Source organism: Sebastes umbrosus, chromosome 2 (assembly GCF_015220745.1).
Source record: "Sebastes umbrosus isolate fSebUmb1 chromosome 2, fSebUmb1.pri, whole genome shotgun sequence".
Classification (NCBI taxonomy): domain Eukaryota; kingdom Metazoa; phylum Chordata; class Actinopteri; order Perciformes; family Sebastidae; genus Sebastes; species Sebastes umbrosus.
Genome location: NC_051270.1, coordinates 31,512,855 through 31,624,702, shown reverse-complemented (window position 1 = coordinate 31,624,702; position 111,848 = coordinate 31,512,855). Strand labels below are relative to the sequence as shown.

General features: G+C 40.1%; 5 protein-coding genes across 17 annotated transcripts; 3 read left to right on the top strand and 2 right to left on the bottom strand.

Moving 5' to 3' along the window:
• Positions 1-470: 470 nt before the first annotated feature.
• dtwd1 (DTW domain containing 1) lies at positions 471-5,555 on the bottom strand. 4 transcript variants are annotated; one of them, XM_037795922.1, is made up of 6 exons: positions 5,405-5,555; positions 3,258-3,573; positions 2,920-3,057; positions 1,139-1,427; positions 698-986; positions 471-660 (listed from the first exon to the last, which is right to left on the bottom strand). In XM_037795922.1, exons 2-5 carry the CDS (start codon positions 3,513-3,515, stop codon positions 757-759), a joined length of 915 nt encoding a protein of 304 aa, XP_037651850.1. In that variant the 5' UTR covers positions 3,516-3,573; positions 5,405-5,555; the 3' UTR covers positions 471-660; positions 698-756. The 4 variants fall into 4 exon arrangements, with proteins under 4 accessions (XP_037651850.1, XP_037651860.1, XP_037651841.1 ...); XM_037795932.1 differs by having other exon boundaries at positions 5,395-5,521; XM_037795913.1 differs by having other exon boundaries at positions 5,326-5,459.
• Positions 5,486-96,173, top strand: secisbp2l (SECIS binding protein 2-like). Of its 4 annotated transcripts, XM_037795787.1 has the most exons (21): positions 5,497-5,537; positions 8,362-8,463; positions 10,063-10,172; positions 10,278-10,360; positions 79,288-79,499; positions 81,175-81,502; positions 81,637-81,775; positions 82,387-82,610; positions 83,740-83,764; positions 83,882-83,997; positions 85,188-85,298; positions 85,427-85,537; positions 87,100-87,267; positions 87,463-87,604; positions 88,405-88,577; positions 88,718-88,850; positions 88,962-89,124; positions 90,692-90,912; positions 91,812-91,966; positions 92,106-92,325; positions 92,673-93,298. In XM_037795787.1, exons 4-21 carry the CDS (start codon positions 10,280-10,282, stop codon positions 93,296-93,298), a joined length of 3,348 nt encoding a protein of 1,115 aa, XP_037651715.1. In that variant the 5' UTR covers positions 5,497-5,537; positions 8,362-8,463; positions 10,063-10,172; positions 10,278-10,279. The 4 variants fall into 4 exon arrangements, with proteins under 4 accessions (XP_037651733.1, XP_037651724.1, XP_037651715.1 ...); XM_037795805.1 differs by lacking the exon at positions 10,063-10,172 and having other exon boundaries at positions 5,486-5,537; positions 83,885-83,997; XM_037795796.1 differs by lacking the exon at positions 10,063-10,172 and having other exon boundaries at positions 5,487-5,537; positions 92,673-96,173.
• On the bottom strand, positions 18,810-27,061 carry fgf7 (fibroblast growth factor 7). 2 transcript variants are annotated; one of them, XM_037796010.1, is made up of 4 exons: positions 26,733-27,061; positions 25,661-26,299; positions 20,146-20,252; positions 18,810-19,973 (listed from the first exon to the last, which is right to left on the bottom strand). In XM_037796010.1, the coding sequence occupies exons 2-4, from the start codon at positions 25,944-25,946 to the stop codon at positions 19,758-19,760; spliced, it is 609 nt and encodes a 202-aa protein (XP_037651938.1). In that variant the 5' UTR covers positions 25,947-26,299; positions 26,733-27,061; the 3' UTR covers positions 18,810-19,757. The 2 variants fall into 2 exon arrangements, with proteins under 2 accessions (XP_037651938.1, XP_037651945.1); XM_037796017.1 differs by having other exon boundaries at positions 25,661-26,163.
• On the top strand, positions 66,157-73,477 carry cops2 (COP9 signalosome subunit 2). Of its 2 annotated transcripts, none has more exons than XM_037795882.1 (13): positions 66,157-66,385; positions 66,891-67,004; positions 67,104-67,181; positions 67,276-67,401; positions 67,516-67,605; positions 67,707-67,784; positions 67,987-68,161; positions 68,278-68,456; positions 68,711-68,763; positions 70,289-70,386; positions 70,488-70,570; positions 72,121-72,179; positions 72,895-73,477. In XM_037795882.1, exons 1-13 carry the CDS (start codon positions 66,332-66,334, stop codon positions 73,037-73,039), a joined length of 1,332 nt encoding a protein of 443 aa, XP_037651810.1. In that variant the 5' UTR covers positions 66,157-66,331; the 3' UTR covers positions 73,040-73,477. The 2 variants fall into 2 exon arrangements, with proteins under 2 accessions (XP_037651810.1, XP_037651807.1); XM_037795879.1 differs by having other exon boundaries at positions 66,157-66,391.
• A 964-nt stretch (positions 96,174-97,137) lies between the features above and the next one.
• On the top strand, positions 97,138-111,588 carry LOC119503831 (SHC-transforming protein 4-like). 5 transcript variants are annotated; one of them, XM_037795871.1, is made up of 14 exons: positions 97,138-97,979; positions 98,171-98,249; positions 98,347-98,870; positions 100,902-100,972; positions 103,148-103,199; positions 103,333-103,404; positions 103,505-103,555; positions 106,654-106,705; positions 106,840-106,966; positions 107,508-107,700; positions 109,428-109,500; positions 110,751-110,841; positions 110,955-111,102; positions 111,212-111,588. In XM_037795871.1, exons 2-14 carry the CDS (start codon positions 98,198-98,200, stop codon positions 111,338-111,340), a joined length of 1,635 nt encoding a protein of 544 aa, XP_037651799.1. In that variant the 5' UTR covers positions 97,138-97,979; positions 98,171-98,197; the 3' UTR covers positions 111,341-111,588. The 5 variants fall into 5 exon arrangements, with proteins under 5 accessions (XP_037651799.1, XP_037651798.1, XP_037651796.1 ...); XM_037795870.1 differs by having other exon boundaries at positions 97,143-97,979; positions 103,502-103,555; positions 111,212-111,583; XM_037795868.1 differs by having other exon boundaries at positions 97,147-97,979; positions 103,285-103,404; positions 111,212-111,579.
• The last annotated feature ends 260 nt before the right edge of the window (positions 111,589-111,848 follow it).

Genomic DNA, 111,848 nt, shown 5'->3' with positions numbered 1-111,848 from the left:
TAGGCAAATCATACTCACTGAAATTTTGATGGATTAAAGTGGGATGATCATTGGTTTTTAAGTCTTGCACCAAAATATGTCAAACATTTCTTTTCTCATTAAATCTGAATCATTTTCAACATTTCGAGGCAAACAAAAGACCAGGATAACGCTATTTCAGCATGATTTTAAAAAACTAATTCAGTGGTTCTCAAATGGTCCCCCATTTGATAGGATTTTGTTTCAGGGACCTCCATCTGAAAAGATTTAGGTTGTTAGATATGCAGTTGTCAACTACAGTTAGGGAGATTGCCGTGGAGGAAGTGAAAGCGATGATCAGAATAGTCACTTTTATGACTCTTACTCCCATAGTTAATTAAATAGTGAAAATAAACTATTCCCCATTTTTCTGGGCACCACTTGGAACTCCCCCAAGGAATGCTAGTTGAGAACCACTGCCCTCATTAACTGTTTTTGTCAATTTATAGATGTTTTTTTTTTTAGATTGCTATTAAGCGGTTTGTTGCAACAGTAGATTTCAGAGCTATACTGTATATGTATGTTTTGTATTTACTCATGTATAAAACACACCTCATTCATGTTTGGCAATTGTAAACTTGTTGCGTTTTATTGTATATTCTTAAACAAATAGTATCCCTTACAAAATAAAATACCACTCAACCAAAAAATAAAACCGATCATACAAGGGCTTGCATGTGAATCTGCTCCTCAGCTACAGTTCATTAGTCTCTTGTAGCTGATTTCAGTTTTTCCCTCTTAACATTTTCCAGCAGAAGTCTTGGCTTTGTTGACAACCGAGTGCAGGTAGGAGTAGAAGAAGAGAAGGTTGTCATATTCTCCGTCGTACTCCTGAGCGAGGCAAAGCTCGTGGAAGTCCTTGAGGAAATAATAAATAGCCTCGATGGTAGCCAGGTAGGTGTCCGGTTTGCCCTTCTGGCGGCGCCAGAAACATGTTTTCCTCATCTTCAGCTCTACCCGGAGCAAATCTGGAGGAGAGCACATGTCAGTCAGAGAGCACACGAGAACGCAGTGTGAGATCATGTTAAACAACGTTGTGGGTGAAGTAAATTTGCCCTTAATAATCACCAGCAGTCAGAGCTCTTTGAAAAGCTGCACAAATGCAATCGTTCATGATTACCTTGCAGTCTCTCGTCTGTGCTGATCTTGTTGGTCTGGTTCCATGTGCTGTCAATGAAGACCACCCTCTGTAGGGGATGCACCCTTGACTCCGAGACCTCTGTTTCATCTGGGGTCCCTGACTCCGGGTCCTCGGCGTTGTGTGCGGCGCCTTGAACTTCCTCACTTTTCAGCCTCTTTACGCAGGGCTCAAAAGAGGAGCCACGTGACCTGCTGTCGGTCATGTCATGCAAATGCTGCATCATGTCTTGAACTGAGACGGCCTCTGGACCAGGGAACACCAACACCACCTGGAGAGAGCAGAGAGACGACACAGATTCAGAGTAGAGCATCATCATACAAACCAAGACTAGAGTACAAAAAACATGTTTCTTACATATGTTGTGATTTATATATGGCTAAATCTAGGAAGCACTGAAAGACAGGAATGTAGTTTGAAAGGAGCAAAATAAAATTGAGTATGAGATCATTCAATTGAGTATAAAAAATCTAAGTTGGAAACTGTCAAATACAATAAACATACAAGGCCTGTGCACTAAAGAACTGTAATTCTATAAGTCAAGTCAAATTACAGTTTCTGATTATGCCTAATATAAATAGTGCTATGAAACTTGTCAAGCACGAAATATGAGAATGCAGCCAGCAACAGACTCGACCCTCTGAGTCTATTACAAATTCCACATTTTTTCCATTATAACGTTCAAAATCTAAAATTACTTAAACCACAACAAAAACAGGAGTACATCATGCACATAAATAGGCATTTGCTTCAATAACTGTGAATTTAATGAATAGTAACATATCGAAACATGACTCAAAAGCAGCTGCTTGCATTAAAGATATAATCTGAATGAATAAATCAAATAAGGTGCAATGAATGGAGTTTTCCTCATAGGTAAAACAAGTAAATGAAGCAGCAGATAAATGTAGACAATAAAGATTACTAGAGCTGAAACAATTAGTTGATCGATTCATTGATAAAAAGAAAATAATCTGAAACTATTTTGATAATTAAAGAGGACCTATTATGCTTATTTTTAGGTGCATACTTGTATTTTGGTTTTCTACTAGAAGATGTATACATGCTTTCATGTTCAAAAAAACGCCCAGTCTGCTCTGATTGGTCAGGTGGCCCACTGTTGTGATTGGTCAACCGGACCAAACTCTTTGGACTCCACTTCAGCTCCGCCATAAATAGCTTTGTTTGAGGGCATGCAAACTAGCTGTTATGCAAATATGTTACTTGGTGACATCACCATGTTACGGAAGAAAAGGCAGGACTTCAAGCTCGGCGTTTCAGGCAATTCAGGAGCAGTGTTTCTGTGGGGGAGAGTAACTCCCTTTGGCGTGGACTTTAGGCTTTGCAGACCTTTTTACATGCACAAAAACTATATAACATACGAAAGGAAAGGAAAAAGGCACAAATGCATAATAGGTCCTCTTTAAACTTTTATATTTCAATCAAAGGAATCCTAGTTTAAGCAACTTAATTATAAGTAATTGCTGCTTTTCTTTGTGTTATGTAATAGTAAATTGAATGTAACGTCTTCATGTAATATCTCATGTCCGATGTTGGGCTTTTAAAAAAATGGGCAGTTTTCATTATTTCTTGTCTCTTTCGATTCCATAGAGTAGACCAAAGAATTAATCTGGGAAATAATGGGCAGATTAATTGATAATGAAAGTAATCGTTAGTTGCAGCCACTCAATGGCACTCAAAGGTGTAAAATAAAGTTTGAGTGTTAAATAAACTCCATTCTTTCATGATGAAAAACAACAAACCTTGTCCTTTTCATAGTCTGGTATGCAGGGGTAAGTGTATATGGTGACGTCGCTGGGTGCAAGGATCTTGGCATGGATTGCGGTGCTCTTGCCATCTGTCTCATTGGGATGCTTGATGATATCTATCTTTACAGGAAGCTGAGCACAACATACAATAGGTAGAGTCAGATCCAGAAGACATTTCAACCACACCATGTGCACAATTTAATAGATCTCACATAAAAGACATGACTTAACATTTTCCACCACATTAGGATACCACTATTAAAGCAACTCCATACTGGAGCTGGAGGCCTCTCTAAAAACAACAATCAAAAGAGTCCTGACCTCTTACTGACCTTGATTAAGGGGATTTCTTGCAGGCTGACACCCAGTAATGAGCAGCATGTGTAGCAGAAGAACATCCTTGATCCTCCACATTTAGTGCATTTCAACCTGCCCCTCTCCTGCGCCTTCTCCAGCACTGCATGTGATGCCAATTTTAGACCTTGGAGAGGCTGCTTGGCAAGCTCACGAGTGTCTGATGAATCACTAGAGAGTGTTGTTTTGTCACGGCAACTAGGATGGAGACGCTGGTCTGGATCCAGGCTGCTCATGCTTGCTCTTTAAATGTTGACAGACCAGTGCTGAAGTATGTGGTCACCACATTCATAGCTGAACAAGAATGACAAAACAAACGATGCAAATACTGGCAGACAGAAATAATCCAACATTTACATAACTTTAAAAGTGAAGGATGCAATAATGTGGAAAAGCCATTAAACAAGCTAGCGGTTGTTATTAAAAAGGTCATCCAGGAGTTGCTCTCAGACAAATAAGTGGAATTGAGTTGGGAGATATTAGGTTTAATAATATAACATAATATTGCGATGAGACTGGAAAATGTCTACGATTTGAGTTGTAATAAAATGATGTAGCTTTAATACTGTCTTTATAGTCTCATATTACACGCTTTCTGTTTGGGTACTTCAACTCCTGACTAAGTTGACTAGCCACACTGTTTGCCAAAATTTTAAATTCTGGAGATATTGGGTATATTAACATTATTGTGATTATTCTGTTCGGTTACCTCAATTCTGAAATAAGCTGCCTGATGAATTCAGACTCATAAATCAGTATCTTCTTTAATTACCCATTTTTTTAGGGAACTGATTTTTTTAAAATATGATTGCCGTTTTGATCGTTGTAATAATATTATTTCTTGGAATTTTATCTGTCCCTTTTCCTTAATTTTTTTGTTACTTGATCTACATTTTTATAGTTTACTTAGCTTTTTTTGTTTGCCTGGTAAAAAGCTTATTATTATTATTATTATTATTATTATTATTATTATTATTATTATTATTATATTCATTACCCAGTTTCCCCCAGGGATCAATACATTATTTCTGATTCTGATTAATAAAAGTCATAAAATGTTCTGCCCTTATTTGACATTTGTTCATCAGAGTGAAATGATCTATAATGGTCTTCTTTCTGCCCAATATCCACAATAATTAAATGATCTTTTCTGACATCACATTAAACCAAGTTTAAATATGAAAGCATCAACATTCACACTGACACTACTGTCACATTATGAGCATCGAGTCAAAACATCCTGATATTTGATATTTTGTCACAGACAGCAGTGCTGAGAAAACAGGAGGGACTTATTGCATCAAAGCATTAAACGTGATTCAGTTCAGCCCATCAGCTACAAGACTTTAGCCACTTGACAAAGATAGTTGCTCCCCTTTAATAATAGTATTTCTTGGAATTGTATCTGTCATTTTTCCTTAATTTGTTGTGTTACTTGATCTACATTGTTATAGTTTACTTAGCTTTTCTTGTTTGCCTGGTGAAAAGCTTATTATTATTATTATTATTATTTTCATTACCCAGTTTCCCCTCAGGGATCAATACAGTATTTCTGATTCTAATTAATAAAAGTCATACAATTTTGTCTGCCCTTATCTGACTGTTCATCAGAGTGAAATGATCCATACTGGTAAAGACAGTTGCTCCCTGACATTGCTCCCATATGTGCATAGGGAACATCAGCTCATGATAGCTGGGTGAGAAAGCTAGAGAATGAGTGTAAAGTGAGCTAAACACAAGTAACTACATACAACTCAGTAATTAGCATGAGAGTTCAAGAGCACGAGTTAATATTTAACCCTTAGGCATGGTCCTCTAATCTTTAGCTCAGTGAAATCTGACGGTAGAGCAGACTAACGTCACTGTACGTCTGCTAACATGCTGCATAGCTATCATTACAGCACAGTCAACATTACCTGATTCATGCTAGTGAAGCTAGCTTCTGTTAGCTAGCTCAACATCTGTAGCTCCGGCTACTAGCTAGCAGACACAAATCAATGGTGGCTAGTGAGGTTAGCTAATACCAAAGAACAAGAGAAAACAGACGTTGGTGTAGTTGAGTTGCAGGCAACACGTTATCCACTCGCTAACGTTAGTCAATCACAATAAACACACGTGTGTCTACCGGGTTGTAGTTCCAAGTGAACGTCTTCTTCTTCTACGCCGGAAGTACCCATTGCTCAGTAACCGTGTGCAGAACGTGAGCTGTGTGTTGCGTAGCGACGCAGGTGGTGGACAGTTGACGCACTGCACGGCAGGTAACGTTACTATACTTTATATAACAAGCTAAATAGCAAACTAAAATAAACTCGTAGACAGTTTCAAGAAGTTAAAGTAGAACGGAGGACTCTGGGTTAGTTAGTTAAATAAACTAAGACGTTTCAGCTGGGTTAGTTGTTGAGTTATGCAGCATAATTAATGATAGCGGTGAAATTGGCTAACTAACCGCCAGGGAGCTGTCAATCATGTTACAGCCGTTAGCTGTTAACGTCAGTGTGTTCCATATTAACATGAAAACATTGACGTCATCAACTTCAGCTTTGGTTTTTGGAGTTTAATCATAACTTCAAGAAAACTCCAGGTTTGATAATAAAAATGCTGAAAACAGGTTGACGTTATCTCTTCATATTAAAATAAATCAAGAGTAAATGCACAGTAAATGTGATTTGTATAGCCCACATTGTTATACATTAAAATAGACATTATTTAAAAAAATATCATAGTATAATATGCCATAAAAATGTCATAGAAATATCATGTATGCCATAAAAATGTCATAGTATTGTATGCTATAAAACAAGTAATAGTATAGTTCATGATAAAAAAAACGTCATAAGAAATGTCATTCAAAAAGTCATAGTATATTATGCTATAAAAATGTTTAAAAAATCTTTGTATTGTATGCCATAAAACAAGTAATAGTATATTATGTGATAAAATAAAAAATGGCATAAGAAATGTCATTAAAAAAGTCATAGTATATTGTGCTATAAAAATGTAAAAAAAATCTATATATCATAGTATAGTGTGCCATAAAAATGTCATAAATATATAGTATAATATGCCATAAAATAGTCAAAGTATAGTATTTGATTAAAAAAATGTCATAACAAATGTCATTAAAAAAGCCATAGTATAGTATGCCATAAAAATGTCATAGTATAGTACGTCGTGAAAAAAGTCATAGTATATTATGCTATAAAAATGTAAAAAAAAAAAATATATATATCATAGTATAGTATGCCATAAAAATGTCATAAAAAGTCATAGTATAGCAAGTCATGAAAAAAGTCAGAGCATAGTATGTAATAAAAATGTTCAAATAATTAGAAATAAAAAGTTGTAAATTAACTCACTTTACAAATTTTCCAAAGATTTCTCTGTGTTTTGTTTCCAATATCAAAAAAAAACCTTGAAACATGTCATTTTCGTGAACTAGCCAAACAGCTTTCACTCTGGACTTTTTTCCATTTGTGCAGGCCATTCAGTATTTTCAATTTAATTTATTTCAAAACATACCCCCCCTCCCCCACATCTGCCTATGAACGATTAATAATATTGTTTTATCTATTTATGTTTCTTTATGAACCACAGTACAAACACAGTACATGATGGGGCGTCAGTAGCTCTGTCCGTGGGAACTTGGCTTGGGAACTACAGGGTGGTTGGTTCTAGTCCAGCATGGATCAAGTACGGAGTGTGGGCTGGTAGCTGGAGAGTTGCCAGTTCACCTCCTGGGCACTGCCAAGGTGCTCTTGAGCAAGGCACTGGACCCCTTACTGCTCAGCGGGCGCCCAACAAACACAAAGCTTTCCATCCAGTAGACGGCTGTTCGCGTCCCATGTGTTACAGTTCACTTTCACGTTACAATCAGCTGTTTGTTTATATCTCGTGTTCACAACGTTCAGTGTCATTTTCACTGTAGAAACGTAGTAGTTTTAAGCCCAACCAAGTTGTTTTTTCTTAAACCTTACTAAGTGGTTTTGTTGCCTGGTCCTAAGCAAGTGTTTTTGTTTAATTCATAACATTAAGCACGTGTTTACTGCGACCGAAAAGTGACGCCAAGGGGACTGACAAAGCATCAGTATTGTATGACTTGGTATACTGATCCTTGTAAGGTGTCCTTGGGTGTCCAGAAAGTCGCCACTAAATAAAATGTATTATTATTATTATTATTATAAGAACGCGTTGGACCTACAGTATGTGTGTGTGTGAAAAATTACAAGGAGTGAAAAACTGTAATTTCCCCCAAGGATTAATAAAGTAATTCTTCTTCTTCTTCTAAAAGGTCATAAAAAGTATATATGAAACAGTCCGTAGCCATCTGACATTCTTCCCCCAAGCTACAACTATCTAACATTTACTTAAGTTGAGAGTAAGATACTTCCTGGGTATCCCAATCCTTCGTCTTAATTCAATTCAATTCAATTTTATTTATAGCGACAAATCATAATAGAAGTTATCTCAGGGCACATCTCAGTGTATGTACAATGATAATATGACTGAAAATGAATATTGAAGTCAAATTAAATGGTAATTCAGTCTAATTATTATGATTTGTTTTCACTCTACTACATTGGAAATTTCTGGGCTGCAACCCGTCATTCTAATCTAGTCTAATCGAAGCTGAACTCTTCAAAGTCATGTTGCATTAGCAACATTCAAGTTTCACAGATGATATTTCCCCAATGTGGCTGATCAGAATTTGAAATGTTAGTTCAGGGAAAAGTAGCGTAAAATATGAATATGCATTTGGCTCGTGCTAAGCCAGATGTGCTTGATGTGATGTAAAACAGATTGTTTTATGTCAGATTTCAAAGATACCTGAGCTGTCACACTTTTTTACGAAACAGACAATCGCATGCAGACTTGCATGGCAAACAGATGTGTAACGAATGAGATCTTCCAGTGTCTGTGACATCAGACTCCAAACAATCAGAAATCTGCCAAACGTGTGTCGGTGTGCCAGGTTGCTTTGAGAATTATTGCAGTGAGACATAGTTTATCGATGTTTGTAGCAAGTATGCTGACTAGCAATATTAATCACATTATTCACACCATGCATACCTGTCATCCCTGCAGGCTGTGTTGTTCAGGATCCAGAAGCCTTTTCGTGTCTTCTCTCTACAATATGGGGTCATGCTGAAAGACATCATTTGGTGGTTCTGCCTCCACAGATTCAAGGTGATTCTGCTCTCTGTAACTTAACAGAATGTTTTAAATGTACAGCTTTAGTTTCCTTGGATGGGATTTTCTGATTATGCCTGGCACCAACTTTTGGTCTTTATGCACTGTGTTGCCTTTGACATTAAATTGTCTCAAAGCTAGTCACTAGATCCATCTGCCTGCTTAACCCTCTGAGACCCACAATAGACCCGTTTTTGTCTTTTTTTAGGGGGAGATAGCAGGTCAGCAGTAGATGTCACATAGAAGTGGTGTACATCATCTGAAAGCTGGGAACATGAAGATTAATTTGAGATGCAGCTCAGCACTGTGTCAAGTTGTTCTAGTTATCTATCAGAAATAAACATGAATTAATTAATTAAATAATTAAAATAAATTGTAAAAGTTAGAACATTATGATATAATTATATGACGGCCATTCCCATGCTCTATTATGTCTCATAAGTTGTTGCAGCAATTTTTGGATTGATACCATTTATTACACAGATTTGGTGCTAAATTAATTTTTTATCTATCGAGAATTGATAAAAATTATTAAAAAAAATCCTTTCAAAATACCACATTAAGACACCAAGACCTTGAGGAACACCATAGAAAAAGCCATGCTGTGATTTGGTATTAAAAACATTTGACATTTGGAGGTTTCTGCAAGAATTGCATTTTTCGGCGATTGGATGGTGAGCACTTCTGTTGTGTAAAATGCTCAGAAACCTCCTTATTGCCAATCTAGCTAGAAAAGCCAGTCAGGTCAAGTTTCCAAAAATGGTCTCACTACAATGAAATGGCTACTATGGGGACTAACATCATCACACATGAACACAGTTGGGCTCATTGGCGCCACAACAGTCTCAGCTTTACAGTGATACCCAATTTAAGTAATTCAAGACTGTTTAGGGACCCAGTATGCAGAAATATTCAAATACACCGAATAAGCAAAAATAACACATTTATACTGCATTCAAAAATCTGCATGGTTTTTGCCCCAAACTGCATGTGATTATCATAAAGTGGGCTGTCTTTAAAGGGGAAACTCGTGGGCACCCATAGAACCCATTTTCATTCACATATCTTGAGGTCGGCGGTCAAGGCAAAATTTAGCGTAACTTTGGAGCATTATTTAGCCTCCTTAACGAACAAGCTATTATGGCATGGTTGTTACCCATGGATTCATTAGTTTGTTTTGTTTCATATGATATCTGTAGCTTCTCTAGCTCTAAAACTGAACCTTCTACTCTCTCTGAAAGCCAGTATGTCAGTCGGTCAGGATTGCGGGCGGTTCTCAGAGGGTTAAATTAGGAATAGGACTGACTGTTCTTGACATGTCTTATCATTAAAATGAATTTCTTTTTCTGTTTAGTCTAACACAGAGGAATGAAAGAACAAACTGTCGACATTACAGAAATGTTTGTTTTACTGTTGACAGCAGTCCAGATAAAATTCAAAGAAAACTGTTGATGACACTTTATTTCCCTCTGTATTCTGTATTGTTGCCAGTTCTTAAAACAGTCAGAGACATGGAAATATAAAATCAAATATTTGAACATGGTCTTTCAGTCAGAGAAATGAAAATCAAAAATCGAACATTTGAACATCTTTCAGGTGTGTCCAGGCTGCTCGGCCCAAGCAGTTAACATTTTATTGAGCATTCCCTAAATCAAAAGAGCAACTGGATGAGTGCACTGACCTTTTGGTTTCCTTACCTTTCTCAGGTAACCACAAACTGATGACTTATACCTGCAATGCTTCTCAGACTGACAGACTTCCCATATTTGACATAGTGTGAGTTTTGAACAGTTGCACGGTGTGCTTTTCAGGTATGAAGCCCAAACTGGAACTTAAGTTGTCTCGTACAGCATCTGGAGATGAATATAAAGAGAAGAACCCTGCTCATAGTAAGGTATATACTCAGTGTGTTGTTTTTTGCACTTGTATGTGCTCCCACTAGTACATGCATGTGCTAATGTGCATTTATGTTGTGTGTCAGGATAACCTCCTAAAACCCAGGATGATTTTTGCTTGGAAGAATGTTAAGCCAAGTTGAAAAGCTGCTAAGCATCCATAATACCGTATATTTGTGAAAACAAACTGAAAACTCAGCATGCCAGTCGAAAGCTTTCATCATAAATGATACAGTGGCCTTGTGATGCAAACCACCCTTCATTTTTATTTAACTTTATACCTCTTGCAACAAATGATACAAAAGAGAAGTTTCTTTTTGCTGACACTGAACACACTCAGTAACAGCTTCTCTTTTCAATGACAGTGTTTCTCTGAATAATTCACAGATCCTGCTGTCAATAGTTTTCATTGTTGCTATTTGTTCGATAGAATGTAGTTCCAAGCAACCATAATGTAGCAGCAGCATGGTTAAAAAAATTGATAACCAATGCCAACACTCCTCCTTTAATACAAACATTTCTGAGATTTTAAGTTTTCAAATAAGGCAGTGTATTTGCTAGGAATTATTCACACTACCAGGCCCCCGGAATAACCACTGAGTACTGTGTACCTAATTTACTTTCTCAGCATGTGAAAGACAGAGGGAGCCTCAAACTCTGAAAAACTTCAATACTGTTGTAGAGTTGGTAATATAAACTCGGAAAAAAAGTTTGGAAATTTGTGTTTGGTAGATTATTTCTCTGTTGTTCCAATGCTAATGGTCATTGTATTTTACATCGTTGGACAGCCTGTTTATTTAACTTCACAATGATGTCCAACTTGTAAGGATCATGCATTTGTGGGATGAGCAGCACAGCTGATTATGTGGGTAGCGCCCAAGAAAAATTTGCTAAAATGCTCTGCCAATGCTAAACAGTGTATTCTCCTGTTTGTACTGACTCTTGTTTTGAGTTGTTTGGTGGATTGGATGATTGAACTCTCTATCAGTAACAAGGAACAAACAAAACATATTGGCAATTTTACACTTTATTCATTTAATACACCGTCAGGAGCTTCAGTAGCGGTGGAAGATCCATACGCAGCCACAACAGCCTGGCACCTCCTCCTCATGCTGGTCACCAACCTGGTCACACGTTGCTGTGGGATGGCGTTCCATTCCTCAACCAGGATTCATTGCAGGTCAGCCAGCGTGACATCATTGTGAAGGTAAATAAACAGGCTTTCCAACGATGTAAAATACAATGACCATTAGCATTGTAACAACAGAGAAATAATCGACCAAACACAAGTTTCCAACCTCTTTTTTCTGAGTTTATTTGTTTGACAGATAAGAAAGCTAAGTAGCCAACATTAGCCACACAAACCATTGTGAATGCAATATACTGTATGAAACACAGCAAATATGGGTGGGAATCACCCCACAATACGTTATCATTATACTTCAGCCATGATACGATCTTATTGCGATTTTAAACATTTTGCAATATGCTGAGTATTGCGATAAGATATATTGCGATTTATTACCTTTTTTTAACTGCAAATTATGCAGTTTGTCAACATCTGTTTTATCTAATGAGATACAGTTTTTTTTCAGAGTTTCCATTCACATATCTTGAGGACAGAGGTCAAGGGACCCCTTTAAAAATTGCCATGCCAGTTTTTCCTCGCCAAATTTTAGTGCAATTTTGGAGCGTTATTTAGCGTTCTTCCGAACAAGCTAACATGACATGTTTAGTACCAATCGATTCCTTAGTTTTCTAGTTTCATATGATGCCAGTATCTTCCCTCTAGCTTTAAGACTGAGCCCGCTACAACCTCTGAAAGACAGAATAGCGGCCATCGGATTGTTAAGAGGTTAATGGTTTATATAATAAAAGATTGATACTTGACGTCCGTGCATCAATACAATATTGGTATGCAAAATATCGCAACACTATACTGTATTGATTTTTTCCCCACCCCTAGACGCAAATATCAGCATTTGCATTTGCTGCATTCAATGCTCAACTATCATTTTGCACCCATTCTAAAAAAGTATAGCTCCTTTTGTATCTTCTCAGCATGTTGGACAATGTGTTATATGACTTCTTTACCAGTATATCCCAATTCAAATAGTCATTACTGTAATGCACCTATTTTGACCTTAGAGCTTGCAGATTAATCAGAAGCTAGGTTGTCAGTTCACTGACTTCTCTCTTTGCTGCTGCATACAGTGTTCAAGACGCAATGACTCACTACCTCTGATTAGTGATTCAGTGCTCTCTGAAGCAATTGTGTCGAAAATGGTTTACTGTCTTGAAGCATTTGATACAGTCAAAATGGCAACATCTGCTAGCCAAATTCTTGGTATTGCATTTCTACGAATGGATTGAATCTGAGACCGTGATTAATCAGTTAGTCATGATACAAAATGTCTTATTGTTCTCGTTATTGTTTTTTTAGTTCAACAAAGCTTGTATTATAAAAACAGATCACTTGTAAAGACACTTTACAGATCTGTTTTTAGACACACTAGCAGAGGCCTCGTTTGGGATTGGCACGTGATTTTTGGCGTGGTGAGGCATCAAAACATCTTGCTGCAATACATTTGCTTTGAAGGGTCGATACTGTGTAGAGGAAACTGCTTTGAGTGCAATATCTCTACTTTCAATGCACTCAACCTTTCCTGTCCTTTTCTTCCTGGAACAAACACAGTTAATAACCCCTTTAAAGGGCTATAAACATGGAGGACTGATTTAAAGGCAGACAGATTCATGACAGGTTGGAGTTGTGATACTTTGCCAAGCGTGAAGACGTGTGATTCCTTTGCCATGGACCTTTTCCGATTTTAAAGATGTGAGAAAGCATTACCCTTACTACACTGAGCAAAAGTAAATTCACCACTTCTACAACATGCTGACGACTTTTTTACTGTTTTAGAGAGAAAGTTATTGTCAAACTTGAAAATGAAAAAAATGGTTTAGCATCTTTGACACAATGGAGCACCTACATTTTATGGATGTAAAGTTGCAATGAAAACTGAGACAGAAACAGATAAGGTAAATATGAGCATGAGCCAGTGACTTTTAAAAAAAAAAACTAAATTCATGGGAAAGCCTAATACCATATACATACACAAAATAAACTTTCTTTACTTTCCAAATCATATGTCGGAAAGTGGGATACATCTTTTATGTTTAGTGCGGCACAGTTGCGAGGGTCAACAGATGAAATATATAGAGTCTTGGCTATTTCACCATAGCTGGGGAGGGGCCACAGAATTCGGCTTAACTGACCATTCAACTCCACGGAGATGCGTACAAGCTAGTTTTGAGCAGCAAAAGCTGTTCTTGCACATAATATGTGTAATGATGGAAAATAGGATTTCGGGGGATCTATTAACAGAAATGGAATATAATACATTTATATTCATAACTATGTTTTCATTAGTGTATAATCACCTGAAACTAAGAATCGTTGTTTTTGTTAGCTTGGAATTCATATCTACATAGGGAGTTGGTCCTCTTTACGGACTCTGACGTGTTGCTCCGCCATGTTTCTACAGTAGCTCAGAACAGACAAACCAAACACTGACTCTAGAGAGAAACTTTCAGGTTTTTACGTTACCTAAAGGCCACCGTAGTTCTCCGACACGCAGAGTGCAAAACTGTGGTACAACCAGCCACGTCTTACTTCCGTTGCTCCTAAAGTAGTGTTATTATGGTATGGATGGCCTCTGAGCGAGGCGAACAGCGTTACCACGGTTTTGTACTCGGCGGCTCTTGTTAACACAGTTTTGGAAGGGAGGAATGAGCGGAGGGGATCTCAGTTGGTTGTAATCTGAAACCACACCACTAGATTCCGCCAAATCCTACACACTGTACTTTAACATAATACGCCACCAAGAATCTACTGTATGTCAGCACAAAAAAATGCTAAATTTGGTGCTTTAACACACTGAAAGCAGAGCCTTGCTGAGTTTGAGAAAGTTTTAAAATGAATACGTTAATGGATGTCTATCCAGTCTTTCTTTGTAAGACTTTTGTCCGTGTTGACAATAAACCAATCGTCCCACGTGAGCCACCACAGGGACTCCAAATATGGCCACACTTTGGCCACACATTGGAGTTTACTCCAATGTTTAGTGAACTTTCATAAATAAGGTGTTGGCAAGAAAAATATCTCTAATGTCCGTATGGCAAAACACCAAGAAGTTATTAATGTTATATTTGAAAATTTTGAGAGACACTATACTATTTCACTGTAATTGTATTGCTATTGCTTGGGTCCAACCTGTCAGCCATTGACTTTTCCAACCTCTAACTCATAATAAACTTGGACCCATTGAGAACGTGTATGGTTGAAATTGTGGTCTACTACATCGGTCTATAGTAATCCAGTAGAATCTGGGCCGTTAAATTGTATTATTTACTCCTGTAGTGTTGTAATTGGGCATTTGTTTTATTTGTTGGTGGTCAACAATAGTTTCCTAATGTATCTTAGTTAAAATGAAAGCCAGCAGTGCCAGTTGTCTTTTTTAAATTGGCAACTCCAGAAGTTAGTAGTTTTTCAAGTCTGGTGATTATAAACATCTTCTTTTAATCCTAACTTATTACCTCTCTGTGTGCGTTTCATCCACTGTCAGGGAAAGTGTGATATTGCGGTGAGTTGCTGTAGGTCCCGGCCCTCTTTGACAATGATCTGGTGTTCTGGGGGGGGGTTCCTTACGAAGGGCTGCAAACACAGAATTATCCACGTTACATAACCACAGATTTCCTCTGGGGAAATGAAGGTTTACGGCTCTGAAATGTATCAAGTTCAGCTGCGTGTTCCCCCTCCCCTTCGTGGCCTCCCTTTTCTCCCGCTGCCCCAAGACCATCTCTCCACATCACACGAGACTCCCCAGCCTCTCTCCCTGTTTGTCTGCACTTTCTCATCCCCTCAGCCCTCTCTGTTTGTCTCACTCCATTCTTCCCTGCAGTGTTGTTCACAGCCAGTGTCAGACCTCCTTCAACCTCACCGTAGACGTTGCCCTCATCTGCACATGCTGTTTGTTATATGGGATACATGTGGTTTTCTGTTTCAATGCTTCCACACAAATGCAAATATAATACTGCTGTTTTAAAGCATTGCAAATAGTAAATCATCATCCCAGGAAGTCCATTAAACTGCACAATAGCTCTTTAGCTGCTTGTTTGAGTGAAGGAAACGAAGAAGTATAGACAAGTAAACAATAACACTACTCTAAACTGATATTATTATTTGTAAAATTGTATTTTTGCTGTGCTTTAAAACCACAGCGGACCACTGCAACTATTGATGTGCTATCAACTAATATAGATTATAATTAACCTAAACATTTGACCCTAAGTTATGACTGCATCTGGTAGCAATTATCGATATATAATTATTAATAATTCAAAATAAAAACTATTTAGACATGTTGTTTAAACAATCTACTGGCATACATTCAGTGATGACATTACAAGGCAATATTTGTGACTGTAAAGAAACTCTGTGTCTTTGCTGGAAAGAATGCAGACGGTTTTGCTATTTGAGAACTCTAATGCACAGCAGATGAAGAAAAGTGCACGGGAATCCCGCATTTTGTAAAAAGAAAGAAATTGTTTAAAAAAAGTGTTAAAAGGATTTGTGATTTCAGGAGCAATTTATGAAACAAAATCTGTAGGTCTTGGATCACCTTGTAAGTATAATTAATGTGTCTGGCGTGCCTGCATTGCGTCTTTTTTCTTGGAAGTCGGTTGCTTCACGTCTGTGACAGTTCTCTCTCATTCTCCCTGGCTGCAGCCTCTCCTCGTCCTGCTGGGAATACACGGCCTTGAGTCTGAAATGTGTTTACATTTTGAGCATGTTACAAATTATCTGCTAAGACTAACTTTGCGTGACTTGGCAGAAGCCTTCACCTTGCTCAGATGTTGTTTGGGTCAAACGTATTTCAGGGGTTTGCTCTCTCTCAATTTGACTGTCTTTATCTGACAGGGGTTCTCCAAGCCAGATGTGAACTCAGGCAAAAGGTAAAGATCGTGCTCTGGGCTGTTGTGTGTGTGTGTGTGCCTGCATGCATGTGTTTATACGTATGTATGAAAGTATGGTGTCGGCAGCCTGCCAATATGTCTGCATTATTTTTTTGCACTGACAAGACTCCACTTATATTCAATACAATATAAACTCAGAGGGAATTAACGTGACATTTGGACCATGCCGATGTATTTTTATCTTCCATCATAAATTAATAGTTTTATCCTCCACATCTCAACCTCCATTATCAGATTGAGGGATCTTATTCAGGCATATCACGTGTCGAGGATTGTCCAAGGACACCAAAGTTTTCCCAGACATTTCTTTCCAATGTGTATTCAATCTTCTCAAAGACAAAATCAACAGATTTGATTATCTCGTCATTTAACCAGCTAAGCTGCTTAATATCTCCAGAGGACTTCAGTCATGTCTCAGTTTGAAAAACTGTAGTTGCTTAATGTGTGAATTCTCTGTTGGCTTGTGCAAATTATAGTTAGAGACTGAATCACCCCAGTTTTATCAAATGATATTCAAAGATAAGGACTAATCCCCCAACAGTCATTTTCTAATCAAAATCACAGCAACTAATAGATCATACATTTTGTACTTATTTATCATAATACAGTTGTATCATGTACCAAAAATGAGGCCAAATCACTTGAGATTGCAGATATCTAAAAAGTTGTGACTGAATAACAAGATCATCTTTCTCATTAATGGTCGTCATGCAAATAGAAAAAAAACGTGTTTATTTCTTAAATCTGATTTATTGAGGGTGTGTTGGATTTTGATCACAGTGTGTCAGCAGAATACAATTCTCTGTTCATCTATACTCCAGAGCTCACCGCTCAGCTCCATAGTTTCATACAAGGCAAAATAAAGGCATGGTTGCACGAAGCAATACTTTTCACTTTAACATTGAATCGAATGACTTCCTGTAATGTGAAATTGTTGCTCGTACTGCCAAATCCACTAAGAATCAACAGTGATCGCAAACGTTGGTTGTACATTACCAGGTGTCTGGTGTGAAATAATTACTTTTAAAAAAAAAACTGTCCGATCAAAGCAGGAAAAAGTGCTTGTGAATATTGGAAAAAATGTTTCTCATACTGGATGTGTATGTAGGCAATGGGTTGCTAACATGTTAACCAAAGGAACTAGATAGGCCAGTTCCTGTGAGTTTGTTTTGGAGTCCTTTATACCCCCTAGTGGTATAAAATAACAAACATTACAAACCTAGGTAGAACAATGCACATTGTAAGGAAAAGGGAAACTTTGACATATAATTCAATTGTTTTATACAAATAACTTACAACCATGAACAATAAGGTATTATAATGTTATCACCTGCATAGGGAAATTGCAGTGATATCATGCAGAGAGTAGAGCTGCGATGATTAATCGATTAGTTGTCAACAATTCAATTAAAAGCCAACTATTTTGATAATCGATTAACCATTTTGAGTATATTTTTAAGAACAAAGAAGTCTAAATTCTCTGATTCCAGCTTCTTAAATGTGAATATTTTCTGGTTTCTTTACTCCTCTGTGACAATAAACTGAATATCTTTGAGTTGTGGACAAAACAAGACATTTGAGGACGTCATCTTGGGCTTTGGGAAACACTGATTGACATTTTTCACCATTTTATGACATTTTATAGACTAATCGATTACTCAACCATGAAAATAATCGATAGTTGCAGCCCTAGCAGATAGAGTCCGCCTTTGAGATTGAAATGAGAATTTGATACGGTGTGGTTAAAATAAATTGACCTGATACATTTTTTTGTCTAGGTAAAAATGGGAATGTTTTAACACAAACTACAAAAATTCTCCTTATAAATAAATTAGGGCTGTCAAAGTTAACACAATAATAACGCGTTAACGCAAGTTCGTTTTAACGCCACTAATTTCTAATTTCTTCACTAATCGATCTTTCAGAGGTTATAGTGGGCTCAATAAAGCTAGAGTGAAGATACTGGCATCATATGAAACTAGAAAACCTAAGGAATCAATTGGTACCAACCATGTTATACTAGCGAAGGAGGTTACATAACGCTCCAAACTTACGCTAAATTTTGGCATATGTGAATGAAAATGGGTTCTATGGGTACCCACGAGTCTCCCCTTTACAGACATGCCCACTTTATGATAATCACATGCAGTTTGGGGCAAGTCATAGTCAAGTCAGCACACTGACACACTGACAGCTGTTGTTGCCTGTTGGGCTGCAGTTTGCCATGTTATGATTTGAGCATATTTTTTATGCTAAATGCAGTACCTGTGAGGGTATCTGGACAATATTTATAATTTTTTTGTGTTGTTATTTGATTTCCAATAATAAATATATACATACATTTGCATAAAGCAGCATATTTTCCCACTCCAATGCTGAAGAGTATTAAATACTTGACAAATCTCCCTTTAAGGTACATTTCGAACAGATAAAAAATCAGATTAATTTGCGATTAATCACGAATAACTATGGACAATGATGCAATTAATCGCGATTAAATATATTTATGGATTGGCAGCCCTAAAATAAATATGTGATCTTTTAGTGTATAGGATTATTAACTTTGATGGAAAGAGATTGCATATCATACACATTTATTATGTTGTTCACTTTTGTATTTCAATCTGGATATCTTCAGCAGCAGCAGAATATTTTAGCAGTTCAAAATCACACCTTGATAATGAAGAGGGAATCAGTGAGCAGCTACAATGCATTCGACCAGAGTCTGGTCTTCAATGCAGGAAGGACAGACAGATCATCCACAAACAGATTGTCCTACATACTCTAATTTGACTGAACATGCTATTGTAGTTTATCGTGCCTCTGTTTTATTTGCTCTGAGCACTTGTACTAGTAAAAAAAAAGACAAGTCCAGCTTGCTTCAGCACATCTTGGTCAAGCCAAATCTCCATTCTGGACCTTTCTGTTGATCACACAGGTCTCCTCATCTGGCTGCGTGTAGATCATACTTGGATAAGAATACAGTCCTGACTGTGCGTAATACATTTTACTGTTTTATAAGAAAACACTTAACTGTTTTATAAGGAAATATAATATTTAACTAAAAATAACAATAACACTGAGTAGACTTTAGTGGTTTTACAGTTTGTGTACCAGTTGAAGCTATTTCAAATATTTCCTTTGTTTCAACATCTTATTTAAGGATGTTTGGAATAGTTTAATGTGCCCATCTGATATCTGTTGCTATGAAAACTACAACATGTTATGGAACATTACATAGCTAATCTACAACTGGAGGAGAGTGGAGCGTGATGGTAATGAGTTTACATGTGTCTGTTAACATATATGATATGTGAATGAAATCATACACAATTTGCGACTCATTAGTCCTCTGCTTTTTCAGTCCACCCTCCTCTCCTCCTCCCTGCACTTCATAGGGATGAAGTGAGATGCTATATGCTCCCTCCTGGTCTTCTTCCCTCGCATTGGCCTCCCCTTTTGAGACAGGGCTATGAACATTTCTTTGCCAGTTTTAGTCCTCTTTGTAGAGGAGTAAGCGTTGAAGTAGTTTTCTAGGAAAACCTCCTTGAAGTTGCAGTTTTCATTGTAGATCCTCTGTAAAGGATGAGACAAACATTACAGCATTAATACAATACAATCTGCTGTTGCCAGCATTTGTCTTTACTGTCAGTTCTTGATTATTTCAAATGGATGTTTTGCAATAGTTGTTCTATTTCTGCTTGACTGTGGATAATCTGAAAACAGTGTCACTGAGAAAAAATATTACCTTGCCTTGCAGCTGTCCAGCCTTGTTCATAGAGATATAATACTGACTCTTGATGCCTTTGATAGCCAGTATGCCCCCCTCAGACACTGTCCTGATCTCCAGGATACCTGCCAGACATTCACACAATTAGGAGAGTGAGACGTATTACAGTACAGATAAGACACTACTCCAGCTCTCAACACTGCGCTCAACATTCATCTTCATTATGGAAGTTCCTGTGGTTAATCAGTCTGTGGTCTCTCTGGCTTTATTCAAGCCTTGTTAACTGGCCTGGGTGGCCATTACACAAACCACAACCTATGCCACAGCACATATGGGAGACAGATTAGGCATCTCTCTCTTGGGATTGAGAAAACTACGTCTTTGCATGAGCTTTGCACGCTACATTTTAGGCCTGCTCTTCAAATCTGTGGGAGAGTAAAAACACTTGTGTCGAACTATTTTGGTTTGTGATTTCTTATGATTTATTTATGCAACTTGCGGTAGATAATGTATGTTAATTTAAGGAGGCATTATTTTGATTAGTAATCAAAACATTTTGTTGAGGCAAATAGTACTAGTATTTGCAATTTAATATAATGAATGTCTTAAAGGACCAGTGTGTAACAATTAGGGGAATCTGTTGGCAGAAATGGAATATAATAATAATAATAATAATAGGGCTGTCAAAGTTAACGCGATAATAACGCAAATTGGGTTTAACGACACTTCTTTAACACATTACACTACTTGCGATTTTTAGGTGGTATCGGGCTCAGTTTTAAAGCTAGACTGGAAATACTGGCATCATATGAAACTATAAAAAACTAATGAATCCATTGGTACCTACCATGTAATACTAGCTTGTCGTGAAGGAGGTTAAATAACGCTCCAAATTTATGCTAAAGTTTGGGGCAAGTCATAGTCAAGTCAGCACACTGACACACAGCTGTTGTTGCCTGTTGGGCTTGAGTTTGCCATGTTATGATTTGAGCATTTTTTTATAATAAATGCAGCATCTGTGAGGGTTTCTGGACCATATTTGTCATTGTTTTGTGTTGTTAATTGATTTTCAATTATAATTAATATGATTGAAGGTATGATGTCGCTATTGCAAATACAGTGAATCATAAAACATGAATGCAAAAGTCTAAAACTTGTAACAGTAAAACTAAAATTAACACAAAAAATATCCATTTCAAGAACACCAACAAGGTCCAGATCATATATTTGTAAATATTATAAAACGCTTGTTGTTAGTGTTTACATATTGCAGAAATTCTTTCATTTGACAGGCAGAGAAAAAAAGGGAAGGACTCTATTAGAGCTCTTCTGACTGACATTGAGCATGCTTCATTGTAGTGTTTGCTAGATCACAAACAGATGGCAGCGTCCCGGTGTTGGAATGTTGTTTGTGCTCTGCCCGCACTTGATATCTGACTTAATACTACTGCCCTTTGACCGGGCGCTCACATTTATTTAACCCTGCTTTTCTAATCTTCTGTTTGATTTATTACCTCCCCCAAGGCCGAAGGCCTAGGAAGGGGGTTATGTTTTCACCGGCGTTGGTTTGTTGGTTTGTTTGTTTGTCCGTTACCAGGATTACTCCAAAAGTCTGCGATGAATTTGAATGTCATTTTTTTACAGGGGTGGGGTGTGGCACAATGAACAATCCATTAGATTTTGGTGGCGATCCGGATCATGATCGGCGTTTTTTCACATTAAACTCGGTGAAATTACAGTTGAGTTCGACCAAAGCACACTTGGTGATTGTTGGAAAGAGTAACGACGATGGTTTAGGTGAGTTTTATTTTGTTTCTGTCCAGTTTGAATGAAGTGTTTTATGATGCTCCGCTACATACAGCTGATCTCAACATAAACAAAAATACACGTGGATGATGGCGCAAGCTGAACGAAGAGGGGGGCGGAAGTCTGCGCTCTCCAAGTGCCATTCTAGTTTGTTATGATTTAAGGTGAAGTTCAACAGTTAGACTACGTCTTCATGTGTAATCTCCTTATACATTCAAAGTCAGCTGAGCATTAATTTCTTGATAAACTATACATTGGTGGTGGTAACTGTAGATGCAACTGCATGTTTATTTCTCAAGTAGGAATTTCACAAGTGCTTCGTGCGTAGTGTGTTTTTTGGTTAAGAGGCATTAAAGCGCTATTCCCATAATATTACATGTAACAGCTACAGTTGTTTTGTCTACTGCGAAAACGTGGAACACATTTCCACACACATGCACACATATTGTTAACATTTTGGCTCTGACGCAGACAGGCTATCCTCAGCTTGAACAGATTTGTCATCACTCGCTGGTCCAACCTCTGGCTAAGTAAAATAACTTGTGGGTAATCCCTAATCCTGCTTTCTCTGAGTTTGAATCCACCGTTTGCATTCGCTGGTACGGATGTTCTGATGTTGAGATTAATATTGACTGCTTCATACTAAATACCTTGTCAACACTTTATGTCTAGCAAATTGATTTGAATAAGTTTAATTCACTTTGTGTTCAATTGCAAATCTGTATCTGCACTGAAACTACAACTGTATCTGTAACTATATTTGTATTTTAGTTTGGCATTTATCAAAATACAGTTAATTTAAAGGGGAACTTCTCCCATTTTCAAAATTCATGCATGTTATTCCTATGGTCCTAAGACTGTCCAAAACATATTAGAAGACATAGACAACTCTCTCCAAAATCCAAAACTAGAGTGCTAAATCTCAAACTTGTGATGTCATGGGGTATAAAGTGTGAAGCTGCTCCATAGACAATGAATGAAGAGAGATGTTCTAGATGACACCGAGAGTACCCAGGGGAATGATCTGAGTATATGGGGACATTTTCTGTTTCAAAACTGGCAACACTACAGTAGAATAAAGCTCATTTGGTAATAAAAAAGAAAAGAAACACTCTGGGTCCACAAAATCAGTCTCCCATTCATTGTCTATGGAGCAGCTCCAGATTTTTTTAAGTTTGAGACCTACTTCTTTGGTTTCTGAGCATAGCTCATGTTCACACATACTGATTGACTGTTACTAGGCCACGGAAATAACATATTGGATTCCTTAATTTGGGTGGTGTTCCCCTTTAATAGCAGTTGTAGGACACAATCAGTCTAAATCAGTTATTTTTATTTGGCTCCACCTGACACCGGGTCTATAATGTCACAATATGAGCGACTTAGTAGAGAACTAGGATAAACGTACTGCTTCTCTACTCTTCGGATTCCCTGTTTTCCAGTTGCTGTGGTTTAGCAGTTGTTGATTGCCTACTTGTAAGTTGTTTATCTCCTCTTTGCTGTGGCCTAACACAACTTTTTATTGATATCATTATCACATTTTGTTAAACTCAACTTGTAAGCCATGCCATGGCCTTTCACTTAGACACAAACCTACATGTGTTAGTAATTACCATTTACTATTTTGTTTGTAAATCTATTTGTTATCTTATATGTAACATGTGCTTGTTTGCTTTTCAGGATTTGTTTACACATCCAGAACAAAATTTTCCTGGAGACTGTTGCAGAACGCACACATATTTTTGTGCACACAACTGTTTTTTCTATGATGCCTAATGTCAGTGTTAGACGTTTTAGTTCTCTATACGTTGCAGATACAATAGCGTCAAAGATATAACAAAATCCACATTACAGACATTTCGATTTTTGATCCAAACAACCCTTTGAAATATAACAAAGTTGGAGAAAACCTTTGCGGTGCAAGCGATGAGTTTGCTGGAAGTAAACTAAACCTATATTTTCGTTACAGAGGCGCACAGAATGTGGAGGCCAAAAATAATGCAGCCCCAAGTTTCTCATTTTGGTTTCTTCTTTTTTGTAAAACAAATTTTCATGCAATCAGCATTTCAGGACGTCTTGTTCACTGCAGCTAAAAAGTATGAGTCACTGATTTATTACATATCTATCTGCACCACGCTGGTCTCTTCAGAGGCTTGTTGGTTAAATTTCTGTGTGCTTTTAGCGTGCGATTGTCAGCCACATGTGGGTGTATCATTTTTTCTGTCTTTCGTTGCCAGTTGTTGCACAAGCGTCTTTTCCATCCACTTTGAGGCATTTCCCCGTTAAGCCAACATTCCAGCCACAGCCACACTGTCAGATAGGAGGAAATGATAACTACTTAAAACATCCTCACCCTGACAGGGACTTCTAGTGGTAAACGTTGGCGCTAAAGCAACAATTTTAACAATTTACCATGTTAAATTACAATTACCATGGCTATCAAATAAAATGAGTCACCCAGTAGGGAACTGGCATGCCATATTTGACAAATTTTGCTTTGAATTGTTTGGAACAGTAATTTTGGCTAGGCACAGTATGGTGGCTGTCTTTGTGTGAGATGTCAGGTTCATCAGAAGGTGAATATCATCAATTTTTCCATTTCTAATATTCATGCCAATTCTTTGTCCCAAGATTATTTGAGTTTCTGGCTGAACAAGTGTGCGTGTGTGGCGGTGTGAGTCCGAGGCCACAGTGGCCTGGCACCCGTCAGGCTCCAATACCCTTCAGTTTACTTCATTACAGCCTGTGTTTAGATGGTGTTATGGTTTAACAAGCCAAAGCCCCACCTGCTTCATTTTACCTCAGTCACTTTGGCTGCTCTAACGGAGACACATGACCCATTAACACTGTGATTACACTGCGGAGAACTCTGTACAATAACACCACCCACGTGCTACTGTCACCTTGACAGGCCAAAGGTTCTTCACTGACTCAGTGGAAAGATCTCACAACTAAATGGCAGAATCATAACATTTCAAATTCTAGGAGAAAGTTCACAGCTACATTCAAGTTAATTCACATTTGGAAAATATATTCTGGCAAATTAGTGGCGTTTTTTTTTGGGCTGCCCCCTCTTAGTCGATTAGTTGACTAATCGGTTGTTTTGGTCTTAGTTGACTAAGACTTCTTTCGTCGATTAGTCATTTTTAGTTTTTTTTCATACAGAATGACTTATTTCCAAGAAACATATGAGCTATGGGCAATATATCTATATAATATTGATATCGTGAGAATATCTATGAGACTAGATATTGTCTAAGATTTTGGATATTGAAATATTGTGATATGGCACAAATGTTGTCTTTTCCTGTTTTTAAAGGCTGCATTACAGTAAAGTGATGTAATTTTCTAAACTTACCAGACTGTTCTAGCTGTTCTATTATTTGCCGTTACCCATTTAATCATCATATCAACATTACAGATCATTATTTATAAAAAATCTCACTGTGTAAATATTTTGTAAAATAGTCAAAATACAATATTGATATCGAAGTATTTGGTCAAAACTATTGTGATATTTGATTTTCTCCATATCACCCAGCCCTAGTATGAGCACATCTCTGGTAAACTCAAGATTTACAGCGGTGCTTTTAATCGACTGATTGATTAGTTGTTAGCTGACAAAGATTTTCTTTGGCCGAGGACGTTTTTTTTGTTACTAATAAATGCAGAAGAACTCGTAGTGAACCACTGCTGTTATAATCAGGCAAAAAAGAGTTATCCTTACTGTAGCAGTTGGTGGGATCTTGAGTCCCGGTGATGTTGCCATAATCATCAATTGTTAGGAACCACTGCGTGCGGCTGAAGAGCTGTCGAATGCGCACATCTCCTCCCTCCATGTAGTCGTAGTTCCTGGTGTGGCGCTCGTGTCTGGTGCAGTTCATGATGGCGGCGAGTTGCTCTGGAGTGCAGTCACTGTAGACCACACACACGCTGCCGAACAAGAAGATTGCGTGCAGGTACAGTCCCGAGAACAGATTTTGAAGGTTCCATGTCAGCATCCATTTGCGCATTATAATACAATGCAGTGGGGATCAATGAACAACATACTTAAATGTGAGATCTGTGCGCTATCCCTCAACCCAGCGATCTCCCTGATCCCTGACTTGTGTGTTGTGACCTCCGGGTCCCTGTTCCTGCAGCAGGGACTCCTAGTGGGACGTTGAGACGGGGTGGTGGTGGAGGAGACTTTATAAGGCTGGTTGGGGATGGTTGAAGCTGGAGAGTGGTCTGAAGAAGAAGACAGGTTTTATGAGATGATGTCTCTCTTTAGTTCTCAGTGACGGTCTGCGTTGACTGCTCCATCTTCTTGAGACCATAGTCCGACAATCATAATCCAGCTCCGGAAACGTTATGCAGGATGTCACTTTAAAGATAAAAGTAGACTGATTTGATTCTAGCTAATACAGTTGGAAAAAATAGACTAAGAGGTGCACATACAAGTTAAAATATTTTTGTTAAAGGAGCTTAAAAAGATGGATTAAATTATTACTAGGATTCACACAGTTCTATAGTAGAGCTCTACTAAATTTCAAAGACCTTTCAAAGAGCTTCTGGTTTTCTGTGTTCATACAAATATGTTTATTTTTGTTATGTTTTGTCCTAGCAGTAAATCAAAATGTCTATGGTGTACTTTGACAGGCATCTGTCTCCCTGTCATGGACCCCGATCAGTGAAATATTGCATCAATGCTGTTGGATTGCTTCACAAGTCTATGGTCTGTATACATGCTTTCAAACTAACAAACAAACAAACTATCCTGCATTTCTTGAAAAAATAACAACAAACAAACAACTTACCTGTGTTCTAAGTGATGACAGGAGTTGTCAGAGGCGTGTTCCCTTTCAGAGAGAGTTTTATTTCGAAGACTCTGTAGATCTAAAGCTGTAGTCTCAGTTGTAAACCAAGCCCAGTAATGCAGTAAAGCTAAACAAGAGCTGGGAGCTTCTGTCAATTCCCATGGATGTCTCCCTGATTCTGGCAGGCTGACTCTGTGCATCTTCCACTGTCGCTGTGCACTCTGCTTAGATAAATGCCTCCTGCTGACCTCACTTGAGAGCAATTAGATCCCAACCAGTCAGCTGTCCCTGGCCCAGATGCAGTGGAGAAACACCCTCTGCCTGCCTCTCGCTGTCACTCACCCACTGGACATGAGAGGGAGCTATAAACTCTTAGAATAGCAGGCTCTCCTTGGTATGCACTCCTAAATACTTCAAGAACATTTGCCTGCACACTCACCCTTGCAGAAATTACTACAACCTCTCTGCCTTTTCCAAGAAACACCTCGTACTCAAATAGGTTTGTGCTTATTGCAGATCTCATTATGACTCACTTTAAGCCTTGTTTGGTTAAGAAATTTGTTCTGATGACGAAGCTTTGAAGAATTTCTTCCCTATCATTTCAAACGTCACAATTAATTAGTGGTTTTATTTATCTGCACTTAATCATTGGTATGGATTTATTGACTCAAGTAAAAACAAAAAACTTCAAAGAAGCCCTTTAGTTCTTATTGAATGTAAAAGAAGGAAGCACTAAGTTATGGCTGGCAGGTATCCATCCAAGGGGAGAAAAACAGAAGACGTAACTGCTCAGAAGTAGTCATCTCTGTGTCAGGGGTCATGCGCTCTTTCACTTTTCGTGTTTGTATTTAAAGTCACAATTTATTACCTTACATACCAGGCCTTTCCTTAGACGCACTACTTCAAAAGTTTATATGGGCCCTAATAACACGCTCCCCTGTGGAGGTCATGGCTGCAGACCTGAGAGAGAGGGACTTCTGGCCGCAGCAAGTCTCCTAAACATCTCTAAACTGGGGGTTGTGAAGACCTGATCTATTATGTGTCACTCTGGCCTGTTCTTGTGTCCCTTCTATCACCTCAGAGACCGTTCACACTCTGATCTTTTGGACACAAAGGCCAAGCAAACATCACTTAATGTATCACTTCAGGCAGCCACAATTCAAAATGATTACAAAATACTAGATTTTCATAAATTAACGTTTCAATATAAAAATAAATATAATTCCATGACATACTGTAGGTGTACTCTTGAATGAAAAACTATTTTCCCAGATAGGTGCACTGCAGTTTGTGAGAATTTTACAGAACCACTATCCATAAATTGCAACCTTCTCTTGGTGGAACGGTTTGTGTGACCCAAGGAGCTGCATTGTTAGGGGCAGGTAGTACCTGGAAGTGTCCCCCGAGGCAAATTGCTGCCAGGAGAGAGGCCAGGCAAGGCCATTCCCCTATAAATTGGCCTCAAAAGGTGTGAGTGGCCTTGCCTGGAATCGGGAAGCTCTGGCCCCCTCTTGTAGACAGGTCTGTAAAGGGAGCTTGCAGGCGAGACCTTAGTGGCTGGACCTGGTCACGCTCAAAACAATGCAGGGTCCCCATGCGGGCTCACTTCCTGCGAGGATCTGTGTTGGGTTATCGTGCCATGCCAGTTGGGCGACGGGTGGGACCATTGGAGGACTGATCCTTGGCTTCGAAATATCACTTCCTTGTTGGGAAGGAGCTGGAACCAGTGCAGGAGATTGAGCAACTAACTAGATGTAGTTGATGTAGTCACCTTAACGCACAGCACCAGCTGAGGAACCAAATTTGTAGATAGGGGATATATTCCACAGATGCATAAGGTGAGAGGTATGGGGGTATTTGGGGATACACATAATCCCCAAGTTATGCGCTAAACAGCAGCTTGGAGTATCCAGCCTTCCTGGAGTCCCTTGATGGTGTCCTGGAGAGAGCACTGACTGATACAAAATGACTAGTCTCTCTATTTTCTGACCCTCACCTACCATTTGGCCATGAACTTGAACCAGGTGCCAGATATCTAGAGCCAGGCACTGAGATATTCCAAAACTCAGACTAGAATTGTTTCTCCTTCATTTTGAAAGGAGCCAGTTGAGGTGAGTCAGGCATCTGATCAGTACGTCTCCCTGTGGAAGTATTTCTTGTGTGTCCAACTGGGTACAGACACAGAGCGTGCTTGAAATAATATATATTGGATGTGGCTCAGGAACCCCTCAGGATCTCCCAAGAAGAGCTTGACATGACTCAAGAGAAGGACACTTGGGATTATTTCCCCAGCCTGTTGCCATCACAACTCAGACTTGTCGTGCAACGTAAAATGGAAGGATGGAAGGCTCTGCCACTTCCTTTTCAGTAAGCATCTGCATGTCTCGCCATTCCAGTCATAACTTGACCTCTAGGGGAAAGGTCACCCCTGGTACTGTCAGTCATCTACATGCTCACCATTTTAATGGCATTTGGTATGAGGTTCGGATGCTTAAAGAATGGAGGATATGTACTGTATCACTAGATAAGTAGTTGTCCACCAGTGACCCTTGTTCTTACCTTGGGTTGGGTCAACGGGAACAAGGAAATTATGTCGAGTGAGGCCGCTTGGAGATGTGTAACAACTTTGCTGCGTTAATTACAAACTAATCTGTCATTTTGGTCTTAGTGGACTAAGATTTCTTTAGTAGATTAGTAATTTTTTTAATGCTTTTTTCATGCTGAATGACTAATTTCCGGGGGGGGGCTGGAGCCGATCCCAGCTTACACTGGGCGACGGCGGCGGGGTACACCCTAGACAGGTCGCCAGACTATCACAGGGCTGACACTTAGAGACAGACAACCATTCACGCTCACATTCACACCTACTTGCAATTTAGAGTCATCAATTAACCTAACCTGCATGTCTTTGGACTGTGGGAGGAAGCTGGAGAACCCGAAAAAAAAAACACTCTAACACAGAGAGAACATGCAAACTCCACACAGTGGGGCCCCAAGCCAGGTTCGAACGCGGAACCCTCTCGCTGTGAGGCAACAGTGCTAATAACTGCACCACCAAGTCATGTGAAAAAATACGTAAGAGTATACATTTAGGTAGCTGGAAAACCCAACAGCATGCAGCTGGAACACCTCTTGGGATAGTTGATTGCAGCAGTTAAATATACCTCTTTGCAGAGGTTTTACAAGAGCCCCGAGTTCACGGGTTAAGGGCGGCGTCATTGACCTTATATGATGAGGATGAGTTGTAAACTTGGCAGACTTCAAACTCACTTCAACATATCAGGTTTTTGTGCTCTTACTTTGTTCTTGGAAGATGTTTGTGCTTACCCATGTGACCTTTGCTTTGACTTACAGCACATCAGATCAGTTTTTATCCTCTGAACGAATCAATTACCTTTGTTACAGGAACTGGTTTTCCCAAGCATTCACTGTTAAAGTAGTCCCCTGTTTTGCTTGTCAAATTTATCTTAGTGTTGTATTCTGTCCAACCCATTATAGCTCTGAGACTGCAAACTGATCTGCCTGAGGCGGACCAACTTACTTACTTTCATCTATGTTGGATTTTAAATCACTCCTTAAAACACATCTGGAGACACTGTTCTTTTATTTTCTTGCTTTTTTCATTTATTTGCCACTTTTTCTTATTCCGTCCTTTATAATAATTATAATAATATGCTAATAATAATTGCTTTTATAGGTAGTAGTAGTCATATTAGTTGTGGTATTGTAGTAGTTTTATTTAATGTAATAGAAGTGAAATTGCAAAGTAAGGCAATGCCACAGTAAGGCGACTTCAACGGGCTACTAGCATGCCTTGAAACCGATACTTGACAGCTGTATGTGCGTCCTTAGTTGACACGTCATCCATAATGTATATGCTGTCATCAGAACCTACTTGTACCTGTTTGTGCGCATCTGTGTGTGTGCAAACAGGTATGTGTGTGTGCAGGTGGTTTGGTTTTATAGCCTGCTGCCGTTCAAGGATCAAAGGGCCGGCTCTGTCTGGAGTTTACAGTAGCATAGGAAGTGCAGTGGCCTTGAGGCAGCCGGCACACTAGACCTGCGTGAGTGAGCCTCTTTAAATTTCAATGACTGCATGCCTTCACTTCCATCAGTCCGCCTCACTACTTTGTTTCTATCTCTGTTTCTCTCTTATTTGTTATTTGCTGTCTTGACGAGTGGAGCATTTAAAACAACTCCTTTTAATTGATTCCCATTGTCCAATGTTATGTTGAATGTTGTTGAAGCCAGCAGAGAGTCTGTGAGGGTTTAGATGATTGCAGTGTAACACGCAAATTCAATTTCACCACGAACTCAAATCCCGTTCCAACTCTAAAGTCAGACTAACCCACAGCTCCAGTTTCAGAGCCTCGCTGCGTGTCTACATCCAGCATGAACTCATAGTGAAGTTTAAGTGTCTATTAGGTTTATGTCTAACTTTTCCTGCACCATTGTACCATGTTACTACTTATCTTAGGGTAGAGTGTTGTTTTTTAAAGTTAACTAGTTCAGACATGATGAGTCAACAACATTACACACACACGCACACACAAGAATTGGGGGATTTATTTACAATTTTTCTGAACAAAACACAATGCTGTAGCTCTCTGGGAACTCGTTTCATGCAAATCCCACTTCATTGTCTGTAGGCTCACTAGATATGCAGTTGTTCAACACGTTGTGTCCAATCCCTGCTATGGAGGACACAGATATTGCTACGTGATTTATCGCTGTGTTACATCTCAAGAACCTCTTTGAATGTTAGCACACAAAGTTAGATCCCGAATTTATGATAGTTTCCACTATTACTGCAGAGACATCTGCCTACACACAGTGTCTGCTCTCAACACTCTAAAAGCATTCCTGGAGAGAGAAGAGCCTCAGTGTCTGTATGTGTGTGTTTGCTCTTTACCCTGTCTTCTAGTGATATGACTGCATTTATGCTGTGAGAATGGATTGTGTCTAAGGTCAGTCTATTCTTAGCGCTGTTTTCGACTGTTTGGGTTTCGCTATTGCTTTCTAAATTCCATGATAATTGGGGATCTCTGGGGATGGAGCCTCACAACATTAGCTCCAACTATAAATAACTAGCTTACAAACACACGCACTATACACTCAACAAACACACGCACAATGGCACAAGGGTGAAACTTTTTTAAGGATTTTTTTTGTAAAATAGCAGCAAACTAAATACCTAATTCACATGTATTGCTGTGCTTTTCCAGCCAATATCACTTTCTCTCAATCATATAGCCTGTGAATTAGAAGAAAATTATATTTTCATGTTTTGAAAAACTCACTGTCACCAAATAAGAGATGCTTTAGCTTCATATATAATATTTTTTTGTTTTTTTTGGCAAGTTAAATATGGTCTATATATTGTTCAATTAGTTTTCAACTATTAAATTAATCGCCAACTACTTTAATAATCAATTAATCAGTTTGAGTCATTTTTCTAAGAAAAAATTCTCTGATTCCAGCTTCTTGAATGTGAATATTTTCTGGTTTCTTTACTCCTCTATGACAGTAAACTGAATATCTTTGAGTTGTGGACAAAACATTTAGACGTCATCTTGGGCTCTGGGAAGCACTGGATGACATTTTTCACCCTTTTCTGACGTTTTGTAGACCAAACAACTAATTGATTATTGGAAAAAATACAGATCAATCAACATTGAAAATAATTATTAGCAGCCCTAGTCTCACTAAAACAAAATGTTTCAAGTGTTTAGGCTATACTCACCATTTAAGGTAGTGTACAAAGAGGAATAGTCAAGCTTTGTCTGTGACAGCAGGCTTTGCAGTACTCTGTTAACACAGCACATGTATACATACACACACATCCACTCAGCTCGGCTCTTTGAAGCTTCTCTTCCTGGGTGCTGCCGACACACTGAGTGTTAGTGCAGTAAAAGGTGACACGGTCACAGCTCAGGTTGGTCTGAGGTGTGAGATGGAGGCTGCTAATGCTCCTTGGTCTCCTTCAATAAGTGTTATTACCCACGAGGATTTCTTCTGAATGCAACCTGAGTGTATTATATGAAATATATTCAGTCAAACCTGATGGTAACACCACGCTGACAGCATTGTTTAAGTAATGATGAAGTATTAGAAGTGAGTACCAGAAGTACATTTCATAAGTTTTTTGTATATCGTGCATTGATTTGTGGCAGTCACTCTTTGTGATGTTGTAGGCAGTTGCAGTGCATTAGGGCCGGTGTAATCGGCCTTGTTAGAGAATGTTGTGCTTCGCCGTCGGGGGAATACTCTGATCCCATCTAATGCAGGAACAGCTGTTAGGGATCACGGTCTTAACTGCTCACCATATCTGTTCATGTATCAGAAAAAGCAGAGCCTTGCTTATAAAGACATGCCCTGCCTTTGTGGCTTTAAAGGAGAAAGAGGTTGTAAAATAAGCACTCAGTCAGAACAGTTTATTAAGAAACCTCTAATTCAGTACATATTTATAATTTGAAGCATCAGTGCATGAAGAAAAGATACCAGCTGTTTACTGGGGCATAATTGAGTAATTTTGTGCCTCCACATCCACAACATTCCCATATTAGTTGGCTGTTAAAATACACCGAGATAACCCAACTGTTAACACATCAATGGATGGCTGGTAGTAGAGTTTAGCAAGAAAACATTTGTCATTTTGAATCAAAGTCGTCTTAACTTAATTTTATAATATCAAAATGATGGTGTGGATTTTACTACCTCTGCCAGTATGAGTCTTTTCATTGTCTTTCCAGATGTGACAGCAATGTGAGGAGAACCTGTCATGTAGATATCTATTGCACTAATAGCACTTTCTTGATTGAAATGTATAATTTTTTAACCATTCGACACACACACCTTTTTGATGTGGTCCACATAGAGTAAAACAAATGGACCATTTTGAATGTTTTGAAGGTAGAGAGAGATGCTCATTCTTACCCACGTTAGTGCCGTTGCTCTATGGAAGACAATGTCAGTTGAGCTGTCTGTTCACCACTTTGGTCCAGACTAGGGATGTCCATAATTAACCGCTTAACTGTTAACCTACGTTGACAGCTATAACGCCACCAACAACCTCACATCACCGCCAACACACACATACGGTCTGTTGGAAACTCGCTAAAGTTACGCAGACTACGTGTGCGGCGGCGAGCCTCTGGCAATGCTAGAGCTGCTAACGTAGCACAAATATACAGTTTGTGGCCACTCGCTAAAGTTACGCCGGGCAGACACACAGCTGACAACCTGCTAAACTAAACTAAATGTGCGATGGAGACTTTTACTGGGAAATGTCCGCGACATTACACGCAACATCGTAGCTGCTAAGTTAACGCTCCCGGGCGGGTGAACTGGGGACTCCCGTCAACGAATATCTGTTGTGCTCCTGCAGCTGGTACGAGGCACAAATCTTGTCAGTTAGCGGTTACTAATCGGTGGACGAGGGTCGGTTATCGGTTAAGATAATTTTTAAAAATGAGCATCCCTAGTCTAGACTGAAATACTGTATCTGAACAACTATTAAATGGATTTCCATAAAGTTTAGTACATAAAGTCGTGGTCCACAGAGGATGAATACTAATGACTTATGTGATCCCCAAACTGCTTGTCTCGCGACACCATGAGTTTGGAATTTGTAGTTTGAGTGCCATCATCAAGTCAAATTTACTTTGTCCAATACTTTGAAATACCTGCTAAATTAATGACATTCCCATCAGCCTCAGCTGTACTTTTTTAGTGTTATTTTAGTTTAACATGAATATAGACTCTTAGTCTTTGTTCAGGTTTCAGTTATGAGCTCTGCCATGCATCATACCTCAGTTATTAACTGGGGGAACTTTTAAAAATGAGCACATTGATGCAGAAGACAATAGTCTAATCTATCAATACTTTATATTGATGTAACTTTTCATAGTATTAGCAGTTCGTGAAAGGTCTACATAGTGCAAAACAGTGGGTGGTAAGCTAAAAATTTGGAGTGGAGTGGCTGGAGGAATGAGCTGAGTCGGCGTGAGGATGGCTCGATGGGAGGCTGGCACTAGAATCCAATACCACAGGAGAACACAATGTTAACGCAGGAAGCACGAGGCAAAAGCACAATAATTACTCTGGTAACAAAAGGTACAAAGCGGCCGAGAATATACCACATGGTAGGTAGAACAATCTGTCAAGGACTGGCAGTAAAACTGGTGTTCTTGTACTGTGGGTTGATTAGGTTGATTGTTGACAGGTGGAGAGTGCAGAATGGAGCGTGAGACCAGGTGCCTGATGATGAAGCCGCGCCCCTGCCACACCCACACACACAGACAGACAGGGGAGGGGGAGACACAGGGGAAACAGAACACAGGAAAACCACTGGAGTCACGGCCAGAGCCGTGACAATGGAGGTCCTACTGCATTTTTCTTTCTCTTTCCCTCTGTTGTGTTTTATTTACTGCCTTGGTTTAGTCCCGTACTTTTGGCTAGGGCTGTCAATCGATTAAAATATTTAATCGCGATTAATCGCAAATTAATCACGCATTTTTTTATCTGTTCAAAATGTACCTTAAAGGGAGATTTGTCAACTATTTAATACTCTTATCAACGTGGGAGTGGGCAAATATGCTGCTTTATGCAAATGTATGTATATATTTATTATTGGAAATCAATTAACAACACAAACAATGACAAATATTGTCCAGAAACCCTCACAGGTACTGCATTTAGCATAAAAAATATGCTCAAAGCAGCTGTCAGTGTGTCAGTGGCTGACTTGACTATGACTCGCCCCAAACTGCATGTGATTATCATAAAGTGGGCATGTATGTAAAGGGGAGACTTGTGGGTACCCATAGAACCCATTTTCATTCACATATCTTCAGGTCAGAGGTCAAGGGGACCCCTGTTACCCCAGTTTTTCCTCGCCAAAATTTAGCATAAGGTTGGAGCGTTATTTAACCTCCTTCCCGACAAGCTAGTATGACATGGTTGGTACCAAGGGATTCCTCAGGTTTTCTACTTTCATATGATGCCAGTATCTTCACTCTAGCTTTAAAATTGAGCCTGACTACAAGGTAAAAATCGCAAGTTGCGTTAATGCGTTAAAGAAATTAGTAGCGTTAAAACAAATATGCATTAACATGTTATTATCGCATTAACTTTGACAGCCCTACTTTTGACTCATCTTGTTATCTTAACTTTAATAACATGATGAAGAAAACATTTTTTGTTTATGACTAGTAGTACATTTAGAAATTCCATATACTCTAGCTATATTATAGTGAAAGTAAATGATTCCCTTTTTTGCGAGGGACTCCCTGACTCTCCTTCAAGGACCCCACTTTGAAAACCAGTGACCTAGGCAGACATGCCCACTGACTCCTGTTTAAATGGAAAAGAATACATTAAAACAGAAATCATCACATGCATAAATAAAAATAAAAAAGGATTAAAAATAAATACTTCTGATACTCTGCAAACTGTCAGGTGTCAAAAAGTAGCTTGTTTAGGTTACAGGCATCATAATACATTACATATGGCCTAGCTCTGAACATACCCACTATTTTCTATTGATATATTCTGAGTTTTGTAGAGTTATTTTTTAGTGAAAAATTAGGGCTGCCGCCTCTTAGTCGATTTGTCAACTAATCAGATGTTTTGGTCTTAGTCAACGATGATTTCATTAGTCGATTAGTCGTTTTTTATGCTTTTTTCTTGCTGAATTACTTATTTCCAAGAAACTTATGAGCACATATCTGGTAACCACAAGATTAAAAGTGGTGCTTTTGTATGATTCTTTGTGGAGAAACTCAGTTTCACAGACCTGTCGATTAGATAAACTAATCGATTAGTCAACAAAACGAGTGTTAGTCAACTAAGAATTTCTTTGGTCAAGAACAGCCCTAGTAAACATATCATTGCTTGATGGTAAGTTGAGCATTAGAATTAGACTATCCAAATAAATTGTGATCATAATCACTCCCAGCAGCCATGTGTTCTCTAAAGAGAGCTTTGTTTAAACAATTATCCTAAATTAATATGTCAGATAACACTCTGTACTCCAGGAGATTGCTGTCAGGTCCGTTTTCAGAAAAAGTCTTTCCTCTTTGACACAAAATACTTCCAGATGAGTGCCTCATTATTACTCTGAGTCTCTGCATTACTCTCTCCGACCTGCTTTTAACTCCACCATGTCTCTATAGCCATTGCCTCTTAGCTATGTCTGTCTCTGTGTCTCCTGTAGCCATACAGCTGTAGGGTGGGGTGTTTTATGATAATAATAACATGTTTAAACCCCACCACAACATGCTTTTAAAAACAGACTAACAAATAGCGTGCTAATAAAATGCTATGGCTCATCTGGGTGCAGCACTTCACATTTAAGTCCCTGTGGGGGGGATTTCACACAGCGGAGTGCAATGATAATGACATATATGAGGAACACTGTGTGAAAACAGCCAGGTGTGGGGCTTCACTGAGCTAAATGGGGCAATTAATGAACTTGGCATGAATCTGGCACTGGAGGGGGCATGTGAAAAGGGGTGCTGGTGTTCACGTTCCCTAAAGTAAACCCCAGAAACACGCTTCATTTTTTCAGAAAGACTGATGAAAGATATGCTGAATGAGAGACTGCACTGAGTTAAGATGCTGGTGGAACAGAGGCTACTCTGGACGGGACGTCATTACTTCAGCTCTCTATCGCCAGTGGACTCAGTGTTTCTGTAGTTCCAACAATTCCAACAGAGTGATACGTCCTCTCTCGCGTCAATTTCAGGAGTTGGACCCTTTCAGTTAAACTATAATTTATATAATTTAAGATTATAAGCATAATATTTTTTAAACAGGACCTACAGTATTTGGATCAAGTAGTTAGTGAAAAATACCGTTTGTCAGATTCAGTAGCTGCAGCTGTTATTTCAATGTGTCGGATACATATTTAATCAACGTTTAGTAAATATAAGTATCGGATCGGACTCTGCATTGGTAGATAAGACTCAGATTGAGATTTGGGCCCAAAAAACTTGATCGGGACATCCTTAAACGTTTCTGTTTACATTCAGTGTTTCTTAACAAAACACATTGTGCGTACCCTTGAAGCCTAACAAACGTGTTGAATGTACTTCCCTCTTCATAAAACATTTGCAAAGTTGGTTTATTTGAACCTCTATAGAGTGGTGCAGGGATGACTTATTTTTGTAAGCCAACCAGGAAGTTAGAATCGCCCGGGTTCCCTCGACAAAAATCATCTTATTAAAGGAAATAAGCTGTGGCAAACACACGTTTATGCTACTTAAATGTTTTGTTCCGTAAGATAATCTTTACAAATGAACACCGCTTTTATGATATTTGAAGCTTGAATGCAATCGGCAGAAGTAAAAAGCTAACGCTAGGCTATAAACAAACTACACCATGGTTGCACAGAACGCGAGTATACCGTAAAGGCGGTCGAGTCGACATGATGACATGTTGTAGTCTCATGAAACTGCTCAGTGAACTACATCTCTCGTCTCAGACAATATACGTCACCAACACTAGCTAGCTCGCCAACTTAGCTAACATCACACAGAAATGACACGTTACCTTACCTGATGTGTTTTATCCAGCGACTCCTGGTCTTTTTATCAGCTGGGAAGAGAAAGAACGAGTGAAACTCGTTGCTCATGTGAGTACATCCCAGTACGAAACACAAAGACATCATATCTTCAGAGAGAGAGAGACATCACTACGCGACTTTTGGGTGTTTAGTCTTAGTATTTTCACAGTCTGATACTTCAAAGGGACTGTTTGTAACTTTTTAAGCATATAAATGTAGCGGATCGCCACACATGCGCACTCGCGTATGCGCGTTCGTGTGTGGCCTCCTCTGCCTGCCTGCCTTCACTCAGACAGCGCGCGCGTTCTCGCTCAGCTCGCTCCACCTCTAGACGTGAACACGCGCTCACTCCACACTGCAGAAGAGTTAGTAGCTCTGAGAATATTTAGTGAATGTACAGTGGACGTTTGTGCAAAAATAAATGCTGCAGCTCCTCCAGACCAACAGAGGTTTCCTATGTCTTGTGAAGTGACGCAGCTCCTCAGTGAGTAACGTTATCGTCTCGTTACCTACCGGGTGCCGGTGTCTCCCTGCTCTCTCCGGTTGCGGGCGGAGAGAGCAGGGAGACACGCTGCAGAGCCCCGCTGCTGAAGCCTGCGCCGAGGCAGGAAAAGCCAACACTAAGATCAGATCTAAATCATGTTCATGGAGAGACCTTCGTCTGGTCAGCTATCATTACTGCCAAGCAGCTGAAATATAGAGTGATATTGTCCTTTTAGCTGACGTGTGTCGCCTCACTGTTTTGAGCGATGCTCGTTCAGGTATATTTAGAGCGAGCAAGCGTGAGCTCGACGCTGACTTTCGTTGATTTCACGGCCACAGGTGTCGCTGTTAATAAGCAATTCTGAAAGTTACAAATAGTCCCTTTCAACAGTTTTACAACAAACCGCGACTTTCTTGACTTGAGCTAGCTAGTGTTGGGGATGTATATTGTCCGAGACGAGAGATGTAGTTCACTGAGCGGTTTCACACAAAACTAAATGATACTATGAGAAACCTACCACAAATTGAGATGTTGTTGACTTGAAAAATTATGTTTTAAATTGACAAACATTATATGTGTGATTCATGGCGCAATTCAAACGGGATCAAAAAAATATTTATGGTCTTGGTGTGACCACTTCCCTCACACAATGTATCATTACCTCTGTGCAAGTTTTACTGAACAAATTGATGTTTAGAATCAACCTCCAGAGTCTAGATAAGTGTATACTGTGCACACCCAATAATAAATTAGAGCTCACTGCTTCACAGCTTTCACTCTTGTACAGTATACAGTATGATTGGCTCTGGTTTTGGAATCCAAAAATAAAATGTGTGCCCTGAAAGTAGATTTGCTTAAAACGAAACAACAAAAATGCAACAAAAGCCAATGCCCAAAAATAAACAAGGAAAGTGAATGCTCTGTGAATCACTTGAGTTGTGGTGTGGTTTGGAGTTGTTGCAGACAAACTGACAGCAGGAGAGGCCAGCGAGGGAGGCAGTCAGCGGCACACACACGCACACACACACACACACACACACACACTAATCAGCTGTCGTTCACTTTTGTATCTGCAGTGGTAATTATTGAAATTAGTAAGCAGGTAAAAAGGACTCATGATCGGAATTGATCTCCCTCAAGTGAAAGGCCAAATAAGATTCCTTCTGGGGCAGAGCTCGTTTTGGATCCGTCTGATGTCCTCCTTAATCTTCTCATAGCTACTGGCTTTAGTGGAGCCATAACCATAACACTGAGTCACTCAACTGTTCATTAGCTTCTGAGAGGAATGTCTGTGTCATGTGTTATGACAGAAGTTAGCGAGTGCCAGTATTTTGTGTTTTATTTTCATAACCCTCATTACAAAAGGCTGACAAGTTCAAGGATTCATGAGTGCATGCACCCACACACACACACACACACACACACACATACACACACACGCGCCCGCACACAACTAGGAGTTTATATGCAAGGCTTTCTCAAAACATGGAGCAAAATAAATATCTTTTATCAAGTTTATATCTATTGCTTTCAACACTGAACATAATCTGTGTGGTATTTACATGTTTATTTGCATCCACAAGTTAGTCATCAGTCATGTGTTTGTCTAAGAGAATCATACTGTATATGCAGATATGGAAGTGAAGCTGCGTGTTTGTGTGTGTGTGTGTGTGTGCTCATGCCTTGGCTCGTCTATGTCCATGTGATGTATCCATGTGGTTTTATTTTTGACAAGTAAAGCGCCGCTGTCTTTGGCTTTTAGATAACAGTGCTTCTCGATCTCTGTCGTGCCTCCCTCTCTGTCTCATTGTAAGGATGGATGTCTTTTTAATGGTGGAGGTGGGAGAAGCAGAGCAGAGCTGGAGAACAGGAGCTGATGTTGGAGGGAGAACAGGCACATTACCCCTATGAATTCCTCCTGATAGCAGCTAACTCACCAGGAAGTTTCTCTGTCTGCCCCGTGTGATTGGCCTTGAGCTTGATAACTGATTCGGCGATGATCTATTTTATGGTTTCCTCCATTTCTCTTGTCTCTAATTCCATCCACTTTTTTTTTCTCTTCACATTCATCTTGCACCGCTCAGCGTCACTGGATGAGCATTATTCTAGAAAGGTCACAGGTCAGAGTGTCTTAGTGTTTCATTAAAGTGCTCCATCACATGGGAAGCCAAGGCTTGCCATAAGAGGAGGAGAGTTTTGTAGCGAGACAGGCAGAGATGGATCAACTGGGGTTGTTCGTGTGGAGAGCAAGTGTTGTCTGGAGGAAAGAGCCTGGTGGGTGTTGTGTCTGTGTATGTGTTTGGGTGTGTGTGTCCAACAGAGACCCATGTGAGGCAACATGCATGCGAGAGGACAGGCCACAGGCCAGAGGAAATAACTTTTGAGATCATTTATGTCCTGAACTGGCCTGGTTTATAACCAAAGGTGTGCTGCTGTCATCCACTTGAGCAAAACAAACGGCTACATGTGTTTCTGTTTACCTGTGACATCTGTTGTAGGGAATTAGTCATAAAAACATTTACTTAACTGCCAGTAACAAAGCACGCATAGTAAAACCAGTTAACATTTTTGAGTAAAATGTTAAAACAATTACTAAATTAAAGCAGATGAACTATGCAATCAAGGTTTTTGTTTTTAAATGTTTTAAATGTATAATATTCAGATGATGTAAAATTTAAAAGTAAAAAGTGAGAGGTATTGTGTTGCTTTATGCATCTTTATCACACTTTCATTAAAGTGAAACGACTAGCAGAGTGCTATTTGATTTCACATTTCCATTTACGTGTTTCCTGTAAAAACAGTAAGTTAGGGAGGGACTTGTCGCAGATATTGATTGGTATTTACAGTAGCCTGAAGCGCTGAATTTGTGTGAATTTTAGTGTATGAGACCAGCCTGGTTTGTGTCTATATTATCATCCTTTTATGTTATTTTACCTTTACACAACGTTAGATGACATGTCAACTCAATAATGCTAGAAAAGCGAACTCGCTGTTAATACACATTCAACCTTATTCATGTTCTTTAGAATAGGCATTTCATTGGATGCAAAATTTGTATACGCCCCCGAGTGCAAGACGAGTCATAAACATTTTTTATCGTTTTCCAGGAAATGACAAACTCTTAAATACAATTAAGAATACCTACTAAACAACTTTTTTTGTCATTGTTGGGCCAGATAATGGCGTAAAAGTGACGACCAGCACAATAAGTGATAAAACAACTTAAATATCTACTTTGATTTCATGGGAACTTTAAAGCTGAAATCTGTAACTTTCCACATGTTGTCTCCTTTTTCAACTGTGGAAGGTAATTGCAATGACTTTTGAGCTACAGCAAAGGTGGTAGAGGTGTTGTTGCAGGTTGTGTGGCAATCTGTTGTCTATCTGAGTCAGCTATACACAGTGTGAAATGCATCAATTCCAGTGTCCTGGCTCTGTTTTGAAGCACGATTATTGGCATTGTCAACTAGGACAGGTGCTACTCGACAAGTTGAGCAATGTGTGCAGCTAGTTTCAGACCATAGTTGATGCCAGGTTCTGTGTTTTCTAATACTACATGTCACTTTGAACAACAGTGTCTGACAAATGAATAAATTAAACATTGTATTCAGAGTGAGGTGCCCTAGTCATTGTGCAGGAGGTGTAATAACCCTATCTAGAGGTCAGCAGAAAGCACTGGCATTTTAATTACTAAATAATATTTTTTTCAACATCAAAGAAGATACTATTTTCCCAAAAAATGATTTCAACCTTGCACTCCTCATAGAAAAGCCTGAACTTTCTGGCATGCTTTTTCCATCAGCGAAAGAGGACAATGTTGTGAAGATGACATGCTGAAAGGATGAAAACACTGAATAAACAGTCCCGGCCAAATGGAGGGATAGCATGAGTTTACAGATTAGTCCTTCCCACAGGGCGGAGGGGCCTGTTTCACAATGTGCTTTCACTCAGCCCATATCTTGAGTTGCGTGAGAGATTTCCATATCTCACACACTCTTGTAAATCACAATTGAACAGTAGTAACTCAAAAAATGAACTCCAAACACGTCTGCTTTCAATTTGGGCCCAGGGGTCCTGCCAAGGCTGGGGCACGCTCAGAGACCACCCCTCAGCGCAGATTTACTGGCCCCACCACCACCTCTTAGGTCCTAGGGCTGCAGGGACGCCTGTCACACTAGGACACACGCCTCACACCTATACAGCTGGGGAGGGGGGGAGGGGGAAGTGTAGGAAGGTGTGTGTGGTTGGGGTAGGTGGGGGGGAGGATATTTAGACCCCACAAAAGCAGACTGAATATACACAGAATATATATTATTGTATTGATGAACACAGAAAACGAAACGCTCTTATAAAAGTTAAAAAGAATAGTAAAACATGTCATTTTTTTTTTTTTTTCACCTCTTGCATATTTATAAATACTTTATAAGAAGTTGTAATAGACTTCATGAAGAGATGCTTCTTTTTATCACTTGTCAGTTGCACTATAGACTATCAAATATGGACGTAGTCTCTGTGACGCCACCCATAGGTTTCTGAAGAGCCGTTCTGAAACTTGAAATGGGGGGCTCCGGCCGTTGCCATCCTGGCAGTGACGACGACACAGCCACCTCCCGGTTAATCCAAAAATGGGCGAAGAGGTGGATCGTCAGTGAAGCTGATTCGGGCCGGGTGATGCAGCAGAGCAGACTGCTAGCAGCTAGACGACACCCACTTGTCAGTCAAAGCAGCAATGCACTCATTATGCCTAACTTCAAGCCTTAATATAAATTAAATGGGTGAGTTACATAAAAATTCACCCCCGCACAGTTGTTATGAATGGTGACATTAGCTATTGTAGGGGTTCTACTGTAGTAGGTTTTGGTTATTAGCAAAATAATTAATAAATAATAATAGAATTATTAATATTAATAAAGATTATCAATAAACATCAATAATAAACGGGGCACCACCCTGGAATCAGGGACCAATGACCAAAACGTTAATATAGTCTCATTATATATGCTAAACTATCAATTTGGAACGTTGATTAATAATTAAATTAATAACTATAACCAAAATAGATAGTAAAGGTTGAAGGATATCGGAGTTCTTGACATAGCAGAGGTTGGCATTATTCACTCTTGTGCAACATTAAAGAGACCAGCATGTATATTCCACAATCATTTATTTACAAGATAATAAAGGTTCAAAACACAATATTAATCTAACTAAATAACTAAACAAACCAAACACAGTGTGTGTGTGTGTGTGTGTGTGTGTGTGTGCGTGCGTGCGTGAGAGAGAGAGAGGGGGGGGGGGAAACAAGATGGCGTCTTGTTTCAAAATGTCTGTATTGCCTACAAACAAAATGGTGAGCACTGTAAAACTACAAAGATGGCTGAATCAAAGATGGCGGAATCAAAGATGGCCATCAGCATGTCATCACATGACCTCTTTGTTCTTCTGAGAAGAAGGACAGAGAGGGGGGGGGTGATGTGGGGTTAAGATTATCTGAAGCTGTATGTTTATGTTTAACTAATTCACAGTTTCTGTATGTGATCTTAATGTGTGTTAGATATGCAGTGGGTTAGAAAAGATGGTTAGTTTGCATGCAAGACCTTGTCTATGTGAAGCATAAACTAAACACATCAGATGTGGCGAAGCCAGTTACCCAAAAATCAAATACAGATAAATCAACACAGTCAAACTCAATGAATAACATTAAACCAAATCAATACAAGTACTTTCTAGAAATCAAAGTTGGACAGTCTTGCTCAGCCCTGTGCGATTGCTAATGCTAAGGCCCAGTACGTTACCAATCCATGGAAGAAAAGGGTTTGTGATTCCATGTGTTGAAGTTGTGGTTCCAAGTCAAAGATGTCATCTTTGCTGTTAGCTTGGTGCTAACTTCTTTGCTTGATAGCTTGAAGTTAACTGGTGAAAAGGGCAGAGCACTCGCGTCGTCTGCCTTTTGGTTCCTTGGTTGCAATGGCTGTTTCCTAACAGGCCATTGATCAGAACAGAGCTGTTTCTACAGCTTCTGGACTGGAGAGCTTAGATGAAGAGTAGAAAGAGGGCTGTGGGTCACCTCCAGCAGCTGGTCAGCTTGGGTCAGGAGGTGAAGAGCAAAGAGTAGAAAGAGGTCGAAAAGAGGAGGAACAAAGAACATTCCTCTGGTTTTGTTCTGTGTGATTTTCACACCTCTGGGTGAAATGTTACTGTAACCAATGAGGACTGAGATGAGTCCTGTGGTCAAGGATCAGGTTACTGAGTTCATGAGGTCACTTGAAACCAGCCAGATGCTGGGTCCCGACATCCCCCCATTTGGTCTTTAAGATGTGTAACATCCTTCAAGAGCAAATCAGAAGGTTGAACAGTTCACAGATCCTTGGAAACAACCTGGAGGTTGTACAGTCCAATCCCTGGGGACAACTGAAAAGTTGTTAAATCCATGATTGAAAAAGTTCATTCAACAGTTCATTCCATTTTGTAACGTCTGGGCAGTTCATTAACCAATTGGGCATTGGTTAAGACTATCTATCCTGGCTAAGCAAGAACAGTCCCTAAGTTACAAAAAAAAACCCAGATAAACAAAAACAATAGCATTGTATAAAATACCTAACTATGTTTCTCTGTTATTTATAAGGTTAGTGAAAAACAGGAATGTTAGAGGTGTTAAGTTGTTAAGGTGAGAGGCGGAGTGTGTCACCTAAAACAATGCGGACAGGTGTATGACTGGTTCTGTACAGTCATAATGTGGTGTCCTAAGCTAGTGTGTGCACTAGTGATCTCTAAACAAGATACTACTAAGGAGTTGGTCTAAGTGTACTTGTAAAGTTGGACAGTGGTGTCTGAGTTGAGTTTTTTTGCTGTTGCTAACAAACTCAAGTTTTCCCTAGTATCTGCAAAAGAGGAAAGGAAAATTAAGGCACCGTGATCTAGCGTCAGTCTCACTGTTAGCTAGGTGTTAGCTAGTACCGTGGGAAGGTAGCTCTGGATCTCTGATGCTTACCTCGTGGCTCAGGGCTGTAACACTCCAGGTAGCCAGAGGCAGAGAGGCACTCAGAGTAGCTATCACTGTCTGCTAGATTATGTCCATGTTCTGAACCTTGTTCAGAGTCTGAAATGTGGTCAGAGATGCTGTGGTCATCGTCAGACCGGTCACGCCAATTCTGGGAAAGAATTTCAGCGTATGGCTTTCTAACACTTCTGTTGTGTGAATGCCTATCTCTATGCAAATGGGGGACATGGCGGTTACGCTCAGTGTCCCTATGCAACCTCTTCTGACCCCCCTTCGACCTGTTGTGAAGGTGGTCTTTTGAGGTGGCAGATCTGCTTGACACGTCAGTGTTTGAGCTGGTGGGCTCAGTTAATTTACCCCCCCTTTTACTCCTGGAAATATGTATGCCTTAAACGTTTGTAGTAATCCCTAGGATTCTCACTACGTGAATGTTTAATCTGAAGGGCTGCAAACATCGCTGAGGTCTCGTCAGCTGTGGAAGAGAATTCTTCTATCAGTGCACGACGAAGCTCACTAAAGTCATTTCTGACACTGGGAGGTTGTGACTGTATAAACTTGTGCACAGCTTTAGAGCTGGTTTTCCACACAAGTTTAACCTTCTCCCTTTGGGTGGCGTGTGTTAAGTCAATTAGATTGTGATCTAATTCCTTAAAATAGTCATCAATGTGTTGATCGCTGTTTCCTAACAGGCCATTGATCAGAACAGAGCTGTTTCTACAGCTTCTGGACTGGAGAGCTTAGATGAAGAGTAGAAAGAGGGCTGTGGGTCACCTCCAGCAGCTGGTCAGCTTGGGTCAGGAGGTGAAGAGCAAAGAGTAGAAAGAGGTCGAAAAGAGGAGGAACAAAGAACATTCCTCTGGTTTTGTTCTGTGTGATTTTCACACCTCTGGGTGAAATGTTACTGTAACCAATGAGGACTGAGATGAGTCCTGTGGTCAAGGATCAGGTTACTGAGTTCATGAGGTCACTTGAAACCAGCCAGATGCTGGGTCCCGACACTATAGAGACCAAAACGTTTTTTTTTGTCCCAAGCTGTAAACATGTTTTACATTTCTGCTGTAAAGTGAGGCTTTTTACCTTGGGGGTCTACGGGGATTGACTCACTTTTGGAGCCAGCCTCAAGTGGCCATTTGAAGAACTGCAGTTTTTGGCCCCTCCGCGTTGGCTTCATTTCTCAGCACCGGAGGCTGACGCTTGGTTGCACTCTGCGTGCTCCAAAATGCTGGCTCTGTCTGGTCTTTAAAATTACACAATTCGTGCAAACCAGAGATTTATATTCTCTCTCTCCAGCCCACTGCTGGCCTTGCTCAACAATTGGACACACCAGTTCACATTCTGGAGATTAAATACTCCCCAGTTTACATCCACATCCTGTAACATGGAATGCATGCTGAATCAGTTTCAGAGTTTCATCAATATCTCTGCTGTGGGACTTCTATGTGGTCACACCACTCACCTGTACCTAAGACCAGTGTTGCTCAGGGGCCACAGCAGTACAGTGAAGTTGTAAAACCTGCAGAGGTTAAAGAATGCGGTCTGTTAAATCCAGCTCATTATGATGCTTTGCGTGTTCTTGAAACAGACAGTGTGGGTTGCCATATCCCCTGAGGGTGGTCTTGCATTTGTGGTTTGCGCAAACAGTGGGCACAGTTCTCTGTTTGGGCCTCTTTAAAAGGGCTGAATTAGTGTTTGCGTGCAGAAGAACGCACACATGCTGGTGTGGCAAAAGGGCTTCAGGACGTACATTGGCAGGATGTGTAATCCACATAGATAATTATGATGCATGATGTTGCAGCCTGGTGGTCAAGGGGTTAAAGGGATAGTTTGGGTGTTTTGAAGTGGAGCTGTATGAGGTACTTATCCATAGTAAGTGTATAACTTACAGTAGATGACAGTAGGTACGCCCCCATTTAGGAGAAACAGACAGGAGTAATGGCACGGGAGCAAAGCAATGTGCTGCTGTGGACGGGGCCAGCAGAAAAAATTATTTTAGCCACCCTAAAAGAAAAGCACACCTAAAAAAAAAATCAATAACCGTTTAAGTACGCTATATTTAGAATATTTTCACTGCTTTATCTTACTGTCAGACAGCTCTTTCCGACGAGGAACTGAACTGAAAGTGAAACTTATTTATTAAGAGTATAATTAATAAATAAAGTATAATTTTCACTTTCAGTTCAGTTCACTGTAGGAAAATATTCTAAATATAGCATACACTTAAACGTTTATCGATCTTTTTAAGTGGCTAAAATACCAACACGTTCTCATCCCAGCTCGTCACATACTGACGCTTTGTCAGACCCCTCAGCATCACTTTTCGGTCAGATCGGTATTTGACGACCTGGGAATGAGAACCGGCTGAAAATAAATTTTGCTGCTGTCCCCGTCCACAGCAGTACATTGCTTTGCTCCTGTGCTGGTTCTCCTGTCTACTTATCCAAACTGGGGGCGTGTTGACCGTCATCTACTGTAATTAATACACTGACTATGGATAAGTACCTCATACAACCCCACTACAAAACACCCGAACTATCCTTTTAAGGTGCTGACCATGAACCTCAACGTGCCTGGTTAACATCTGACATGGGGACATTTGTTGCGTGCCCCTCATTTCCTTTCCTAATGTCTTTACTATAAGCTATATAATAGAGGCATAAAATTGCCAAAAATAATAATAAAAACAAACAATCGTGATGTAATAACTATTTTGCAGATAGGTGGTTACTGAGCTATTAACTTTATAAACGGTGCTTATATCGGCCTAGTTCTGTACTGTACTGAGTAAAATAGAAGTAGACTGAGCTTACTTCGAATCAAAGTCTGAATTGAAGATCATCAGAGGCAGTATTACAACATCACAGCATTTCGAACAGTGATGCAAAAGCTTACGGATGTGCAATTGCCGTGTCCATATTAGTTAAAGAATGAATCAACTCCATAATCAGTGACTTAACAAAAGTGATAAAAGTTAAAATTTTCTCCTCTACTGTCATGCTGCAAGATATTTTTATGCATCCGCGCCGGCGAGAGCCATGGCCAGAGGCATTATGTTTTTGGGTCGTCTGTTTGTCCGTCTGTCTGTACAATTCTTGTAAACACGTTATCTCAGGAACGCCTGGAGGGAATTTCTTCAAATTTGGCTCAAACCTCCACCTGGACTCAAGGATGAACTGATTAGATTTTGGTGGTGAAAGGTCACTATGACCTCACAAAACACGTTTTTGGCCATAACTCAAGAATCCATATGCTAATTATGACAATTTCACACAAATGTCTAATAAGATAAAATGATGAAGTGATGACATTTTGGACAGACATGGATGTAAGCTCCAACCTGGCTGGTTGGTGGGGGCATATAACCATGAGGCCGTAATTATGGTTTGTTGTCGTTGTGTTTATGCCTCCGCGCCGGTGAGAGCCATGGCCGGAGGCATTATGTTTTCGGGTCCGTCCGTCCGTCAGTCAGTCCGTCTGGACCATTCCCGTGAATATCTCAGGAACGCCTGGAATGAATTTTGTCAAATTTGGCACAAACTTCCACTTGGATTCAAAGATGAACTGATTTGATTTTGGTTGTCAAAGGTCACTGTGACCTCACAACCGTCCCATTCTTTAGATATCTCGGGAATGCCATCAGCAAATTTCTTCAAATTTGGCACAAACGTCCACTTGGACTCAAGGATGGACTGATTAGATTTTGGTGTTCAAAGATCAAGGTCACTGTGACCTCACGTTCGTCCCATTCTTGTGATATCTTGGGAACACCTTGAGTGAATTTCTTCAGATTTGGCACAAACATCCACTTGGACTCAAGGATGGATTGATTACAATTTGGTGGTGAAAGGTCAAGGTCAGTGTGACCTCATAAAACACGTTTGGCCATAACTCAGTAATTCATATGCTGATCATGACAATTTCACAGAAATATTTAATAGGATAGAATAATGAAGTGATGACATTTTGGACAGACATGGATGTAAACTGCAACTTGACTGGTTGGCAGAGGCATACAACCGTGAGGCCGTAATTCTAGTTTTTTACTTTATTTTAGATGAACTCTGCACCCCCTGAAGCCTGAGATCTCAGGCTTTGCCCAGACATCCACACTTTGGCATGAATTCATAGAAAATAGCCGGGGCTGTCCAGTGATTGCATGCCCACCAGGACCTCACAGGGATAATGTGTCATTGAACTGATAGTTGAGTCATTGGCTGTTTACATAGCAAATTCCAAAGCAATGAAATCACCAAGTCATTATAATATTTAATTTCACTTTTTCAGTTGTCCAGTAGTAACTCCATGGTGGAATCATGGCTTGCTAGACAAGATCTCGGGCAGAAACCACAGCAATTGTAAGACTAGAAAAAAGGAGGCTGGTGGAGTAAACATAGTTCTGTGGTCTGGATGAACCACGCACCAAGGCCATGTGGGATGTGAGGAGGGCTTGTTAAAGCACCCAGAATAATGCATGTGAGATTATAGACACCACTGTGTTTACTGAACCAGAGATAACCTGTAACAGCTAACTTCATTCTACAGACCTGGTTCACACATGCAGAGGTTTCACAAGGATGTATGTTAACACTTTTCTTGGCGCGTTCCCGTCTCTCTAAATCTAATGACTGATTCCTCCATAGTTGACTATATTACATAAAGGACGGCAGTAATAAAACAAACTCACGCTCTGTCTGTGCGGCCATTGAGTGATGGAAGTCTCACATGAAAAAGCATGACAGAATTTCGAAGAACCTGAATAATCAGCTTACATTGGAGCTAAGTAGGAACAGAGGGTGGTGGACTCGTGTTTGCTTTCCATTTTCAGCTCTGGCACAGATTCAGGCCACCTTGAAGAATCTGAAAACCATTATCCAGGACCGTTGGTCAAAAGTGCAGACTGTATAGGATATCACGGTGCTGTGCCTCACAGAGAGACAGAGTGATGAGGATGAAGATGAAGGGGGAGAGAGAGGAGGTATCATGGATGAGATATCGTGCGAGAAGGGGAGAAATTGAGAACAGAAGTTCAACACGCCTTCCTGCGTAGACATCTCAATTACAGCCAGCTCGCCATGTCATTCATGTGGATGTGTTTGGTTTCACAGAAACAAAGGCAACCTCACAAAGTGATGTAATTCAGAGCGGCCTTTTGTCCATCTGAAGTTACCTTCATGGTTGTCTGACACACCACCTTTTGCATGCAACAGCAGATTAGGTATAGACAGGCCTGCAGACAGGCCTTACCCCCCTATTGTCTCTTCCACACGCACCCACTGAACATGCATACAGAGGGGTCACGCACATGAAGACAACATCAATCGTTCTCTCATACAGCTCTGAGCGAGCCGCTGACTGATGCCTTTTAAAGGGAGCTAGTAATAAAGATCGGTGTGTGTAAATGTAGGTCGGTGAGTGTGACCTGATGGATGCTTCTTTAATGTGCGTTGTAGTTGGTTTGGCTTTATAAATGTGTGTACTGAATATGCGCGTGTGTGTGTGACTGTATCTGGGAAAACAGGTCAGATGGTGTCACGGTGACCTTGTCAGTCAGCGGATCCCTTTGCTCTAGAGCTTTTAAATTTTTTTGGATGTTACAGCATGATTTTTCCATATAGTAATCTTCAGTGATATTGGTGGAAATTAAGAATATGAGGGTGTGAAACTGATGGTCTACACTGCGTTTTGGAATTACTGGATTAAGATAATATTACAGCTCTACAAATGTTATATATGTCTATGTGTTTGACAGCTTGTTTCTGGGTGTACTTGTTTCTGCAAGGCCCCAGCTGGAAAACGGAGGCATAATGGTGATTATAAAGGAGACTAGAGTAGTCTGAGTCAATGACTCACAGTCACATCGAAGTATATAAACTCAACTTTCATTAGTCTTTTTCTTTATTTGTATACCCATTAGCTTCTACCAAGTGTTTGCTAGTGTTCTTGAGGACCACACAGAATAAGGATAAACATATAAATAAGTGACCATTTTAACAAGGAAAAACAAACATCACAAAATAAGTTGTCTGATGCAAATAAAAGGCTAAACAATAAAATAACACATTGAAGTCAAAAACATACTGTTGAAAAACATCAAATAATAACTTAAACAAAATGACATCTACATTAGATGAAAGGGGATGTATCATGAAAAACGTTTTCAGTGTTTGTGCACATCTATTTGGGTATATGGAGTGCCTACCAACCCACAAACTGTGAAATAAGACAACCCAGTCAGTTTTCTGTGGGTTGCCTAGATCAGAAAACATGTGATTCAACAAGCCATTCAGGTTTGGCTCCCCTTCCTATGTCACATGCAGGATCATTAGAATATACAACCCATGGCTTGAGAACTACCTTTGCAGAGGTGCACCATATTTTTCTCGCAAGCCAATCAGAGCAGACTGGGCTTTTTCGGGAGGGGGGTTAGCATTAACCTTGAATAGTTAAAGTTAGGCATTGAACTTGAATAGTTAAGGTTAGGCATTGACCTTAAATAGTTAAGGTTAGGCATTGACCTGGAATGGTTAAGGTTAGACATTGACATCGAATGGTTAAGGTTAGACATTGACATCGAATGGTTATGGTTAGACATTGACATTGAATGGTTAAGGTTAGACATTGACATTGAATGGTTAAGGTTAGATATTGACAACGAATGGTTAAGGTTAGATATTGACATTGAATGGTTAAGGTTAGATATTGACATCGAATGGTTAAGGTTAGATATTGACACTGAGTGGTTAAAGGTTCCATATTGTATATATATTTTATATTATAAAGCGGGTTTAAGTGCTATATAAATACTGTTAAACTATCAAAACGCTCAATACACGGAGAAAAACACACAGCCCGTATTTAGAAATTTTGCGTTTGAAACAAGCCGTTAGGATTTCTGTCCATTTGTGATGTCACAAATACACAATATTTAGAGCATTACACTGTTTTAAACATTAACATTCTAAATGTGTCCCAGTTTATTTCTTGTTGCAGTGTATGTAAATAACATCAGCCGACAGGAAGTAAACATGGACCCAAGCTGTTTCCTAGCAACGCAATTTCATTGCCATTCCGTTGAAATGCACTAAAACGGAGCATTTCAGACAGAGGGTAAATACAGGTATATTCAGACAGACAGTGCGAGGAAAATAAAGTTTTTTTTTAACATTGCAGCATGTAAACATGTTCTAGTAGAAACACAAGTATGAACCTGAAAATGAGCATGATATGGGACCTTTAAGGTTAGACATTGACATTGAATGGTTAAGGTTAGGCATTGACCTTGAATAGTTAAGGTTAGACATTGACCTTGAATAGTTAAGGTTAGGCATTGACATTGAATGGTTAAGGTTAGACATTGACCTTGAATAGTTAAGGTTAGACATTGACCTTAAATAGTTAAGGTTAGACATTGACCTTGAATGGTTAAGGTTGTTTAAAGGGGACATATCATGAAAAAGTAAATGTTTCAGTGCTTGTGCACATACATTTGGGTATCTGGAGTGCCTACCAAGCCACAAACTGTGAAATAGATGTCTAGATCAGAAAATATGTGATTCAAAAAGCCATCAGATTTGGCTCCCCTTCCTATGTCACTTGTCACCTATGTCGCTTTTCGGGAGGGGGTCTTAAAGAGACAGGCGCTAAAACGGAGTGTTTCAGTCAGAGGGTGAATGCAGGTATATACCGACAGACAGTATGACAAAAATAATGTGTTTTTTGAACATTAAAGCATGTAAACATGTTCTAATAGAAACTCAAAATAGAAATATGAACCTGGAAATGGGCATGATATGTCCCCTTTAAAATCATCAGAAAGTGGTTTTGTCTGTGCAAGTGGAGAAGAAATTGAAGGAATTTCTTTCTAGAAAATATACAGCAGAGTAATTTGTACAAAAATAGTGAATACTTTACAGCATAAGAGTGGTATGCTGTTCAAAGAGTAAATCATACAGTTTAATACCGGTCAATTTATTCTTGTCGCTTTGTGTTAGCTTTAATAATGTATTATTTCTGAATGTTTCCAATTTCAGTTGATTATATTCTCTGGAAATCCTCTGATATGCAAGGATATTGTCCAAGTATTCTCCAAGGAGGTGAAAAGGAGCCCAGGTTGATTTTAAGAAGCAAATTATCCTTCTTTAATAATAGGAGAGTAGTGCGATATCTTGTAAAATATTAGATCATTAAATGAGATCATTTTAAAGTAATCATCCCTTGACAGCAATCACGACAGATCCTCAGCAGTCTGCCTCTGACTCTCACGCTAACACGCTGATGTCATTTAAAGCCTCCTCTTCTAAAAGGATTGTTTCTAGACACTTTGACAGTAATAGACTTTCATCACGTTATGCCGCATTAGTTAGCAAACTAGTATATAAAACAAAGGAAAAAAGTTGATGTTGCTTAATCAAATGATTGAATGCCATAAATAAGAACTTTGCATCATATTTGACAAGTGATGATTCCCTCCCGCCCAAAAAAAGCAAGTGCAAAGCAGTCTCCAATTTATTTTTTCAAAGTCTGACCACCTGCAACCTGCATATGTCATGCTAGTGCCAGTTAAGACATAAAGTAAATGAAAGCCAGACCTGTGCTTTGGGGTCTAGAGAGTTGTAAGGGGGAAGTGTAATGGGAAAGCAGCACACTCCCTCTGCACTGTACACAACAGTCATTAGGCAACCCATCTGCTCAATGCTTGCATGCTAAGCTGTAATTTTCAGGCTCTGGTGTGTGTGTCTGTGTTTCTGTGTGTGTGTGTGTGAGAGGCCAGTAGTGGCGGGCTCGGAGCAGAAGAGATGCTTGTGTATGTGTATCTATTGTGTGTGTGCGTGTTTCTGCTATTATCTGGATGTCATCATAACCAATCAGGGCCTGATAGTATCTTCCGCAACCCCCCTGCTCCTATTCCCAGCCAGAGTCACGAGAGCCGAGGGTCTCCTTTGACCACACACACACACACACATACACACACACACACACACACACACACACACACACTGACACATAGACACTGCATCATGCTCCCACATTTTGTAGGTAAACATCTCCAGATTGATGAAGCAGGGCGGAATTCCCGCCTTGGTGGGAATTGTGCCCAGAACCATTTGTAAACCCTCTTCTCCGCCGCCTCCTAACTATTTACAGATTGTAAAACTCTGGATTTCTATTGTAGATTACACTGCTGAGGTTCTCGACCTTTCTTCCTGTAAGTCGTGACAGACCCCAAAAAAATGCACTCACAGAAAAAAACAACATATATTTATCTTTCTCGGGCTGACACCTCACAGGTTTGGTAACACATTATTCATCATTTCATTGCCATGGTATACTGAGAAACATACGCACACTACGCTATAGCCTGTTGCTTCTGTGTAAATATGTGGTCAGCAGACTTCAACATAAAATAGACAGTTTACATGTAGACTACACTGTGAATGATATAGATTTACTATATTGGGTTGTATGTTACGCATTAAGCTCATGACTTTACTCCAGGGGGAAAAGTGTTTGCCTGTTTCCCCTTTGCAAGAGTCTACAATCACATGGAGGCAGTGGCAGTCAGCCAGCCTTTACCGTGGACATGACTAAGCCTGAGCCATATGCCTCATATAAACCAGTAATACTTTGTGTAATAACAGGTGTTTTATTATACTTAGCACGAGTCTTGGGCTCATAAATGTGAAATGTTGTGGCAACCGAGTTTGAGTTTATAAAAACGTCTGCACGCAAAGGTGCTGGCCCCAGTATCCTAAACACTAGCCCCACAACATGCCTTGGTCCGGTCTTACTCCAACTTGTGCCATAGGCTTTTCAGTTCTTTAGCCTTGTCTCAGGTTCAGCAGGACCCTACTAATATGGGACCACCGAGGAAGAAAAACACTGAATTCTGAAATGCTATTTTCTCACCCCCTTCCTTATTGGATTGCCCCAAATGTTGCAAATGTGGTTTTGATGTGGGTTTAATCATGCCTTTTGTTAAATGTCTCTGTTTACAATGATCTGTGACGGACTCATTTCTGTGAGTTAATATTTCCTAGAGTGTTGACAGCTATGTGGATCACCTCCACAGCAGCTCCTTATCTTGCATGAGCAGCGATTTCATCAAGTGTGGGAAATGGAAGATCACAGTGAATCTTCCGTCTCTGGGGAGGTTGTGCAACAGGGCCAGACACAACTTAGATCCAAGCACTGATGCTCCAACTAACAGTCAGGAAGACACATACATGGGACACTTGCTGTCTCAAATGTAAACAAGGCTAGAGCCAATGAATGGCCATCAATCCACACCATGATCAAGACGTTTTCCGCCCACTTAAATGCCTTTTCCTAGAACTGTAATTCGTTGCCATTTAAAATTGAAGGCACTCAGAGACAGATAAGATACATCAAAGTAATCTCTCAGCAAGGACCCTGGTTCCATGCAATGGAAAGTTACTATTTGTGACTGACTGGAAAATTTCACATGCCGCCCTGCTAGTAGACCACCAGTCTCAGCTCACAATATGGGCGACTCACCAGTAGAGGAGTAAACAAAGTAGATCCTAATGGATGAATGTGAGGGCTTTTATTTGATCCAGGGGTGCTCATAGACTTTAGCCTTAGACATAACAAGGTCAGACACACAGGGTTACAACAGACCCTCTGCTATATATACAGTGTACATTCAGTCACTATAATGTCTATGTTATTGCAAGTTGACTGCATGCAACTGTGAGCTTTGGCTCTTGTTCTTGTCAACAACATTTTGGGGCTTTCTATTGCTTTGTCCTTTTAAGATCTTTTCTTCTCTTTCAGCTTAAGGCTGGCCCACACTAAAAGATTTTTCAAATCTTAACAGATTTTGAAAATGTGAGAGATCCCTCACACACACTGTAACAACATGTTATTTTGAATTTGACAGTTTTGTTCCTGTAGTGTGTGTTGAGCAACGATTTGGCTAAAACAGCACACTAACAGATTCCATTTATGAACAACAAGAGTCCAGACTAAAAAAAACGGAAATCTTGCAAAATCTCTCGCAGACAAACGTGACTTTACTATAAACAAACATGGCGGACAACAGGAAGGCAGGAAGAATTAGCGGTTAGTTTTTGCACTACTTTGTCCTGGAAATTCACAATGGATGGATGGATGAAGTTATGGAGACATGTAAAATAAACAATTGCGTTGTTACCACAAATCAACAACTTGGTCCTCTATTTCTGTAGTCCATCTTACTTTACTACTTTATGCTTCGCTTTTGCATTAGCCACGGCCACAATGACTGCAGTTGTTGTCCTTCCGCTTCAGTCAGCTTGGTTCTCAATTGGCTATCATCCTTTCCCGCTCACGGTCAGAAACATCGGTGAAGTACACTTAGCGGAGGTAATTTCCAAATAGGCGTATAAGTCGCTTGCTTTGACATAACCACTGCTGTTATAAAGCAGAGCATGATTTTAATAAGCGGAGGTATTTTGCTGGCATTAACGTTATTAGTGTAATAAGATGGTATCAAGTCTTACGGGGAAATAGGGGAAAATACACCCCAGTCGCAGCTTACTCACGATCACACCGGTGAAATACACTCTGGTCCGATTCTGCTTCCAATTGGCTATCTGCTCATGTTGACTCCAGGGAAGTGAAGAAGCATCCGGTTGTAATGTTTTATCCAGCATCGATTTAACGTAGGTTATAACGTTAGCAATCGATGAGCCATGGTCTGCCCGCTGCAGATGTGAACAAAAGTTTGGTTGTGACGTTATAAATCTATCCAGGATCCAGCAGCAGTGAACTGAGCCAGTCTGCCCCCTGCAGACGGCATGGTGGATGCAGTCTGCACAGCCCTAAAGCCCCGACCCTGCTGCTTCACAGACTGCCGTTTGCTTGTTTATTCAAAGTTTATTAATACTAAACATGCCTTAACGTGTTCTCGAGATATGCGAAGGACATACCCACATACGCACATACCCACTGACAGAGATTCCTCGCTTGTAGTTAGATATTGTTCAAGAAACAAAAGGATGCATCATCTGTTGCAAAACTAACAGAGATTGAATCCTGGATAAATGTTAAGTCTGGGGATTTCTGCAATAGCTAAACCATGTTTTGTTGATATTAATCGTGGATCATATAGAAGTAATAACTCACTGATCTTAATCAAAACATGCAGTGATATTCAGAAGCACACATTGCTTATATTAATTTTACTGCTAGCATTAATGTTGTTTAGTCTTATTTACAGCATTTATCCCACAATGTGAAACGGTTAACTGGCATACAACACATGGTGCATTACAGAGAGCCAAGCACAATCAGAACTGTACTCAAATTGACAAAACAGAAACTATCACTAACATATGAAGACATGCAATGAATAACCATCATTGCCTATGCTCCCCGGGAAACCACACAGAGAGCACATGAGTTACAACTACATCGTTTTCATTCCAACTCTTCATTGCACTGGGGAGAAACAGCTCGTTGAAGCTGTCTACCGACAGAGTAGTATAAAACTACAGTACAGCTTGTGGGATTATTATTGTAGTTTTTCCACAACAAAGAACTCTATGTCGTTGTTGCACATACAGTGTTTTTGGCAATTTTCCCAAGCCTGTTGTCATCTTCTTTTCCAGTAAAAGAGTCACAGTTAGGGCAGATGGCACAACAAAGCCATGGCAGCTGCAAACCAGAAAGAAATGACAAACAATACACAGAAAATCAAACCAGGAGGTGAAATTTGCATGAAGAGAAAAAGAGCCTGAAGAAGACAATAATCCACCGGTAGACATGCTGAGAGCTTCCAGAAAGAGTTACGGTATTCAATCTATATTTGGGAGCTGAAGACGCATGCAAACCTTTCAACTGGAGCAGAGTTATGTGCAAGCAGAGGTTTTACTACTCCACTTCTGACAAGCACTTACACAGCTGTGGCTCCTTTGAGCTTGGCTGTCAGCTCAGGGCATAAATCACTCTGTTTAATCTGACAGGTCAAAACTATGACAACAGAAGGTAACTTCATCGCTACGACCTCGCTCCGCATGAACCAGCATCCTGTCTGCCAAAGGACTTGACACCGTCTCATGTTAATGAACACATCCAAAGGGTCACACATCATCTTTGTACTGAATGTGGTCCTGTTACTTTGCATGAACATGAAGTTGGAAACCACCAATCCCATAGCCTCAGCCTTGGCATTTGAAATATGTAAGGCCTTACATATTTCAAATGCCAAGGCTGAGGGCATCTAAATATACCCTGTCTACTGGTTTGATTTCCTAAACCGACCTCACAGGGACGAGAGGAAGGCGAGAGGGAGAGGACATGAAGCAACAGAGGAGGAGGAGAAAGGAGAGGGCAGGAAAGACGATGGGTATTTCAGTCCCGTCCTGCACTCTGCATCCTGGACCTGACCTAAACACTGGACTCACCTTTGTGCCACATCTGTTTTTATTTTGATCTGCAGATGAGAATAATAAAAACTGGGCAGCTTAGAGCTGTTAGCCTGCCATCCCATTGTCGGCACATCAGTGAGCGTGGGTGGGATATTCTGGTGCTCTGTCCTGCAGGCAGAGCTTTGACTGGCTGGACTTTGTGACATGTTTGCAGTCATGAAACAACAATAAACTCTTCCCATGTACTCCAACAAGTAATTGTGTCGGGAGAATTGCTCTGCAATTTAAAAAATTTAAGGAATTTTACTTGACAGAAACAGATATGTATGGAGTAATTCAGTGTAGTAAGAAATAGGCTTAATTGCGGTAACTTCCTGGAGTCTTGTTGTCACAGTTACTGCCATGGATGTATAAAGAGAACTGGATACAGCGTTGGAGGCGGGCCTTGTTCATTCATATGAGAGATGCTCAGTGGCGCAGGAAGCCAAAATGGCTGGACTGCCGAGTGATAAAGTACCCGGATCATCCGGCAATCTTCTACATCCATTGGGCCCGTAAGGCAGGTTCAGTAGCATTTCTTTTAACCCCGCCTCCCAGCCACTCGTTCTGAGGCTCATTCACATGAACGTAGGAAGGGAAATAACTCTGGATTTGGCTAGTAGTGCATTTTACAACCTTTAGGACATAATGATTTAAAAAAGGGCCATTTAAGTGTTCGTACTGGGAGGTTGATTTACCTCAAAAAATAAATTGTCCGCTGATTTACAGACGTCTCTTTCCAAATGTAAGTCTATTGGAAAAAGTATTTTTTGGCCCAATGGCATCACGTGAAGGACACAGAAGTTGTGGTACCGCCGTTTGGCCACTACGAAAATTTGCTTAAAAGCTTGGTTACCTCACCCAACCAAGAAATAGTCCAGCACATAACCCCCCACCCCATAAAACTATGTGTTGTTTTTACACTTTGATTTTTGTACAAATTAAACAGCCACAACATGTTAACGAGTGAGCCTTAGAGGTTCTGATAGAGGGATTTTGTTACCTTTGGACAGAGGTTAGCTGTTTCCACCTGTGTCCATTCTTTATGCTAAGCTGAGCTTACCGGCTGCTAGCTTCATATTTAGGCTACTGTTATGTCAGGAGAGTGGTATAAATCTTCTCAACTAACTCTTGGCAAGAAAGTGAATTTATATTTTCCCCAAAATGTCGAAATATTCCTTATAATTTGGGGTTTTTCATATTTATTCTGTCATGATGCCATGATGCAAGTTGAGCTGAAATTGACAAGTTGAGTCCTAAACCCAAACCACCAGATGAGCTCAGCCCAGATCAGTCCTGTCAAACTTAATTTTGTCTAAAATCCTGAAGGTATTCATTGGATAGTATTTTTCTAACCACAATACATATAATATAATAATAATAATATAATATACATAAACTCTACCCCAACAACTTCAAACTGTAACCCACATACCCACTCAAAGCATATACCACACACAGCATGCTAGCGTGAGATTCAGAGGGGGTGTGGACTTGGCTGCAGTGGCTGTTTCAGCTCTTGGAAGTTGAATTTCATCTGTAATAACAGCCCCACTTGATGGAAGTTGTTGCATAAAATTGAGACACGTTTCTACATACCTTGTAAAAATGAAAACAGCAACAAAAAAAAAAGAAAGAGAGAAAAACAAACAGGCTAGTCACGCATCTTGCATGAGTCGAGAAGTGAGAGCAGCTATGATGACCTAAGGCTAGGTTGTACGAGGTTGGCAACTGCAAATTGTCAGGGCATTTAACAGTATGTGCATGCTCGGGCACACATGATTAAGCAGGTGTGTATATTAGACCATATATATATACACTATGTGAATAGCTACGTGTGTGACTGTGCGTGTGTGCATGTATGAGTAATGAGCTACAAAGGAGTTGGCAGCAGTACAACAAGGGTACCATAAGCACCCTTGTGTTAGCACTTTAGTGGTGAGAGTCATTTGTGTAGAGTATACAAGCAGGCAGCCTGCTGAGCGGTACACAGGCTCTGCTGCCAGATGCCATGCTGGAGATATATTAAAGACACTCATCTCGTGTTTAAGGAACTGTCAGAAATGAGATTATATTAACTCTATTAAGGTTATTAGGTTCAGCATAAAACAGTTTTTGGCAACCAAAAATTAAACGGCTTATAAAAACCAGTGTATACATTGATGCCGAGGGAATAATATCAATGTACTAATTATATCAAATTAATCATCAAAGATTATCTGAAAGGAGAAAGGTTGCTTGGAGGTGTTTATAAGGCTTAATGTCACACTTTTGGATCTCTAAAATAAGGTTAGTAGGTTTACATGGCAAGGTTAAACATGATGAACTTGTGTTTATCACACCATCCCGCTGACTCAGTCAGATAAATAAAAGTCTTTGGCGCTAAGCTGGTTGCTGACAGAGGTGGAATGAAGGATGCACCAATATTGGATCAGATATATCGGGACGATACTGACTCAAATAGCTGGAAGAGGGCATCGGAGACAGTGGGGCCAATCTATTCAATTCAATTCTTTGTTTATATACATATACATTATATACTGGAATTTTAATTCCTGTTGAAGTTTGGACCACTCTGCATTAAACATGTTTACACTTGAATTGTAATTCCTGTTAATTTTGAAGATTTTTTACCAAGTTGCTGGTATACGATTTATCTATGTATTTATTGGTCACGTTTTGTTTTACAAAGTTACGAATGCAATGCTTTAATCGAGCCTTATGTTTCCTTTCACATAAAAGAATGATCCCAGTCACTTTCACACAGTGAGGCATACAGCTTATTAATTACGACACTGGTATCAGATCGGTACTCGGCATCGGCCGATACACAATACCCAGGTATCGCTATCGGGACTGAAAAAGTAGTAGTAGTATTATAGTAGTCACTATATCCCGACAGTAGTGCATGAGACAGGTAATCTGAAAAAAAAATCATGTCCCTCTGTGTCCTCCGGTGCTCCTAACGGCATCTGCAAGATTTCACAGACCGGAGGAAAACAACCAATCAGAGCTGAGCTGGAGCCTTGTCGTCTCTGAGCAGCTGTCAATCACTCACTAACTCCGATCAAACGGTCAAACTAGGCAGCGCTGATCAAATATGAATCAATATTCTGTTACTGTAATGCCTATTTCTGGCGCCAAATGTTTTCAGAATCATCTTGTAGTGCACTGTTTAGCTGTAAAATGAGAAAGTTTGTGACCCGGCAGCCATGTTGAGATCAGTTGAGGAAATACCAAGCACCGCCCACCAGTTGGAGCACAGCCAATAGGAACGCTCTCTCTGAAATTACCTGTTTACGTAAGAGTAAAATTATAGACTTGAAAAAACACTCATAAAAGTACAAGTACCTGACTTAATTATAGTAACGTGAGTAGATTTAATTCATTGATTCCACCCCTGGTGCCTGAGATAGAGTTGTAAAAACCTACTGTAGGACAGGGAGGGTCCTCCTGTACTCTTCAAGTACTGAAGTATCGTTCCACCACAGCTGGGGAATGACTTCTTTAGAGATTGTCGATGTGTTGATAGATCAGTCAGTCTGTGGCGATAACGGCGCATTTCAGGTATGTGAAGAAGCCTAATGCCATATAATATGAGGAGGCTGTGTGGGCGTCGTGATGACAAATCAGGGTGTATTAGCACCCATGTGTCTTTTGTCTCAGACCCACAGCTTTTCCGGTGTTGTTGATTCCAGCAGAGAGGCGCTGCTCATTCGTTAAGTCTTTGTGTTGAGGCAAACCCGGTGCAATTAATGAAATGCTGACAGACACGACACACGCACCACTGCTGCATCTCGTGCATGCAACAAATGGGTGTGCACATACGGTATCATGTCACTACACACACAGGTCACCATCCCAGTGTTGATGCAAAGCAATTAGAATAGTTTGGATTCTTTGTAAAAACCAATAAACAGCCACAGTATGGCTTAAGGTAAGAGATGCAATAATTCTGTCAGTGCACTCATGATGGATAATATGGCTGAGGGAAGTGAACTGTCTATGACACATATGTACACACACACACACTTGCACAAGTAATATTGCTCTATTAAAGTTATAGCTCAGTCTTTGAATACATTTTTCCTTCTAGTATTAATGTTGTTGATTCATGCATTGTAAATATTATGGCCAAACTGACTGCGTAGGATGATGGACTTGAGTGTTTTTTCACCCACACACATCAGTTTTTTAAAACAAACTCATGACACATAACTCGATGACACAAAAGCTGATTGCGTAAATGGTCGGAACAGGAACGTAATCTCTCCAGTAATAAAAAAAACGTTCACAGGGTTCAATGTGGAATGACTCCCGTGGTGAGGCAGAGAGGCTTGAGAGGGATGTGATGCTGCCAACGGTCTCTCTGTCTGGCGGCCAAGACTGTTGAGAGAACAGTCACGGAATCCTTCTGACATGAACCTGATTCACGGGGTTGACTGAAGTCTGACACGCACAACTGGAGTTCACGGGATATTCGCAGCGATGGAAATTCACAAAATACATTTACTCATGTACTGTATATAAGTATGACTTTAAAATACTTGTGCCTTTACAATGTATGCTACTTTACATTTCAGAGGGGAATACTTCTCTTTATTTATTTGACAAGTAGAGTTAATAGTTACTTTGCAGATAAAGATCTTTAAGGCGAAACTTAATCTTGTAAAATATGCTTAGTTATAGATTAAAATGCACAACAGTATATGAAGTAATTAAAATCAGCTCCATTCAATCAATCAACCATAATGAAGACTAACTTTTAATGCTTGAATTACATTTTGCTTATAACAGTTTTGTATTTTTACTTAAAGCTGAAGTAAGCGAGATTGGAGCAAATATGATTAAAAAAAGTTATTTTTATAAAACGGTCGCTATATCCTGACAGTAGTACATGAAACAGGTGACCTGAAAAAATCATGTGCCTCTGTGTCTTCCGATGTCCTCCGGTGCTCCTAACGGCATCTGCAAGATTTCACAAACTGGAGGAAAACCAGCAGTAAGAGCTGATCTGAGGTCTGTTGTCCAGCTGCCGTCTATGAGAGCCCGCTGTCAATCACTCGAGAACTACGACCAAACGGTCAAACTAGGAAGCGCCGATCAAATATGAATCAATATTATGTTACGTTAATGCCTATTTCTCTCCTCAAATGTTTTCAGAATCATCTTGTAGTGCACGGTTTAGCTGTAAAATGAGAAAGTTTGTGACGCCGCTGCCTTTGTGAAATCTGGTGAAGGGACGCCAACTTTCGATCACATGATCGGAGCACAGCCAATAGGAACACTCTCTCAATGAAATGACCTGTGATTGGTCAAAGTCTCCCGTCACAGGCTAGATTTTTCTAAAGCGTGAAAACAGGGCCATGATGAGGTGCAGAAGTCTAGTTATCTCTCAGAGCACTTGAATTACAATATGCTGAATGGTTATTATGAAATTTTTGCCCAATGATGCCAAAAATATACTGACTACTGAAGCTTTAAGTAAGAGATCTGAGTACTTCCTTCACTGGTGCTATTTGACGTTTGTTTATTAACATGTACCCCACCTGGTGAGAAAAGACAAATCTAATTTTTTTATTTATTTATTTATTTATTTACACAACCAAATGATTCAAGTGAACCTGGTGCACTTGGATGCAATAGGTGTGTGTGTGGTTACTTCTGCTTGGCTGTGGTTAAAGACTCTAAAGTCAGTGATGGGTACATAATGGTAGTAAAGTCACATATTTTATGTGTGTATTTTATACAGCTTTACATCAATGTTTTCAATTGTATGTACATAGTATATAACTACATCTATAATGCCCCTATCATGCAGTGTTGTAGGCTGTCATGATATATTATATTATTGGATGTTGATGGCAGAAGCCTGTGCATAATGTAGGTTTATCTATAACAAAGAATCATATTTTATAAGATAAGATAAGATAAGATGAACCTTTATTAATCCCTGGAGGGAAATTCAGGTGTCAAAGCAGCAACATCAGCAAACAGACTGAAACACAGGAGAGCTAAAGGTATACCAAAATTATAAAAACAATAATACAGATATGAAAGATACAGAGTGAATGGGTGAACATAGTGTGTACAGTCCATCAATAAATAAATGTAATATGTACATATATGCAGTCTATAAAGTGGAATATAGGATGTATAGTGTAAAGTAAGTGTAAAGTGCACCAGTGGTAAGAGTCCAAGATGGTTGCAGATAGTGCATGTTTAAAGTTCTTAAAGTCCTCATAGTTGTCATATGGGGGTCAGCCTTGGTTGTGGAGCCTGATGGCTACCAGTATAAAGGACTGACCCAGGCGCTTTGTAGTTTAATCTAATAATTGTAGTTTAATCTAATAATTGTAGTTTATTCTAATAATTGTAGTTTAATGTTGTTTAATCTATAACAATGAATCATATTTTATAAACATGTTTGTATGCTTTGCATGTATATTCTGAATCTGGAAATTAACTGGTAACTCCCTGAATGTGTCAGATGAATGTACAGAAGTAAAAGGCAAGCATCAGATGGAAAGTACAGCACCTCAAATGTAGTACTCTTGAGTGGCTGTATTTAGTTACTTTTGACCACTGGATGTAAGAATACTACTTCACCTAATATTACAGTACACTGCTTAAAAATGGATGTAACTACAACCATGTCATGCTACACTGATGATGTTTTAACACTAAAATCTTGCAGTGGCCGGGCTTTACAGCCTGCGATGGCACATTTATTTATGTCAAAATCAAGAGAAATAGACTGCAAAACCCTCCAAGCACAACAACAATTTATATATGTATGCATTGGGTGAAATGGAAACAGAAAATAATCAAACTAGAGCATGAAAAACATGAATTAAAGCAGCAGTGGGCAGATTGGAGCAAATACGATCAAAACAAAGTTATTTTTATAAAACGGTCACTATATCCTGACAGTAGTGCATGAGACTAGAGGGCTGCAGCTGTTGAGACAGACTCAGAGTCAGTCACGTATCTGAGGCGATCCAACAGCGCCATCTATGGACGGAAGTGTGTCGTGTGCTTCTGTCCAGCCTGGCTGACACACACCACCTCACCATCGCTGCACAACACAGCGCAGGCCGGGCCACCGACTGTCCCTGAAGAAGAGCGAGGAAGACCATCAACATGTCAGACATGGAAGACGACTTCATGTGCGACGATGAAGAAGATTACGACCTGGTATCTGTAACTGAAATTATTTACTTTGCTCTTATATTTCCCCCGTTGTGTCCGTAGAGCGCTAACAGTGCAGGGCCCACAGTAGCTAGGCTAGCTAATGCTAGCTGTTTAGTTAGCTTGGTGGCTAACACCAAGCTGACAGCGGGTTAGCTTCCTAGCTGGCTAACCCATACTTGACTTTATCTACTATGCAGTGTGCTAATATTAATAAACATTAACCATGCTAGATAGCTTACTTGTGGTACATGTGTTCAGCTGACATTGGATGTAAATTGCAGGCATGAAAGGCAAAGCAACCATGCTAGTTAGCATGCCATTAGCTAACTTTACGTTAGCTCAAGGCTCGTACTTGCAGAATTATACTCAGGGGGCAATCTGCTATCCCTACCTTTTGTATTAGCTAGCTGAGAGTTTCTCATATGTGTTGTTAGCAATCGTGTAACTTCAATGTTTTCAGTTGGATCTTGTGATTTGTGATTTGACATGAAAATGTGCTTACATTCAGGAATACTCAGAGGACAGTAACTCAGAGCCCAATGTGGACCTGGAGAACCAGTACTACAACTCCAAAGCCTTGAAGGAGGATGATCCCAAAGCAGCGCTCAGCAGTTTCCAGAAGGTGGAGTGGTACTCCATAAATTAACACAATCTGTTCTTATCTCAGTTATTTAGAAAGCACGATATTTACTGCCCTTTCTTGGTTTTATCGTGTGTTCAGGTACTAGAACTGGAAGGAGAGAAAGGAGAATGGGGATTCAAAGCACTGAAGCAGATGATCAAAATCAACTTCAAGCTGGTAGGTTCTGCAACACATGCCATAATTTGTTTACACCTGTCCCACCAGACATGAATTATTGAGGAGTTGCTTTGTTTATGTCTCAACCCTGTAGACAAACTTTCCAGAGATGATGAACAGGTACAAACAGCTCCTTACATACATCAGAAGTGCTGTCACCAGGAACTACTCAGAGAAGTCCATCAACTCCATTCTGGACTATATCTCTACCTCCAAACAGGTAAGGATAGACAATATTAGATCGTGCTGGCAATTTAATATGTTGGGTCCTTGGACCTTGCAGTACTAAATGTTTTAAATCTTTCTTTCTGAAATGCGTTTCTTGTTTTGCTAGATGGACTTACTACAGGAGTTCTACGAAACCACATTGGATGCTTTGAAAGATGCGAAAAATGACAGACTGTGGTTTAAAACTAACACAAAGGTATACTAAGGTTCTTCAATTATTCCAGGTAGTCTTGAACCATCATTTCCTAGTAAAACAGGTGCTCAGAAATTGTCTTTTTTTTTTCTCTTTACCTGCAGTTGGGGAAGCTTTACTTGGAGAGAGAAGAGTATGGGAAACTGCAAAAGATCCTTCGGCAACTTCATCAGTCATGTCAGGTAGTAAGATTCATTTTTAATCCTTTTTTATCAGTATATGCAATAATAAGTTTTTTGGTTTGATACAAAAAAGAGGTTTTACCTTGCAGATCTCAAAGAACATATTGTAGCTTAACTGTAACTTGTTAATATATTTATATGTGTTGATTTGACCACAATAATGATCTAATAAGTGGTTGTTCAATATTTATGTCAACTACAGACAGATGATGGAGAGGATGACCTGAAGAAAGGCACACAGCTGTTGGAGATCTATGCTCTGGAGATCCAGATGTACACAGCACAGAAAAACAACAAGAAATTGAAAGCCCTGTATGAGCAGTCACTTCACATTAAATCTGCCATTCCTCACCCGCTCATAATGGGAGTTATCAGAGGTATGATGGTGCACATGTCTCCTTCATTCATAGCACATTTGTTTAGCTTTGAGCTTCACTCTACGTACTGTCATAGCTGTCTGCTGAATGACCTGTGCTTGTTTGCTCCTGACCAGAGTGTGGCGGGAAGATGCATTTGAGAGAGGGTGAGTTTGAGAAAGCTCACACAGACTTCTTTGAGGCCTTTAAAAACTATGATGAGTCCGGCAGCCCAAGAAGGACGACATGCCTGAAGTACCTGGTCCTAGCCAACATGCTGATGAAGTCGGGAATAAACCCTTTTGACTCACAAGAGGTAGGAAAGTAATTGTTACCGTTAGAAATGTTTACCTTTCACAACTATGCATATACTGTATGTAAGAATATGAAACATGAGAGAGACACACAGACTAGTGGTTGCCACATATGTTTGTGCAGGTTGCAGTTGAATTTTTGATAAAGCACAGCCAGAATGTCTCTAATCAGAATGATTTGTTGAAAGTATTTTGGGGTTTTTGTGCTAAATCAGTTGACATTTACTCAACATTTACCTTATTCTTTTTTCCAAAGGCCAAACCATACAAAAATGACCCGGAGATCCTAGCAATGACAAACTTAGTAAGGTAAGCATACATTAATGTATTTTTTTTTGTCTTTTGTTTACAACAAAAGTTTTGCTGTTATTTTTTTACCTGTTATAACATTTTACCCACCAATTTTATTCTGAGATCTATACCATCTTAACGGCCACAGCTTCACTAAGCAGCATGAAGGATAGTGAGACTGTATTGGAAGTGCTGCTTGCAGCGTTGTCGAGAACCACTCAGCGCTCGTTAATTCCAGGAAAGTGAAGAAGAGTTTGGTTGTAACATTAGTATATCTATCATCCAGCAGCAAATGTGAAAGTCAATGAGCCGCGGTCCGCCCACTGCGGTATAACATGCTCGGTCAGTCTGCAGTCTGAAGCCCTGCGGCTGAACAGAGCACCGTTCGCTTGTTTATTTAAATTGTATTAATATTTAATGTGTTTCGTGTCCAAATTACACCAGATTCAACAAAGTACTCCATTGGGTACACGTGTGAAGTAGATCGGATGAGCGCGTGGTTCTTGGGATGTGTGAAGGACATACAGAAAGACAGACAGATAGAGATTCCTTGCTTTATAGTTAGATCGGCTTAGATAATGTGGTTGAACTCTCTCATCATTCTATGGTTGTCCTATGCACTCAGTTGTAAGGTTGGTTTGGCATCTCCGGGCTTTTAATTCGTGAAGGCGCAAAGCCACCCACTCCATCACTAAACATCAGTATGTCATTTTGAAGAGAAAACATCTTTTAAAAGAGAAGAAAGGAGAGATGTGATTGGCTATGATCGTCACCAGACCCTAACACATCACATATTGTGATGATGTGCAATAATTAATTCTACAGAATCCCACTTTTTATTCAAGTGCACCCTAGGTGTGTGCCGGCATGCATCTTCATATCACAGATCAGTTGGTGAGGAAAATGTTATTGTTGGTGGTCAAAACTATAAAAACAGACCCAGAAGGCTTGTAATGAAAAGCCTTCCCACAATGTTTGAATTTATTGTTATCTCTTGGACCTTTTACGATGATGACTATTGTTTAATGACTTACTTTTTTTGTATGGCCTTTAGTCAGTATTTCAGCTGTGCTTCTCATTCCCTGTGACACAGTCGCTCGCGTACTAAGTGTTACAGTTTGCTGTGAGCAGTTTGTTTCAATCTAAGTACAAAATGATACATTAACAGCATTAACGGTCTTAGTAAATTTATACCAGTTGCCAAAACAGTGCCTTGCCAACATGAGTGTACATGTCACGACTCACAGTATTTGTATAAAGCATGGAACGTGACTTCCTTGTTCCTTGTTTACTCTTTTGACCTCATGTTTACATAAATAACTGGCACTGTCTCAAATTGCTCAGGTTCCATGCATGTATTTCAATTTATTATAGCATAAACAAGAAACTAAGACTCCACACCCAAAACTGTAATAAGAATAGTGTTTACAAAAAACTCTAATATTTTGAAATGTGTTTGACAGCTATCAGGATGAGAGTTTTCGTGTGGGTCACGGAGACACAATGTATATGGTATAACAACACTGATTGTTTTTCCTTCTAGCGCCTACCAGAACAATGACATCACTGAATTTGAGAAAATCTTGAAAACAAATCACAGTAACATAATGGACGACCCCTTCATTAGAGAGCACATAGAGGGTGAGTGGTGAATGTGATTTCAGTCCACACGCGTGATAAATGTGTTGGGAAAACATTTTTTAAAGTGTTGCTCATCATTGTTGTGTTGTGTTGTGTTGCAGAGCTCCTGCGGAACATTAGAACTCAAGTACTTATCAAACTCATCAAACCGTACACGAGAATACACATCCCTTTCATTTCTAAGGTAAGTCTACGTCAAAACATGTCCTGTACAGTGACTTTATCTGTGATCTCTTTTCTTTCATCACATTCTCTTGGAGTATTATTAGACAATAATTTATACTGTTGGCCATCTGACTTTGTGTGGATCGTTTTAAATGGATTATTTCCATTTTTGCTTTTTTATTGAAAGCCAATTGGTCATATCGATTAGAGATGTTCCAATACCATTTTTTCCTTCCTGTTACCGAATCTGATACCTGAACTTGCAGTATCAGCCGATACTGAGTATTGAGCCGATACCAGCGTGATAAAAGACTATATAGTTATTATTATTATTTAACAGCTGTTTACTGACCATGTATGTGATATGATTACTAGGGGTGTAACGATGCGTTTTTACAATGATACGATACGTATCGCTTTCCATGGTTCCGATACGATTCAAGGACGATATTTGGCTCATCTAGACTGATACGATTCAATTACTTGAAATCGATACAGTAACTTTTTTTTGCTAAAAATTCAATCAGTGTGACTGAAATAAATAACTGGATACTGGACAGTGAAGGTCAGGATTCCTCAAAGTTTGTCTTGTAAGGGAATCAGGGATGAATGAAGTAAACAACGATTAATGTCAAATACATACACCTTTCATTTGTAAATAATAAAAAGTGCAACTTCAGGACCTGCTGCTTCAGTTCAGTTCAAGATACAAGGCCGTGCAATATTTAACAAAAAATAACCGCAAACTACCTGCAATCAGTTCTTCTTCGCTGCTCTAAAACAGTAGTTGCCAGTGGCAGCATGATACATCCAGGGCGACAGCACAGTGAAGGCTACTGCTTTGGAGCAGCGAAGGAGAACGTTTAAAAATATAAATATTTTCTGCTCCTCTCAGATCCTCTGGAAGACTGTTCCAGCGGCTTAGAGTGTAATGGCTGAAAGCAGCATCGCCAAATTTTTTTATAGCATATAATACAATAAATGAAATACAGTTTCAGCATTAACATAAGTCATACATAATAATGAAATCAGCACACAAAAAGCACCACTGAAAAAAACAAAATATCTAAATTTCAGAGTCACGCCTTTGTATATGTTTTATTCATTTCTTAATTATTTTTTACAATAGTTTTCTTCTTAATTATTTCCCCCCATGCTAGTTATGTTTTTTATCACTATAATTTGTCAGTTGTACAGGTTCACAAAGTATAGTTGAGGATCTAAGAGGAGCTAACAAGGCAGCATTAATATGAGGAAGTGATAATGTTTTTTTCTCTTGTCTCGGGTTTAACTCTCAGTACACATGACATCACAAATGCCTGTACATGGATGGTATCTGTTAATGCTTTTTCAACACATTCTCTGTATTTATTTTATTTACTTAATAGTTCACATAATTGCATGATGATGATGATGATAGACTTTCTCCACAGGTCTTTTGCAACACATCTAACACAATATTTACGACAGAATGCAGTGTGTTGAATTCTGTGCATTGTTTAATGTTAAAGTTGACATACTCCTTTACAGATTTGAGGTTGAGCGTTGTCTGTTTATCTTGTGTTTCAGGAGCTGAACATTGATGTGTGTGATGTGGAGAGTTTGCTGGTGCAGTGCATCTTGGATAAGTAAGTTTCTCACGTGCATGCTGAGAAGTCGAAAAAAACTGGCTCCCTTCCCGTAAATAGCTGTGGTTCCTCATAGTTTGCATCCTTTGGCCCTTAAGACAGTCAGGCGGTATGACAGTTTCAGTTACATCTTGTACTAAATTGATTGTCATGCTGTAATAGTGAACTACTATTTACAGCCTCACACCCCGGCTGTACTGGTTCTCTGACGTAAATGACTGACTAGGATGTAAAAACACCAGACTAATCCGATATACTGGAAACTGTCAAATGTTTTGGTTTCATTGTTTTTGTTTGTTGCCATCATGCTCTGAAATGTTAACAGGTTTATTTTTCTGGTTATTTGTTTTCAATGCCAGTCATTTTGAAAGCATAGGCAGTTTGGGAAAATGATAGTTTATTTCCTTAAATACAGACTTCTGTGTTTAAGCAACAGTGGACTCTTCAATATTATTTGGGGGATTTTCAGTTGTATGCATTCTCAATAAATTATGCCACATATTTTATTGTTGTCATGCGCTGTCCTTACGGCATTGTCCCACAATTAACAGCCGAATCAAATATACAATTGTAACTACAAGAAGTCTAGGAACTGTTCAATTGGCAATTCAAGGCTTAACTATCAGAGCTTGACTAAATTGTATGGAGAATTAAGTTATTTTTATTTCAACATGTGTGGCTTCTCTGCTTACTTTCTTTCTTATTTTTTTCTCAGCACAATCCACGGCCGAATTGACCAAGTCAACCAGCTACTAGAACTGGACTACCAGAAGAGAGGAGGGGCTCGCTACACAGCTTTAGACAAATGGACAAATCAGCTGAACTCTCTCAACCAAGCCATTGTTAGCAAGCTCACATGATGGCATGTAAAAAAAAAAATCAAGAGACAAGGAAAAATGGCATGTTTGAATACATCCATAAAGTATGCTACTGTGCTTCTTCAAGTAAATCCTCCGAGTCAAGATACACAGCACAGGTTTTGAGAATGCCACCAATTTCAAGAAGACGCCAGGAACCCCAAGTGTTGTTTTTGTCGTGATGAGAGGAAATCACTGGCACTTATTTTCATGTTCCTGATTGGCAGATTCTTCCATGTTGCAACACACAAAATGCTTCAGTTGTTTAAAAAAAAAAAAAAAAAAAAAGTCCAAAAGTGTATGAAAACGTGTACACAGTATTTTAATGTATACTGTTGCCTGTTGGTAATAAACAGATTTCTCTCAGCACTAAAAAAGGAGCTACAGTTTTAACTCTGTGACTGGCGAGTAGGAGTCAAATAAAAATGTTTTTAACTGTCATAAATGGGACATGAAGAATCTTTTACCTGATCTCTGAAGATATTTCTGTGCACTCATGACTGCATGAGTCAAAGCTTTTTGAGCCTCTACGGCTTCCGTTCCAGGTGACTCCCATTTCCACACTGACAGCAGCTAGCTCACTCTAGTGATGGGAATTCAGGCTCTTTTTAGTGAGCAGGATCATTTGGCTCAGCTCACCAAGAAGAGCCGGCTCTTTCGGCTCTCAAACGGCTCTTCATTTGACCACTTCTGTCTATTATAATTCAGCCAAATTAAGCGCTGTTTTGACCTATGATTAGTATGTGTGCACATATCACTTAAATTACTCAAAGTTATTTTACTAAACCTTATAATTTCCAGAATACCATAATTTTACATGCTGCTTCGTTTCCGACTGTCACTCATCTTGTCTGCTATTCGTGCACCCCCTCCTCCCTGCTTGATGGTATGATCCGGACATCATTAACACAACAATCAGTCACAGTCGGTGCATGGAGTGCTCGTAGCGCGGAAAAGATCATCCTATCATTCTGCCTTGAATTAATTAAAGAAAAAAACGGCTCATGGACGGGAGCTGGCTCTTATCGTTCTGTTACCTTTCCAGCTTCTCAGCTCCGAACCGTAGTTGGGAGTTTTCCTGGACTTGGCTAACTAACTTTAGCCTAGCCTGGCTCATAGTTGTTAACAGATTTCCCCAGTCAATTCTGCTGTGACGACCGGCACTTTTATTTGGAACAACGCACGTAACATAAATCAGTGTCAGAACATAAACTTCCTCTCTGTAACACTGCAACGGTAACTGACTTCTATCCTTCACTGTGGCTGCGGCTAACTAACGCACACTTCTTCTCCGTCTCTGTCCATCACAACAACAACACAGACCAGCACCTCCGCTCGACTACGTCACAAACAGGTTATCCACAAGGTCACACCTTAAAGAGACAGGGCTTGGCTCGGTAACAGTTCACTTAAAAGAGCCGGCTCTTTGAACCGACTCGTTCGTGACCGACACATCACCAGCTCACTCGCAGCTCAGCGAGCTAGCAGCTAGTGTCTGTGGAGGTGGAGAGCGCAGCCAGCTGACGCAGCAACAGCAGCAGCAGCAGTCGGGTGGTGGTGGGTTGCAGCTAGCGGTCAGTAGCAACTGGGTGTGAGTCTCTCTCTAAGCCTTCAGTCATTATTATTATTATATCACAATGAAGAAGTTAAAAAGACCCGCATCCTGACGTCCACATCTTGGTCAATGACTGCGTGTCGTGCTGTCGGTGACTGACATGGACGCTAGTGACAATAAGGTACAGTTTATTTATATTAAATGACCTGCTGGGTTTCTTGTTGTTGGGGTCTGAAGCTAAAGCTTTAGCTAGCCGGGACACAACGCTAGTTTATGGTAGCGAGGCCCAACAGCTCACCCTTTGTTAACGTCATTATAATTATAATTATGAGCAGCGTTGTTTGGTACTGACTTAGATAAGCTGTGTGTGTCATTAGAGCCACACTAACCAGTGAGCTACAGCTAGTGAGCTAACCTTAAAGAGCTAGCTAACGGTAACCGCAGCTCACTACAAGAGATAACGGGGTGGCGTTAACGCATTTACCGTCTTCTGTCACACTTCGTGTGTTTACTGTCATGTTACAACATGATTTACATGTTTTTCCATGACAATAATTCAGTGCAATAATATCATAAAGATGTGTTTAAGCTTTTTGCTAGCTAGTGACAAAGCTAGCTAAAGCTGTCATCTGACGGAGTCATGTTAAAGCAGAGCAGATAGTTCATGTTACAGCTAGCAGCTGTGTTTTTGGTAAAATGTATTGTTTTGTCACAGTTTTGTAGAAGGTGTTGAGTTGACAAAAGGTTTCAGTCTGGGTGGGAATGTGTGCATGAGAGCTTTTGTTATGGTGAGGAGGGAGGCGGAGAGGTTTCGTGGATGGTAAGTACTGTAGAGGAATAGCTGGTTCTTCTGCATGCATGGCATTCTTCTGACGCTGTTTGCAATGCAGATAGTTTAGTTTAGTTTAGTTGGGGTTTGGTGTCCCAAGGCGCTATGCCAATGCCTCATGTTAACCTCAGCTGGCACATTGAACGATGGTGTGTTTTCTGCCTGACAACATGGGGCTTCTCAGGTCAAATATGTCACATTACCTGCATCTGTCATTTTAGTGTTGTTGTATTCAGTTCTGTCATCATTAATGTGAAAAGTATGCATATGCTCTACTTTCCACACAGCCCATCCGGCTTTCAGTACAGAAACAGATACTGTCTGTTAGTGCTTGAAAGCAACTGGTGTGAGAATAAGTGCTTCCACAAACAGAGGCTTGTGAGATCAGTCTAATCACTGTGAGATCTGTCATCCCCCAATGAATGCACATCTGGGTCTGACCTCATTGCCTTTTCCACAATCACAGCTATTCTCACTAACACACTGATACTACAAAGACACACATGGTTGATTCAAGAGATGGGTCCTCTGACCAGCTCTGTTTTCTTTCACAACTTTTTTTTGATGGTTGGATTTGTCCACTACTGTTCAGAATTCAAGATTCACCACCAGTGCACACAAGACCTCCATGCTATAGCTTTCTGTATAATTAGCTTATCCTGTAGCACTGTCCCTACTTTATCCTCTCATACTTAATCCTATAACAACACTCTATCAGCTATACTGTACCATCGTACAGGTTCAGACCAATTACTGTAGTCCTAAACCCTTGCAGCCATATCAGTCAGGATGTGGAAGCTGCTATTACTAGCTGAGGGTTTGTACAAATCTTTCCTTACACTTGTAGTTGGTCTTCTTTAGTGAACTGGTTGAACAGGCTCCATTCCCCATGATTCTATTTAGATAGGAGGGGATCTATAGATAGATAATCTAAGGAAAAGTGAGAGAAGCACCCACGGACAGTAACAGTGGGAGACAATAGCTGTCTGTGTGACATCCACTGGCCACACTGATGACCCTATTCATGCATCCCGACCACTGTTTCAGAGAAGTGAGGGGGCGCCTTTGTACTCTGAACCCTGTCACCTCTCCTCATCCTTTGCAAAATAGCAGATTATTTTAATGGGTCCTCTTGGGCAGAGCTGCCACCATGGGTTAGACCAATGCCACCATGATGTAAAAATCAGGAGCACACATGAGGTGTGAAAATGCTACCAGACAGCAATGGAAAAAGACAGTGACTAAATAACATAACTGCCCTTCTTGTCCCGTCCTTCAGTTAAGAAAATGTTTTGGGGTTTTGCTAAAAATTGGCCAGTTTACTTCACGATCTAAAGTGTTATTGGCATTATAGCAATAACTCTGTGACCTGTTGAGCAAAATCACTGTAAACTGAGAAGATGTAGTTTTGTCACAGTGTTTGTGTATTGCTCATGGGGATTTTAACGGTTTCAAGGTATACCATGTACCATGGTATGAACGTTGACGGTTATCATACCGTGTACATTTGCTGATTTACGTTTTTTAAGAAAACTGGCACAAATGAGTGTCTGTGAGTTAAAGGTACAGACAAGAACAGTCTGGCTGTGCTGTCGCACACCTGCAGTATATGTTAATTGTTAATAATCATAGGACATTATTTTAATGTTATTTTTCATTTAGTTGTTAATTACATGCTGTAGTGCTGCTAATATTTAAAGTAACATGCTTTAGTTGTGTAACATAGTTGCATGCTATATTTTATCAGGTTTATAATTATGTTCTCATTCCTTTAAGGGTAATTGTAACTGATAATAATACTACTTCTACTACTAATAATAATAATAATACAAATAATAGTGTAATAGGGTATACCGTGAAACCGTGATATTTTCTGAGATGGTTATCGTACCATGAAAATGTCATATCGTTACATTCCTAGTTGCTTATTTTCAGGTGGATTTCTTGATAGTTTACTTTGTCTGACCTGCATGTAAGGAAATGGAAATTATACTGACACTAACAATATTATGTTGATATTAGTTCAAACTTCTTTATTTGTCACAAATAAGAAGTTTGAACTAATGTCAACATAATATATATTTTTTAATAATAATTAACACATATTATGACTTTTAAATAAGGACTACTGCATTTAAAGGTGTTTAATACAATGTGGAAAGCATTGCACTGTTGGTTTTTACATGTAGTACTGCACATTAAAGACCATAGATCTCTAATCTTTGGCCTTTATGTGCGGCCTGCTGTACCATTTCCTCACTGTCGGCTTTGTGTCAGGGCCACAAATCTGGAGACCCATAAAACCAGACTGACCAGAAGAAGACAACGAGTGAGTGCACAATAACTTGGAGAGGACATTGATGTGTCTTTGCCTGCCATAAATATATCACAGTTTTTAAACCAAACGGCTTTATTGATTGATTTATATAGCTTTTGATTGTATGTATATCATGTGGTAAGTTGTATACAGGAAATGGCCTTTTGTTTAAGTGCACCAAAGTTCTATGTTGCCTGAAATGTAACACAAAAGTTGTGCTTAGGGGTAATTGTTTTCTGGCTACCTTTCAAATTCCTTTCAAGAAATGTTATGCAGCAATAAAATCATTGTACCATGAGTACATCATCACGTAACCATTACGACACAGTGTTTATAGATATTAGGAATAATGTAGGGCTATATCTGTGCTGCTTTATGTGTCAGAAAGAGTCATACAAAGTTCCTGCTGAAGTGAGTTGCCAGTGCAGATTTAAAAAAATATATTTTAATGTCAAATCCTTTTCTTCATATTGTCATTTGGCCAAAACCCAGATGTTTGTGTGCGGCAGTCGTTGCTCACTTTTTCATGAGTTTAGAACTGGTTAGAAACTAACAACTGTTTAGTTAAGTCATTAATTCGGTAAAATAAGCTACAGGATGTGTCTCATAACATTCGGGTGTTTGTCCCTTGGTGCCATTGAGGGAACTGAACAACTACTTACATTTTTTAGCCATAGATGATAGCCAGTATAAAACTGAATGTCTCCCAAAACAAAAAATAAACTTGCTTTTGGCTTTGAGGTGCAGAGACTCATTGTCAACCATTTAACAAGAAGCTGGTCATTGTTTATATTTTTCACCTCTGTTTATCTAGCTGCAGATGTCTTAGTCACATGAGAAATTGACTGTTAAAAAATAGCTGGAGTCCTCTTTTGACATGTTGTTTACTTTGTGTTATGTCATCTTTGAACTCAAAATGTTTTATGTGCCTGTGTTAAGGCTAGATACCTTTTTATTGACGGTGGTAGACGTACAAGATTGTAAACCAAGTGGAACAGTATGAGGAAATCAATGCTCAGCTGTGATTAACACAAAACATGTGAGAGGTTGCTCTCTACAGCTCTCACTGTCAGACATTCAATATTCAAGTTAATAACTTAAAAAGGCGTCGGCCTTCTCTTACAATTGTAGATTTTACAATGTTTTGAGAATTGATGTTGGTAAGTTGTATCATTAGTCTTATACATTTGAGCCCTAGAGTGAGAGCTTAATGAACTACGCAAACCTACCCAAACAATAAAGTCAGTTTATGGTAGAATGTAGGTAGATTTATTACTATCCTGATATGGATTGTTGCTCTCCCATTTGATAGGTGTGGGATGGCAGTAACGCAATTCTGTGATCCGTTGCACCGTGTAAAGACAGAGAAGGCAAACAGTGGACTTGATAAAATACAAGCAGAGAATGTGGTGACTAACTTGAGCAACTTTGTTTGAAAAATAGACCTCTGCTCTTTGGCGTAGACCAACGTCTCATTCAAATGTAGTCATTAGTTGGCTGCTGTTGCTCGCAGTGTGACAGTAATGGCCGTTCATTTGTCTGTCATGCAGGATGTGAAGCTTTCAGCCGAAGTGGAACCGTTCATCCCACAGAAGAAAGGTCTCGAAGGATCCCTAGTCAGCATGAGTCTTTCTGGAGAGGCAGGCGGAGGAGGAGCGGGCGGAGGTATCGGAGGAGGAGGCGGAGGAGGGGTGGAAACCACTCCCATTCCCAGCTACCTCATCACCTGCTACCCTTTCGTCCAGGAGAACCAACCCAACAGGTACTGTCTCTCTGTCACAGTGTGAGGGTGGGGGGCGGGTGTTTGGAAATGGGTGAAACCAAGCGAATGGCATCAGTGGTTCTGGTTCATGACGAGTATGGATTTTGCCAATGCTGTCCACTCTGGCAGAAATATTGCCATTCCTTGTGGTATTGTGGGAAGTCTGGTGTCCCCATTTTGAACCGCCCAAGAACAATCTGCTCTCTTCGCCTTTCTATTTGCAGAATAACTCATTCACTGCACTGTTTACTATTGTAATAATAAGAAAACCACGTTGTGTTTCTCAAAAGAGATCACGATCAGATCCTTTAAACAGTGTATTGAGTTAGAGCAATTAGATTGCTCTGTAGTTAAGTCTGCTAAATTATGAATGGAAACCTCCCCAGAGTTAGAGTTTACATGGAACCACAATCATTGTTTCCAGTGGCTCTTTCTTTGTCCAGAGTGATCTGCTGTATCCTTGCACACATCCGTTCCTTTGTTTCCTTCCCCCCTATTTGAATGCAAGGAAATGCCCGCTGTAGTAGGCTGGCTGAGAAAAAGTCATCTGGGTCCTTATCAACATTTCTGTACACACCCCCTAACAAACTAACCATCATGCACATCACTGCGGCATCACAGATGTTAACCCGGGGAACGTCAGCGCTCTCTTGAGCCCCTTGAATCTTCAGTCTCACCAACATTGATGTAGGTTTAGAGAAAATAAAAACTAAGAAATGTTTAAAATAAGGGAAACAACGTCCACATTTTTTACACAATGTTGTGATTAGTTCAGGATGTCGCGAGTATGTGAGTTTCTTAACATTGAGTGTCTGCCAATACAAAGTCTAACTTTCTATTTCTTTTTAATCTCTTCCTTTCCCACATAACTCTGGTGCACACATTAAATTGACCTACAATAACATTTGACAGCTATATCATTTTTCAGTATTAAGACAATTTAACCTGCATCACAGCCTTCCTTTTATGGTTTCATATAATGTTTTGTAGATTGTCCTGCAGTATTTTGTATAATATCCATTGGGAGAGGAGTGTCATTCTGGTAATGTTGTCGCAGGATATGTTGGATTGAATTTGGACAGCCCCTCAATCCCTAACTGCCACAAATAGTGAAAATGCTGTTGTCAACCATAAAAAAATTCACTGAAATAGAGAGGTGAAGTCTCGCCCCTACCGGTGGACCACCATGGGACCTTATTTTAGAAAAAATATGAACGGTAGTCATTGGAGAGAGTTAAAAAATGTTTTTATCCTGTTTGAATTGTGCCATGAATCACACAAATAATGTTTGTCAATTTAAAACATAATTTTGCAAGTCAAGAAAATTCGTTGATCATAGCTAGGTTAGCTAGCTAGCTAGTGTTGTATATGACGTATATTGTGTGAGACGAGAGATGTAGTTCACTGAGCGGTTTCACACAAAACTAAATGATACTCTGACAAATTGCAACTTTCTTGACTTGCAAAAATATGTTTCAAATTAACAGGTCCCTCGGGGTCCACCAGAAGGGGAGGGACTTCGCCTCTCTTTAGACAACAAAACAATAAAAAATTTAAATCCAGAATCACTCAAAGCACTGGCAGAGACAAATTATTTGATCTTGGTTGCTCGTCTTAGTTGAAAGAGTAGAATATCAGAAGTAATTTAACATGTTGCCTCTCTTCTCCTTCACAGGCAACATCCGATGTATAATGGAGGAGAGCTGCGCTGGCAGCAGCCCAACCCCGGCCCTGGTGGTTCATACCTGGCCTACCCTATCTTGTCTTCACCCCAGCCTCCTGTCTCCAATGACTACACTTACTACCAGATTATGCCTGCTCCATGCCCACCTGTGATGGGCTTCTACCAGCCCTTCCCTGGCACTTATGCGGGTCCCGTGCAAGCTGGAGTGGTCAACCCCGTCTCAGCAGACGTCGGTGAAAGACCACTGCCTCTGGGGCCGGCATATGGGATGGCCAGTCAGAGGGGGAGAGGGATGGTCCGACCTAATGTTCTCCCAAAGGTACAGAAGGTCAACGGCCTTATTGTGATGCTGTCACATTGACATCATATGTTGTTTGTATCACTAAATAGCGTCCCTCCTCATCCTCAATCTAGTTAATGAGCATGCCCTGCCTCTTTTTCTTCCTCCTACAGCAACAGTTGGGTGTGTGCCAACCTCCAAGGGGTCGCCGGCCTCCAACCAGGAGTGTGGCTGTGCAGAAGGAGGTGTGCACCTTGGGGCCTGATGGAAGGACCAAGACGGTCATGCTGGTGGATGCAGCACAGCAGACCGGTAAGAATACTGCGGCAATAATTAAATATACATCCAAGTCCTGCAATGCAGGGTGTATGCAGATTTTAAAAAACAGAAAGTCTGCCAACTAAATATTAGAGTTGTAGCTGTGGTTAATTGCAAACGTCAGTAATGTTCTTCAGTCCTGTGGCTGAAAGGAAGCTGACGTGAAAACATTCCAGACTTTGTTAAAGTTGTCTGCTTTGCCTGTGAACAAGAGGACACAATGTCGGTGTCTGTCACACAGGTTGATGTTGATGGTGTTTGTGCATAACTTCTGAAAGAACTGGAATGCAGAGCATCCAGTTGGAGAGGTGAACATGTGTGCAGCTCGTGATGACACCAGTGATTTCTTTGTTCTTGAGAAAGCTAATGAACCTGTGTAAATAGTTTGGCTTCTCAATTGTTGTTTTATGTCACCTGAAAGACGTCATACAAAGTAAACTCGGTCCAAGTTTGTGGTTAATGAGTCTCCACTGATTCACCTGCAGAAGTTATTGTCATTTTTTATGAACACTTGTTATGTTAGTGCTGGTAGCAGTTTAATTCCACTTTGTAACACTGTGTAACAAGATCATTTCAGGTCTAAGCTTCTCTTACTTTGTCCTCAGATTTCCCAGGTGAGGTGTCAGGGCGATGTGCTGCTGAGCGGGCTAGTCCCCTGCTGTGGAAGAACCGAACAAAGAGGAGACGGGCATCCCATCCAGCTGAAGGCTACAATGAGCAGGGCGCCAGTGAGGCAGATATAGACAGCGATAGCGGCTACTGTAGCCCTAAACACAACCAGGCTGCAGGAGTAACGCAACGAACGGCGGAGAATACAGCAGCAGCCACAGTAAGTTGGCTGCTTACCGTCAGCTCCAGAGCCAACAGACTTACAGTAAATTGAAGAATTTGTGTTAACTCTTTCCCCGTTCCATTGCATTCACTTCACAACAAGTTCTTTCTACAGTAGTTTGTTGCACAACCTGCATATTTTATGGTCAAGTGGACTGAGACTCACAGTAATGTGATGAGTCTTTCGTGGTAGAGTAATGAAATCATTTTGCAACATGTAGCCATACGCCTACATTATACGCCTGCATTACGCACCGTACCGTGTCGCACACTCCCCGTCCCCCCGGCGTAGTTTCAGCTGAGATCAATGTTATCAATAAGACCTTTAACTAATAATTCTGCAAAACAGCAGCTCCTAGATTCTGGTTTGGTGCCATCGACAAGGTTTGAAACTCATTGTAAACATGTGAAATATAAAATAAAGATAGCTATGCAGACAGAAAGTCAGGAAGTAGGCAGTTGAATATTCTTAAATAATAATTTTTCCTTAAATTAAGTTTGTCAGGTAGTGCTTTGCCTGCTCCGATCTTAAGTACCCCTCCAAAAAAATAAATTAAATAAATAGGTCGAGGTAGGCTATTATATTGAATACTACTACTGAATACATTTTTTTTTTGCAACAGCTACATATCAAGTCTACAAGCTGAAGAAAAGAAAATGAAAAAAATGCTTTACTGGAATACATAAAAGTGCTTTTTTTTTTTAAATGTACAATAGCAGGTAGGAATTTATTTTAGAAAATGTATTTATCTATTTAGAGCATCAGATTGTAGCTGAACTTAATTGGATTGCTGGCTGAAAGTGGATATCGCACAATAAGTTCGTTGCCTAAGTGGAGTACACTTTGAATCACTTTATCATAAAAGTGCTAATAAATATTACGGTCACGGCAGTTTCTTGAATGGTAGAGGTCATACATATTGTATACCAGAGAGAACAACTAGGACATGTCACAACAATATGATACAGACACTTGTGTAACAGCAATGTACAGAGCACTGGGAGCGGTGTAATGTAGTCCTTAAATTACCCTTGTTCTCACAGTGGTATTGGCACATATAACACACACTACGTATCTCAACTTGTCTTTTTTTCTCTCCCCTCTCCCTATTTTCTGCGTTGTATAGGGAGTAGAGGCTGGTGTTATGACAGGTGAGTTTTATTACAACATGTTTTGAACATCTTCACATTGTGCTTTCATAGCCATATTTCTTATGCATCCTGTTTATAATATATTATAACCCTTTTCTCTCACTTTTCGTTCACTAGCAGGTACCTGGGTAAATGTAGCCTCTCAGGCTACCCCGAAGTCCTGGGGGGACAGGAACGGCCAGTTTCACAGAGCAGACCAGAGGAAGAATCCTGAACAGAGAAACTTCTCACAGGTACAGTAGATCTCACTGGAGCAGACGCTGAGTAAAAGGTTGCTGTATGTCAGGGGAACAACTATGGTATTAAGTAATGAGACTAGATAAAATGCAATTCATTTTGGCGTAAAGGCTCCGTCCTGTGAGTCACACTAAAGTTACTAAGCAGAAGATGAGGAGGGATCAATGTACAGTAGGGCTGCAACGATTATTTTCATTATTGTTGAATCTGTCGATTATTTTCTTGATTAATCGAGTAGTTGTTTGGTCTTTAAAATGTCAGAAAAAGGTGAAAAATGTAGATCAGTGTTTCCTAAAGCCCAAGATGACGTCTTCAAATGTCTTGTTTGGTCCACAACTCAAAGATATTCAGTTTACTGTCATAGAGGAGTAAAGAAACCCGAAAATATTCACATTTCAGGAGCCGGAACCAGAGAAACCAGACTCTTTTTCTTAGAAAATTAATCACACTGATTAATCGATGATCAAAATAGTTGGCGATTAATTAATTGTTGCCACTCTAAGAAGAGCAGTTGTCAGGAACAGCACACATGTATATATTAGTGTTGTGGAGGGAACAAAAATGCACCTAGACAACAAATTAGCAGTAGTTTAGCAACAGCTGAAGACAGTGGTATCAACAGAATCAATAGCCATGTGAGTAAAACAGTTGGTGCCAACATTTTCTTAATCAGAAAGTGATGTGCAATATTAGCATCCCTAATTGGCTGTAATTAGATTCATGTCTGACAGCTCTGAGAAATACTTAACCTTTATGTAGTATTACAATTACATGAATCATTGGCATACTACTGTTGTTGATTTGGTGGCATTTGAAGATGGAAGTTCTTCAGCAGAGGGATATCAAAACTCTTCGCCAGTTCCAAATACACATCACTCACATAATGCACATCTGTCCATCAAACACAGTCAATAAACAATTTAAACAAAACAATACAGCCATTCACAGGGGTACATACATGAGTCAACCTATTGGGAAACTTTCATGAGCAGGAAAAAAATCACCAGCAGCAATAGTGTTACTGAGCCGCTTAGATTAGCTTGTAAGTTTTGCTATGTTCGCTCTTGCCTCCTTTCCTACCATGTTTCCCTCACGTTACAGTATGTGCACAGAGGGCAATAACCTTATAGAATACCAGTGGTACCCTGTTTGACCTCTGTGCTCTCCGTCCATCTCTGCCTTTCAGGATTTCCACAGTGGCTATGCCGGGCGTGCACCGCCCAACCAGTCAGAACAAAGGCTGCAGCCAGCAGTGGTCACTGGCACTGAGCTCACCCCAGAGCCCCTCTACTTTGAGGTGAGAGAAGGTTTCTCATTTCATTGTAATGAATTCTCAGTGCAGCAATGTCACCATCACATCCATTATAGATTTATTTTAGGCAGAGTTTATTTGTTGTGCTAAAATGTTTTCTATATGTTTGTCAGGATGAAGATGAGTTCCCAGATCTTGCCACTGGAGCGGCCGCCCAACGCAACACCAAACCAGAATCTAGTGCAGCCCAGACACACGCGCAACATAAACTGCACAAAAACCTGGTAAGGGAAGGACAACTGTCTATGAAGGCTCTCTGTGTTATGTACTGACTGTTTCCAGGACTTACTAAATACTAGGGGTGTGTATCTGTAAGGATGTGATATACTGCAATTCAAAGCAGCTTCAATACAATTTGATTCAGCTGCACTTAGGATTTGGTATTTGTGCTTTTTAATAATAAGTGTGATTAAAATAATGTATTTATTTCCTTTTTATTTCAAATACTAAATCAGAAAAGTATGTCTTCTAAACTAACAAAATGATCATTTTACCCCAAGAAAATGATGACAATGTAATGTTTCTAAGTGTCTTCTTAATTTGTTGGGTCTCATACTGTCAGCTACCACACTGGTTTCTCCTCATCTCCCACTGCATTCACTGAGAACCCAAGAGCAAGACACTGTAGGCTTCGTCATATTTTTTTATTGACCAGTTGACTTACCGTCAGCTGAGCATGTTGTCTTGTTCGTCTCAGTAGCAACCACCCGAACACGACCTGACCCGCAAACCGCCAGCTTTATGCATTACAGTAGCACAATTGTCAGGACTGAGGCAGATGGCTGAGCACTGCGGCTGTGTGTGTGCGAAATGTTTCTGTAACTTATTAATAACTTACTCTGAGCGCTGCTTTGTCACCCCAGGAGTTGGGTCGACTCGCTGTCTTAATAAACACCATCGCTATTGTGAAAGCACGGTTTGTTTACTGTTCCGTCATGAATCAGATTCCGATGTCAAAACATTCGTTCCGCATCACATCCCCCCCGTCATGCGCGCCACACGCTTTGAGAACAACTGCTGTAAATAAACAAATAAACATAGCTCAGTAACAGTTTTGCTTTAAACCGGGAGACACTTGGAAGTAGCGTTAGCTGCGTTACTTGTCTTGTGTTGACTGCTCCTCCTGGTAAGTTTACTGTTAGCGTACATGTCACCTTTTTAAGTTAGTAGCAAGGCGTGTAGTGCCCCAGGAGTATTTTTTTAATTTTTTTTATTTATCTTTTATTTAACCAGAAAGGGCCCATTGAGATACGCAGCAAGTAAATATACAAATACTAACAGGGCCGATAACATCTCAACAAAAATACAAGTACAAATGGGAACAGATACAATCACAATGAAAAACATACCAAAACATAACAACAGACACAAAACGCATAGGAATCAGTAGCTAAAATAATCAAGGCCAAATAATGGCATTTGTTAAAAGCATTTTAAAATACCTCTGCATGTTTTGAAGACTGCAAATGCGATGTAAACATCAGGCAGCATTGTATGCGGTGGTACTGAAATTTCTTTTGTGTGAATGTTGTGGACCCTTGATTATGTGGACATTATGTGGATTATATGGCACACGAAGCATTCACTGACTCACACACAGGTATTCGGCAAAGAAGTGCAGAGGGAGAAAGCACTTTGGAAATATTGTTTTTAACAGATTTATTGATTTTTTGCAATTTGGGTCAGATCTGTGTTTGTGGATCTATGCATCTAATATCAGACTCTTGTAGCGGTTCATCTTTACACCCTTACTAAATGATAATTTGTGTCTCTACACGCATCACAGCTGGATAACCTGCCAGAAAACTCCCCTATCAACATTGTGCAGACACCCATCCCCATCACCACCTCTGTTCCCAAGAGGGCCAAGAGCCAGAGGAAGAAGGCTCTGGCTGCTGCGTTGGCCACTGCCCAGGAGTACTCTGAAATCAGCATGGAGCAGAAGAAATTACAGGTATAAACTATATCAGCTGATCATGTAGGATGGGGTCAGACTGAACTGTTTGAATGTTGTGGCTTGTTGATGCCCTGTTTCATCAGTTCTGATGCTCCCCACTGCCTGGCCTATCATTACCATTTTGATCTTCAGTTGTATTTGACTGGTTCATTGGTGTGACCTTGTTCTGTCTTTCCTTCCCTCACCCAACAGGAGGCATTCACCAAAGCAGCAGGGAAGAAGAGTAAAACCTCTGTGGAGCTGGACCTGGGAGACATGCTGGCAGCTTTGGAGAAACACCAGCAGGCTATGAAGGCCCGACAACTCAACAATACCAAGCCACTGTCTTTTACAGGTATTCATAAACCCAATCAGACATCAACAGGTGGTTTAAGAAAATAAACAAATATCTTACAATTAGGGATGTCACAATACCAGAAATTTAGTAGTCGATACAATACCGGTGAAATTCCATGATTCTCAATACCCAATTCAATAAAAAATACACTCCTTTATTACTGTTTGCATACTGTTTTTTGTTAGAAAGTTAAACAGGTCATAATTTTCTCTCTTATATTTTATATTATCTTCAACACAGATTTGTTGTTTGCAATGTAGCATTATCAGGGAAAAAATAGGGTGCATCCCCTGGACGCGTCAATAGTGAGTTTACTGCGTCCAAAACACATTTTCTATCAACAACGGGACGACGTTAGTCTCGAGCCCTAACGGTGCCTGCGGTACTGTAGAAAAACGAGTACCGCCACGTTTTCAGAATTTTGCCATCGTCTTGGTACCGAAGTATCGGTTCTCGTGATATCCTTACTTACGATACAACTGCAGTAAATGACAATATTGAGTTTAAGTATGTATCATTGTTAACCAAATATCCTATGAAGTACCTTTCATTCAGTGTTAGGAAATGTATCATCATCATTTTTAGGTGCCCGAATGTGTAGTTTTTCTGTGTTTTTGGCTAATTCTGCAGAAACTCTGGTATTGTTGTGCCTTTGTAAATGTCCCCATGAAACCATGTTTAAAAATATAGTGCCTGTCAGACTCACAAAACACATAATAATAATAATTTTCTTTTAACTTACATGTAGACATATTCCTGTTCTGCCTGTATACTAACTTTGTTGTCCTTCTCTCCAGTTGGAACAACAACTCCATTCCACGTTTCAGGCTCGACCAGCGTGGCGTCCATGTTGAAGGGTCATCAGCAGCCGTACTCAGCTCCACACAATTCCCTGGATTCCACTGCACCCCGTAAGAGAGGCAAGGAGAGAGAGATCCCCAAAGTCAAACGACCTACGGCTCTTAAGAAGGTTAATGATTTATGTTGAAGTTAATCATTTAGGAGAGGTTGGAGAAAGATGCTATTTACATGAATATTGGTAAAAAGAATGAAGATCTTTGAACCTGCAAATCTTTTTTAAGTGCTATTTTTTGTTCTGTGTTTCAATAGATTATCTTGAAGGAACGTGAAGGGAAGAAAGGGAAGACGAGTGTAGAACAAGAGTCTTCAGGCCTGGAGGAGCATGGGGATGAGTGTTTACAGTTTACTGATGATCTTGCACGAGAGCCTGCCTCCCAAGAAGGTGAGGGTCATTTTTTATTAAGAAGTGAAAACTATTGGGTGTGTACCCAATTTATTTTTATCCATGAGACATTTTCTGATTGTTAATTCTTGTCTGCTGTTTTTACCACAGACAATGGCCTGAGTATGCCCAGTGATGCGTCCCTCTCCCCGGCCAGTCAGAACTCTCCATATAGCATCACTCCAGTGTCCCAGGGCTCTCCTGCCAGCTCTGGCATCGGGAGTCCCATGGCCTCAAACGCCATCACCAAGATCCACAGCCGACGTTTCAGAGAGTGAGTACACACTTTCACCCCGCATGGAGTGAGAAACTGAATATTTAGCAGGGAAGACCTTTTGTAGGAATCCTTGGCATTGGGATGTCTCAAAAATGTACAAAAATGGTTCGCAAAGCAAATACTTCTCCCACTAAGAAACCAGAGCCTTGGCTGCGAGAAGCGTGCTCTGGAAGTTAACGGCTGTTTTTAAGGGCGGAACTGTACAATAAAGAATTGTAGAGTAAGGCACAGATGCCAAGCACATTGTCCCTTCTTAGCAAAAATGTATGCCAGTGGTCACAAACACAGCTTTGTCCCTTTGTGTCCTCAGCTGTAGGCCTATTGTCCCAGCCCACCCTTCTCTAACATACTTTGCATTTAAAGCCTCCAAAAGGCCTCTGTAGCCAAACTCCTCCTCTCAGCTCTGACCGGCAGGACACTTGTTCCTCAGGCCACAATACGTCGATCTCCCCATTAGATATTTCATCAATCCACAGAGCTACTGGGAGCCTGCATGCTATATGATGGCTCTGGTCAGATAGCAATAAAGTGTAATAGCATAAACATCATCAACAAGCAGTTAAACAAAGTCGTCATGAACTTTAATATAAACTTTGAGTGAGTCATTTTAAGAAGACCAACAAAGATTAAAGCCTCATAGGGCTTCAACAATCATTTTCATCATAGACTGCTTGATGGTTATTTTTTTAATCATGAAATGTCAGCAGGGCTGGGAAATATGTCAATATTATATCGATATCGTGATATGAGACTAGATGTTTGATTTTCTCCCTAACACCCAGTTCCAAATGTCAGAGAAAAGTAGAAAATGCCCAAATGCCCATCACAATTTTCTGAATCCCAAGTTGACACCATCAAATTGCTTGTTTTGTTGGACCAACACTCCAAAACCTAAAGCTATTCAATTAACTGTTGTATAAGACAAAGAGGAGCAACATATCATCACAATTTAGAGGCTGCAACAAAAGAATGTTTATTGTTTTGCTTGAAAAAATATTTTCTCGATCATCAAAATTCTGAGATTCTTTTTTTGTCAACTGACTAATTGATTAATAAACCAATCGTTTAAGTTCTAAACATTTTGCAGCATTATTTGTGCTAATTAAAGGTGCTCAATACAAAATTCAGTTTTATTGCCTCCACATGGCTCTCAACATGGCGACAGCTGAGCCAGTGGATCGTAGCTAACAGTGCAAACAACGGCAACAGTGCTGACAGAGATAACACTGTTTACCTGAGGGGGAGCCGGAAGGTGGGCACTATGTCTCTGCGACGACGATGCAATCGGTCAGGACGGCGTTATCACCTGTAACCGCCGTATGAGTGCAGTGCAGAGCGGCTGCTGTGAGCTAGCTAGTTCATTCTCTGCTCAGGTAGACATTACTCTTCTGTATCTTTACATAGCAAATAGTTGTTTGCTGCTGTGTTAATGCTCTGAATATCGTATAGAGAAACTTTAATGGCAACTGTCATTGTTACCTTGGTAGCCACCCAAAAGATGAAAACACTTTTTTGAACATCTGCAACCTCCATTATTTTTACCGTCCTACTCTTTCTTCTGCAGGTACTGTAACCAAGTGCTGAGTAAGGAGATCGATGAGAGCGTGACTATGCTGTTACAGGAACTGGTTCGCTTCCAGGAGCGGGTCTACCAGAAGGATCCTACCAAGGCCAAATCCAAACGCCGCCTGGTCATGGGTCTCAGAGAGGTCACCAAGCACATGAAGTTGAGCAAGATTAAGTGTGTCATCATCTCTCCCAACTGTGAGAAGATCCAGGCCAAAGGTAAAGAACTGGAGTCTGACCACCTGAGCTATAAACATGTTTAAATCGGCTATAATCAATATTTTTAGGATAACAATGTATCAAATGACAATGTGCATGTAGTTATGAACCTACAGAGTATTATCACCTTAATCTGCAGCTCCCCTCAACCTTTCAGAGCTTTATAGTGAGTCTAAGTTGGCAGAACCCAATAAGTAGGGATAATGTACAGCGAGCCGGTCATTGTTGTGAAATAAACCCTGACAGGGTCTTGCATCGCCCTGAAGGGGTTTATTCCACAACAATGACCGGCCAGATCATTATTCCGCTTATTACACAGCTACTTACTTAAGAAATCAATAATTTGACACAAAAACGGTCCGCCAGAGTCCAACATCAGAACTGCGCCCATAGCAACAATCTGTTATACATGGCAACGGTTTGCAATAAAGAAATAACAAACCATAGAACGCTGTGATTGACCAATCAGAATCGAGTGTTCAACAAAGCCGTGTAATAATGAGTGGATATTGGACTTGCATTCACCAGGTGTCCAGAAATACCACTCCAGATGAATGATAATGTTGCTCTGTAAGTGCTGGATGTGTAAATAAGCACCTGTTAGCTAAAGAGTTTTCCATATCAACTAAAAAGGTGATGATAGGTCAATGTTGTGCTCACAACTTGTTTCCGCTGCTCCCAAGTGGGCAAAAAGTAATTGCAAGTTTAAATTTTCTCACCAGAGGGCTTACACTGTGTACAAACCCAGCAGTCACATATTAATATATGTGTGTAGCTCCCAGGCCCGACTTGAATATTCCCAAAACGGCAGGTTTTTGCACTTTGGTGTTCAAGTAACTAGCTGGTATCTTCTGTTGTTTTTCTTAATATATTTTCTCTACTTTGATACTGTGTTGCAGGTGGTTTGGATGAAGCTCTGTATAATGTAATTGCCATGGCGAGGGATCAGGAGATCCCGTTTGTGTTTGCCTTGGGCAGAAAAGCTCTCGGACGCTGCGTCAACAAACTAGTGCCTGTTAGTGTGGTTGGCATTTTCAACTATTCTGGAGCTGAGGTAAGTCGTCTATTTACCAGGTGAATGAACAAATCAAATGTATACAGTAGTTGTCAATATAGAGCTGTAGAAACACAGGATCGTCTCTCAGCATCTTATGTTTGTATGCCTTTTTCTAACTTGGTTAAACCTCCTTCAGGGTCTCTTCAACCGCTTGGTGTCTCTGACAGAAGAGGCTAGGAAGGCCTACAAGGACATGGTGTTAGCTCTGGAGCAGGAGCAGGCCGAAGAGGCTATGAAAAATGACAAGAAAGTCCCTCACCACATGGGGCACTCCCGTAACCACTCTGCTGCTTCTGCTATTTCCTTTTGTTCCATCTTTTCTGAGCCTATTTCAGAGGTCAATGAAAAGGAGTACGGTAAGCGCCCTCATTTTCTGTCATAGATTTTTAGGGTTATCTGTAATCAGTGGTGGAAGACGTATTCTGGTCTTTAACTTAAGTAAAAGTGATACGATCTTTTTGCGATTTTAAACATTTTGCGATATGCTGAATATTGTGATAAGCTATATTGCGATGTATTGCTTGACAGAGTAGCGGATTGTTATGAGTTTAAAAGTGTAAATAATCAAAGATCAATACTTGATGTCTGTGTATCGATACAATATTGCCACGCAAAATATCACGATAATATGCTGTATACATTTTTTTCCCCACCACTAAAAAGTACCAGTTATGGAGCATAACACATCTATTAACTCCTTCAGAGACCAACTGGAGGAGTATGGTGGAGACTTCAGATGCCCTGGAGCCTATAGAGGCTGAGCCGATTCGCCCTGCACCTTCCACCGCCACCCAGAAAGACAGTGAGACCCTGGCTGCCTCCACCAACGCCGCCTCGCCAGGCTCCGCTGCTCCCCAGCCCAGAGCGGCGCCTCCGACACTGACACAGGGTACCAGTGAGAGAGACGAGGTCCGGGTTGACGACCGGCTGGAGCTGGCCTCCCAGCAGAGCACGGAGACAGGCTCACTGGATGGGAGCTGCAGGGGCCCGCTGAACTCCTCCATCACCTCCACCACCTCCACCCTGGTACCCGGGATGTTGGAAGAGGCAGAGGAGGAGGAAGAGGAGGAGGAGGACTACACTCCCGAACCTATTGCTGTGGAGGTGCCCACCCTCAGCAGCCGCATTGAATCCTGGGTGTCAAAGACGCTGGAAAACCTGCAGCTGGGGAAGAGCCAGGAAAGTACGGAAGAGGAGGAGGAGGAGGAGGAAGATGATGAGGAGGAGAGAGTGCAGAGTGAAGAAGAGGAGGACCTCGATTCAGCGGACATCACTGAGACGACGACCGATGGCAAAGAGCAAGTGGAGGCGAAGAAGGTCACCGGTTGATGTCTCCTCCTCCTCTCTCTGTTCTTACATCCACTCATGTCCTCTGTTGCTCTCACATCCTTCCTCACAGCAACCAGCAGCTTTTCTCCTTCGTCTCTAACCCCTGACACCAGACATAATCTCAGGTATCCAACCAACTGACCAACACTCACACGCATTACAGAGAAGCTGACCAACTTACCAACACACAGCGTTGCAGACCAAACGGCAACTAACACAGTCTGAGGGATAATCGTCATCGACACTCTTTGTCATTTAAAAGGATGCCCTCACGTCTTCGGCCCATAACCTGCTACACTTGAATTCAGAGGGAAGTTTTTGACTTTCCTCCTCCGAAGCTGAACTCTATTAGAGTCAGGGACCTTTCTGGGAGCAAGTGCTTAAAAAAAATGTTGAACTGCTGTCTGTAGCTCACAGAGGAGGGAGGTTGGAACCTTTCAGCTCCCATCTTAACTTCATACAGAGCTCAGAAAGTTTACAGCTCTGCAGTATTTGTGTGCGTGTGTGTGTGTGTGTGTGAGTGTGTGTGTGTGTGTGTGTTTACAGGCACATAGTTTGCATTTATTTTTGCTGTGTTCTTTAGCTTTATCTTTGTAAATAATGCGTGTTTTTTTCACCATGAGGAAAGGAAAGACATGCATTTCTTAATTACGTCTTGGTTGATATTTAGCTTTCCTCACAGAATATTACAGTGTCAGGGGGGGTTCTGTCTTTCTACCAAAACCACTCCCACCCGTCAGTCTTCAGAGACCCTGTTCACACCTGGTATTAACATGTGTCCTGAGTGATCGAATCACAAGTGGACGGCTATAAATACGTCTGTTCACACATGGCATTAGAATGCGTCTCCACATGCGTCTTGAGTGACCACTTGTGATCCGATCTCACTCCGATCTCACTAAACACACGGCTAATACAGCAGATACATGAATATTGAATATATTATATACATGATTGAATGTTAGTAGTAATATCCTACATATTTGTGAATTCAGGTACATTTTATTAACATCAAAATAAAAGTTTATTGTACCGGCGGTCCCCAAGGACCTCCCTGCTGCCGACACCACTGCATTTGCCAGGCAACAACGGGGTGCAGAGCTCCAGAGAGCCGGGGATGAGAGAGCGAGCGAGCGGGTGGGCGTGCAAAGCACCGGAACAAAAACACAGACACATCACAGACAGCATGATAATAAGGCACTTTGCGTGCCTAGTCTGATAGTCTGTAAACTATGTAGCCTATAAATAACAGATATTTCAATAAAATACAGTAGAGCACAGAAGCCGTTTCCGTGCAACAGGACAGACAAACATTCGCGTCTGCATGGCCTATTCACCCTAGGAGCGCAGAGACCCGCGGATCCCAGCGGGACGTCAGTTGAGTAGTCAGTCCTTCAATGTGGCCCAGGACACATTCGTGTACACACTACTAAAAGAATGTGGTCATATGTGGCCCAGACCACCTCTGAATGTGGTCTGAAAGATCTGATCTCAATGTGTCTGGAGTACGTTCACACCTGCACTCATAGCTGTCCTGTTGTGATCCGATCACCCAGGACGCATGTTAATACCAAGTCTGAACAGGGCCGGAGAGTGTTTTTTAATGTTCAAATAATAAGTGTCCCATTCTGTATTCAGATGATTCAGATGACTTTAACTTCTAAGAAGCAAAACAAGCTTTGTGTATATAACCTCGTCTATATGGTTCTACTACAGTATATAATAGTTTGTCATATTGATCTTGCCTGGTGTGAAACTATTCTGGTTGTTTTTCCTCTGACTGGAATTGTCTTGAGTTCCCAGATGCTGTGTGTGCTTCATAAATTTTGTTCCTGTTGTTCCTCTGGTGGTGTTTGTTCTCTGATTGGGGGGGGCGTGCTCTCATGCTGTCTCTTAGGTTAGAGACCTAACACCATTTTTAGAAGCCCAAACATTGAGATATTTTAAGTCTTTCCAACCAGAAAAATATTGTTCAAGTGTTTCGTTATAGTTTATGACAATATGAAAGAATCAGGTTACTGGAAAGTGTCTCTAAGTCATTGTTTTTACCAGTGTTCACTCTATTTCCTTTAAAAATGCCACTTAAATCAAATCGACCAATAGGACGAGCAGGTGTTTACTGCTATTCATGAAGTCTATTAATGCCCAAGTTGACAAAAAAAAATCAGATATGGTTGTTTACAAATGAAATCAATCCTCGTACAGCTGAGACGCTCCCTCATCGGGGTAAAGTCACCACTAGAAGTCGTCACAAAGTCATTCACACACTAATGATAAATCCTTGTAAATACAAGTGTACAAAAGAGATTTTGATTTTGCATTGTATTAAAAAAAAAATACAATCATCCTGTTCTTAAGTTTTAACATTTTAACAGTTGGAATCCAATTTGATAATGGTATTTGATAGTGAATCATAGTGAGATTTCAGCCAGTCAATGACAACGATGATGCGGTGTGTGTAAATGCAGTATGCCGGGCTGTATGCAATGTGAAGCCCAGCGTCCTGAATATCATACTTGCGATTATGAAAAGTATTTCTAGTTTGATAACAGGTACGCTGTGTGTCGGCTTTTTGTTGCTCCATCAAAGTGTTTGAAGTATGTTCGTTGACAGCAAGTGTGTTTCTTTGCACTATGTAAATACAGTACTGGTAAAGGTCTTGTAACTAATGTGAACAAAAAACAACAAAACAAAAAATCGGTTCAATGAAGAACTTTTTTCAGCGTGTTCCTCGTCTTTATATGGATATTTAAGACCGTCTCCTTCAGACTGTGCATCACTAGCAACATTGTTATAGGCTGTTTCTCATAATCCTGTTATCGCTCTTAACCTATATGAACTGATGATTAACATCATTAAAATGTTGTTTAAGTAAGTCTTTTGACTGTTGACTGTTTCATCAGCATGTACACGATTTAGAGAGCTGAAATAGGTAATGAATCCACTTTCTTTTTTTCTTTTTCTTTTTCTTTTTTAACAGAAATGTTTATTCACTTTTTTACATCTGGAATATACATAACTGCTTTGTCTGGAAATGGAAAAAAATGGAACTAGTCACAGTTCGGCAAACAAACATGATTACAATTCTAAATCATGGCATCATGTGCATCCACATAGAGAGGAGTCTCAAAAAAAGAAGGAGAAAATAAACAAAAATACCTTTAAAAAAATTATGGGCTCTGAGAAAATGCAACAGGTATTTTTTTTTTTTGGACAAAATGAGGCATCAATTATTCAAGAAAATAGTCCTCAGATAATTCATTATTCAAATAATTGTTAGTTTTGGGCCAAGATTGCAGTTTTACTAACTGGCCACTAGGAAGGGACAAAACTCTGCTGTGCACTATTGTATGAAGACTTGTCTTTTCTTTATATTATCACACCCAGCTTATTTATATATAATATGCAGTTAAGTTATCTGTAATGAAGTTATTTGTGTAGTTCATAGGGCTGGGCGATATGAAGAAAATCAAATAGCGCAATAATTTTGTCCAAATACCTCAATATCGAAATAAAGACGATATTGTAGTGTTGACCATTGATACTTTTACAAAACATTTACACAATGAGATTTTTGATAAATAATCATCAGCATTGTGGATATAATGACAAAGTGTATAAAGGCAAATAATAGAGCAGTCTGGTAAATTCAAAAAACGACATCACTTTACTGTAATGCAGCCTTTAAAACCAGGAAAAGATGACACTTATGCCATATTATGGTATTACGATATCCAAAATCTAAGACGATATCTAGTCTCATATCATGATATTGATATAATACCGATATATTGCCCAGCCCTAATAGTAAAATAGTTCTTTACTCTTACATTTCTTACATTTGACCTGTAATTTCCGGCCTAAGTATGGAAGTATTTCTACACTGCCTGCTCCCTGCTGTTGTTAGATATTAATCTTTTAATCAGGAATAAGTGCAGTATGTAAAACACTCTTTGTTCGGCATGTTGCTTTGAATGGAATCAAACGGAAATGCAAATGTTTTAGTTAAATCTTCCTCTTGCGTGTTCATGCAGGTCATTTGAATGTTACACACATTACTGTAATTTACTGTCGTGTGTAAATCAAGTCAATCCCATCTGTTTGTTCAAAAGATGTCAAACCCTCATCGTCTTAGATTAAGAGGAAACATGTTTCGGGGTAAAGCCGGCGTATTAATAACCCACTTTAACAGCATCTCTGAGGTGCAACTGATGTTAGACTCAGCACTCGTGTACTGTATTGGCTCTGCCTCAGTGTATAAGTGTGAGTGTGAGTGTGAGTGTGTGTGTGTACAGCATGAGTCACCCTACTCGCCTGTGATTGGACGGTAGTTTATGGGTGAGGGAGGGGGAGAGAGCTTTAGGGGCCGTCTGTCAATCTCCCCTCCGCTCCATTCACACGTTCATCTGCATGCACCGTCATAGAGAGAGACAGAGGAAGTGAGCGAGAGCCTCTCATTCATAAAAAAAAGAGAAAAGTTCATTCATAAAAAAGCTGCACAATTCTGCTGTGCTTCAGAAAGAAAAAGACAAGAAGGGAGGAAAGTTGATGTGGAGGTGAAGCAGAGCTGGAAGCCTGGCAACTGACTGAGAAAGTCATTATGATGGGACTGTTCTCAGTGTGACTGGAGCGGACCGGACTGGATTTTAGACTACAACGGGACGTCCCCAGTCCCACGCTGGTGAGTTGAATCTACTGTAACGTACAGTAATAATCGCAGTACGCCAGACGCTAAGATTATTTCCCAAAGATCAGCTGATTAGCAACCAAAATGATCAACTTAATGCATTTCATGCCTCTCCTGTTTTCTGCTATCTGTACTCAATCCTCTGTGTGTAATAACTGTGATTCTTGTTTTCTACTTTGACCTAGTGCTCTCCTTCGTCCAGTTGCCCGATTATGAGAGAGCAAACCTTACCCAGGTTCAAATCACAGAAAGGACTCTTACCAGGTGGCTCATCACTTTTGTCATTACAGACGTAATCAGTACAATGAAAATCACTGTGCTGCATATCTGATTGTCACTTTTTCTGTTTCATCTTCCACAGGCATGCTGAAGCGCACCAAATACAGTCGTCTGCGCAACGATTCGCTGTCGTCTCTGGAGGATCGGCCCCAAAGAATGCTGCCCCTGAAGCGGGACCTTTGCTTGGACTCTGATTTCGCCCAGCTCGATCCCGGGACGCCGACGCACCACGGGCCGTCCACCCTGAGGGACTTCATCCCCCGCGTGGCCAACATCCGATTGCAAAGTCCTATTTCCCTGCGGGGCCTGAGGGGACAGACAAACACCATTGATGGACACACTGACAGACCCTTGTCCAGAACAGAGTGGAGCTCAGGGCCTGACCAGAGGTTTTGTAGCCAACCTTCCCTCAATGTGCCACTATCTACTCACTCGGCTCTACGCTGCACAAAAAGACCCATCAGCCTGCATCGGATGGCCAGCCTCCCCTGGACCCCCAGCTGTCCTCCTTGCTCCCAACACAGAGACTGTCTGTGTCGTTCCTCTGCAGCAGATGACTGTACAGTGGTGGGGACGGCAAGCAGAGTGGTTCACCATCACATCAAGGTACCTATGTGAACTAATAACGATGCATGAATACACTCTGCTGTGCACAAACAGAAATCTGAGATTGTGGAATCGTCCTTGCCCGACTAATCTTCGTGTTTTTCACTTTTTTTCACAATTTGCCTAAAATTGTTAATGTCTTAATACTAAAAATGTTGATTGTGTGTTTTCGCTTTACACTATATGCAAGAAAGTGCAGCTAACCTCATATCCGGCACAGTTTAATTCCTACTAGTGCCAACACAAACACACACGTGAACACAGGACACACTCTGTCTCCCTGTGCTCTATCCACACCATCACACTCACTTTAGCACGTTCATCCCCTCCCTCTCAGATAGAGCTTCCTGTGTAGGCAGTAGTGACTCATCCTGGCTCTCTGCTCCTCTCTAGATCTGCTCTGCTTCTGTGTGTGTGTGTGTGTGTGTGTGTGTGTGTGTGTGTGTGTGTGTGTGTGTGTGTGTGTGTGCATGTGTGTGAATGTATCCGGTATCAGCAGAGCCCATGCTGTCCTAGAACCGGAGGTGTGTCCGCATGGGTGATTAAGAGCAGGGCCTGTGAGCTGACCGCTGATGGAAATGAGAACTGTTTGATTGTCCTTTATAAACAAGCACACATACATTACACACTACCGCCCACTAATCCCACTCACACACACACACACGTATTGATTTAAGTCTGGTCTTCATCAGTGGACTTACTCATCCTGCCTCCAGCCTGTAGCGTCTGCTCTGCTGAAGCTCACAGCCAATAGAAGTGGGGTTGGCCAAAGTGTGAGCACATTGCGTAAATGAGGTCTGGTTGCATTAATTACACGTCAAGATGTCCAAAACTATTTCTTAAGTACAGAAGTTGGATGTCGGATAACTATGGATGGGCTATTGGTCCAAAAGCACAGCTGTATGTACATTTAATGCTCCAGCGCTCTGTGACCTCAGCCAGCAGTTATGAGTGAAAAAAGAGGAGACAGTCAAATATGCATGTGGGGCAAAACTATTTTTTTTATTAATTCTTAAAATCACATGGAGAAAATATAGTTGCAACGTTGGTGTGTCCACCATTTTGGTCCAGACTGACATATCTCAACAACTATTGGATGGATTAGCAGGAAATTTTGTACAGATATTCATGGTCCCCAGAGGATGCTGCAACACATTGTCATCCCAACTCATCACATACTGACGCTTTGTCAGATCCCTCGCCGTCACTTTTCGGTCACAGTGAACACGTGCTTAATGTTGTGAATTAAACAAAAACAGGTTAGGTTTAGGAAAAAACGACATGGTTGGACTTAAAATTACTACATTTGTGTAATTGTGTGCCAAGCGTACCAAAGGTAGAGTCCTTGCTGCAGCGGCCCGGGGTTCCGATCTGACCTGTGGCTCTTTGCTGTATGTCATCCACTCTCTCTCCGCCTTTCATGACTATCAAAAAAACGCAAAAGCCAAAAAAATTATCTTTAAAATTACTACATTTTACTGTGAAAATGTAACTGAACGTTGTGAACACGGGACGCGAACGATCAGGTGATTGTAAAGTGAAACATAACACACGGGACACAAACAGCCGTCTCCTGGATGACAGCCTTGTGTTTGTTGGGCCCATCCACCTCCCCTCACAACCGCCCGGTGAGTCTCTTTCACTCTTTAAACTACGTCACCACAGCACTTTCTCTGAGAGCTTAAGATTGACGCTGATGAATTTACGTTGTAGTTAATGGAAAGTGCGTCTCTCTCTCTCTTGCTTCACCACTCACTTCCCACGTACACACACACTCTCATCACTATTCACCCATTCATGTTTTCACACCGGCCACCATAACTCTCAAACACGCTTGGCACACGGTAGAAGTTGTAATCTGCAGCCTCACCGCTAGATACCGCCAGATCCTACACACTGTTCCTTTAAATTGAGGAGAATCAGGACAGAAACATTGCCCACATCAGCACTCTGTCTGAGATCACTTAAGACTTTTATCTGTTTCTAAATGTGGAATCAATGAGTAACTGGTGTTTTGTTGTGTTTTCCTAGTACATGGGTAGTGTGGAGGTGACCCAGTCCATGAGAACCCTCGACTTCGATACGAGAATGAAAGTCACACGGTAGGAGGTCCTCCCACTACCACACACACACACACAGACACACACATACAGACACACGCCAACCATAAGATACATACAGTAAGAATGAACATCTAACTCCTGACACAGTCTCAGAATAACACTATGAAGGAATGAGCTGCTGTTTTGCATGTGAAGAAGAAAAAGAAAAATTTCCAACATATATTTGCCAAGCAAGACGTGTGGTTTATTTGAAAAATGTTTCAAAGGGGGAAATCAAATTAAATGTATAATGTTTCATAAACCGGGGCTTTCTCCTCATCATTTGATATTGACATCCTTGTGCAGGATGCCAAAACGCCGAAGGACACAGCTACCCCTGTTCACAACAACACTGCTGAATGATGGGGCAGAAAATCCAATTAGATGAATTTCCTCCTAATGATCTCTCATAGTCTTATTAAGAGGAGAGAGAGAGAGAGAGAGACCTCAATCCATTACATGCAATTTGTTTTCAAGGAGAAGAAAAGCATTTCCTGGAAAAAAGTCTTGCTCGAAAGATAGTGGGATGTTACTTCTGTGTGTGTGTGTGTGTGTTTTTGTACAGTTTGGCCTCTCTGACCCAAGCGTCAGCTCTCTGAAGACCAGCGACTGCAAAGCTCGCCTTAATTATAATATTACAGCCTTAATATGAGCACACATACCAGGAATATCTCTGTAGTCAATCATAGGACAGTCAGTGTTTTGTTTGAAGTATTTTTTCAGGCAGATTTTGTGTTTTTTGGTCTAATCTATCCCAAGTTTATCTTTATATATGTATAGCTTTATATAAACAGGCTCACTGATATTCACTTGATTAGTGAAGTACATGTTGCTGATAATACCTTTCTCTATGTAGGATTTTGGATGCAGGATTTTTAGTTGCAAAGGAGTATGCTTACATCAATGTATTGGTACTTTCACTAAAGTAAATGATTTGAATTAATATTACACCATTTAGATACTTAATAAATTGCTGGGTAGTCAGTCAAATGTTACTTAAATAAAAGTATTATCAGCAAATTGTACTAAAAGTATCAAAAGTAAAAGTACTCATTATGCAGAATGGCTCCTTTCAAAGTGTTATATTATTATGAAATATTATATTAGTAAGTTTTTATCACTAACGAATACATATAAGAGCATTTTAGAGTTGTAGTTCGTCCATGTGGAGCCAATTTTAGATGCTTTGGGTAGATTAGTAGTATAGTTTATGTAATGCAGTAAAAAGTACAATATTTCCCTCTGAAATGCAGAGGAGGAAGAAGTACTCAGATCCTTTTCTTAAATACAAGTAGAAATACCATACCAAAATACTCCATTACAAGTAAAGGTTCTGAATTAAAAAATGTTCCTTAAATAAAAGAATATAAGTATCATCAGCAAAATGAACTTAAAGTATCAAAAGTGAAAATACTCATTATGCAGAATGGCTCCTTTCAAAGAGTTATATTATTATAGAATATTATATTATTCTGTTTTTATTACTAACAAGTACATGTAAGAGCATTTTAGTGTTGTAGTTCGTCAATATAGAGACAATTTTATATTATTTTTAAATTTGTATTATTATTATTATTATTATTATGATTATTATTATTATTATTAATAATAAGAATAAGAATAGTACATTTTATTTACAAAGGTTAAAATGGTCATCAAGTTTATATGCTTTGGGTAGATTAGTAGTATAGTACTGAATTATATAATATGAGCATATAATTTGTTTTTTTTATGTAAAAAGTAACTACAAGTGTCAAATGACTGTAGTGGAGTAAAAAGTACATTACTTTCATCTGAAATGCAGTAGAGTAGAAATATAAAGTAGCATAAAACAGAAATACTCAAGTAAATACAAATACCTCAAAATTGTACTTAAGTACTATACTTGAGTAAATGTATTTAGTTTCATTTCCCCGCTGCATATAGTACTACTTTTTAGAGTAATGTTACAGTGTATTTTATTCCTCTGATGTACTGTGGATGAGCTCCTTGTGATGTAGTTTCCTTCCTCTCATGTTCTCACATGCCAGTCACATGTTAGCGGAGCGCTCTGGAGCACACATTCACAAAAGTACCTCTGTGTTTTGTGTGTGTGCGTCTGTATGTGTACATGTTTATAATCTGTGTGTGTAAGTGTGCGTGTGTGTGTGTGTGTTTGTGTGTTTGTGTGTGCAGAGAGGCAATCAGCAGACTGTGTGAGAGGACATCAGCAGTGAAAACTAAAAGGGTAAGGTACACACACACACACACACACACACACCAATGCAATCAACACAGACACAACTAGAATAACTGATTTGTGTCATCATCAGCCGGTCTTTAAGGGACTGTCTGCTCTTCTGGGTCAAATCAACCTCCAGTTTTCTGGGAGCAGGATCATCCTCACCGTCTCCACAGACAGCGTGACTCTGATCGCCGCCTCCTCCTTACAGGTGACCGCTTCAACACGCAAATTATACATGTCACACATCTTAATTATCGAGGCATGGAGTAAAACAAAAAAACTTCTGTTTTTTCCCTTCTCCTCAGAAGATTGCCCACCACCCCATGCACGCCATTTCATTTGCGTCAGGAGGAGATCCAGTAAGTTCATATTCTCGTTGTTGTTTCTCATGTACAAACATGTTGATGAGCAGATAGGGACACAAACACACACACACACACACACACACATAAACAGTGAGTAATTTGATTTAGCTCGAGTACTGCTTGGTTTGCTGCCATTTGTGGAGGATTGAATTATTTCCTACTCCAACTCTTCTATACTTTTAATTGGTGGTGCGAGGGCCGTATTTATCAAACCGCTTAAAGTGAAATTTTGGACACAAACTTCAGAATAAAAGCTATTCATCAAATCCTTGCGACTTAAAAATACTCTTAAGCGAGCTTCAAAGGTGTCTGAAGAGTAGATTGTAGATGACTGCAAAGTGAGCACACACCTTTTGAGGCATGTATTGAAATGATTGTACAAAATATCAATGATCATGTTGAATGATAGTCCCTTTACATAGCAGCCATTTTTACATGTCATTGCAGGGTGAACACAGGTATAACTAATAACATTAATTATGGCCCTGATCCATTTAAAGGTCCAATGTGTAGGATTTGGCAACATCTAGTGGTGTGGTTGCAGATTGCAAGTAACCTCCACTCACCTCATCCTTACCATAATAACACTACTTTAGGAGCAATAAAAGTCAGATGGCGGTTGGCAGTACCACGGATTTGCACTCTGCAGCTCATGTTACCACAGTTTCACACACGTGTCAGAGAACTACGGTGGCCTTCAGGTAACGTAAAAAGAGCCAGTGTTTGGTTTGTCTGTTCTGGGCTACTGTAGAAACATGGCAGAGCAACATGGCGGACTCTGTGAAGAGGACCTGCTCCCTAGATATGAAGGGCTCATTCTAAACTAACAAAAACACAATGATTCTTAGTTTCAGGTGATTAGACACTAATAAAAACATAGTTATGAATATTATATTCCATTTCTGCTAATAGATCCCCCGTAATGTTACACACTGTTCCTTTAAGTGTGCCAGGGCCCTGATATATTGTGCTTGCTGGTTCACTGGAATGGCTGTGACACACTAAATAGAATGGGTCCATAATTAATGTGATCACTTATCCGTGTTTACCCTGCTATGACATGTCAGAATGGCTGCTGTGAAAAGGGCCTATAAGTTATCTGATGCAATATTTATAATTCAGAATAGTTTAAGCCTACTATTTGAATTTGAAACATTTGATTGGATGTTACGGCACTTTTTGTTGCGGGATGCAAAGAAACAACATTACAGCTTTCATTCATTTTGTTTGCAATCACTTTCCATGCATCGTCATTGTCTGCACTTATCAATGTGTCCCTAAATTCCCCTTATTATTATCTGATGTATCTCCTCTACCAGCAAAATAAGTTCCTCCCTGATTCAGTTTGGTTTTCTGGCTGCTTCCATTTCAGACATGTTGTATTATAAATAGATTAGATTAAATTGACAAACTGGGTAAAATATAGGATTTTGAAAAACGAATAATCAGTATGGCAGATGTTGGGTAAATATCCTCTCTGACTGGCTTCTTAAGAATAATTCTTAGGATAACGCATTACTAAAAGTCATGAAATCCTTTCTTGTGACTTAATACAACCATCAAAGCTGGTTTGTGCTTTCATCATCTTTACACCTCGCCAAGTCTGTTTTAAACTAATTACTCTTATCTATTTCCCCTCTCTGTCCCTCCATGCCCACATTATTTCCATATGACAGAAATTGGGTTATTCATCCTCAGTGAAAAAAGAAATCAATGGTGCACTGTTAACGTCTGACCAGCCAGCAGGACATGTCAGTTATTAGCTGCTGTCGAGGTCAAACCCTGCTTAATAAACTGCTTGACTAACAAAAACTGTTATTTATGATTTGGTTTGCGTCCATGAACTCAGTTTCTCGGCTCAAACAAACGGTGAATACAAATGCTGAGTACACTCTGTAATATTTCATTGCCATTTTGGCACTGCGACGTCGCACTGGCCAAAGATTAGAGAGAACAGGAAGGCAGTTTCTCTCCGTGAAACACAACACCAGCGAAGCTATGGATGGGATTATAGCTCGCTGCTTAATTAATTAGCTAAAATAATCTTGTAGTGCGCTCTAAGCCTCGGCTCAGTTGGCTTGGACACATAGAAGATAGCGGGGGGGATTTAAAATCAATCTGCCACAGAGGCTTTATGGTGAGACATATTCAGCTGACTCTGCTCTTGTATTAGTATCAGAGAGCCACTGATAGGGAGTGAATTAATTAAACAGAGAATACACGTGGATGACCATTAACTGAACATGTCTGCTGTGTTTTCAATGATTAAATTAGGAATCGAAAGGCTGAATACAGATCCTAAACCCACTAGCTGTACAGGTTATAAACTGAACTACAACACAGTCAGGAGGTTTATTAGTGACCTTGTGCACATACAGACAAATGCAGAGAATACCTTTAAAGACAGATTATGTAATTTCTAAATGAAGCATTAACACATTCTTTCTTACACAAATGAGAAGTTGAACTCATGGGTAATTAAATGCACTCTTACTGACATAAACACACTCAGGGGTTTTGCTGCTACAGCCTTACTCAGTCCAAGGAGGGTGAAAAGAGGTGATGTCACACGTCATCGTCACGTCATACAACAAAACCATTTAGTTAGGTTTAGGAAAAAACAACATGGTTGGGCTTAAAACTACTACGTTTTTACAGTTAAACTGAAACTAAACGTTGTGAACACGGGACACGAGCATACAGCTGATTGTAATGTGAAAGTGAAATTTAACACACGGGATACAAACAGCGGTCTCCTGGATGAAAGTCTTGGGTTTGTTGGACCCATCCACCTCCCCTCCTGTCCGCCCTGTGTGTCTCTTTTGGTCTATAAACTACGTCACCACAATCACTTTCCCTGAGCGTTTACTGTTGCTGCCGAAGGGTTTACAATGTAGTTAATGGAAAGTCCAGTGCGTTTCATACTGGCGCCAAAGGGTGCCTTGTGCGGCGGTATCACACAGCGACGGCTGTGACAAAGCCTCGGTATTTGACGCCCTGGGAATGAGAAAGGGCTGTATAAACATAGTGTATACATATAGTTAGTAGCAGTAGTAGATAAAATAATAATTTTTCTCTCAATTTCTTTACAGGACATGGCAGATTACATCGCTTATGTTGCCAAGGACCTCGTGAATCGGAGAGGTATAGGGCGGTTTAATTTCACATTATGACGAGCTCAGCTTCCACTGGACTTACTGGTTTTATTACGTAAACGCACAAGCTTTTACTGTCATCATTATGGAAACAAAACATCACCCTTTGTCTCTTTTTGACAGCCTGTCACATCCTGGAGTGTCCCCGGGGTCGGGCCGGTGAGGTTATCAACAGCATCGGTCAGGCCTTTGAGACTCGTTTCCGCCAACTTCTCAACCACACGCCATCGCCGCTCTCCAACAATCCCAGGTTATCCTTCTGTCTACTGTCAACAGTGTTGATAATCTAGTATGATTTGACTCGTTTGAGACATTTTTTCAAGCACAAATGCCAAATGTTTGCTGGTTCCAGCTTCTCAAATGATGACATTTGATGTTTTTTTGTCTTATAGACAGATAATGTATAATCTATATGTAGATAGTAGAATAGCTTTGGATTTTGTCCTTAGTTGAACAAAAGCAAACATTTTGAAAATGTCATTTTGGGCTTTGGGAATTGGGAAAGTATTTTTCACTATTTGACCAAAATAATTAATCAATCAATCAAGAAATTGGCAGATTAATCAATAATGAAAATAATCATTAATTACAGACATATATATATATATACTTTTATTTCAGCAAACTCAAAGGAATCTATGCTGAGTATGTTTCTCTATCTTTGTGTTTTTTGTGATTGTGTGTACTCGACTGCATATACAGTATATGTGTGCACAACATTAACAGAGGTCAAGTCAGAGCTTCTCCACAGCGGAGGCAGGGAGGTGAACATCATAACTCTCTGCATGCAGGTCAGCAGTGAGGATCTGTCACAAATGGAGCCCAGAGGAGGCGATAACAGACCAAAAGGCCAAACAGGACGGTGAAGTCAGCAAGCACCGCGACTACTACAACGTGATCCCAGGAAAGACGCCACCCGCTGGTGGAGTAGAGGACCTGCGGATCACTAAGGAGGAGAACAAACAAGATCCTGACATACAGGGGGTAAGAGTGAATTATTAACACCAAAACTCAAACTATATTTAGTCAGATCGTTCCAAAGCTTTTAACCCCATCCTATGGCCCTCCTCAGCAGATTAAGAGACTCTGTTGTCAGAGTGAGATGGAGATGGCTTAGTTGTTCTCACATGATTAAAGGATGGAATATAATAATGATATAATGTCAAGTCAAGTCAAATCAAAGTTTGTTAAAGCCCAATATCACAAAGCATGCCTCAAAGGGCTGCACATATAATGAAAACAACAATGTGCAACATTTGTAAAACACACAGCAAACATATCTACGGTAAGTGGTCTAAACTACATACAAAGTTAGACACACACACACAATATATATTCAATAAAAACAATAGCAACATTAGCAAAATATGCAGTTTCAGTTGGATAACCGTAATTAGTATTTTTGGCAGGCTAACTGAGGTTGAAGGCTGATGCGAAAAGATGTGTTTTGAGTTTACTTTTGAATGATTTGACTGAGGTAGCCTCTCAGATTTGGGTAGAAAGATATTTTTTCTTGAATTAAATGTGATATAATGTATTAATATTATATTATATAAGAATAGATTATATATTGTATTGTATACTGTATTGCAAGCCTGTTCAATTGGCGGCCCGTGGGTCGAATCAGACCCTTTAACGACCTCAATCCCCGTCGACCAATATGAAAAAAGTAATAATAATAATTTCTTCCAATAAGAGAGTTTATTTCCGTTCATGAACTCACGCTACTGATGCTGTTATGGACTGTTGAAAAGCAATATCATTGTGTTTTTATTTAAATAACCTGCTAACATTCTAAGTTTCTGGGTGTTTACATTTTTGATTATTAGAAGATCATCATTTTATTAGTATTCATTTCATTAGTTATGTCTTGTTATGCACAGAAATACTTATTATGTTAAAAAGTTTGACCCATGCTGCTTAAGCAGAGGGAATTTAGGAGAGTGGAACTGAATAATAAAGATGTTGAATGCAACATTATGTTTATTTAAACAACAATCTACTAAGATAAAAAGCTGTATTGTTTTCACATTATAATTCCTAACTTTGCAGATCAGACAGGAAATGTAAATGCCCCGCCCCTTGGCACTTTACTTTTTTTTTTTTTTTTTTTTCAAATCTGGCTCTTCTAAAAACGTAATTGAAAAGGCCTGATGCATTGTATTATGTAATGATAGCAACTGAGAAACTTGTGCTGTGCAAACATGTGCTGATTATTTTTGTGGTCAAAAGTTGTAGTCAGTATGAGCTAATACCATTAGGGCAATGCCGCCTTCTTCTTCTTCTTGTGACATGAAGTGACTGGAGTGAGTTCTTTGTAGCTTAAGCTGTTTTTTCTTTCCCATAACACCCAAAATAATTTTACATTTTAAAAGAAATGAATCATCTATTTTTTTCTGTGGGCCTCTGAGCTGAAGCAGTTGAGCTTGAAGGGTCGTCTTCAAGGACACCTCAGTTGTTGGTAATAACTTCCCAGAATTATTGTGCTGGTCTGGGAATTTGGTCAGCGACTTTCCGGTCATGAGCACACGTCTCTAACCTTTAAGCAATCACTGCCCCCGAACACACACACACACACACACACACACACACACACACACACACACACACACACACACACACACACACACACACACACACACACACGCACACATACACACACACACACACACACAGATCTTGTGTGTGTGACTCATCTCGTGCTGTTGCAGGTCTGTTCGTTTCAGCCTGTTTCACTGTATGAGAACTGCTCCATCACAGAAGAAACTGCAGCTCTACCTGCAGGTAAAACTCATCAACACACTGCAATGTGTAACTATATTGTGTTTCTCTGTGTGTGAGAAAGTGTAGTTTAAACTAAGATTAATTTTAATTTAAATTAAAACCCGATTAAGTAAAACTCAGTTAAATGGTTCAAAGCAAAGTCAAAGTGCAAGTGTGAGGGTGTAGGGGATCTTTAGGGGGAAATAGCAGGTCAGCAGTAATATATAAAAAATATAAATTGTGAAAGTGTATGATGGCCATCCCCATGCTCTATTATGTCTCATAAGTTGTTTCAGGAATTTTGGGTTGATACCATTTGTTACACAGATTTGATGCTGAATTTAACCATTTTTTACCAATCAAGAATTAATAAAAATGATCAATAATCCCTCCAAATACGGATGGATATGGATGGATGGAAGGATTTCTGCAAGAACTGCATTTTTCGGCGATTAGATGGCGAGCACTTCTGTTGTGTAAACTGCTCATAAACCCCCTTATTGTCAATCTGACAAGGAAAGCCATCCATCCTCTGAATGCTTTAGGTCTATAGTTTGGGGTTGTATAGTTTCATGAGGCTGTGATTCTCCTAAAGGTCACCACAGGTCATTTTATACAGCAAGGTCAAGTTTAAAAAAATAGTCTGACTTTATGAAATAGGGACTAACATCATCACACATGAATACAGTTGGGCTCATTGGATCCACAAGAGTCTCAGCTTTATAGTGATACCCAATGTATGTAATTCCAAGACTGTTTAGGGACCCCAGTATGCAGAAATATTCAAATACACCATTTTAGAATAGGTGAAAATAAGATATTTATAATGCATGCAAAAAACTACATGTGATTTTCATAAAGTGGGCATGTCTGTAACCAATAGATTCCTTAGGTTTTCTAGTTTCATATGATACCAGTATCTTCACTCTTGCTCTAAAACCAAGCCTGCTACAAGTCATGATCCTGCAAGTCTCAGAGTGATCTACCATTTGTCTCCATTAAAACACCTCAACTGTCAGTTTAAAGTTAACCACAAACAGCGTTTACTGTAAATTGGAGATTCACAACCTGGAGCTGATTTGAAAGTACTTTCGGAGTAAGATTAGATTTTAAGAAAGGTCTAGAATTAAACCTATTTATTTCAAACTAAGTTTATAGATTTGGTGCAACAGAAAATAAACCATGATATTATCATGTTTTAAAGTTAATGCTTGTTGGAGCAACCCACGCTTGTGTAGTGTTATATTCTTCCTCTGCTGTATCTCCATCAGACTCAGTGGTATCTGAGGTCAGTGCTGAACGGTGTCTCTCTGATACACGGATCCAGGACCTGATCCAGGAGGAAGGCTGGTTCCACGGCAGGTAGGCGACATCCCTCTACCTTTACTACCAGTGAATTACCAACTTTAATGTGTCTGTCTGCTAATGTATATCTCCCTCTTCCTTTCTCAGTAACTTTGTGTCCTTCATCCCAGGTTAGGAAGGGAGCAGGCGGAGTCACTTCTCACCTGTAGTGGGGATTTCCTGGTCAGAGAGAGCAGCTCTGCCTCTGGTCAGTACGTACTCAGTGGGATGGAGGGAGCCACCGTGCGCCACCTGCTGCTGGTGGATCCAAATGGACAGGTAGAGGGGAGTTGTGGTGTTGGATTTCAAATACACAAAGCATGAGGAGAGGGCGAATGGCAGCTGGCCTTAATGTTTGACCTTGTTGTTTGTGTTTTTGTGTGACCAGGTGCGGACCCGTGATCAGGTGTTTCTGAGCGTCGGTCACCTGGTGCGTTTCCACATGGGCAACCAGATGCCCATCGTCTCTGGCAGCAGTGAGCTGTGTCTGAACCAGCCAATCCTACAAAGACACTAGCACACACAGTCACAGCATGCATACATTCAACACGTTTTCATCCCAACTCGTCACATACCGCCGCATTGTCACGCCCCATGGCGTTACACTCCTTGCCGTCGCTTTATTTTCGGCAACAAAACCATTATAGTTACCCTTGGCGTCACTTTAGGATTAGGCAACAAAGCCGCTATAGTAGGAAGGGTAGGGTGGTAGGTTTAGGAACGAAATACATGGTTGAGCTTAAAACTACTACGTTTGTACAGTGAAAAAACATGACCTATGGGACACGAACAGCGGTCTCCTGGATGATAGCCTTGTGTTTGTTGGACCCATCCACCTCCCTTTTCCAGCCGTCCGGTGTGTCTCTTTTTGCTCTTTAAACTACGTCATTGTAGTGAATGGAACACCAGTTTGTTTCAAGCTGGCGCCAAGGGGTGCCTTGTGCGGTGGTATCGAGCGCCGATGGCTGTAACAAAAGCCTCGTTATTTGACGCTCTGGGATGCATTAGCCTTCAGCAGCGGTTCT

Bases quoted from the DNA above. Each gene is read 5' to 3' on its own strand.
- LOC119503831 (XM_037795858.1), top strand. From the start codon at position 98,198: ATGAGAGAGCAAACCTTACCCAGGTTCAAATCACAGAAAGGACTCTTA. The intron at 98,250-98,346 runs GTGGCTCATCAC...CATCTTCCACAG, and splicing joins ACAGAAAGGACTCTTACCAG to GCATGCTGAAGCGCACCAAA. The intron at 98,871-100,901 runs GTACCTATGTGA...GTGTTTTCCTAG, and splicing joins TGGTTCACCATCACATCAAG to TACATGGGTAGTGTGGAGGT.
- dtwd1 (XM_037795922.1), bottom strand. From the start codon at position 3,515: ATGAGCAGCCTGGATCCAGACCAGCGTCTCCATCCTAGTTGCCGTGAC. The intron at 3,058-3,257 runs GTCAGTAAGAGG...TGTTGTGCTCAG, and splicing joins AAGAAATCCCCTTAATCAAG to CTTCCTGTAAAGATAGATAT. The intron at 987-1,138 runs GTAATCATGAAC...GCTCTCCTCCAG, and splicing joins CACAGACGAGAGACTGCAAG to ATTTGCTCCGGGTAGAGCTG.
- secisbp2l (XM_037795796.1), top strand. From the start codon at position 10,280: ATGAAGCCCAAACTGGAACTTAAGTTGTCTCGTACAGCATCTGGAGAT. The intron at 79,500-81,174 runs GTACTGTCTCTC...TCTCCTTCACAG, and splicing joins CAGGAGAACCAACCCAACAG to GCAACATCCGATGTATAATG. The intron at 88,851-88,961 runs GTGAGGGTCATT...TTTTTACCACAG, and splicing joins AGAGCCTGCCTCCCAAGAAG to ACAATGGCCTGAGTATGCCC.
- cops2 (XM_037795879.1), top strand. From the start codon at position 66,332: ATGTCAGACATGGAAGACGACTTCATGTGCGACGATGAAGAAGATTAC. The intron at 67,182-67,275 runs GTAGGTTCTGCA...TCAACCCTGTAG, and splicing joins TCAAAATCAACTTCAAGCTG to ACAAACTTTCCAGAGATGAT. The intron at 68,457-68,710 runs GTAGGAAAGTAA...TTTTTTCCAAAG, and splicing joins ACCCTTTTGACTCACAAGAG to GCCAAACCATACAAAAATGA.
- fgf7 (XM_037796010.1), bottom strand. From the start codon at position 25,946: ATGCGCAAATGGATGCTGACATGGAACCTTCAAAATCTGTTCTCGGGA. The intron at 20,253-25,660 runs GTAAGGATAACT...AATGTCTGGCAG, and splicing joins AGATCCCACCAACTGCTACA to GTATCCTGGAGATCAGGACA. The intron at 19,974-20,145 runs GTAATATTTTTT...CATCCTTTACAG, and splicing joins CTGGACAGCTGCAAGGCAAG to AGGATCTACAATGAAAACTG.